The 138,064-nt window shown below is 50.7% G+C and overlaps 12 protein-coding genes across 21 annotated transcripts; 3 read left to right on the top strand and 9 right to left on the bottom strand.

Annotated features, from left to right (window-relative positions):
- Positions 1–6,919: 6,919 nt before the first annotated feature.
- Positions 6,920–10,366, bottom strand: Arc (activity-regulated cytoskeleton-associated protein). 2 transcript variants are annotated; one of them, XM_087558786.1, is made up of 3 exons: positions 8,364–10,366; positions 7,984–8,120; positions 6,920–7,804 (listed from the first exon to the last, which is right to left on the bottom strand). In XM_087558786.1, the coding sequence occupies exon 1, from the start codon at positions 10,148–10,150 to the stop codon at positions 8,960–8,962; it is 1,191 nt and encodes a 396-aa protein (XP_087414912.1). In that variant the 5' UTR covers positions 10,151–10,366; the 3' UTR covers positions 6,920–7,804; positions 7,984–8,120; positions 8,364–8,959.
- A 276-nt stretch (positions 10,367–10,642) lies between these two features.
- On the top strand, positions 10,643–17,228 carry LOC148004845 (uncharacterized). 3 transcript variants are annotated; one of them, XR_015624845.1, is made up of 6 exons: positions 10,643–11,258; positions 12,530–13,279; positions 13,395–13,486; positions 13,865–13,956; positions 15,796–15,896; positions 16,950–17,228. XR_015624845.1 is itself a non-coding variant. In XM_087559536.1 (6 exons), the coding sequence occupies exons 2-6, from the start codon at positions 13,149–13,151 to the stop codon at positions 17,011–17,013; spliced, it is 480 nt and encodes a 159-aa protein (XP_087415662.1). In that variant the 5' UTR covers positions 10,643–11,258; position 13,148; the 3' UTR covers positions 17,014–17,228. The 3 variants fall into 3 exon arrangements, 1 of the variants encoding a protein (XP_087415662.1); XM_087559536.1 differs by having other exon boundaries at positions 13,148–13,279; XR_015624844.1 differs by lacking the exon at positions 13,865–13,956 and having other exon boundaries at positions 13,148–13,279.
- Positions 17,229–41,731: 24,503 nt separating this feature from the next.
- Positions 41,732–46,415, bottom strand: Jrk (Jrk helix-turn-helix protein). 2 transcript variants are annotated; one of them, NM_001104612.2, is given in 2 exon segments: positions 41,732–45,043; positions 46,340–46,415. In NM_001104612.2, a coding segment is annotated over 1 exon segment (1,674 nt). In that variant the 5' UTR covers positions 44,609–45,043; positions 46,340–46,415; the 3' UTR covers positions 41,732–42,934.
- On the top strand, positions 46,060–54,186 carry Psca (prostate stem cell antigen). Of its 3 annotated transcripts, none has more exons than XM_087559013.1 (3): positions 46,060–46,622; positions 53,169–53,276; positions 53,503–54,186. In XM_087559013.1, the coding sequence occupies exons 1-3, from the start codon at positions 46,060–46,062 to the stop codon at positions 53,531–53,533; spliced, it is 702 nt and encodes a 233-aa protein (XP_087415139.1). In that variant the 3' UTR covers positions 53,534–54,186. The 3 variants fall into 3 exon arrangements, with proteins under 3 accessions (XP_087415139.1, XP_087415140.1, NP_001165577.1); XM_087559014.1 differs by lacking the exon at positions 46,060–46,622 and adding an exon at positions 51,991–52,179; NM_001172106.3 differs by lacking the exon at positions 46,060–46,622 and adding an exon at positions 51,991–52,058 and having other exon boundaries at positions 53,503–53,758.
- Positions 54,187–57,641: 3,455 nt separating this feature from the next.
- Positions 57,642–60,746, top strand: Them6 (thioesterase superfamily member 6). The gene is given in 2 exon segments (NM_001007658.1): positions 57,642–58,244; positions 59,807–60,746. Coding segments are annotated over 2 exon segments (624 nt in total). The 5' UTR covers positions 57,642–57,731; the 3' UTR covers positions 59,918–60,746.
- A 2,195-nt stretch (positions 60,747–62,941) lies between these two features.
- Positions 62,942–64,358, bottom strand: Slurp1 (secreted Ly6/Plaur domain containing 1). Its single transcript, NM_001130544.1, is given in 3 exon segments — positions 62,942–63,332; positions 63,828–63,947; positions 64,273–64,358. Coding segments are annotated over 3 exon segments (333 nt in total). The 5' UTR covers positions 64,331–64,358; the 3' UTR covers positions 62,942–63,177.
- A 4,195-nt stretch (positions 64,359–68,553) lies between these two features.
- Positions 68,554–70,597, bottom strand: Lypd2 (Ly6/Plaur domain containing 2). Its single transcript, NM_001130545.1, has 3 exons — positions 70,467–70,597; positions 69,240–69,359; positions 68,554–68,847 (listed from the first exon to the last, which is right to left on the bottom strand). The coding sequence occupies exons 1-3, from the start codon at positions 70,522–70,524 to the stop codon at positions 68,642–68,644; spliced, it is 384 nt and encodes a 127-aa protein (NP_001124017.2). The 5' UTR covers positions 70,525–70,597; the 3' UTR covers positions 68,554–68,641.
- An 8,028-nt stretch (positions 70,598–78,625) lies between these two features.
- Slurp2 (secreted Ly6/Plaur domain containing 2) lies at positions 78,626–82,506 on the bottom strand. Its single transcript, NM_001130551.1, has 3 exons — positions 82,433–82,506; positions 79,239–79,343; positions 78,626–78,994 (listed from the first exon to the last, which is right to left on the bottom strand). Exons 1-3 carry the CDS (start codon positions 82,482–82,484, stop codon positions 78,858–78,860), a joined length of 294 nt encoding a protein of 97 aa, NP_001124023.1. The 5' UTR covers positions 82,485–82,506; the 3' UTR covers positions 78,626–78,857.
- Positions 82,507–83,649: 1,143 nt separating this feature from the next.
- On the bottom strand, positions 83,650–88,872 carry Lynx1 (Ly6/neurotoxin 1). Of its 3 annotated transcripts, XM_087556507.1 has the most exons (6): positions 88,740–88,872; positions 88,351–88,426; positions 87,935–88,067; positions 87,649–87,798; positions 87,370–87,471; positions 83,650–87,255 (listed from the first exon to the last, which is right to left on the bottom strand). In XM_087556507.1, exons 4-6 carry the CDS (start codon positions 87,698–87,700, stop codon positions 87,059–87,061), a joined length of 351 nt encoding a protein of 116 aa, XP_087412633.1. In that variant the 5' UTR covers positions 87,701–87,798; positions 87,935–88,067; positions 88,351–88,426; positions 88,740–88,872; the 3' UTR covers positions 83,650–87,058.
- Positions 88,873–94,086: 5,214 nt separating this feature from the next.
- On the bottom strand, positions 94,087–95,595 carry Ly6d (lymphocyte antigen 6 family member D). Its single transcript, NM_001130552.1, has 3 exons — positions 95,492–95,595; positions 94,757–94,855; positions 94,087–94,609 (listed from the first exon to the last, which is right to left on the bottom strand). The coding sequence occupies exons 1-3, from the start codon at positions 95,541–95,543 to the stop codon at positions 94,377–94,379; spliced, it is 384 nt and encodes a 127-aa protein (NP_001124024.1). The 5' UTR covers positions 95,544–95,595; the 3' UTR covers positions 94,087–94,376.
- Positions 95,596–103,925: 8,330 nt separating this feature from the next.
- On the bottom strand, positions 103,926–112,049 carry LOC120093891 (lymphocyte antigen 6D-like). 2 transcript variants are annotated; one of them, XM_087559933.1, is made up of 3 exons: positions 111,674–112,049; positions 108,045–108,143; positions 103,926–104,923 (listed from the first exon to the last, which is right to left on the bottom strand). In XM_087559933.1, exons 1-3 carry the CDS (start codon positions 111,726–111,728, stop codon positions 104,712–104,714), a joined length of 366 nt encoding a protein of 121 aa, XP_087416059.1. In that variant the 5' UTR covers positions 111,729–112,049; the 3' UTR covers positions 103,926–104,711. The 2 variants fall into 2 exon arrangements, with proteins under 2 accessions (XP_087416059.1, XP_087416060.1); XM_087559934.1 differs by lacking the exon at positions 108,045–108,143 and having other exon boundaries at positions 103,932–104,923; positions 111,674–111,911.
- Positions 112,050–134,637: 22,588 nt separating this feature from the next.
- On the bottom strand, positions 134,638–137,356 carry Ly6k (lymphocyte antigen 6 family member K). Its single transcript, NM_001395024.1, is given in 4 exon segments — positions 134,638–135,028; positions 135,967–136,065; positions 136,816–136,910; positions 137,182–137,356. Coding segments are annotated over 4 exon segments (540 nt in total). The 5' UTR covers positions 137,226–137,356; the 3' UTR covers positions 134,638–134,726.
- Positions 137,357–138,064: the final 708 nt, after the last annotated feature.

Consider the following 138,064-nt stretch of genomic DNA (forward strand, 5'->3'; position numbering starts at 1 on the left):
AACCACCAGCCTCTTGTTCCGTTCCGGAATCAGTGTTTGGCTCCTAGAGGCCAAGTCTGTTTCTTTCCAAGTGGCTGTGGAAAGAAATGGGGACCAACCACCTTCCAAAGCTGCTAACCTCCCTTGCAAGGTGTTAAAACCTCTTGGGAGGCTCCGCTGGCCTGTCCCCTGTGGGGGCAATGTAGAGGGGACAGAATGGAGCCTCTGGGAGGAGGGCAAAGATAAAAATGGAAGAGGTTCTTGACCACTGTGACTGTCCCCGACTCTGGCTCACAAGGGCATCATCCTCTCGTCCCCTAGTCACCCTGAGTGTTAAGAGGCAAACTGGCATTTTCCAGAGGGACTGAACCAGGTGCCAGGACCAAGCAGACAAGATAATTACAGGGGCTAACAGTGACTAAAAATAGCCTCCTTCAGAGCTGTGCTCCTGGCGGGGAAGACACCAGGCTGCCTTAAGCCTGGGCTTGGGCTCTGAGTTCTGTAGGGAGATTCGCCTGTAGCCCACTCCACTCCTGAGAGCTGTTGGACAGGGAAGGTAGTGGTCCTGGGGCTGATGTACAGAAGATTCTGTCCTCAGAGAACAGCAGACAAATGCCAAGACAGAAGGGATGTCCATGGCGCAGTCCAGAAACCTTGTGGGGTAGCAGGTACCTGTGGAGAAGTATGAGGGGATGTGCTAGAATTTACAGACACAGATCCCCCACCATCCCTGCCTGCCATCATCCTAGCAGAGACACACACCTTTGAGGAAGGGAAGTCATATCCTCCTCCGGTAGTTGTTGTCCTGGGGCAATGGCTGCCAGGCAAAACTTGCCCTCCCTTGGTACTTATGTATCCCACTGGGGTCCCAATGCATTTGGCACAGGGTCAGGGCTTAGCATGGGCTTGGAGAAGGATACAGAACCAGCCACTGGAAGGACATATCCACCTGCCACCTGCCCCTGCCTTCTCAGGGCTGTGCCTCTGGAAAGGGGACCAGTAGAAGCAAAGGCACACTGTTGGTGAGACCCTAGGCAGACAGATGACCACAAAGCAATTGGTGAGAACCAGGCAGGATCGGGGGGTGGCCCCCCTTGTGGAATGAGGGTGGTGTCTACCCAACCTATGTGAGGGCAGAGGACCTGGGAGGCTGGAGAGAAGTTAGGAAAAGAAGGCGGGGAGATGGAAGTAAAGGGAGACAAATAGGGAGAGACAGAACCAGGGAAAGACACACCGTGGGAGAAAGGCAGGAACGGACACAGAGATGGAGACAGAAGCAGAGACAAGGAGAAGCAGGGAGACAAGGGAGACAGACAATGGGGAGACAGAAAGGAATCAGAAATGGAGACAGGCACAGGCAGAGGGAGACGGGGAGATAAGAGACGGAGATACGCAGGGAACAGACACGGGGACAGGAGACAGAGCAGGGAGGAGGAAGGCACAGGAGGGACACTGGAAATGTGCGATGGTGGGAGCCAGACTGGTCCCCAGTCCTTTATCCAAGCCTCCCTACTGTCTGAATCCTGGAGAAAGGGAGACTACCTAGGGGCATGGTGGACAAGCTGAGGAAAGACAGACTCGGGGAGACTGTGTGGTTACCTGATGACTCTTGGGCCTCAGAGGCTGGCAGACTGACATTCATGCTGGAAGGTCTGTTCTTGCCTAGAGGACAGTGTTATGTCTGAGTGGCGCCGTAGAGCTCTGCATTTGCTGCAGTCTAGTGCAGATGGGAGTATGGGCATGGAAGGGCCCAGAAGAAAAAAAAAAAAGGCAAGTTCAAGTTCAGCACAATGAGCTGTGATCAAAGAGGTTGGAGCCGCCGACTTCTGCTGAGTGTAACCAGGATAATTACAACAGTGGTCACCAGGCCTTGGGGGTGGGGGAGATTGGCATCTACAGACTGTAAGGGCAGCAGCCATGGTCACACAGGTGATAGACTGTTGCCCACACTCAGAGAGACTCCTGAAAAACATCTGATGAGAGGAGAGGTTGGCTGCCGGGTCGTAGTCCTGGGGTCCTTTGTAGTCCAAGGTGAAACTTCATCTCCTGTGGTTGCTGACTTCCTGTATCACAGTTCAGCAAAGATCCTGCACCACCTGCACAGGTGCAATTCTTTGGGGGGGGGGTGCATAAACAATTGCTCAGTTCATGTCTCCTAACCTGCTGGCAGATGGCGGCTGTTTACTGTGTCAGCAAGATGTGGTTCCCGCCCTTGAAATGGAGACACACAGTCTGAAGCCACTGTTCTTACCCAAGCAGCGATCAGAAGCAGAACTCCCAGGACATCTGTGACTGTGGAGCATCCTGCCGGAGTGCCGAGTGGGGAGGCCTCGGAAGCAGACTACGAAGCTCTCACGAGCTGGGAACTTGGCAAGAGCAAGCACAACTATGTAGATGCCCACGATGGTGTAGGCCAGCCAATTTCTAGAATGGCCATGATTCCTCTTCCTATACTCAGGCCAGCCTCTCCCTATCAAGGTCTCTGAGGTGGCTTGGGTTTCCTGTAGTAGTCTAAGCAGGCGTCGTTCAGGAGTAGGCCCTGAAGGGCAGTTGTTTTAGACTGTTACGGGGCAGAAGGGAAAAGAGCTTTGAGGTAGGCCCTGAGGAAGGATAGACAGGAGGACGCTTGCAGCTCACCTGCTGACTCCTTATCTCTCTTTGGCCTCAGTTTCCCCACCCACATCAGGAGGAGACATTTTACTCTGGGACTCACTCCATAGACAAGTGGGAACTTCTGGACAGGGGATCCTGTCCTACATCTGATTCCTCCACGTAGGGGCCCCCATACCCAAGTGGGTGCCTGGCCTCCTTCCCAGAGGAAACGGGCTAATGTATGCCACCCAGTGCCTTCAAAACTAGGGCATAAGCTGAGAGCTCTGACAGGCGTGGGAGAGCCCCTCAGGAGGAGATGGAGGCAAACCGGAAGAGAGGCGGCAGCTGAGAATCCTCATCTCCACCCTGTGGGAGTGAGAGGTCAGTGTGTGACCTGTGAGAGGTAGAAAGTAGCTGGGAGTCATGAGAAGCCCATGGACAGGCTCCATAGATGGCTGGAATCAAGGGTCAGTGGGAGCAAGAGACAGTTTCCCCCAGGTAGAGCCCTGCCTTTGGTCCATCTAAACAGTTCCCTGACCCTCCGCAGATCCATTAGGAACATTAGAGTCCCTGCTTCTTGCTCTGTTCTGCACAGGAGGAAAGTCATGCTTACAAAGGACACATACTGGGAGGCTTGGGAGGTGGAGTCAGACGATGAGAGTTCAACTGCAAGGACCCACAAGCTCATAGTTCTGAATGGGTCTTAGCTAACATCAGAAGCCGGACTGTAGCTGACCACATTGCGATTTGAGCAAGCCCTACCCAGGCCTCATGCAGACATGTGGACCTGAGGGAGGAGCCCCTGGTGGGGTAACTGCAGTAAGTTCACACACATGTCCTCACTGAAGGGGGTATGTGGGCACGAGATCACCATGTGGGCAGTGGCAAGAAGCGCCTTGCCCTTGAGAAAGGTGTGTCTCCATGGTGAAGGGACAGGAGATACTCTGTGTGGGAAGACGCTGGCCTGGGAGAGGAATGGTACCAGTCGAGATTCAACGCTTCCTGTCTTGGGTTGTCTAAGCTTTGACAGGACCACCCTGGACAGGGCCACCTGCAGGGAGGAATCCATATAGCAAGAATGCTAAGCCTTGACCCCTGGGGACAGTCCCAACACAGAGGGCACATTGGAATTAACTCCTTGAGGCGTGAGGAAACCTTTGACCACTGGCTATGACACCTCCCAAGACACTGAGTGTCTGCCACATCCCTCATGGGTGGTAGGTAGACGCAAGCCGGGAGAGCTGTCCTCCCGGGCAGGCTCCAAAAGGCTGGAGCCTTAGGTCCTGCATTGGGTCCCAGTCACAGGCCAGGGCAGTGACATAGGGTACTCCTCCCTGTTCTTTGTGGCTTTGCTGATCTCAGCGTGTGTCCACGGGATGGGGAAGGGGGAATGGGCAAGACAAGTCCAGATTTGGCTAGTGCTGGCCATTTTTTCCGCAGTTCCTTTTCATTCACCCTCCAAGTCCAAGGCAGACGGAACTTGCCTGAGCTGGGGAATAAATATGGCTGTTGAAACTCGAGGGAAGAAATAAAACACACTTTATGTGTTGGGTGGGGTGGGGGATGAGGTGACATAGGAACCTACTCTCTGTTGACTATGGAAACAGATGTGGAGATCATCCTGAGTGACTGAGATGGAACCTCTTCTTCCCCGGTGGAGGAGTGGGCCTCCTGAAGCCCTGAGGGTGGCTGGTCACAGTGGCACGGCTGCTAATCCTCTTCCACTGGCTTGTAGCTGTCCTTGATGGCCAGCCCAGGGGGATTTGAAGGGCACATATTCAGTCTGAGGTGGGGCTGTCTGTGTCTTTGTAGCCTCTGCTTCTCTTCACTGTCCCTGACCCTGAGTCATCTTCATGGCTGTGGGTTCCCTGAGCCTTGTTGAATGAACCACACCAACTATCCTTTCCCCTTGGAGCCTCCTTGTGCTTTCTGCCCTGGGCTCATTCTGAGGGAAGGAACAGTTGCTGTGACCTGGCAGGGTGGGCTGAGAGGCTACAGCAGAGTAAAGACAGAAGGAAAGCTGTTGGCCCAGACAAATGGTCAGCCTGGAGACCTAGCCTTCACCAGTCCTCTTCCCTCTCCCACTCAGGCTACTTGATCCTCCCTTCTTTCCTTCCCACTTCGTCCTCTAGGGTGCCCACTCACAAAACTGTGTGACCACACATCTTATCTTTTACTAACACCAAAACCCCACTCTACCTACTGAGAGGAATCCCAAGACTCAGTGTGGCCTTGAAAAGGGAAGTGGAAACTGGGCCAGGCCACTGAAACTGATCCTTCGATGTGGTCTGTACCTCAAGGGCAGGATGTAAGTCACCTGGATTCCAGGCTCCTTGCTCCATGGAGAAAGGCACAGCCCGGCAGGTAGCCAGGACTAGGTGAGACAGGGTCTGATGTGTCTTACCCCTCTTGGGATGTCTTCCTGACTCCTCCCTTCCTGGGACTCAGCCTTGAGTCCAGGGGGGCTGGGCTCATTCTCTCCATGCCCAGGGCATGGCTATTTTGCCTTCCTTGTCCATTTGAAAAGGTGTCCACCTCTCCCACACTCAACATCTACAGAAGGCAGAGCCCCCATACCTGCCTCTCTGTCCTGAGTCGTTTCACAGTTGTGTCTTACCTTTTGTCCCCTCATGGAGTGAGGCAGACTTGATATCAGAGAAAGGTCATGACCCTGGGATGTGACCAGAGTCCCGTCTGAACTAGATGTCCAGGCAGAGCCCAAGGGGCACCCTGGAACCCCTGTCACTGGTCCAGCTCAGCTCCAAATCCTCTCAAGCACAGCCCTCTCCCTCAGTTCCCCTGCCCTACTGCGAGAAGACGAGAAGACATCGCAGACCATGACACCCAGTGTGTAGGTATATCCAGGGCTGGTGGAGCACACTGTGGGGGAGGGGCGATCAGGAATTGAGAGTGGGCTGGGCCCTTGCATCTCTTGCGGCACCCCATGTGGGGACCTTTGCCTGTTTCCTTGGGTACAGAAACACAGAGCCATGTCTCAAATCGCCGGTGTTCAGGAAGTCTGTCAATCACAGGGGCGACGTATTAAAAGGAAAGCCGTGTCTGGTCCCAGGTTCCTGAGCACAACAGTGTGGGAGCAAGAGAAAGCGGCCTTTCTCTGCAGTGGCACCCGCCTCTGCCTCTGCCACTATCCCTCCCTCTTGTCAGCAGTTTCAGTCTGTAAAAGAAGCAGAGGAGAGAAAGGGCAGAGGCACTTTTCATCTTCCCTGGCGCTTGTGGCTCCTGCTGGCCCTGCGGAGGGTGACGACACTTCCTGACAGCAGGTGGCTCCCTCCTTTCCATCTGTAACCTGCCTCCCAGGCCTCTGCTCTGGGTCTGGAAGCCTTTAGCCTCCCCTGGGCAGGTGCCGTGCTGCTTCCAGGCACCAGCAGGTGCAGCTCTTCCCAGGCTGGGCTGGGCCTGGCTGATGCCATTCCTGGCTAGCCCTGCTGGCCTGCCCAGGGCTCCAGGAAGCAGAACTCCAGCAGAGGGGGCAGTGGGCGTCTGCAGACGACTATGGCACTATTGGTTCTATCGATGACCTATTGAGCCCCTGGGCCATTCAAACACACCCTAATTCTGTGGTGCTCCAAAGGTATAGTGAAATTTGGGTTTAAATAAGAGTGTGTGTGTGTGTGAGTGTGTGTGTGTGTGTGTGTGTGTGTGTGTGTGTGTGTGTGTGTGTGGAGAGGGGTCATATGAAAAGCCAAGGCAAAGCTGAGGCCTCCAGATTAGTTAAAAGTGCTCTCCCATGAACACTAGAGCTCCAGCACCATGGACTTCATTAGACCAGGATGGTGTGGCCTAGCAATCAAATAGTCCCTTTTCACCATTCTCTGTCTCCTGCTAGCCCTGAGGTCTGGCTGGCAAGGGGTTTTGTGTACTCTTGGTAATTCACCTCTCCTTCCTCTCAGTAACCTGGCACTGCCCACAGAGGTGACCTTGAACAGGTTATTTCCAAGTCCTTGAACCCAGGGCTGGATACAGTTAAGAGATGGTTTCTCATTTTGTAGATAAGAAAACTGAAGGCCAGGAAGATGGCGTACACCATCCTTTAGACAGGACTTTGACCCTGTCTCCAGATCCTAGGCTGGGCTAGATGAGCCCAGTTCTGCAGAAGGGATCCCTTATAGTATACCTTGCACCCAGCATGGGGACTCAAGGGCCTGTCCAGGCCTAGAGGCCACGGGGTTGGCCTTTAAGGCTGAGGGTTCCAGACTTAGAGAAGTTTTCCTGGGGTCCATAGGCGGGGTTCCTGTGCCTCCTTGAGCAGTCACCCCCAGGTGAGCAGCCTCCTCTGAGGTCCTGCTTCAGCCCATCCCACACCTTAGAGAAACGGCACATGCTCCAATAAATTTCATAGTTTTATTAACAAAATCATATATATGTATATATATATATATGTCTGTCTTTGAGGTAAGATGGTGTGGGCAGATGGCCTGGCTGGATATTGAAGGCTTGGTGAAAATAGGGGATAGCCACACTCTTGAGATCTCCAGGGTCTCCCTAGTCCCCAGAGCTAGCCAAATTAGTATGGGTCATGGTTTATGTGCAAAAATAAACCTGTGGGGGCTGGCAGGGGCACAGGGTGGGGGATCTGTCAGAACAGCAGTGGAACTGGTCTCAGAACACCAATGGACCAGGCAGATGGAGGAACCTCAACATGGCCTACTCAGACTACAGACACGAGCAGTTACCAACACGAGGTGGTTGGTGCTGGGGTGTGGATGAGGTTCCAGCTGGGCAATCACCCGGCAGGTCAGGGAAGTGCCTGGAACAGCCTAGGAGCCAAGGCATGGGGTCTCCTGGGACTGGACTTGACCAGCAGGCAGGGCACAGCAGGTAAGGTCAGGCTGGGCTAGGGCCCGAACCTTAAGGCTCCTGCAAGGTTCTGGCGGGGGCCAAAGGCCACGCAGCGAACTGGGCTCTGTGCTGAGAGGGCACAGACCCTGCTCAAGCTGCAGTGGCTTGTGGCAGGCAGCTGGTGAGTGGCCAGCGGAGCGGGCATTCGTGGCAGACCCGGGGTTTCACGCTGGCTTGTCTTCACCTTCAGCTCTGAGGCTGAGCTGGGTGCTGCCCTCTGCCAGGCACCTCCTCTTTGTAATCCTATTTTCTCTGCCTTGAAAGTGTCTTGGAACCTCTGTGCAGGCAGCTTCAAGAGAGGAGGGGACGGTGCTGGTGCTGGGGTGGTACCCCTTCCAGACATGGCCGGAAAGACTTCTCAGCAGCTTGAGACCTGAAGGAGACAGAAAGCAGCAGCAAGATGGTTAGAGAACTGCTCACCGCTAGATCTAGGAGGGACACCAGGTTACCCTGCTCCCAGCTGGCGCCCCTGGGGCCTGTCAGATAGCCCAGAAATCTAGAGAGTAGCTGGGATCTGGGGCTTGCTCAGGACAGGAGGCAAGACTCTCTTACCTGGTGTCATTCTCCTGGCTCTGAAGACTCCAGCTGCTGCCTCAGCTGGGGCTGAGGACTCAGCCCCTCTGGGACCCTCCGCCTGGCATGGCTGAGTCATGGAGCCGAAGTCTGCTTTTCTTCACTGGTATGAATCACTGCTGGGTGAGAAATCACAGGGTCCCCGTGAGCTGGCATAGCAAATTCCCCCAGTACCGCCCCCACCTCAGTCCCCTCCTTGGACCATGAAGTACCAGAGCCCACCACAGTGGCACCCACCCCGGTGCCACTTCACTCCACCCTTGCAGCTAATCTGCCAGGGAAGCCTTGGAGGGTTCCTAGAAAGTGGACTTGGCTCTGCTGCCCTCCCCCAACTCTAAGATACATGGAGCAGGGCTCACCTGGGGGCCAGGAGGCGCCAGCGCGTCAGGTCTGCTGCTTCAGCTCACCCTGAGAGGGGAGCTATGCTGCCCAAGACTGGCCAGTTGCTCTGGGAGGCAGGTAGGGCACCAGCTGGATCTGCTGTGTCTGTAGGAGCGGGCTGCATCCCCGGAAGTAGAGGTTCCTTCGGCCATCTCTGATTCTGCTTTAGCATCTGCCCTGGGATGCCCCTTGGGTTTGGTGCCTACTTTTCATTGCCTTTCAGACACTTGATTTCTTGACTACCCAAAGGGCCCTGGACACTGATGCAGAATGAGGAAGCCAAAGGTGTTCTGTGATGGTCTGAGAGTGTAGAGGGTGAGGCCACTGGAGACAGGGCCAGGACTAGGGCAGACAGGTGAGGGGTAGGTGGCAGGTGGGAGCCCTATGGGAGAGGGGCTTCTTGATGTCCATGAATCATGGTTGTGTGGCAGTTGTGAGTCAGGCCAGTGGGTGAGAAGGTGTCTGGCTGGACAGGGCATCCCCTTGGGTGTCAGCCCCAGCTCAATCAAGTCCTAGTTGACAAAAGCCACAGACTGGGTGTGGCAGGCAGGCTGGGGACCCTGGGCTGGCCCCTCTATTCAGGCTGGGTCCTGTCACTGGCTACTGACTCGCTGGTAAGAGCAGGCGTGAGTGCCTCAGTCTCATCCTCTGTGGGCAGAGGGGTGACAGAAGGCTCAGCTGCCTGCTCCAGGCCGTCCTGAACTTCCATGCCCCTCTGGATGAGCTGCTCCAGGGTCTTGGGAAGTGGGTGGCGCAGAAAGCGCTTGAACTTGGGCTGCAGGGTGCCCACCACATACTGAATGATCTCCTCCTCCTCAGCGTCCACATACAGTGTCTGGTACAGGTCCCGCTTACGCCAGAGGAACTGGTCAAGTGGCTCACCCTGCTTCTGTGGCAGGTCCAGCTCCCGCTGAATGGCTTCGCGGGAGAGCGTACCCTCACTGTACTGCAGAAACTCCTTCTTGAACTCCACCCAGTTCTTCACCGAGCCCTGTTTGAACTCCCACCACTTCTTGGCTGGCCCATTCATGTGGTTCTGGATCTGGGACAGCCAATATTCTTCAGAGCCACCCACCTGCCGCAGGTACTCTTCCAGGTGGCTCAGGAACTCCCGTGGGTCCTCAAAGATCTGGGTATCCACACCTGGGCTTGGTTGCCCATCCTCACCTGGCACCCAAGACTGGTATTGCTGAGCCCCAACTGACTCCTGCTCAGGCAGCTCTCCTGCGGCAGGTGGCGGGGTGATGGCATAGGGGCTAACAGTGTAGTCGTAGCCATCAGCTTCCTGGCAGTAGGGCTCTGGACCCCCCACACCTACAGAGACAGTGTGGCGGGCCGGCTCGCTGCCCACTGGGTACTTGCCGCCCATGGACTCCAGGCGGTCGGCCCACCTCTCCAGACGGTAGAAGACCTCCCTCCACACGTGCATCTCACGCTTGACCCAGCGCTCCAGGTTGGCGATGGTCTCCTGGCAGCGGCAGAGACAGGCCTTGATGGACTTCTTCCAGCGCTGTGAGTCGCCCGTGGGCACATAGCCGTCCAAGTTGTTCTCCAGCTTGCCCACCGACCTGTGCAACCCTTTCAGCTCTCGCTCCACCTGCTTGGACACTTCGGTCAACAGATGCCGGTGGGTCCTCCGTACGTGCTCCAGCATCTCAGCTCGGCACTTACCAATCTGCAGGATCACATTGGGTTTGGCGGCCGGCCCACCCCGCGGGGCAGGGTAGGCGTGGAGGCCGCCGGTCGTCATATGGTCCAGCTCCATCTGCTCGCCGGGGTTACGGTTCGGGACAGGCTAAGAACTCCTCTGAGGCGGAAGCCAGAAGGATTCAGAGCCGGCGGCTGCAGCGGGCGCGAAGCGGCAGTGGCAGTGGCAAGTGCGCGGTGCCGGAGGAGCTTAGCGAGTGTGGCAGGCTCGCCGCCGCTCAAGCTGAAGAGGCCCAGAGACTGCGGCTGAGGGAGGACTACTCGCCAGAGCACTGCACTAAAGCCGCCACCGGCGGCTTTTTATGCTGCGCGGGGCCCGTGGGCGGCAGCTCGCGGAGCCCTGGCTCCCATTGGCCGCGCCCAGGCTCCGCGCCAGAGCCCGCCCGCGCCCTCTCCTGCCGCAGGCCCCGCCTCTCCCGCGCCTACTCGCTCCCCTTCCGCGGGTGCCCTCAAGGACCCGCCCCTTCACAGCCCGGAGTGACTAATGTGCTCTGCTGCGCGCCTCCCACCCGGAGGGATCTTAGAGACCAGAGACACTCTCCTCTGCCTTGTCCTGAGCAGCGAGGGTGAAGCTAAGGCAGGTTATTACATGCTGTTTGCCCTCAGGGTCTGATCTCTCAGGGAGCAGCTGGACACTACCCGTCTGGATCGCTGATGCGCCTATCCTGACCCTTGCCCAGCCTGTCCACACAGTATGCAACCTCAGAAGTGCCTGGTAGGAATCTCTCACTCCAAACTCTTCCATTTTCAGCTGCCCTTGGTTAGTGGACACACACACACACACACACACACACACACACACACACACACACACACACAGAGAGAGAGAGAGAGAGAGAGAGAGAGAGAGAGAGAGAGACCCCTACCTCCTGCCCATCATTGCCCCAAGAGTCATAAGTCCAAGTCCTAGCCTGGTCCAAAACTGTTAGGGAACTCCACTCGGGCAACGCTTTTTCCAGACCCCTTCATTGGTGTGTTTGTGGACACTGGGTGGCCCTGTCTGTGTGTCAGTAGCCTGCAGTGCCCTGAAGCAAATATATCACTTGAACCTGTACAAACACTGGGATAAGGCATAGGAGTATCAGGAGCTGCAGGCAACATCGCTGAACCCTGAAGCCCCCTGGACACAGCCAGAATTGGACCAGAAGCTTCAAGACTTCTAAGAGGTTAGACTGGAGGACGGAGGGAGGGAGAAAGAGGAGGGAGGGGAAGGAGCCAGCAGAGGAAAGCAAGATGCCATATAAGGAATGGGGCTCCGGAAGCTGAGATTCCCTCTAGAGGGAGGCCCCTTCCGATTCCCTGGCAACAGCGCTGTGGTGCAGTGGGGGAGGGCATCTTTCTTGGCCTACACCAAGCCAGATACATGGGTCTAGGTTTTCCATCCTCTGATGTTACTTGGGGACATATCACTGCCCACAGCAAAAGCCTACAGGGGCCCACAGACACCTGGTGCCTGCAAGAACACCTTTCCCTCTTTGCCAACTCCCCCTCTCTCTCACTCATACATACACACTGAACACTCATGCCCCCCCAACACTTAGCCTACTCACACCCTTCCATGTAGACTCATACCCCCCACTCACAGCCCTCTCTGTAGACTCATGCCTCCACTCACTCACAGTCTTCCACACACACCAATGGCCCCTACTTATAATCCACACATACTCATACCTCAGCCTCTCCCACCCCACCTTTGTTCACACACCTACAGAAATCCCCTCACCTTGTATCCTCAGAGCCCCTCCTCTGTTCTCAAGAAACCTTGGGGAGCCCTGCCTCTCTTAGAGCTAACCTATCCCCCCCCACCCCCGGGGCTTCCATCCCTGAGGGGAATGTCTTTCTGAGGGAAAAAAAAACTCCCCTAAAATGGCTCTCCTGGCATTTCTAATTAGAGGTGAGTAGGCGGACACAGAAGGCAGGCGGAGGGGCACCACTGCAGGGAGGGGAAACAGAGAAATTGCTAGAACAGAGACTAGCTAGAGTTTTCCTATGGAGGAATCCTGGGAGAAGGAAGCTGCAGGCCTGAGTCTGGAGGTAGCTGAAGGTTGGCCAAGGTCCTACGCCATGGGTCAGGCTGATGAGCCAGCTGGACCCTGTTCTGTCTGCACACGTGCCAACAGCAGCCCTTCAGTGGCCAGAACCAGCCTCTATATAACCACACAGGAGTTAGTGGACCTCCCCCCTAGAGTCAGGCTGGAGGTAGCAAGGGTGGAAAACCATATGAGCACTGTAGCCTAGTGGCCAGGACCCCCCACCCCCTGTTTGTAGGGTGATTGGGCCCAAATGAAAAAGTTTCCAATGCTGAGGTGCTCTGACCCCCTGGCCACCTCATCTCCTGTCCCCACAGAGGGCAGTCCATTCAGGGCGCTGTTCCCGAGACACTATTCTGATCCCCACTGGGGTGACAGGTCACATGGAGCCCTGCTTCCTCCTTCAGGGTCTTCAGAAGCCATGAACACAGGAGCCCAGTGACAGGTGACAGGCACAGGCAACAGCCACAGCTCCTCTGGGAACACTTAATCGCAGGTCCAATTATCTCCCCAGAAGCCCTCAGCAACTCCCTCCTCGCCCCCGCACTGCAGCCTGGGGCTACATTCTGCTGCTGGAAAAGAGGCCAGGCTGGCTCCCTGCCTTCAGAGAGGGGGATTTCTAACCCACATTCTTCCAGTACCCACCCCACTAATCCTGCCCATGAGAGGGGTAGATAGTGCCACCCTCAGCCTCCTGGAAGGTTAGGGAAGGATCGGGGTGGTGGGGGTGGGGTGGGGGTGGGGGTGGGGGTGGGGGGGGAAGGTGCCTGGGCCTGTTCAGGGAAAGAACATGGGGGGAACCATGGCAAAATTACCTGAGATTCTAGATGAATTCTGACGAAAAGCAGGAGCCCTCAGGGATGGGGCAGGCCTGGGTGGACCCTTAGAGTTCTAAGATCCAGGTGACCTTGGTTCCCCAGCCCTGTCAGTTCTGGCCCTTTGTTCCCAGGACTCTAGATACCCAAGGCTCTGGCCTATCAGCATTTGCATTGCGATGCTACCATGTTAAGATGCCTCTTTTTCAGGATGAGGCCACTCCTGATATGTCAGTCAGAGAGCTCTGAGACCAGTGTGTGTCCCTTAGCCTCCTGTCCTGCCCCTACCTCCGGAACCTCTGGCACTGTTCTCCCGATCCTCCCCCTGACCGGACCCTTTCAGTAAGTACAAGATTCCTGGCAGGAATCACACATGTCTGGGACGGTCCCCACCACCTAGGCTCCCAAAGGCATGTGGACTTTAGGGTACCCTAAGTCTCCTCCTTGTTCCTCCCAGGATATCTTCAAAGTCCCTGTGGGGCACAGCTGTCGTCTTCCCAGCAGATGTTTCCTCTAAGGCTGAACAGTCAACATCCATTAGTAATGAGGGTAAGGGTAAGCTCCTTCAAGGACAGAGCTCACAGCCATCCTTATATCTATCTGCACACAAAGGTGCACACAGGTGTGTATCCGTACCCATTAATACACACACACACACACACACACACACACACACACACACACACACACACTTTGGTCATCATCTCCCTGTGATATGGGATAAGGGACCCCATTCCTCATGGAGCCAGGATCCAGGACAGCAGAGGTGAACACACACGGCAGGGATCTGGTTGGGCTTCCTTCTCACACCTGCCCACAGACCACCTGCCATCTGTGTGGGCACAAGAGAAGGGGTATAGGCTTCTGCCCCTTGACTGGCTGAGCAAGAGCCCCTGACCCAGATGCCTTCATCACGTCTCTACCTAGCTGCCTGCTGCCCACTTTGCACAGATGTCTTTTGCTGGCTGGAGCAGTGGTCCTCCCTCCTGGCTGATGCCCTGGTGCCCCTCCAACTCCAGGTCTGCACTGTGAGTTGAAACCAGGGGCTCAGAGCAGTCGTTTGACAAGGATCTGAGGAAGAGAAAGGGATGAGCCTTCCCACGTCCCTTTCTAACCATCTGGCCTCACCTTTCCCTCGGTGGCAGTGGGGAACAAAACCACACCATGCTGAAGGTTGCAGGAGTCCTTTCTTGGTGTCTGCGTGGGACAGGAGAGGAAGGGAGGAGGGACCCACCTCCAGTCCTCAAGGCTAGGCTCAGTGGGCTTCAGAAGGCCACTGCCTACAGCCCTGAAGACCTGGTAACCTCAAGCTGAGCTGGCATATGAATGAGCCACCAGCAGGAGGGAGGACACCTGGCCCTCCCACCAGCCTTCTGCTGGCTGAATGACTTCCGGTCACCCCCACTGCCAGTCTCTGGACACAGTAGGGCTGGTGATGACAGTCTCGGGGAGCCGAGAGCTGAGATTGGAGTCCCAGTCTCCCCTTGAGGGCACAAGGATGCACAGTGGTTTGGGGGCTGAGACTGAATAACATCAAGGAGAGAGGAGAACCGAGGGAGAGGCTGGGGAAGCAGAGAAAGAAGGAGAATCTTAAGACAGGGCTGCAGTCTAATTTCGTACAAGGTAATCTCATTTGGCTTCCGTAGCGGCCCTGGAAGGTGGGAAACCTGCCTCAGACCACTTAGCCAGTAACAGAGACAGGCTAGGGCATGGAGGCAGGACTGGAGCAGGGGGGTGTGGGGCCACGAAAGATTGAGGTGCTCTCCCCAGGGCCCAGAGCTCCCCTCCCTTTCCAGCAGCCTTCCTTCCTGAGCCACAAGAACATGTTCTCTCTGCACCCCCCCCTTCCTTCCTTCCTCTTCCGTCTGGCAGGCTGTGTGCTACATCCTTGTCCCTGGAACAAGGCAAGGCAGCCTGTTCGTTCAGGGCCCCCCACATACCAGACCCTCCTCCCTCCTCCCTCCTCCCTCCTCCCTCCTCCCTCCTCCCTCCTCCCTCCTCCTTCCTGCCTCCTGCCTCAGCTCCTCCAGTCCAGCCTCCAAGGAAGCCTGTATTTTTCCATGGAATCTGCAGTCTTGACATTCTCTGTGCCCCAGGCATTTCCCACTGCCCACCTGGCAGTGGACAAGGACACGGGTTTGTGGGAATCTGTCCTCAAGAGACCTGTGTTCCTGCCTGAACCCAGCCACAATTCATAAGAGAGACTGAGGTCCAGAGAGGGCCAGAAACCTGCCCAAGCCACACAACAGTGGAGGCTGGGAATTGGCCTGGTGGTCTGATGAGACCTCTTGGCTCAGAGGGTCATTGTGTAAGACACTCCCTTGTGCTGTGGGAACACGAGTAAGTCTCTCTAAGCCCCCACCCCTTCCCTGGCCTCAGTTTCCCAACTGATGGTCCTCTCTTGTGCTTCTGGCTTGGTTACTGTCTTCTGCAACTTGTCATTGCCAGTGGGTGGCCTTGCTCCAAACTTGGCAGAGAGCACCCAGCACTTCCTGGGGATTCTTCTTGCAGAAAACAGGTCAGCCCCTCTCACTGTCTTTGCTCGAGCTAGAATAGTCCAGAACAAGGAAGGAGACACCATGTAAGCATTGCGGGTACAGATTTCAGCACTCACATGCTAGGAGTCAGTTTAAGTGTAGAAACAAGAGACGGGGGCTAGACCTGAGGAAGCCCCTTCCGATCCATGTGAGATGGTCTGCCTGAGCCGGCCTAAGCCTCCAGAGAGTTGTGGAACTTTTGCCTCTCCCAGCAGCTGTGTGTGACTTCAGGCCTCTCATTCAGCCCCTTGGTCTCAACCATACAACAGGCATACTAAGCACTAAGTACTAAGTGGTCACTAAAGCCTCTTCTTCTTCAAGGCGACAGTTGAGGAAGAGCTAAGTGGACCTGCAGCTATGAGGGTCCTTCTGACCACCCAACTGCTCACTGTCCTGTTGACAAATGCCAATTCCGTGTTAAGGTGAGAGAGACTTGGCTTCCTACCGCTGTCTGTACTCCGTGCTTCTAGGAAGGGTCTCCAGGCACAGCGGATGCTGAGTCCTGTGCCTTAGTCTATCCTATGTGCATCCCCTCAGAGTCCCTGAGATGCGTGGCTAATCTTGGTGTCTGCGCAGGTCTGGGAGTGTGTTTTGTGTGCAGCCATACATGTCACAGTCGTAGCACCCTTTAGCTTGTCCTTGCATACCTGCTGCCAGGCAGCACTGGGCGGCTCTGGGTTCTGCCTGAGCAGAGTTGCTCAGGGTCCCCACATGCAGGAGCCAACAGCCAGAGAGATGAGGAACAACTATCAGAGGGGTGGGGCGCTACTCAGGGCCAAGGATAGCAACATGGCCACACATGGTTCTGTCCATGGGGGGTCAGAACATGGACGTAGCAAAGACCAGGTGTCAGGGCGAGTCAGGTCTCCCTCATTCAAGCCAAGACACCAGCCTTGAGCCAGGGCCTAGTGTGGCCAGGCCTTCTTCAGCCTGGAGAGGACATGGGGGGAGGGGGTAGAGAGGGTGGGAAAGGACCAGGATACAGGGAGACGAATTGAGGCTGGTATCCCTGATGTGTGAACTGCCCCTGCTATGGAGAGAAGGCTCAGGAACTAGGGCTGCCAAAGGGGCAGGAGTGAAGACTATCAGGGTTCCCTATATCCAAGGTAGCCAGTACGGGACCTGGGGTGCAGGGGCAGAGTTCTGAACCAGGAATCAGCAGAAGCCATGAGAAGCTGGGCTGAGGTGGGAGGCTGGCAGTCACCCCCATCTCTGCTCCACTGGGACCCCAGCCAGGCTGAGTGCCCACCCACCAACTCCCTGTGTGCCCACCCGGCTGGATCATTCTGGAGCAGCTCTCCATTAGGGGCGGGGGTTGGGGTGGGGGTTGCTGCCAGCTGGCCGATGCAGACACCCCCAGAGATGAGAGTTCAGATGCCCATGCCAGTTAGAGGGCGGTGTTCAAGGCTGCCACCCCCACCCTGGCGGCTGTGTTTTCCTGCTGTTCTCTGCAATTCCATTTAAATACCTCCCAGAGCCAGCCCAGCAGCAGCCGCTTGCTTCCGGCACCATAAAAGGAGAGAGACTGAGAATAGCTGAGCCATGACGCAGCAAGGAGCTTCCCCACGCAGGAAGGCTCTACGCGCAGAGCCTGCCACCACCCAGGGCCCACCCTGCCCTGCACCTGCTCTGCCCCTGCCCTGAAGGAGAGGTGGGGACCAGGGTCCCTGGCAGAGGAGCCGGAGACTGGTGACATTGCCCCTGCCATGGTGGCTTTGTGACTCTTAACAAACCAGACCTGCACAAAGACCTTATATCAGGTATTTGCTTACTTGTACCCTCGAGTTCTGGGTCCCAGGAAGTGCAGATGGCCCCGGCCCTGGGTGGTAGCTCCTCAGTCCTGGAAATAAATCCCTAGGGACTGTGTCCAGGCTGAAGGGTTCGAGCTCTGGGTCCGGACGTGGACTAGCACCAAGATGCAGACACCTAAGGATGCTTGGAGTGCATGTGCCTGGCGTTTCTCATTCTGTCACATCGGGGAGTGGGGTACCAATAGGGATGGGGCACAGTGCTCTGAAAGAGTCCAGATCGACCCAGGGAATTTTGAGAACCAGAAGGGCTTCCTAGAGGAGGAGCTTGTGGGTAGAATGCAAAGAAGGCCACAGCTTGAGAAGGGAAGCCGTGTCCCCTCCACTCTTCTGGCTCCCTAATGGCCTTCAACCCTGCTTACCCTCCTCTGGCTGGGGACTCCTCCATTTTCTTTCTGGGGAGGGCTTTGGATCTGGACCTCTATATGTCTCTGATCCCTCCTCTTACCCGAGACAGCTCATCTGAGTTCTCAAGCCTCTGCCCTGTGTTTTGAAACTGGTAGATCACTGACAACCAGCTCCCCGCGAGTGACACCTGGCTATCCAGACTGTCTCCCCATTTTCTGTAGTTACCGAGCTAAGGCAAACAGGTCTTGACCATTGATGGGTCTCACAGGCACTGGGCATGATTCCAGGTCCCTGGGCTCACTGGAAAGTTTGGGCTTGGGCTCATGGTCTGCCTCGAACTGCCCAGTTGAGCAACAGCCCACCACGTATAGACTTTTCCCTGTCCATGTTGTGTGACTTTCTAAAATGTGGGCAGACACTACAAGGGTCAGATGACCAACACAACCACTTTTCAGCTGAGACCTCCTTCACGGATGGTGTGACCACAACTGCTAGCATCCTCACCATTATTGTCCCCACCATTACCACATCTCCAAGCATCACCCCATAAGCCCATGACCACAGGCAGGACCCCACTTTACCTCCCCGCTTTGACCCCTACACAAATTTCCCCAGTTTCACCCCACCCTGACTTCCATACTGCCAACTCCAACAAAGCTGCCACTGTCACTCCTTCCATTGCCCCACCGTCATTATCAGCGTTGCCAGTGCCACCTGCCACCACCCGTAATCATGACCCTCCGTTTGAGGAGGCTTCCCTGCTGTCAGCATTTAAAGTGATTGGGTAGCTTAGGTCCTGTCTGTGTTCTTGGTTGTATCCTTGGGGAGATTTTATCCCACCTCCTTGGCTGGCGAGAAAGGTGGAATCCCAACCCACGTCTTTGTTCCTGGTACATGACAGCTTTGGGCTGTCTGACCAGATGGGTCAATCTTCTCCCTCCAAGCACAGGGTGGGCATCAGTGGAGTAAAAGATTCCAGAAGAGCTTGACTAGACCAATAGTCAAAAAGTAACCCTGTCCCCATCTCTGGAAGGTTTCACTTGGCATCAGGTTAGATAAAGCCCCAGTCCATCCCCAGAGCTGGGCAGAGAACAGCTAGGAGTTTCAAAGGGCTTAAAAATTTGCCCTTAAAGGATCAAGACTAATGGAACCATTGTTGTTGATGAGCTGGGAAGGCGCTCCAGCCACTAAAGAAGGCACACTCTTGCTAAGAACACCTGAGCTCAGAGCCTGATGAATTTTGAGGCTTTTGCTTAAGTACCTTTCTGTGTTCTACCATCTGGCTTCAATCCTCACCTGTGGAGTAGCACAGTGACAACTGGGAGCCTGAAGCACTGTGGGGGCTGGTCACCAATGCAGTAGGTACCAAGAAGGGCAAGGAGAATGGACACATTAGCATCCTCCTCCTCCACGTACCTCCTTGGCTGTTACAGTGCTTAGGATTCCAGGCAGCTCTGTGCTGGTCCAGGTTTGACTTCTGTTAAGAAAGTTCCAGGCCACCAAGCCTCACCAGCCCCAGACAGACACACACAACACTGGTGAGCTGATGGAAGGATGAGGAAATGAGCATCATCTCAGGGGTCCATGGACCACGCTTCTTCCTGGACCCCCTTCATCATCTGTCCTCATGTGCAGGACCCTTGATTCTTGAGATGCTCCCCATCCTGGTCTCTGACTGGTGCTAGTGTCTCCCCCATAATTCTCATGTCAAGACAAGGAGGGCCTTGTCTACCCTGCCTACATGACTAGCACCAGGGATATGTTTGGCGAGCATGGGGGTTGGGAGGAGCCCTGTGGCCTCCACCAGAGGTGGACGTAGGTGTCATTCATCATTGCTACAGGTACCCCTCGGGCTGTAGCAGCAGTAGCCTCTGTGTCCAACAGGGAATTCAAGGTCACCTAACTTTGCCCTAGCCTCTTGGCTGGTCCCAACTTCCAGGATGGTGAGGGAGCAGGGAAGCCAGGGCAGTGGGTGGGCACAGCAGCTCAGCCTTATGAAACCCATGTTGCCAAGCCTTCAAAGGATGAAGCCTTTTGTTTCCTTGTTTCTAATTAAAAAGAATTAGTCAGTGGAGTGACACGTTTACGAGGAGAGCCAAGTGACACTGCTGCCCCGTTTTATTAATAAAATGAGAGGGGAACAGATTCCCACGCTGCCAGAGCCTGGCACGGAGTCTCCTCATGGCATAATAGTTTGGAAGCCCAAGCTCTCTCCCAAGTTAACCAATTCCTTCTTAGGCTACTCTTCTGCCCCTCCCCTTTCTGCTTTCCTCACACCCTCCGTGTCTACCCTTCCGGGACTGGGAGAAGGAGAGAAATGTGTGTGGGCTCCCCACAGGGCCTCCATATCTCTAAGAAGAGGACCCCAGGGTGATGAATACAGCCTGAACTAGACCCCAGGCTCCAGGCATTGACATTCATCCAGGGAGAGGCTACCACACAGGACTTAGCATCATCCCAAGATAGAAACCCAGCTCTTGGCTTGGCCCTCGTCTGGTTTCAAGTTTCTTCAGTGGCAGTGGGAATGCTAAGCTGTAGCCCTTTTGTAACTCATCTGTTTAGTTGGAGTCTGAGAACACTTGGGACAGGCAGATCCTGCAAAGGATACATGACCTAGGGCAGAAAGGGAGTAGCCAGGCCATGCTATAGCCCCCATCAGAGGCAACTTCTACCACACACAAAACAAGTTTGTCCTGCCAACTCATATGTGGCATGAGAGCTAGGAGAAGCAGGCCTTTGAGATGGTTCTGGGAAAAGCACCACTCCACTCAAGACCTGAGCCTGACAATCTTCATCACTCTCACCAGTCAGTCAACATGCTGTTACCACAAAACAAAATGTCACCATCACCAATCTGACATTGAGGCTAACACTCAACACTACCCCCAAAACACCCATGACATTTCTAGGCTATTGCTGTCATTAGCCTCACCACCAGCACCAGTATCACAACCATATCCATTGTCAGTCAAATCATCACCACTACCGCCACCACTGACTACTAGCATCACCGTTCTCACTGGTCATGACATCTGCCGTCATCGTCACATGAACACTGTGACCATCACCACCACCATCGTCATCAGCAGCATCACCGTTAACCTCAGCATCGCCACCATCACCATCCTTGACATCTCCACGCCCACTACCCTCTTCCAGACCCTTACAGACACCACCATCATTGCTGCCATCTTCGTCAACACTATCACCATGGTTGTCACTATCACCAGCAGGTCCATAAGCCTCAACTCCCTCAACAGTACAGTCGTAATTGTCACCATTACCATCCTTGCTCCCATTATTTTAATTACTTGGTGGTTGACGTTATTACCACTAATGATACCTTCACGATGTCACATTTGTCTAGCTCAAAGACCATAGTCGTCTTTCCCTCTATCGTCTTCATCAATGCCAGGCCATTGGCATTGTGGGCATTTTTATTATCATAGCTACGCAGTTACCCTCATCACCTCATCTGTCCGTTGTCAACCCCACCTTCAAAACAGCCATTCTCACCCACCCTTCTCCTCTATCCTAACCTTCCACTCTTTAGTCAGCCATTCCCCCACACAGCCTCTGCCCCCGCCATTCATCCTCCTGTGAAATCCAGGATGGTTAGAACAACACCAGGCCCAATATGTTCAGATCTCTGGGATACAACTCTATAATGGCTCCCAGAGTGTGCATAGAACTTAGCCCAGAATCTGGACTGTGTGCTGCTTGGGTTGTAGGGACTGGGCCTGCACAGCTAATGAGTGTGACTAGGCAAGCAATGAGGGCGTCACCACATGGGGATGCCCACCTGGGCAACCTCACCATGACACTCCCCCTGAGTAGGTTGGGAGGCTAAACAGACACAGCCCTAGAGGCAAGTTAGGGACCCCAGAGGCCCCAGCCAGGCTCAGCCCCATCTGTACTCTTGTCTGAGGTCCCCCACTAAGTTAAAGGTTTTATTTAGCAGCTCCTTATCAATGGCTTCCTTCTGTGACAGCATCCTAGGGAAGCCCAGAGGTGACTCGTCACATCTTTTGTCCATAAGTGACTTTTCCCTTATCAGAAAGTGCTGAGAGTTTCAGAAGCCCAAGGAATGGGAGTTGACAGATACCTTGAGATGGGCACCAGAGAAAGCTAGCTACTAGGAACCTGCCAGATGCCCCAGGGAGAGAAAGTTAGAGGCAGAGTAGTTTCCCCGAGAGAACAGTGGGTCTCACCGATGGGGCCTCCTTCTGCCCAATCAGAGCTGTCTCAGTGGTCCCTGTTACTCTAATTCTGACACCCAGAGCTACAGAGGCCTCAGGCTGGACCACCACACAGACTCTCTGTGTCCTTGTTCCTTCTGCAATCCAGATATGGGGCCACACCCCTCTTCCCAGTCCTCTGAACCACTCTCTGAGCCCTCCTGAGCAAGGTTCATTCACCTTTAGGCCCACTTGAAAGAGCTGGTGGGTTTAGGTCCTGAATTATGTTGGGCAAGTGCTCAGAGATGGTTGGGACTTCAGTCTGTGCTGATTGTTGGCTGCAACACTCTGGTCATGGTGGGGAGAGGAGGTGGGGAAGGAGAGAGATGAAGTCAGGGGAGAGATAAAAAGTCATAGTTCTTCTCAGGATCCAGTCCTCAAAGGACACCCTTCCATCAATCTATTCATTAGCCAGACTGCACTCACACAGCAGGGGAGGAGGATGGCATGGGGATGGGAGTGAGCTGAGCTTCTCTCCAATGGGAGGATGTCTAAGAATCTAGATGCTCTTAGACCAGCACAGGCAGCATCCACTGAAGGCGTGAAGTGTGCCCTGCCTCCAATCTCATCTCAGGTGTGTGTGTGTGTGTGTGTGTGTGTGTGTGTGTGTGTGTGTACTAGAGAATTGAACCGAGCTTCCTGAATGTGAGGCAAAGGCTGTACCACTGAGCCACACTCCAGTGTCCACAGGGAACAGGAAAGGAAGTGTCAGTGTCAGGGCTATGGACCTGGGAGCTGGCCTGAGCACTACCCGTGTTGCCACTGTGCTAACGGCATGGTACTGTCCCTTCCTGCACCTGCCTACTCAGAAGCAGAAGGGATCCTTTGAGTTGAGATCACTCTAGAGGCAAATAAAGCCTTGAGGGTAAGAGAAGAGGAGCAGAGGGAGGAGGCAGGTTGGTCTGCCCAGCCTCTTTGAATGAGACGAATTAGCACATGCCACCAAGCGGCAGCCAAAGAGGCAGATAGAGAAAAGGCAGGAAGCCACGGCCCTGCTCTGTTCTAGCATAGAGTGCATGTTCAGGCCACAGTACCTTCTATGTACAGGTTCTGTGAAGTCTCTGGAGGAAGGGACGGGCAGTGTCTGTGTAAGGACTGCTCAGTAGGCAGGGAGGACTTGGTTTTGCCTCTGCCACATGTATACAGGTGTGGTGGTATGCCACAGACAGTCGTGTGCTCACACGTCACAAGAAACCAGCCTCACAGCTGGGCTTAGGCCCACCCTCGGACTCACAGTCGCCCCCTGTCTTCACTCCTGTGGGCCTGACACTTAGAGGAACTCAACCAAGAGCCAGGGCCCCTCCTTCAGCACCTTGGACAGAGAAGCAGCTCTAGGCATTCTGGGAGTAGCTAGGCCCTGTGTACCTTTTCTTATACAGAGAAAAGTCAGGGCCCTGGCTGCTTTCTAATCAGTGAACAAGGGCCAGGTGTCAGAGACCATGGCACCAGTCGTTTCTAGGTTGTCTGAAGACAGGCCCTTTCTCTCCTGGGGGCCCAGAGGCAACGTCTCATAGAAGCCTGAATAAAAAGAGAAACAGTGGGAAAGAAAGAAGAGCCATCTCAATCCAAGTCAGGTCTGGAAGACCCAGGGCCACCTCCACTCTCTGGTCCTGTGGAGTTCTTATCTGGGAGCACGGAAGACAGTGGATCCGTTGGGAGCTTTCTAGGCATTCCGTGGATGGGTCTGCCAGAGCAGTCTGCTTCTCCCAACTGTGACCCACTGCCTGGGTCTAGTCTGTATAGCCCAGGATCCATTTACTCTGAATGTGAGGAGGCCCCATCACCCTCTCTGGGAGAGAGTGAGGGTATGGGTTATAAGCATGAACCTCCATAGTTCATGCTCCATAAATGCTGGGTCGCAGCCACTGGCCCACCACAATACATACACCATGAATTCAGGGTTATAGGCAAAGATCACAGACATCGACATGTCCCCCAGAGGCACCAAAGACCACAGACATCAAAATGATCTCCTGTGGCAGCATGGATCATGGATATTAACACAGCCTCTGGTGTCTGCAATGACCCCAGACAACATGGCCTCAGGTGGCAGCACAGGCCATGCACATCACCAAGGTGTCCAGTGGCAACATGGACCACAGACACCACCACGGTCCTCTGTGACAGGCAGGGTGGGCCATAGACATCACCATAGCCTCAGGTGGCAACACAGACTACAGACGTCCACACGGCTTCTGCCAGTAACAGGGATGGCAAACACCAGTCTGGTGCTTTGGTGGCAGCACGGCCATAGACATAGACATGGCCTCTCTCTCTCTCTCTTTTTTTTAAGACTTCACATGACTCAAGGTAATTTCGATAGAAACTTGAATATTTGCTAGTTCTTACAATTAAGCATAAAAGGCAACATATTTCACAGCTTACTTTGAACCACATATTGATGATTTCAATGCCCCATGTCCTTTATTGTCTTTATAAAACTTGTCATGAGGCCAATCCTTTAGTCTCACTGAATCCCATGTGGTTCCTTTTTGAAATTGCTATTCCTCCTTTAACTCCATCTGGGCCCCCACCACTGGGATCATCTTTTAATTTCATTCTTACCCTCTTCCACCTGGGACATGAATTACTTTCCTGTTCTCTTATTAAATCAGCCATGCTGACACAATGGATAGCAGCAAAGAGAACTGGACTTCTGTTTAAGGAGCATCTGCACCTAACTTGGCCCACTTATTCCTTAACCTCCACAGAATACTTTTAGCTCTAGGTGAGCCATCAACATTTATTTCCCTGTGATCCCGAGGCAAACATGAAAACGAATCAAGGTACCCTGTAGTGTGCCAAGATTCCTTGAAATCTCAAAATCTTTGCAGCTGAAGAAAAGAGTAATGCTTGGCCAACAAAAAAATCTTAAAATACATGGGAACAGGAAGAAAGTAAAATGTACAATAAAAATTTCAAGGAGGCTAGTACTGTGGGGAAACAAAAGCTCAGTTCAGTGAATGTATTTCCTGTACTCCTGCCCGAGTACAGGAAGCAGTTTGCAGAGAAAACAGAATAAATGAATCACTGATGCCTTTTAAATAGATGCTGAACCTGTTAAGTGTTCCATTGTGTAAACGCAGATGCTCTACAACTCATGTAAGGTAATTCCTCTTCAAGGCTGCAAGTGAGGTCACCCCTTCAGCCTTCCACGGTAGGGCAATGTCCCCACGTATGGATTAACAGCAACTGCCAAAACCGTTAAGACAGACTGGTGAGCTGCAGCTGAAAAATCTCAGGAAAAGTCTAAGACGGTTGACAGACGAGACTTTGTACATAGGACACTCTCAATGTAGTCAGAGGATCAGGAGAATGCCTAGGCTGACATTTAAGTCATGAGCTGGCTACTCGTTACCTATGGGATCCTGGAATTAGCCAAACCTTCTGGGTGACAGGTAACTCATAAGACACTAAAGTACGGCGACATAAAAACTTAATGTACACTCTATGTTAGTGCGATCACATGGTTTAAGTGAATCACATTGAATCTAATCCAGAGTAGAACTAGCAACGACACTTAGCTTCCTTTCCTGGTTCAGATGATCAGTTAGCATTCATTTTTAAAAACTCTAAAGTTCTAACCTGGCAGAGAGATGTCTTCAGGATGGTTTTCTGTGACTATTTTATTAGATGATATTGATTATATAATACCTAGCAGAGGATGGCTTTATCTGGCATCAATGGGAGGGGAGGCCCTTGGTCCTGTGGAGGCTCCATGCCCCAGCATAGGGGAATGCCAGGGTGGGGAAGTGGGAATGGGTGGGTGGGGGAGCATCACAGAAGCAGGGGGAGGGGGATGATACAGACAGGGGGAGAGGAAGGGATAGACAGGGGAAGGGGGATGAGATGGGGGTTGGGAGAGGGGAATCTGGGAAGGGGGATAACATTTGAAGTGTAAATAAAATAACCAGTAAACAATACAGTACCTATACCTGAAGAAGCTTCCTGGGTAAATGATGGCTATGCTACTGATTAGTAATTTAGTAAGAAATCGTCACCTCCTCTGAATTTATTGAATGAAAGAATGTAAGAAATTATCAGTGTTTGCAATCTAAGGCGAAGTGGCACTTTACAGTGACCATGATCCTAACTGAGACATAAGACTGATGGAAAATACTAGTGTTACCAGAATTGGTACCTATCTCCATTAACAGAGAGTAACTGGAATTATTGCGATAACGGCATTACTGACAATTTGAAGACAGTATATAGATATTTTGCTGTGAAACTGAGGCATAAGACTGATGGAAAATACTAGTGTTACCAGAATTGGTACCTATCTCCATTAACAGAGAGTAACTGGAATTATTGCGATAACGGCATTACTGACAATTTGAAGACAGTATATAGATATTTTGCTGTGAAACAACAAGGCATTTCTGGACCTTCGGCTGCATCTTCCAATTAAAGATGAAAACACCCATCAGCGACAACCAGAGGCAGTGAGCACTGCACTGCTCATTTCCCCTCCAGACGGTGAGAAACCGTTAAGTCTGATGTTAATCACAAAGACTTACAAGGTGTCAGAGCAAAGAGCTGAGGTGAAACCGGTGCCTCTCACCCGCCCTGCTCTTCTCAGGTTAGGTGATGATGAGCTCTTTTAAGCATGCCTATAATCTTCATTCTTAGCTGAGATGCAAACAGAGTAGAAACTCACTTGCTTTTTCCCCCTTGGAAACAACCACTGGTAAGATCACGGCCTTACAGAAAGAGTTCACTCTGCACATGCTCATATGGAGAAGACAGGGAGCACGAAGTTGGAGAAGGTTGCTGTGAAAGGGGGACCGTCTGATATGAAATTATATATACATATGTAGATATGTGCTTATGTGTGATATATGTCACTTATTAATTCAATGTAACTCTCAGAAGATGCCAACAGTTTTCTCTCCATAATAAAACCGAAAATTGTTTTTCATTTACTATAAAACTGGGACCCTAATGACATCACCAATGAGAAAGAATCCGATAAAGATGAGCTCGGATCGGTGATTAAGCATCCTCTTGTTGTCGCTTCAAGTTCAATGCTTAATACCACAGGGAGCTATCATACAGGACAAGAAGAGAATTTAAGGGAGGCATGGATAGAAGGCTCTCACCTTTTTTCCTCAAAAGAATAGGGCCGCTTTCATCACCCATCGTATTGAACTCGAATGCTATTGCACATGGCAGAAATTCTGTGATAGACTTGACTGCAGGTTTGAAATATGACCTTTTGGGACTGCCTTTTCCGTGCTCTTCAGTCTCTACGGAATCACAGAGCAGGGTGATCCCATCAGTGCTGAGTAGTAAAACGCCCTGCCTCTTCCCTCCGCCCTTCCTTTTATGAAGCAGACATCTGAAGACACAGTGATTTTATAACATGAAAACCGCTCTCCTTACCATTGTGCTGATGAACAAAAACAAAAGAATAAACAGGGTTGGAGGTATAGCAGATGAGGGGAGTACCTCACAAGCATGAAGCCTTGGGTTCGATCCCTCAAACTCTTGAAAGCACATTATTAATTTCTGGTTACATGTGTAGAAACCCTACCACTACCGTATGGCAGAGGAAGACGTCATCACCACATAAGTAAATGCCATGGTAACACCATGTGACTGCAGTGGCCAAAGTGGAAGAGGGTTTTTTTTCAACACCATGTGACTGCAGTGGCCAAAGTGGAAGAGGGTTTTTTTTCTTTTCTTTTCTTTTCTTTTTTCGGAGCTGGGGACCGAACCCAGGGCCTTGCGCTTCCTAGGCAAGCGCTCTACCACTGAGCTAAATCCCCAACCCCGAGTTTTAAGATACAAAAAGAAAATTAACTACTTAGGAAAAAGAAAGCATAAAATGGCTGAATAGTGTATCTGGTTGGACTGATACAAATCTCATGTCCAATGACAGCCGTAGAAAGCATTCATATTCCCTTATTGCAATCCAGTGGCCGTAAATATGAATCAAAATGAATGCTTTGAAGAAGTACAGTGTGAGGATCGGTAGAGATGGCTTAGGAGCACTTGATGCTCACACGGAGGACCAGGGTAGAGATTTCATCCTGGCACACACACGTTCGTTCACAATTGTACAGAACAGCAAGCAGTTCCAGGACTCACAATGTGTCCTTCCGGGTTCCATGAGCAAGGACAAGCACATAGTGCACGTACAGAAAGGTGGGCAAAACACACATACACACAAAAATACAGTTCAATGTGGAATGCTAGGAATACTGAGGGAATATACAACATGCTAAGACCTTTAGAAAAAATTTAATACGCTAAAATATGTAGTGTTTGAGCAGGACAGGAGCAGAGGACTTGTCATCCCAACATGCTAATTTAAAAATTACATATGCAAATATGCAAACTTTAGAGTGCAAGACTGATAAACTTTTAAACAATGCATGCTTTCTCATGTAATTAATTCCTTGAAAACTTCTGAGGGTAAGTGTTTTTTTAACTGGCAGAAGTGGGGTTCAAGTGAAGAAAGGAGTTGGGAGAAGTGATGGAATCCTATTTCAATCAAGATTGTGTTTGTAAACTTTTATATTGCACTTTGAGAATCAACACTTTCTTACTTCAAACTTCCTTGTTTAAGGAAAGACTATGGAACAAGTCTCACCTTGCCACACTGTTTCCTTGCAATTAACATACGCTCACGCTCCCAGACAATAGCTACCATGTGCAGAATGGTGGCAAAAAAAGTTATTATTTTATTAGTGGAAAAACATTTACCAATACGTTAAATTCACAAGAATATTTCAAACAGTATCAGAGATTTTTAAGAGAAAAAAATTGCTATCGCCTTCACATTTATAAGCCCTAAAGCCTTTTTGCAACGTTCCTCGTTGAATAAGGAAAGAACAGAGTGAAACGGTGTTGAGTCAAAGCCAATTCAGTTCAAACCACCCAGATTGGGCTGGAGAGATAGCACAGGGGTTAAGAGCACTGACCACTCTTCCAGTCGTCCCGAGTTCAATTGCCAACAACCACATCACCATCTATAATGAGATCTGCTGCCCTCTTCTGGCAAGCAGGCATACATGCAGGCAGAACACTGGATAAGAAGTAAATCTTTAAAAAAAAAAATAAGACTGACAGGATGAAAAGTGCCCTGATATTTATTAGAAGGAGTCCTAAGTCTCCTTGCTCCAGAACAGTGTTTCTCTTAGGGTCCAAACTTAGGCTTCCAAGTCTCCGGATTTTGCTCCTTCGATTTGCCAGGCTGCTGTGACATAGAAACATGCACGGAAATAGTAAGGCGGTGTATAATTTACTTCTCAATCTTGAACTGATTAGAATCTCAAATGAAAACTACTTTTTAAGTTTTGAATGGGTCTATTATCAAACACTACAGATACCAGAAAGTGTTGTTGCTGAATTGAAGAGTCAGTCCAAGGTGAGAACCATGATGAAGTCCACGCTGTGGGTCCCTGGCTGGTCTTCCTTTAGTCAACGAGGAAACGCTGAGCTAGTTAGATCCGTCATGATGATCCTGAATGTACATGCTTATCCCCAACTGACACAGAAGGCAAAATCGTTTTTCATACATGCATAAGCACACCGATGAGACGTGGTGGGGTTTAGCTATCAAATGGAGCTAATAGAATTCAGATTCAGAGGACTACACTCAGTGTCTTCCTGCGGAGGCAGAGTTGGAAAGCTCTCTGGGCTCTTGAGGCACAGACTCGAGTGTCTTGAGAAACATTCCTTGATAGGGAAAAGCACTTGGTAGGCAATCACTTCCCAACACCCTCCCTGAGAAAGGTGACTGAGATCTGTCACAACCACAGATTGTACTGTGGAGAATAATGGAAAGGAACCCGGCGTACAGATTACTAGCAGGGAGGGAAAGCACCCCTGGCCTTTCTGCAATCTGTGTGCATCCAATATTCTGTATATTCACAAACCTGTTTGATGGCAGGAAAGACTCAATGACTGCCAAGTAACTCACTGTGATGATCTAGGATGCTAAAACGCTTTAAATAGGTGATGAGATTCCAATGCCTAGCAACAGCTGCGGGCCAGTCTTAAGAGTCTGGGCTGCCAGAGCACAGTAGTGTTATAATGGGAACAATCTAGAGTTTACAAACACGTGGGCATGTGGACTACAGGCTTTCAAGGCTCATGACTATTAGAATAAACACCCAGATATTACGAAGAGCCCGAGAGTACTCAATGCTGGGCTGAAGGAAGGCTTTATGGCACCAGATCCCCATGAACACAGGATGATGAGGCTTCCCTCGGGTCTGCCACATCCATCTGATAGACATTTGACTTCTTTGGACTTAGAGAGCCTCTTCTGTACCTGGACACTCAAGGCAGTAGAATGGATGCAATGTTTCTAAGAGGAAAGCAATAGGATTTTCTGTGCAACTGTACGTTTTTGTTTTTTGGGTTTTTTTGGGGTTTTTTTTGCAACTGTACGTTTTTGAGACTCAGAAATATAATAAGAAAAATGAGAGCATGACACCAGTTCTATCCCATGCACGGGGCTCTTCTTGGAAGGAAATGTAGCCTGCTGGATCTCCCAAGGATAAAGATCTTAAAGCTTCCTAAAGAGAAGCTAGGGGGCAACTCAATGGTAGAACACTTCCTAATATGTTCAGGTCTTTGACATTGAATCCCAGCGTCACCGGGAATCAGTCCAAGATATTTATGCTGCACACTGCTAATTATCCCCAAACTATTTCAACAACGAACTCTCACCTGGTATAAAATGCAACCATTGTATTTATTCCGGACCTAAATTTTTGTGGTAATTACCATCCTAATGTGCATTTCCTTGCCCTAACATGTGCAACGCATTCCATCCAAACGCATCCCTTAAGATGTGACTGGTTTGGGTCAATAGAAGTTCAGCGATGACTGCAGAACTCCATTTAATTCCTTGCGTCAGTGTTGTTCTGGGATGATAGAGAAATGGTCAAATGATTTAAACGGCCGAATATATTAATTGGATACATTTTACCATTTAAATATCTATCTGTGTCGAAATGGCTTGAGTATCTCGAGAGAACAAGTGCATAGATGCGTGTGTGTAAACATATATTCCTAATTTAATGTCCTTTTAATGGGGAATTAGTGTGCACATGACATCATTTATTCAATGTATGAAACAATTTACGCCAAGAATATTCCATTGCCTCCCTGCTAGGATATGACTATCCATTCATATAATTAAAACAAAATCGGTGATTTTATAAAATAATATTGTTGGTTCAAAAGATCCATAGAAGTTACAATTATTGACACTAATCTGCATCCGTGGAGCATTGAGCTGTGTACTGTGTGAGTTATTTTACCACCATCCTTCTCCACACATTAAAAAGTAAACACAGTGAGTAAGTGCTGTTCAGAAGGCCCCACACCTACAACGTGGACAAGGTCAGAACTGACACCATGCTGTGTCACTCAAAAGCTTCCCTACCACAGACCTTTCATTCATCTTCATTAAGGTTTATCTAGTCAAAGCCATTTCTCTCTCCTTAACAGACATGAAATAAAAAGCAAATTATTGTGGAAAAAAAGAAAGCCAGCCTGAACAGCTTCTGTTAATGAATAATCGTCACGTAGGGCAACATGACATCAGTATTCTTCAGAGAAGGCAATTTAAAATAAAGAGTACCCAACAGCTTATAATTCGATCTACATTCTTATTAAATTATATATAATTTAACTTCTGTCATGATTAATATACTAAAATGTAAAAAAACATTATTTAGTGATTAAGACTTTCATGATTCAGTAATTGAACTAATATTTCATAATTTATAAAACTGATATGAAGTCTCTCAACTCATAGACAATCATATGAATAGCAAAATGATATTCTAAATAAGGAAAACCAGTTGTAATCAAAGGGGACATGGACATGATTATATATCCATTTTTAATGAATCGTTTCATAGAGTGGGGTTTTTTTAGGCTGGTGGTTTTGCTGATGTTTACTAGTGCACTCCCATAAAATGTTTTATTTGTGTCATCATTACTATTCTAGAACTCGACTAAAGTTTTAAAACACAGTACAGTACCTTTTATAATGACCATACACACGTATGTTCACACCATGTGCTAGCAAATGATCTGCCATTTTCTTTCTTGGAGTGCAAACAAAATGATGTAAACCCATTCTGTAATGGTAGCAATTAATAATTTGCAATACTGCATATTCCATAATGAACCTGCTAGCCCCATGAACATAATGTTTACTATAAACTGGAGAGCAGGCTTTCCCTTCCCTACCCACTGCACAGCCTCATGTTTCTTAGCACTGCATTGCTTCAGCCCTGCCTACAGTTGTCACAAGACCTCTGGTCCACTCCAAAACTCATATGAAACAGTTTTGTCCCATGAACTTTTGCTCCTGTCACATCTTTTATCATGGTATTTTGGGGGCATGTTATTGTTCACATCCAATGAAAGTTTCTTGAGGGTCTGTCTCAAATGCCTGGAACCAAAACAGAGTAGCAAAGACTTGCAATCCTTCCTCACATCGATGAGATGGGTTTCCTTCTCAATCTTCTTCTACATCTCAAAAGAAATCAGTGTCTGAAAAAGTTGTTTAAGAAACACAATGCTCAGAGCTTCCTAATGACCTCGAAGATTCCCGAAGCCACAGAGGAAGCAAGGGTTGATTCTGTGTTCAGGAAAGACCCAGGATAATGATGTCAGGCTCTTGCTCTGAATAGGTCACAAATGAAATGGGCTCAAAATGGGGGAGACATTGAAGAAACTTTGATTGCATACTTGGAAATGGATTGTTGCCTACAAGATGGGTCCTGTCTTAGTCTTCAGAAAGCCCGATAGTTATTTTTTAAAATGTTTGCTTGTTTGATAATTTCATACATATGTACTGCATTTAGATCATTTCTGTTCCTCAGTCATTCCTCAAACACCTCCCATACTCTCCCTTCCCTCTCAGACTCATGATCTTTTCTTTAACTATTATTGTCTTTTGCACACACACACTTAGATAAGATTGTATATATATATATATATATATATATATACACACACACACATATATATATATATGTACACACACACACACACACACACACACACACACACACACGCTGTTAACTCCATTTGATTTGTTCATGCATGCATGTATCTATGGCTGACTACCTGCAGTGGATAACCCATCAGTTCTCAGAGAAAACTGATTCTTCTACTATTAATCATTGGTGGCCTGTAGCTCTTTATCAAGGGTTTTGTGAAGTTCAACCATCAGTGTTGCCAAATCAACTGATGTCATCTTTCAGGCCTTGTTCATGCAGTAATGCTATTGGGAATTCATGTATCTAGGTAACACTGACACTCTGGCAACAGTCATCCTGGTCCTCTGGCCCGTCTTCCACAATGTTTAATGCTAATGTTTGGCGTAGGGGTTGTACTGTAGATGTACTAATTAAAACTAGGCAAACTATGGTCATTGAGTCTCTGCATTTTGACCACTTGTGGATCTCTGGAACAGTCTCCATCTAAGACCTCTGTGTGAGGAACAGGCCTGCCCTCAGGCAGAGGGTGGAGGGGCCAGTCTGAGCCAAACTGACTAGTGATCTTAGTCCACGGGTAATGACAGAGATCCCTAGAGGCTTAGTTCACCTACTCCATCATCTAACTAAAGGGAGATGTTTAGTTAGGGTTTCATTACTATGAAGAGATACTGTGACCACAGCAACTCTTATGAAGGACAACATTTCCTTGGAGCTGCCTTACAGGCTCAGAAGTTCAGTCCATCATCATTATGTCAGGAAGCGTGGCAGTGTCCAGGTAGGCATGGCACTGGAGGAGCTGAGAGTTCTAGCTCTTGTTTGGAAGGCAGCTAAGAGAAGAAGACTGACTTCCAGGAAGCTGGGGGAAGGTCTCAAAGCCCACTCCCCCAGTGACATACTTCTTGCAACAGGGCCACACCTGCTCCAACAGGCCACACCTCCTAGTAGTGCCACACCCTGGGCCAAGCATATTCAAACCACCACAGGAGGCATCCTCACCTTACCTAAACCTAATGGGACAGGGAGCCAGGACAGAACCTGGACCTTAAAGTCACCAGGGCAAAGGTCTCATTACCACCAGCTCCTTAGGTACATACATTCCTCATGTCATAGGATGTTTAGGGGGCTCCAATGCCCATGCTGGGACATAGACACAGAAGATGTCTGTAATGGTTTGTATATGCTTGGCCCAGGGAATGGCACTGTTGAGAGGTGTAGCCTTCCTGGAGCAAGTGTGGCCTTGTGGATATGAGCTTTAATACCCTTGTCCTAGCTGCCTGGGAGCCAGTATTCTACTAACAGCCTTCAGATGAAGATGTAGAACTCTCAGCTCCTCCTGTACCATCCCTGCCTGGATGCTGCCATGTTCCCGACTTGATATCAGAACCTCTGAACCTGTAAGCCAGCCCCAATTAAATGTTTTCCTTTATAAGACTTGTCTTGGTCATGGTGTCTGCTTATAGCAGTAAAACCCTAACTAAGACAGAAGTTGGTGCCAGGGACTGGGGTATTGCTGTGATAGGCCTGACCATGCTTTTGTTTGGAAGAATGTGGATTTGGGCACTTTGGATTTGGAAAGCAGTGGAATACTTTAAATAGGATTTGATGGGCTCTCCTAGTAAGAATATGGAAGACTTTGTTACTGGGGGCGATTTGAATTGTGCAGACCTGGTTTCAGTGGAGAATTTCGTAACGTGAACTGGAGACTGTTTTGTGGTATTTTGGTGAAGAATGTGGCTACTTCTTGCTCTTACTGAAGAATCTGCCCAAGGCTAAGGTAAAGAGACTCGGATTAATTGCCTTGACGAAGGAAGTCTCAGAAACACTCAGCACAGACTGTGTTCTCTGGTTGAGTCTCATGAAGAGCATTTTAAACAAGTGTAGCAAGTTTAGAAAGGAAATACATAAAATATATGGTTTGAGTATTAAAGGGACACCAGGAAATGAAATGAAGTTGAATCCTATGTTCAACGAGATAACATATTAAGGGAGTAGGACTTTGGGGCAAGATCCTACCCAGCTAAATTTAGATACAGGCATGGTGCTAAACACCTTTAATCCCAGGAGGCAGAAACAAGCAGATCTCTGAGTTCAAGTCCAGCCTAGAACAGAGCAAATTCTAGGTGAAGAAAAATTTAAATCCAGGCTTGGTGGACAACACCTTTAATCCCAGTGCTTAAGAGACAGGCTTGAGGGCGTGTCTCTGAGTTCTAAGTCAGTCTACAGAGCAAGTTCCAGGACAGCCAAGCTTAGGCAGTGAAGGAGTTGGTAAACAAACCTGGTGATAATGTAACAGAACAAGGGGGCCTTGTTCTAGCCTCAGCAAGCAGCAGAACTTGGCAGCTTCAGCCATGTGCCTCTGATTTTATAGTCAAGAGGAGGAGGCTACTGGGACAATTGATGCTGGTGAGCTGGAGCTAAGAAACTAGCAGTGATTAAGAAGAGACCAGCATCAAGGTGAAATCTTCTGGGAAGTGTTTTCTGAGAGCACAAAGAAGCTGTGTTTGAGAGGAGGCCAAGGTTGTGCCTTGTGCTGCAGCTGTACTTGGTAATGTGTGAGAGTCACTCAGGTGGTACTGGTTTTGAAATTATGAAGGAGTCATGAAGAACAGCTGAGACTTGGCACTGTGCGATGCCGCAGAAGGCCATTGGTGAAGGTGCAGCCTCAGTTGCAGTTTTCACACTTGGGTGTGTCTTCTGCCTCTTTGGGTGCCTCTATTTCTACCAACCCCATGCTAAGTCTATGCTAAACTCTCTTCCTAACAATACACAACTCTGCTTCAAATTGAATGGTCTTGAAATATAACATGGGGAAGTGTGGCCATGTTGGAATAGGTGTGTCACTGTGGGTGTGGGCTTTAATACCCTTGTCCAAGCTGCCTGGGAGCCAGTATTCTGCTAGCAGCCTTCAGATGAAGATGTAGAACTCTCAGCTCCCCCTGCACCATGTCTGCCTGGATGCTGCCATGTTCTCAACTTGATGATACTGGACTGAACCTCTGAACCTGAAAGCCAGCCCCAATTAAATGTTGTCCTTTAATAAGACTTGCCTTGGTCATGGTGCCTGTTCACAGCAGTAAAACCCTAACTAAGATGGTGTCAATAAATACTGAGAAAGAAAATGGAAGGAAGCAAAGCATGAGAATCACCAGTCTCCAAGAGGGAGACTTGCAGTCCCAGCCTTATGCTCAGCAGACAGGTGACAGGAGAGCCAGCCCAGTGAGAGCAGGCAGAGGTAGAGGTAGAGACTCATGGTGACCCCTCCACCATGTGGTGGCACTGGGGAAGTTGAATGGCAGGAACCTCCTTAGAGGAGCCACTGATGCCTTCCCTGGACAACACCTCTGTGTGAGGGGATGCCAGGCAGAAAGTCAATTCTGAAAATTTTGGAATTGTGATCCAGGGAGATGATCTACTTGACAGGAGGAATGTTAGCTCAGCCCTAGATGAGTAAATGCCCAAGACCTAATCTTGCCTTCACTAAAAGGCCTCAGACATACCTTGAGGTCCACTGCCTATCTCCATCCCACAGGCTGGGTGTGGGCTGGTAACTTTCAAGGGGGCAATGGGCAGACTGCAATATGATTTGGAATGCTTAGGGATTGCCCACCTCCACAATGACATGGTAAAGTGACATGGAGGACCGGGGGACCCAACTCCTCCAGGCCACAGGCTCTCCATCCCCAAGTGAGGCAAGAAAACCCTTGTTTATTGTATGCCATAAGCCCAACAGGGTCTGTGCCCACAGTAGTCCACCTCCAAACAGGAGAAGAAGGGGGCAAGTACAACAGCTCAGGCTCATCTCGATTGGGTGCTCAAGCCTGCAGGCTCCATCTGCAGCATCTGTTTGCCATCTGTAAAGTAGGAAGGCTGGTGGGATTATGGACTCAGGATGCAACTGGCAACGGACACATCATGGACTCTTCTGCTAAGTCCAGGTAAGGAACTGGCCTCAGCTGTTCACAGGAGGGAGACTTTTCTAAGGCCCTGGAAGGGGGTTGGCAGATGTGTAACAATGAGAGCAGGCTGTGCAGTGAGGGCGATCGTGTCAGATGCACAGATGGATGGGTGGTGAGTGGGTGGAAGAGGGAAGGGTAACTGAGTACAAATGGGCAGATGACGAGATGATGGATGAGCAGAGAGGTAGATGGGTGGGTAGATGACTGGATAATGGATGTTAGATGGATGATGGATGAATGCATAGATGATGAACAAGAAGCCATGGATAAATGGATGAACAGGTAAATGGTGGATGGTTGAGGAATAGGTGGATAGGTGGGTGAGTGGATGGATGGGTGGATGGATAGGTGGAGGGATCGGTGGATGATGAATAAGCAGTCAGACAATTGGAGAGATGGATAATAGAATGGAAAGTGTTTGGATGATGCATAGATGGATCAATAGAAGATGGGTGGATGGCAGATGATAGATGGGTGGATGGTGAAAGATAAGCAGACGAACAGATGAGTACATGTGTTCTGTAGTTGATGGACAGAAGTATCTGTAGGTAGATAGAGCATGTAGTAGGTCGAGTGGATGACTAGTGATGAATGAATCAATGAGCAGATGGATGGGTAGATGACAAGCCTAGTGGATGGATGATATTATGTTTGTGAACATCTGGTTCCCACTTTTCAACTGATGCATACCTTCCCCTGAGCCCATGGCAAATACACAAGGGGTCAAGGTCTCCCTCCTCATGTTGCCTCCTGACTTGGTACCCAGGCCACAGTGGTGTTCTTATGTTTGTACAATGGTATCCCCAGGGCCTTAACTTTAGTGAATACTCCGTAAACTCAAGGAAAGAAACAAAGCCAGTCACCTCTGATTCTGGAGCCATCAGCAGCCATACACGCAACCAGCCTTTGCTTCCAATGTGACTTTTGTTCAGTGTTCCCTCGCACTGGCTTTACTCCTTCATGCTCTTTTCTAACCTGCTTTGCTGTTTTCTCAAAAGCTTTGCCAGAGAACACAGCTACTGGGAGACAGAAAGTGAGGAGCAGAAATGCAGGCAGGCATTTCTTCCCTCCCTCTGTACCTTGTTTGACCTCAGACAGTGCTTCCAACTCCCCTGCGTGACTCTGGCTCCTCTTTGACCCCTGCAGGCTTCCTGATATTCTGGGGCTCCTGGTTGTTCCGGCCTGTCCCTGGAAGCTTCCTGTCCCCATCCCAGACTCCAGAGTGAACACCTCCTTCATGGGTCTAGCTGTTTAAGCCACAAATACCATGGGGCACCATTTCAGCCATCACTGCATTCACAGTTGCTTGGCCATCACTATACATTTCTAAAACAGAACTTCTGGCTTCATTAAAGAGCAGCTTCCCACCTGCCAGGCCCCGTCCACTTCCACTCTTTATGCCCTGGGAAGCATGTCTTTCTGAGATGCCTCATAGACAAGTGACCCTACACAATTTCCTGTCAGATCCTTCAGGACTCAATGTGGACATGACCCAAAGCCTTACTGCAGCAACATCAGTACCAGCCCCGCCAAGGCTCATAGGAGATGGGGTGAGAAAGCCTCAGAAAAGATCCAGAAGATATGCTGCTGTCAGGTCACCGAGAGAGGAGGTAAGAGAGGACACTGGAGGTCCTGAGAGGTTAACCCAGGGTTAGATGCTGAGCATGGTAACAGGCATAACTATCCTTTATAAAGCTTTTAAGGGATTCACAATGACATTCTAATTCCATTTATCAAGTGAGAAGTTAAGCATGTCAGCCCATAGTGCCACTTAATGTCAGCAAATAAAATCCAATTAGTAAGGAAGGCTCAGAAGCCCTTGATCAGAACAGCAGCTGAGGGCCTGGCTTCCCCACCACAAGAGAAGCTGCTTAGCAGAGTGTGACCTTGTAGTTGGATGGCATAGTGGCCAAGCTATAGTGTGGAGCCTAACACAGAGCTGGCATAGGGACCAGGCAGCCAAAGCAGGGCTGTAGAAAATGAACACTGAAGAGCTGTGTGTCCCTTCAGCTACAAGTGCTTTCCGCAGACCCACCGGGAAAGGATTTCCCAGGAACGGGTGCAGGTAGGTGGCTGGCCGCAGAATGGTCAGGCTTCAGGGTGTCTCTGGCATGCTCAGGTTTGGTTGTATAGTTGCTACTAAAACAGAGATGGGAGTCATGGGAGTTTGTGCAGCCTTAGAGAACTGCGGGAAGATGTGGGGTGTTCCTGTGGGAGAAAGTCAGGGGCTATAGATGGGTCTGTCCTAATAGTCATGTGTACAGGACCTTGTGGATGGGAGGTTCACAGACCACAGGGCTCTGCCCTCTCAGCACAGGGCACAAACTTTCTGGTGTCAGGTCTGCAGGGGTGGCATTGAGCGAGAAGGCCCCCTTGTGTCTGTCCTTTTACTCCACACTGCTTCTCTGCCGGTTTGATGTACCCATGGGCCTGGTCGGATGTTCCTCCAACCTTCCCAGAATCCTTCTTCAGGAGGCCACAGCCCAGAATCCCTAAGCTTCATTGTGGCCGGCTTCCTAGGAAGCCCAGAGTATAAGGCACATGCCTACCCCCAGTTATAGGACAGTCAATTCAGCATTGTGGACAGCAGCCAGTCCTGACTCACAGATTACAAGGAACATAGGCATGAAGGTTGTAATGGCTGAGGAGCACACAGTGAATTTACTCCCACTAGAGATGGTAGTAGGGGACAGTCCTATAGGGTGATGTTTCTATTGAATTCCATGGAAAGATTTTCATTCACGTGTTTAGCCACCGAACATTTGTCTTTCCTACCTCCTGTCCTTTGTGAGTTGTGGACAAAGCTCTCCATCTCCCAGGGGCAGCTCTCTTTGGTTGGGCAAGCTCCTCCATGGATTGCTGCTGGGATAGGGGTACAGAGGAAGGATGGCGCTGAAGACTGAGGCTATGATCTCACTGATAGGACATTAGGCAGCCAGGGTGCTGGACAGAAGCCTGGGGAATTAGTGGGAGGACAACCCTGGTCAAGGAGTCCTACAGAGGGAGCTCTATCAACCCCAGCCAGAGGGTTCAGAATCCCTAAGGGGCCTCAGAACCCTGGCATCGCCCTTATCCCCATCAAACAAGAACTCTCATGGCTCTCTGGCCTGAGGATAGTGCCTCTAAGGGGCGCCACACCCTGATTTACCTCCCACCCCTGGAGCCTAAGCCTCTCTGCTATTAAACACATTAAGGGGTGAGGAGAGCTGGGGGTTACATCTTTGGAACCACAAACAGAATCTCTCATTAATTCCTTATATTTAGCCAGTCTGCAGCTTGCCCTGTCACTCAACAGGGAGCCCTGAACTCCCTACTTAAAAACCTGTCCCATAGGACAGCATGACACTAGTTGGGGATGCAAGGAGTGCCCCAGTGGTGGGGCTGCTGGGAGGCAAGAACAAGCAGGCAAAGGACCATGGTGTAAATGAACTGGAGCCAGGACCAGTGCAGTCCGCTCCAGCCACAGCCCACCATCTCCCACAGGTCACAGCTACCATCTCACTAAGCTCACTTCCTCCAAGGGCTAGGCTCCTAAGAGGATGACCCCAGCCCCAGTTCCCAGACTTGGACCTTCCCTCAGGGTTCTCTTCTAATTTCAGACCCAATCTTAATGAAGGTGACAGCAGCCATCACAGTCCCATCCAGGTTCCTCTCCCAGGCCTCACCCGACTTCTCATGGTACCCAGGTCCAGTGTATCTGGTCATGGGAAGCCTGTGTTGACTCTCACCCAGGTAGGTGGGCACAGAGCAGCCCTTCTTCCACCCTTTCACCCAGTTAACCCACCAACTTGCCTACCCATTGTTCTCTATTCTCTACCCAGAGGACAAAGACTGTGGCTTCTTTCTTGCTGTGCATGTACTTCTGTGGAAACAACGCTGTGACGGGATGCTTCTGCTCTTCCACCAAGCAGCAAGTGCTGGAAGTGGGGGCGGGGGCGGGGGCGGTTCTACCCAGGCCCTCATAAGCAGGGGACAATCTTCTCCAACCAGATGCCAGCAGGATGATCTTCCTTGAACAGCTGCAAAGGGCCAGGTAGGGCTCAAGTAACCACACCATGGCAGAGGAAACTACATAACCCGGAAATAATACCTGCCTCTCACTGGTCTAGGTATTATGGATATGAGCTCCTTGTGCACACCTACAGGCAATGAAGGAGCAGTCTTTACTTGCCATCAGAGCTGATAAATTAACCTCCTTCCAGGAAATGAGAGGTGATGTGAAAGGCCTCTTGACAAATATACAGAGAAGGCTCTGCTAGTGGGAAAGGAGCAGTCAGGAAACTGTGACATTGACTTGTGGTAGGAAGCAGGAATGAGCCAAGCATAGCAGCCTATGTCTCTGATGCTAACACACAGGAGACTAAAGCAGGACTGCCAGTTCTAGGCCAGCCTAGGTTACACGGTATCTGAGAGGCAGGATAGAGCAGACAGGATATAGGGGGAGCCAGAGAACACTCTGCCCTGGAGAGCTTGGGGCTTTCTGAGGGCCTCAGTGGCCACTGGACAAAGGGACATCTCCCCTGGGACCCAGGGATGAACACAATGGGGGCTGTTGTTGTAGAAGGTGCTCTGGGGACATCACGTATCTAGTAGTGGCAATACCAGGAACAGGTCAAGGTCAGCCAGCACTGGTCCTAGAATGTGGTCTGATGGACACAAACCTTATGGACCCAGCTCAACCAGGCCTGACCGATCCTCTTACAGTAGGGACTCTGCACTCCGCATGCCCACTGATGCTCAGGCAAGTGTGACTTCTGACCTCTGACCTGCAGCAGCTTAAATAACCATAACAATTACACAACGGTCCCCCATATAAATCAGAAACCTTGCAGCACATGAGCATGCAAATGTCACCCAGACACACAGAAAAAGTGGTGTGACAGAAGCATGACCCTGGTCAACAGGGACCAAAGAATCACAACAAAGACTTCTAAAAACAACCTAGTTATAATATTCACACATACAGGAAAAGCAAGACAACACTCGCCCACAACTACAGCTGTCCGCAATGACCATCCTCAGTTTAGACAGATACAGAAACACAAACCAACATTCCCCAAACCCCTCTGGCTCTCAGAGGTTCGGACAAAAGTCTCTTGGTGTAGCAGCCGTCGACCACTGGAATGAAAACTGGTAATACAGCCACAGGAATCGCAGAGGGAAGAAGGTCAAAGACAAAGCCACGGTGAACGAACAGAGCTAACGGCTGCAGACAAGGGCAATGGGAGTCACAGGCACAGCAGCCACAGTGCTACTCCTCAGCTACAAAGCTACAATGTCAGGAAAACAGTCACGTCCTCCGACAGCTGGTCTCCATAGAACTAACCAGTGCAGACACATATTCCACTGGAGTAGTGCTAACCCACCTACCGCCTCCCCTCACCCCCACCCCGTGAGCTCCAAGCCACTGAGTGTTGTTCTGTGACTTTGCAAACCATTCACATAAAGGCTGTTACTTTGAAATTTTGGGAAGCACAGACTTCTGGGTACATGTTGGCCTCTGAGCAATGCTTTAACTAGAACACAGTGTCTCTGTGAGACCTGGACCCTGGGGGTAGGACCTGCTCTGACAAGGACACTACAGAGCTTGCTTGAATTTGTCCATGGCTGAGGTGGGTGCAAACCAAGAGGACAGCATGGTACCTTTGCAACTAGCAGTGAGGGATGTGACCAGAGGTCAGACGCTGAAGACAATGCCCTCAAGACTGGGCTTGGGGTCCACCCATTGAGGAGAGCGAGCCTCCTGAAGGCTGGAGGTGCACCCCTCAAGGCACTTCAACCTGATAATGTGGCTCAGTCTTCCAACACCAGACACAGAACTGCCCCAATGGACCCAGCTGCAGCTAGGGGAGGCTTCAGAGTGCTGAGAAAAAGGGCACCAGGTCTCCTGCTATTCAAATGATATATTATCTGTGCTAGGAGGTACAGTAAACCACTAGCCAGAACATATGCAGCCCTCTGTAAACAGAGTGACCCTGACAAGAGCTATGCTCCTGGGGCTTGTGTCTGTGCTTGCTCTCCCGCTCATCTCCTCTCAGTATGCTCTCCTCCCTAGCAGGCAGTGTCAGCCCCCGAGCTGCAGATGCCACAGAGCAGAGCTGCAGAGGGTCAGCAGGTATAAGCAAGGTACTCTAGTTGTCACCTGCTGTAGATGAGCAAGGCAAGGCAGAGTGGGCTGTGGCCATGCACACACCAGGGTGCTCCTGAAGGGCCTCAAGTTTGATCACAGCCCTGAGAGCCACACGAGGCTGCCTCAGCTGCTGCTGTCTCCTGAATACTGTGTGCAGCGCCTGCAGCTGCCCCACCTCTTGCACACTGAAACATGGCTGCCGCTCTGCAAAGCGCACGAGTGCCTCGAAGGATGTGGCTGCCTGCTCCCAAACTGTCTCCTCATCCTCACCAGCATCTTTCTCTGACTTTTCTGCACACCCAGTGGTCTGGGATGGTGCCACAACAGCAGGGGCCTCATCCATGTCCCTCCCTGACACAAGCCGCTCTTCAACCCTGCTGTCCTGAAGCCTGCTGCCAGAACAAGAGGGCCCTTCTTTTACAAGCTCAAGGATGTGTGCGAAAGTCTTGTGAGGCTTGATGCTACAGCACTCTGCTTCCTCCCCAGAGGAGGAACCTTCAGTGAATGGGACAGTGGGCCACAGTTTCCTCCAGGCCCGCCTGAAGACCTGGCTAGGCACAGCATTCCAGGCGCAGGCCACATTGACTATGGCATCATTCACGTTGTGGCGGGTGGGGAAGCCCTGTAAGGCCACAGGAGGGTTAATGAAGAGCCTCATGAAGGCTCTTCGAATGCCTTGCTCTGTGGGCTGCAGTAGGGAGGTCACACTGGAGGGCAGGAAGATAGTGAAGACATTCTCTGACACCAGCTCTGACTCCTGTGGGTGGGCCCGGGAATGGTCCAGCAAGAGAATGGCCTTGCTGTCTTCTGGTAAGCCTATGGTTCGAAAGTGCTCTCTCACTGAGGGGACAAAAATATGATGGAACCAGTCTGAGAAAATCTCCTTGTCTACCCAGGCATTACCCTGGGCCTTGTAAGCAACAGGCAGGTGCTGGATGCCTCTGAAGGCTCTGGGGCCGCCACCCTTCCCGATGGCCAAGGGCTTGATTCTGTGGGAGCCTGTGGCATTGGCGCACATCAAGACAGTCAGCCTGTCCTTGCCCTGTTTGAAGCGGGGCACAGTCCCATCATCCGGGGTAGAACTTGGCAAGCAGCGCCAGACCAGACCAGTCTCATCAGCGCTGTACACCTGCTCAGGAGACAGCCCATGCTCAGCTGCCAGGCTCCTGAAAAAGCCGCAGAACTGCTCAGCGGCTTGGGGGTCGGCCACCTGCTTCTCACTAGAGGCGTCGAGCTTTTTAATGCCGTGCCTGGCCTTGAAGCGCCAAAGCCACCCTCCAGAGAACACACAGGGCTCTGTCAGCCGCATCTGCTTATAGAAGTCCTTGGCCTTTTCGATGAGCATAGGGCCGGATACGGGGATGCCCTCAGCACGCTTCACCAGGAACCACTCATAGAGTACCCGGTCCAGGTGCTCCAGCTTTGGGGTGTGCAGGGTACGCCGCTGCTCCAGTGCCTGGCGAGAGTCTGAGCTGGCAAAGAAGCTGAGTAGCTGGGCCTTGTGGGCTTTGATGTCGTACAGAGTGGACATGCCCACGTTATACTCCTGCATCAGTGCCTTCCTACTCTCCCCGCGCTCCAGCCGACTGCAGATGTCAATCTTTTCCTTCAGGGTCAGCACCACTCGCTTCCGCTTCTCCCCCTTGCCCTTGGCAGCAGCCTGCTTGGAGGCCATGAGGAGGGAGCCCAAGCTAGGCTGCGCCTGTCCTCACTTGGCTGTTTCTTTCTGGCTCTTGGAGCCACAGTCTCTCCCTGTCTTCTCTGCCTGCCGACGGAACTGATCCCAGGCTCAAGACAAGTTCATTCTTGGCTCTACCCTCTGTCTCTTGCCTCAGTTTCCCTTTAGTATCGGGGCTCCAGCACACTTAGGCCTCAGATCCTAGTAGTAAGGTCAGCTGCTGTTCTCTTCAGGGGAGGTGGCAGGGCAAGCTACCCTGGACTGCTGGGGTGCACCGGGAGCTTTGGGTCTCCACACAGATAGCACAATGGGACACTTTTCCCCTTCAACTGTGTCCAGGTTTCAGGTTAACGAAGATTTGACGGTCTGAGCTGGGAATACTTCTCATGAGGATTCACGTTGTTACGTTGTCTCATCCGTATACTTCAGGAACTGGAAAGCAGAGGAGAAAGAAAAACATTACTAAGAGCACTCAAGATATGCTTAGATTCAGTGGAAAGCGTCATCTCAAAGATCAGTGCCATTTGGGTGTGCTAGCCAGTCTGATAACCATCCTTGCAGACCACAGAGTATTACCAGCAACCTTCATAACTAATCAGAAAAGGTAATAGCCACAATGCATTCCTAATAGCTTCTCTTTTCCCATAAACCTTATCTGGAACGCTCCTTCCAATCAAGCATTTGATAAGCCAGAAGGCCACAGAGTTACTTCCATAAGCAGCAAAAAAGTACACCTGGGACCACAATGTAGGTAGGAGACATGAGACATTTATTCAAATGTTTAATAGCTCCAAAGATAGACACCAGCCAGCGTTTAACCCTATTCCCTTAAGTCAGCCCCCTGGTCTGCAGAACTTGGTGCTGGTCCCCATGAGTCTCCCATTCTAGTCACATCGAGGGTAGTATACATGCCACTGGCACATGGCATTTGTTGTGGGCCCCTCACTGTGGAGTAGAGGGAAATCAAGGCCAGAGTCTACTCTCAGAGGGATCTTTAACAACAAACCCAGGCAGCTGCGGTTTTCTGCAGCAACTTGAGGGGCAGATGCTTCCAGGAGGCTCACCTCATGATGGCTTGCGGCCTGCCCTGCAGATGTGTTTAGAAACGAAATCTTGCCAAACTGAATGTGGTGGTCCAAGCCTACCATCTTAGCATTTGGGAGACTGAGGCAGAACTGCTTTGAGTACAGGCCAGCCTGAGCTATCCAATAAGTGCTATGAAGGAACAAAAGGGAAGGAGGAAATTTGAATTTGGTACCACTCTTAGAACCTCCCAAACGTGACTGCGGGAGGCTTCTAATCTTGGGACTTCCAAAGGAACAATGATAACCAAGGACCACTTGAACAGGAGCTTAAAGGACCCCTTATCTGGAACGGGGGTATAAGCTAGGAGAAGCTCCTATGGGGAGAGGCAAATCTCTTTCCGTAGGTTCTGCGACGTCTAGGGAATGCATGGAAGAAACAACCTGCAACCGGCTGCAGCCCAGACGACACGTAGGGGGAAAAATTCAAAACACGGGCAAGAAACAAAGGGTCCTGGGAGGGCCAGAAACAACCGAGCTTGCCCGGTCTGCGTACTGGTGAAGCGCATGGGAGCCGAGGGATCTGAGAAGGGATGTGCCAGTCCCGAATGCGACTCGACTCCAGTCTCTGGGGCAAGAGCGCAAGCTGGGCCTCCAGTCAGTTCGCGGAGGCGGCCCCAGCCCAGCACGGCCCGGCCCTACTCACCTGTGGACCCTGTACCGCCGGTACCGGCCGGAAATGCCAGCCACGCAGCTCTCCACCGGTCCGCTCCTCGCGGCCTTCCCCGACTCACTTCCGGGGGCGCTCTAGACCACCGGGAGGCTTCGGTCTCAGTGGTGTCTAGGTCGCTATTCCGCGACCAAGCAAGGAAGAGGCCCCGGCCGGGCAACTCACCCGCCCGTAGAACAACGAAGGCCGGAGGAAGCCTCGCGTTTCCTGAAGAACGGAAGCCTCGAGCCCAGCGTCCGGTTCTGGGAGCCATGGCCGGGTTAGCACGGACGGGAGGTTGGGTCAATCGCCACCTTGCGGTGGGAGGTACCCAAGGTCCGCCGGTTGCTAGGAACCTCCTTCCCATCCCTGGGGACCCTGCCTTTAGCTAGGGTTCAAAATGTGACCAATTTAGACGATTTTGATGAAGATATTTGAAACATAGCATATAGCGTAGAGGCTTTGAGAGACCTTGAGATGGGAGACTGGAAAGTGTGCTGCGGTCAGTTGTGTGGTGGCCCGTGAGGGTGCCCAATCTCCAGTTCCCTTAACCTGCCAGAGTTCAAATGGTGAGAGGAACTTGGCAGATATAACTAAAAGTCGTCGAAGTGTGAAGTTCATTCTGATTGTCTGGTGGACCTCAGGCAAGCACAATGGTTCGTTGTTAAAGGATCAAATGAGAGAAGACACTAATGAAAACTGTGAACTGACAACAGCCTGGGCCCTGTGCTTTGAAGATAGAGGAAGACTACCATTCAAGAAGTCCAAGTAGTTTACAGGAGCTCCAAAAGGCCCGGAAACATTGTCTCTCGGAACACAAACCTGGTGGCACCCTGATCTCAGTACCCTGGCCCGCAGAAGTGTGAGGAAAACGAAATTGAATTGATTGGGGGATCCATGATGGGGTGATTAGCTCCAGCTCCATAGAAACACAAATTGCGGAAATTTGTTTCTCTTTAAATCACACCCTGGACCCTTCTGCCGGTTCTTCCCCACCCTCTCTTGTTAAATCCCTTGCCCTCTCCATTCCTACTCCCCAGGGATCTCCAATACAAGGTTTCTAATAATACCAAGGAAGCCTGGGTGGCTCCCAAATCCATGTCTCCTTCCAGAATCTCTTCCCTGATGTCTAAACTTCTGTCTTTTATCCCTACCTGGGCATAGCTATCCACATGCACCTTGAACAGTGTTTCTAAAATGGAGATGGGAACCTCTTGACCAGCCTGGATCCACCTTCACATTCACCCTGAACTCTTCCTCACGCCCCACACCCATTCTACTACATCTGATTGGCTCTGCCCCCAGAATCTATTTTTTGGATTTCCTCCTTCCTTTTACCCGCCTGACCTCTGACTTGGCTTTCTGTTGCCCCCTCCTTGTTCCTGTTGTTCTGACCTTACATCATTGTCGACTACTGCTGCTGCACTGTGAGCGGAAACAGTGGCTTGAGACAGCCACTGTCTTGTTGTAGCACATGACTGTGGGTAGTGAATTAACTGCAGGGCAGGACAGGGCTAAAATGTACATGACACAGGAGGAAACTGAGTCACAGAGGACACCAGGCACATGATGAGACTGAAATCAAGGACCCTTAGAAGTATTTCTGTCAAGTTTTCTGGACTCCCCTGGGACAGCTGGCTCTGTCTCTGCATGTGGCTCTCTCCTGTCACCTTGTAAACATGGGATCACACACTTCTCTTGGGATAGGGCTTGGCATGGAACTGCAGCTTGGCACATGACTCCAGAACCATTGGTCTTATCTCAAGGACTGAGTGCACTCTAGCAGTGGGCAGGGTCAGAAAGGGAGGAACATTGGGGACCCCTCGGACCTGACACTAAGAGCTCTCCTCTGCTACCTCCCACTAACCCATGGGGTTAAGCCCTTGAGATCACAGTTGTTCTAGTGCAGCCTCACCAGCCAGACTTGCCCTCCCAACTTACCTAAAGTGGGCTTGGAGAGTGTCAGTCTGGACAGATCACAGTCTACCCATGATCTGGCTCACCTCGCCATCTTCCAAGTCCCTAAGTCATACCTGTCTGGTTGTTCCCTCTGTCTTCAGGCCTTTGCCTGTAGAAGGCCTGGACCACAGAGATGCCCATTGCTCAGATGGAGAAATTGCCAACCTCCCCTTCCTCCTTACAAAGTTTCTCAGGCCTTCCTCTCTCACCAGCTTGTCTCCAAGGAGGAGTCGGCATGTGAAGGAAAACAGGGAAAGACAGGGACAGCTCCAAGAGATTTAAGGCAGAAGGCTAGCTGGTGACAGTTGGGAGCCTGTGGGAAGTGGGTGTGACAGACAGAGCCATGAATAGTGCTGAGGGAAAATCACTTGTGGGTAAGCAGGGACCATAGAGATTAAAACTTGGACATGCCCCAGGATTCAGTAGGGCCTCTGGAACTTCAGCCTTCAGCCCACTGACCAAGGGGTTACCCCAGGGACCCAGCACCCAGGACTTATACGTACACATATGCTTACTTTCACAATACAAACATAATGTACATTTGACCTATACTCACATTCTGTCATGTAGCACAGGTTTCCACTTCACACGCAGAACTTCCAAGGAGTGGCTTTGACTTCCAGGACCCAACCTGGGGACCTTAGTGGGTCCTGGAAGCCTGGCTCCAAATGTGTCATATCCCTGACCTGAGGGACCATGTTTCCAAAGGCCTGGAGTGACATAGACAGAAATCAGTTGTAGTTTTACATTCCACGTCCTGACTTGACTTTTTTTTTTTCTGTCAAAATATTTTCATTTATTTTGTACATATTTCTTTTAAGTTTTTTTCATCTTTATTAACTTGGGTATTTCTTATTTACATTTCGATTGTTATTCCCTTTCCCAGTTTCCAGGCCAACATCCCCCTAACCCCTTCCTCTCCCCTTCTCTGAGGGTGTTCCCCTCCCCATCCTCCCCCCATTACCACCCTCCCCCCAACAATCACGTTCACTGGGGGTTCAGTCTTGGCAGGACCAAGGGCTTCCCCTTCCACTGGTGCTCTTACTATGCTATTCATTGCTACCTATGAGGTTGGAGCCCAGGGCTGACTTGACTTTTAAAGGCTACCTTTGTGCAAAGTTTCAATTACACCCAACTGTGATTTGCATCCAAGTAGGGAATACCTTTGATAACCCCCTAAGAAGAGGTAGCCGTCTGATGGAAAGGCATAGTTTTGAGACTCCATACCCAAGGAACAGTGGCTTCTTTGCTATGTGAACGGGCAGGTTCTCCAGGGAGTATGGTGGGCTGTGGAAGGGAGTGGGGGAAAGAGAGAACAAGAAAAACTAGAGACTCAGGCAGTGGAGCCAGGCTAAGGGTGAGTCATGTCACGGTCCCACCCAGATCACATTCACTCCTGGAGGGAGTGTGCCCTTTTTGTGATAGGCCTTTTCAGGAGGTGTACTACTGGAGGATCCATACTACAGGGTCCAGACTAGAGGGTCAAGACTTAGAATGTGGCCAGGGTCAGGGCTCAGCATCTGGTCATGATCAGACTAATATATGGACATGGCTGGGACTCAGGGTGTGACCACAATATTGCCCTATTTGGGGACCAGGGTCACCAGAATGAGTGTTCAGTTTTGAGCTAAGGTCACCACAGAGTTAGGCCTGTGGTGAGGGGTGGGGCTACACAAAAGTCATAGCCACAGTCTTCAGTATCTGAGGTGAGGCCATTAGGCCACCCTTTGGCCAGAGTTCCCACTCTGGGCACCACTGGTGTCTGAGGCTCAGTGGTTGTGCAAGGTGCTGGCATTGTTAAGCAGATCTTAACCTGTGCCTACTCTATCCATCCAGTGCCCCTGGGCTAAGACTAGCAGAACTGTCTCCAGGCATCCATATGAAGACAGAAGCCTTGCTCTATTCAACAACCACCACCTTAAGAGCATTCGCTTCATATCAAACCCGATCGACAAACATTTACACACCTGTAAATATTTGGGGAATGACTGGCCCCGTTCTATCTGGTGCTGGGTACCCATGCCTCCAAGTGCTGAGACAGATAAGCAAGGTCTCCAGGAGCAGCCACCCCAGTGGGTGGGAGCCGACAGCCATACAAGGACACAACCAAGCTGTGGGCACTTACAGCACTCCCTGGGTTGGCAGACCTGTGACAGAAAGGGATGTTCCAAGAGGAAGTTCTAGGTGGACAGAAAGGAGGAAATCGTCTCAGAGAGGGTACCCTTACCTTGTGTGACCCTGGGCAGAATCTTGCCTCTCTCTTTCTCTCTGAGTCACAGGTTCTTTACAGCTAAAGGAGAGAATTTCCAGTGAAAAGTGGCCAACCCAGAATGCTAGAGAGTCTGGCAAGGGGGATGACAGAGGGATTGGAAGTAGAACCTGTGGGCTAGTCCGCGGTTACTGCATATGGTCCAGGCGTGTTGGGGCATGGAATGGTTCCCTGAGACTAGAGGGGAATACTTTTTAGTCTCCTGTGTCTTAAGTGCTAGGAACCTTTAGGGTGAGGGAGTAACCAAGGCTCTATCAGCACGGATGAGAGAACATCAGAGAGCAGAACACTGTCCCCAGTTGTGAGCAAATAGATGGTGGCCATGACCAGCATTTTTAACTGCTGGCACCTTGCCAGAACAATCGTGTGCCCAGCAGTGTCACCCAGAAGGCAGAAGGCTGGGGAATGTAGGTGAGCCTCAGGTTGAGACAACAAACAAGAGACCACACATCATCCCAATGCCAAGAGCAACAGGAAGCACTGTTCTGTGGTCAGAGCTGCTTAGGGAAAACCAACCAACAAGATCTGTGGCCTCTGCTAACAGAGAGGCAGCTGCTGCCACTACAACCCATCCGTGAGGCTGCCTCAGGGAGAGATGGCCTGGCCTCTATCCCTCCCTGCTTTGTTCCGGTAAGCCGGATGCCTCCCAGATCAAAGAGCAGTGTGCAAAGTGGGTCTGGGGAGATTGGAACATAGCCAGTGGTAGCCTGTCTCCCCACTTCTTTTTTCCCTTGGAAAAACTCATGGAAGCTGTGTTTCCTGGCTCTTTTGTAGCTAAAGTTCCAAGTTTTTGTCGTGAGGGGGGTTGGGGGAAGGATTAAACATGAGTTTATGGCTCTCCCAACTCCTCACAGGCTCTTAGGTCCATATCTAAGAAAAGTGATCTCAGAAGAGCTCCTATTTAGTGGCACCTTCTGCAGCCAGTCATTGTCATTTGAAGCAGTCATTGCTACTATTGTCTGCTGTCTTTCAATCCAGGCCTGTCTCCTCAGGGGACACAGGCCCCAGACAGGCAATACTACACTGAGGCGGTGCACTGGGGCCCTAAAGAAGCACCTCTGTCCTTGGCCAAATGGTTAGGGGAACAGAGAAGCTCAAGAAAGTAATGTCACAGAACTGGCCTCACTTCCCTGAGAAGGGCAGGAGCAATGGTGGGTGCCTTAGGACTTCTAGCCCTTGTTCTGTGGGCGCCTAGGAAAGGGCTTCTAGCAAAGACAACGGCCCCACCCTGGGAAGGCAGTGCCCTCCAGAGCTAGAAAGAAGGACGAAGGCAGTGGGAGGAGTGGTGTGAGAGATCAGATTGGAATGGGCTGGGCCTTGGGCTTTTACTGGCTCCAGGGGACCTGTCACTGTTGACTGTGGGCAGCAGAGCCTTCCCTACCAGCTGAGACCATATAAAGCCTCTGGAGACACACTCCCAGGTGCTCACTGCAACCATGAGGACTGTCCTCCTTCTCCTGCTGGCTGTCTACCTAACCCTGTCTCCAGGTAAGCTTCAGACAGCAGGGGCAGGGCTCGGAAAGGAGAGACGAGGAAATATCAAAGGGGTAGATGAGATGGAAGACGGGAAGAGGAGAGAGAAGACTGAGGAAGCCAAAGCCGCTTTGTGGTGAGGACTCTTACTACTGTCCTGTGAGAGGCAGGCTAGGAGGGACTGAAGGACTTCCAGAAGGAAACGCTACAGAGGGGCAGACACACAGGGATACTGGGCCTTCATCAATGTCTTAAGCTGAGAAGTGTCACAGAGGGAGGGGGAGGAATGTAGCAGGGAAGGGTTCTTGGAATGTCTTGAAAGAGGCCTCACTGGTCCATCCCTGGCTACTTTTGCCTCCAGTGTGAGAGTCCACTGGGGGGCAGTCTGTGATGATCTATTGTGCTGGGCCCTCCCATCAAGTGACCCCAGAAAGGTCACTATACTCCTAGAGCCTCAGCCTCCTGTCCCAGACAAGGAGAAAAAATGTCCCCAAGGCCACTGGCGACCTAGGCAGGACAAAGCGTGTGGCCACTGAGGTCAGATGTTAAGCACCTATTCCTCTAGATGTGACTTTAACCCCAGCTTTGCTATCTTTTGAAAAGAGAAGGTGACCCACATGCCCTGACTTCTGGAGCTACTAGCCCCAGGCATGGAGCAGGACTTCCCTAGGGCCCCTACCATTGCCACAGAGCATAGTGGGGGTGTAGGAGGAAGCAAGCTGGGCTCAGCGAACAGACAGGCTGACTTCAGTGCCTTGTAGCATGAGGAAGTCATATGTCCTTCCCTCCAGCCTAGTGCACAGAGGGGCTTTTTCCAGGTGTAACCAGTCACTAGGCCTCTTGCCCCTCTCAGGGATTACGAGTGCTTAAGAAAGCTTTAAATTCCTGAATAGTGAGTAACAGAGCAACATGTGGGTTTGGGTGACCAAAGCAGGGTAGGCTGGCACAGAGCCCTCTGTAAAGGGTACCAGAGGGCTTGGGGCTTTTGTCTCCTCTATGCTTCAGCGGTCTGGATGGCGCTGAGCTGTCTCTCTCCACTCTGTGTTGGGGGTGGGAAGGCCTGGTATGTCTCTTGAAGTGTAGCCGGCCAGCCTCTGAGCCTCAAGCCTCCTGCTCCACCCACAGGTGCCGCTCTGCAGTGCTATTCATGCACCGCACAGGTGAGCAACAGAGATTGTCTGAATGTACAGAACTGCACCCTGGACCAGAACAGCTGTTTTACATCTCGTGTCCGTGAGTGCCCCAACCCCCACCCCTGTCCCCACTGCCTGCTGCCCTGCCATGCAGCCTCCCTCCCCACTGCAGCTAGACAGCGAAGAAACTGTCATTCACCAAATTTCTGGTCTTTGTGGGGTGGGTCTAGAGATTTTATCATGCTCAGGAATGGGACCTGAGGCAGGGGCAGAGAGGTGAATACCAAGACTTGACTTTAATCCCAAGCATCACTCTGTCTTCCCAGGGACCATTGGACTCCTGACATTTATCAGTAAGGGCTGCAGCTCAAAGTGTGAGGATGACACGGAGAACTACTATGTGGGCAAGAAGAATATCACATGCTGCTCCTCTGACCTGTGCAATGTCAACGGGGCCCACACCCTGAAGCCACCCACCACCCTGGGGCTGCTGACTGTGCTCTGCAGCCTGTTGCTGTGGGGCTCCAGGGATCTGTAGGCTCTAGGAGAGCCCTACTATAGCCCTACTGTGCAGGGATGTGCCCCACCCCCACCCCCACCCCCACCCCCACCCTCACCCTCACCCCAGGCGCACAACCACCACCATGCTAACTCCCACACCCGACTGGCCTCCCACCAGTGGTCTCTCTCCTCTCCGCGGCTATTTCTACAGCTAGTGCATTGCCCACCCCACCCCACCCCATCAGCACTGTGCCCTACCAGTTCTGATCAGATGCTTCTGCTGCAGGGCTCCCTCAACGCCCTACTCTCTAGGGCCTGAGCCAGTCTGCACAGCAGCACTTGGGGAGGGCCTGGTAACGGCTGGGAGGAGATGGCCTGAGCAGAAATGAAGCTAGGTGGGTGTGAGGTACCAGGAGTCCTAGGAGACAATGCCTGGTAGGGGACACGCTCTACATTTATAGAGCTCTCTGATACAATCATCCTGTAATAAATGCCTGTTGGGTAAGTGAGAGAGCCTCTGTCCTTAAGCAGCCCACGATGAGTCTGGTCCCCATAGACATGTCACTGACCTTCGGGGTTGGAGCCCTCGTCTTGGCACCTGGCAGGAGACAGGACTGCACATCTCAGGACACCCAGCCCTTGTTCTACAGACTCAGGCTCCTTGCCAAGCTTCTCAGAGTCCTGGGTGTTTCTTCTGCTGTCCTCCCTGTGTAAGGCTGAGCCCAGAGCTAAGAGGACCCCTGGGAAAGATAGCACTGCATCCTTCGGCTCCCTTCAGCCTCAGTGAATCTACTTTAGAAAAACTTGTTCTAGCTGGTCCTGATGGTGTTCACCTTTAACCCCAGCATTTGAGAAGCAGGCAGATCTCTGTGCGTTTGAGGCTAACTTGGTCTACTGAGGAGCTCCAGGTCAGCCAGAGCTACATAGACCCTGTCTCAAAACAAAAACAAAGAAACCACCCCCTTTGATTTAATAGTTGCATGTGGCAAGCACATAGGAAATATGAACTTAAAAAGGAGCAGGCAGTCAGCCACCCTCACCCCAGACCGCCCCAGCAGCCCACACTCCTGACCTCTTTCTGCTGAGTCTGCCTGTGCATTGTGAAGCTTGGGAAGGTCTGTCTACAGGAGGACATGCCACCCCTCCCATCCCTGGGGAAACCCTTTAGAAGGAAGCCTGTCTTACACCTGGAAATAGCCTAGACCCCGGGTGGGAACCCGAATGAGGACCCTATTTTTATAGCTGATCCCCACCCCCACCAGTGTTGAGATAGCATGAGGAAGTCAAGATGTCCCTCCCCACCTCCCTCCAGCCTGTGCACAGTGGGCTTTTCCCAAGTGAGACCAGTCACTAGGGCCTCTGACCCCTCTCTCAGGGATCACCAGCACCTACAGCTCTACATTCCCGAACAGTGAGTAACAGCACAAACTGTGGACTTTGGATGCCCAAGAGGAAGAGGCGCAGGGCACTGAGGGTCAATGAAGGGCCCAGTTATGTACTGAGCCAGGGGTCAGAACCCGAGTTCCAAGTTCATAGTGTGATCCCAGTGGCCAGGAGTACAGGAGTCGTGCTGAGGGAGAGCCTGGCCAGAGAGAGGCTCCAGGGCTCTCAGATGCCGTCAGCCTTTGTGTATGACCTCAAGTAGGAGGCCTCCCTCTCAACCCTAGGGGAAAGTGAGCATGTAGAGGTGGTACAGCTTTTCCAGGCTTCTATCTGAATGACCCTGAGTGCCCTTTTCCCTCCAGCCCTCCCCAACAAGCTGCCTCCTTCCTCACCCACAAACAAGCCTAGCTTGCCGGCGACTGAGTCCAGGCTCTGGGAGCCCTGTGTCTGCAGGAGGACACTGCAGATCTAGGGGTCTTCCAGCAGAATGTTACATCTACTAGAAACATGATGCAGGACTGGGTCCAACAGCAGCCATGGTGGGGAAGGATGTGCTTGTGGGAGGTACTGCTGGTGGTACATCTAGGGAACCTTCTGGTTCAGGCTTGCTGCCTTCTCTGGAGACAGTGGATGACAGGACAGTCTGCAGGACCCTGACACACTCCGTCTGCTCAGCAGTGAGGAGGCATCTGCTTGGTTTCAAGCACTGCTCCTGGCATACCGCATCCAGCAGTCAACTAGAGTTGATGGGTTCTCCTTAGCACTCCTGCACACTCTAGAACCACCCCATGCATGGAGTCGGCAGGACGACAGACTCAGATAAATATGAGAAATATGGGAGTATTCAGTTTCTTAACACAAGAGCTGGGAGAACAAAGGAAAGAGGACGACAGAGCTGGCTCCCACAGAATGGTCGCCCTCCCTTGGCAGACTCAGCCCATCATCAGGGACTGCACAGCAACTTCCCCTTAGCCAAGTCTCTCTCTCTCCCTGTGGTTTATGCCCACAAGATGCTGCAGGCCAAGAGCGCACAGGGGCAGAGCAAAGCTTCTGCCTCCAGCATTCCTAGTCATCTAGTGCGAGCAAGGGAGGGGGCACATTGAGCAACCCGAGGACCATACTGCCTTCTTCCACAAACACCGCGGTCAGTTAGGACAAGCAGACCCTCCAGTCAGCGTTCAGCTATGAGACAGGCGTGCATTACTTACACATGGAACTTCACGGAGGTGTGCTCAGGACTCTCTTACGAGAGGACTCTGGCAATATGGTCCAGGCTGGGGTATGGGACAGGAAAATGAGAACAGTGTGTAGAGGCGCCAAGAGCAGCCAACAGAAAGGCTGGGAATGAAGCACGGTGACAGGAACAGAGGAGACCCCCAAAGGCGGGTGCCCGTTCACATCCTTCCCTGTCTCTAAGGTCTGGCTACCGGATCTCTCCCTTGGAGGCATGGGACAGGGTGGACACAGTAGGTGACAGAGAACCCATTCTCTGAGCAATGAACTTAGAGAGCATTACTAAGTCTCTCCCTTCTGAGGAGCTGCCCCTCCCCAAGCTAGAGTGCAGACCAGGGGAAGGTGGGTGTTACAAGTGTAACCAATATGTGAGGAAGGATCTTCCAGTCCTTTGGAGCTACCCTGATGGGCAGTGAATTCCTTGTCTCTTCCGGAGTATCCAGGACCCCAGGAACTCAATTTGCCATAGCTCCTGGCTTCAGAAGCAAAACCAAGAAAGACCTGTGCTGTGGAGAGTGACCTCAGCGGACCCACCTAGCCCAACATGGGACAGCGGAGTGATGCTGACCAGGGTATCTAGAGGACCATCGGCCAGCCCATCCATCCCTGGGCTCCCTACCAGTCGCTTGCACACAGGATTATTGCAGAGTTCTGGAGAGGAGAGACAGCCCAACCTTGGGACTTACCCCTATTCTGAAGGAAAGGGACTGACATTCCACAAAGCACGGTCTGCACCTTTAGCTGGGTTGATAATGTTATTTACATTCTTCGCAACCCTCTCCATGCCCCACTTCTTCTCCTACATTTTGAATGTTACTTGGATTAAAAGAGGTAAAGGGTGGGGATTATTGGGGTGCATTTGGGGTGACCAAGATTTGTGGTGGGTGGGGACAAGTAACGACGTGGATGCAGATTGAGACTGAAAGGCACCCGGAAGACCACGAATGCCCCAGGAGCCTTGCGGAAGTGGGATGTCTGGCTAGGCTCGAAGTATCCTTGGAGATGCACTGTCTGTTTTCCTGGCAAAGTTCCTCAGCTGCTCCCGGGAAGTTCTGGAATTCTTTGGCTATGCTCATCTAAGCTACTGGATCACTAGAGGGAGCAAGCCTCTTTGTCACTCCCACACCTGCAGGGCCGAATGCAGTAGCCAGATGGCGCTGTACTGCTCCGCGCGCCCCGCCGTGCCCCGCCCCGCCCCGAGAAAAGCGAAAGCCGCTCAAGCTGAGGACCCAGGATAGACCATCGAGGACGTGCGAGGGGGGAACCAGGATCTGTGCATGAGAGTCCAGCTCAAGGCTCCACTGCCTCCGGCGCGCCTCCCCCTCGCACTGCTGAGAGAAGTGGTGCACTCCGGTCCTCGGAGCTCCCAGGCTCCTAGGCCACCCCGCAGCAGGCACCTGCGCAGCGGGCCCCTGGGCACCAGGCGCCCGCTGCCAAGATGATGGAGCTGTTGGTGGTGTCGTTATCCTTGGCGCTCGCCTTCTTTGCGCTGCTGGACGGCTGGTACTTGGTGCGCGTGCCGTGTGCCGTTCTGCGCGCACGCTTGCTGCAGCCTCGGGTCCGCGACTTGTTGGCGGAGCAGTTGTATGCCGGCCGGGTGCTGCCGTCCGACCTGGACCTGCTGCTGCACATGAATAACGCGCGCTACCTGCGCGAGGCGGATGTGGCACGCGCCGCGCACCTGACCCGCTGCGGTGTGCTGGGGGCGCTGCGCGACCTGGGCGCGCACACGGTGCTGGCCGCCTCGTGCGCGCGCTATCGCCGCTCGCTGCGCCTGTTTGAGCCGTTCGAAGTACACACGCGACTGCTAGGCTGGGACGACCGCGCCTTCTACCTGGAGGCGCGCTTTGTCAGCCTTCGCGATGGTTTCGTGTGCGCCTTGCTGCGTTTCCGGCAGCACGTGCTGGGCACCTCGCCGGATCGAGTAGTACAGCACTTGTGCAAGCGCAGGGTGAGCATCCCCACCCCGATGCCTCGGCCCTATTTGGCTCCCAGCCCTCTCCCGCGAGGAAGATCCCTTTCAAGTTCTGGGACTAGTCTTTTGTCGGAACACTTTTACACTTTTCCTCCATATCCATGGAGTTGCCCTTCTTGGAGTCCCCGGCATCTATGAACCAAGGCTTTACAGTTCAGGCCTAGCCAGTTTTGAATCTGCCCCCAACTACAGAGTTTCTCCTCCCTCCCCCTCTTCTAGAATTGAGATGCTCAGAGCAGGTATCTCTGGTAGGAGTCTGAGTCCTAGTTCTGTGTGTTCTACATTGCTGAGTCACCCTCTCTGGTCTTTGGTTTTGAGTGTGAGATAAAGGGACGTCAGTTAGAAGTAGTTGCTGGGAATTCTAGTAAACCCGAGCCGAGTGGACTAGGGTAGAATTGACCCCAGGAGACCACAAGCCTTGTATCTTTCCAAGGTTGGAGGGAGGAGAACCCTGTGCCTGCTGGGACCCAAGGCCCTTCCCCAGGGTCCACTCCTCCGGCATGGTGGCAGAGCCAGCTCCTGCAGTATAGCAACTGTGACCTTGGAGACAGCCAGAGTAGTGATGGTTGCCAGGGCAGGCTCCTGAAAAGTACCAGGGCATGCCCCACCCTATTGTGCCTGCCTTAGACAAGTGCCTCCTCCAGGGTATAGGGATGACCTTACATCGGTGCCTGTCTGAAGGGGAGCAAAGGCTCAGAGGGAGGGTGGCCATTCGCCTCACAGCGGTTGGTGGTAGACATGGCTCTCCCTTGAATTCCTATGGGCCGGTTGGTACTGGTTGGTGAAGTGCATGTGGGGACTAGAGTTGCAGCCACAGCGAGCAATAACAGCATGGAGGAGGTGAACTGAAGCACCCTGGCAACTCAGCTCAGCTGGAGGCCAGGGCTTGCCTGGGAGTTTCCATGGTTACTTGGGTCCCAGGCAGAGGCAGATAACGGTTCAGGACAGGCCAAGTCTGGGGTAGGGTTCTGTAAGCTGAGGAACTATTCTGGGGCCATGTGTCAGGATGGGGTATCTCTGACAGTACATTGTACTCAGAAAGGCCCAGGCTATAGGCCACTCACCATGAGGAAAGGGCATCCTTCCAGCCTCTTCCCTCACCCCTCAGTCCTCAGAACCCATCTGCAAGGACTCACAGGCAGCAGCTTTGTCAGTGTCGCTCCTGGAGGAGCACTTCCCCATACACATCCTGCTTTTCTCTGGGCAGCTGGTGGTCTGTCACCCAGCCCGCCGCACAGGCTTTTGCTGTTCTAGAGACAGACACTTCAAGCACAGTCCTGCTGGTGAGGCCTGGCAAGAGTAGACGGGATAGGAGGAGCTAGGAAGGAGAAAATAGGTTAGAAGGGCTTGGGAAGGTGCTGGGCAGAGACCATAATTTGGGTGTGGTTCCTGCAAGGTCATAGACTAGGGTATGCGATAAAGCAGAGGTCCAGAGGCAGGAGGGCAGAAGTCTGGCTGCTTGCCCCCTTTCCGTGCCTCTCAGTCAACGCACAGCAGCAACTGGCTCTCTGGGGCCTCAGCTTCCTGTCTCCCTGCAGGTGGAGCCCCCTGAGCTGCCAGAAGACTTGAAGCATTGGATCACCTACAATGAGACCAGCAGCCAGCTGCTCCGTGCTGAGAGTGGCCTCAGTGACAGAAAGGACCAGTGACTGCCAGCCACATCTGCACCCTCCTTGCCCTGCCTGTCAGCCAGTCCATTCCATGGAATGGGCCGCCGGGGGCGGGGGGGGGGGTTTCACTCCTAACCAGAATGGCCTTGGACAAAGCCTGGCTTCTTTTACCCGCTTGACACTCCCCTGTGCTTGCCTCATCTTGGCAGCTGGTGGGGTGGACGTTGTCGTCCCGGCCTACCTCTGCCTCCTGGGTCCCTATAGCAAGACTGTTCTAGTGTGTCCAGATGCACAGGATCCTGGAGTAGAAGGGTCAAAAGAATCCAAACTCAGGGCTGCTTGTGGCTATGCAAGCCAGAGTAGTCCTGGGTGTGGCTGGGGCCTGCAGCTTACTCAGGGACAGTGGGCCATCTGGAGGGTCACCTTATATCAGGGAAGCTAGGCTAGAACCAGCCCAAGGGCCCTTGAGAACACAGAAGGGCAAGTGGACGCTGGTTGTTGGCTGCAATTCTGGTGATACCCACCACTTTTAAGAGTGTATACCCTGTCTAGGCACCAAGCCTAAGGGGACACTCAGAAATGAGGGCAAGGAGCCCTGGTGTAGGGGGTCCCATGACTATGCCTAGCACCTGCCCTGTCAGCTCAGGGAGAGGCCAGCTGCTTGAAGCTAGGAACTGCCTCCTCGATACCTCTCTGGGAACCACACCTGGAGCCAGAGCCAAAAGCTTCATGGATGCCCTAACCCCCTCCTGCACCCCACCCTCACCCCCACCCCCACGATGCTATGCTCGCCTTAGTGCTATCAAGGGGAAAGCTGCAATCCGTTTTATTTAAAGAAAGCACAAGATTAAAAAGAGTTTTCAAGGCATGTATGCTGGGGAGGCTCTCTTTTCCACATCCCTGCCACCCCTGCACAGACCTACCCACTCCCTGGATTTGTCTTCTGGAGGAACTTGGATGTCATAGTGTGCCTAAGCTTGTGGGCGCCTCTGCACTTAAGGGCTAAGCCCGATGAGTCACGGGGCTGAGGCCGAGAGTGAGCAGCTGGGTAGAGTCCCAGCTGGCCTTTCCTCCCTTGGTCCCCTCCTTGTCCACCCGGAGCCTGTGAACCTCACAGCCCTAGGCACGTGCACCTGGACTAACTTTTCTGTGTCCTTCTTTAGAGAACCAGGAGGGTTCTAGGAAGTGAGGAGGAAAAGTGGGGTACAGGCAACACAGGGCTTCTCATCCCCCTTGTGGTCAGGGAGACTCAGGATTTGGAGCAGGCCTTTTGTGGGGATGGGGAAGGTCCATGCTCTACCCAGCACAGTCCAGAGGCCTGAGGGCCTGGGGAGGAGGAAGAGGACACTCCGATTCGGGCAGGAGGTTACACAGCTAGCTAATAGTGCACAGCTGGGAAGACCTGCCCCATACTTCTGCCCTGAACCTCCCTCCACCTCCCGCCCTACCCCTGCCCTGAACCTATGGGCACGTGGGTAACTACTCAGTGTCTTAATTTCAGGGGCTTTGGAAAAGGGTTTTTCCCTTTCAGGGTTTAGTAGAGTAGAAGGCAGGAGATGGGCAGTAAGGAAAGGGCCAAGGGTAATCTGGAGGGTGGGGGTCCTTGGAAGGCTTGAGTGGGTCATGGCAGGTATTGAGTGCTACTGAACAGTCCCACTGGCGTTTCTGACAGGAAGTGGAGCAGGGTGGAGCTTCTGCGTCTGACTGAGCAACTGCCTCCAGGCCTGGAGGGCCACATGGCCTGAACATAGAGCTCCCTGCTTAATAATCTAGATGTGCAGTTGTGTAGATATGTTCATAAGTGTGTAGCTTCGAGGTCAACCGTGGGGCAAGGGCTTTTTGGTTCCCTGTTAGCACTGGGGACCAAGTAGCTGAACCTAGCTTGTGACTCTTACAAGCCAGCCCCTTAGGTGCTAAACCACAGCTCTCCTGCCTTCCCATGGATTCAGGGCCAGCCTTGACAGGGCTCTCCCATTCCCACCTCTCATTCTCTGAAGAGGCCCGAAGCAGTACCCCAGCCGCTCCACTGGGGGGTGATATCTGTTCAGTGGCCCTGGCCTCTTGCCTCCAAATCCTGAGTTCAATGAGGCTCTCTGAAATTCAGCCACAATGCAGGGGATGACCCCGAGAGGGGACCTGTAAGTATGGAGTTGGCCCTAGATATGGTCCTAGATGGTGAGACTTAGGAGACCAGGTTGGCAGCACAGGAGTTGTGGGGGGGGGAGAGGCGTTTCAGACACCTCTCAGGGGTCCTGAAGTACCCTGCATTGTCCTGGTTACTCTGCTCTATCATAGTACACAACCCAGCAGTCCTGACTGCCAGTGGGACTCAGGGCCAAGGCCTCCTAACTGCGTGAATCTAGGCAGTGCTTCGTGATACTGCATTAGTGCCTGGGGCCATTTAGGCCCCACAGCTGCCACACACTTCACCAGGCAGAACACTGGAAGGGCCAGCCAGGGACTACACTGGGAAAGAGAAGCAGCAGCCAAAGAGCAAAGGTCCCTGGGTCCTAAAGAGCTCCAGCCGGCTGGAGAGTCAGTCTCAGTGCACTGTTCGCTCCATCCTCTGCCTTCTGGAGCAGCCCTGCCACTGCCCTCGGGAGTGCTCCGAGTCCAGTATGGCATTGCATCCGTAGATAAGTAGACACTGGCTATGATCTGGAGGGAATGGGCAGGCCATTGTAATAGGGGGTGGTATGTGTGTGACAGATTTGTGGAGATGGACACTCCATCTCCATTTGTGGAAACTAGGGTAGAGAGACTGCTGGGCTTCGTGTACCTCCTTCTGTGATCTCCTGTTGTATTCCTAGCAGATTTGGACAGACCACCCATTCCTAGAAGCCAACTTCAAGTGTTCTTTCTGGGACAGGTTTTAGGGTTCACGGGGAGACTGCTGGGGGAAGGTTTCCTGGGTTTAGGAACGTGCCCTGGATTGAGGCAGGCTAGTGTGCAGGAAGGGTGACCCAGGAGGCCTTTGTCCCTCTAGGTTTACGTCTCTTCATCTGAGATACGAATTTAAAAAAAAAAAACTTTGCTTAAGAATGAGGGTCAGGGGCCTGGGGCGTGCCATAATACAGCCTGTCTTCCCTGCAGGCCAGCACTTCAGGTTCCCGGTGCCCAGGAAGAACAGAGAGGCCCCTCACCCTTGACTTGTTTTATTTTCCACAAGTTTGGTGGACACTGAGTGAGCCGAGGCCCAGTGAGTTCTGCTCACAGAGCCAAGCATGCAGAGGCAAGTGCAGATAGCACCGGGCCCTGCCAGGAGAGTAGATGCAGGAAGAACGAGGGTCCCTGTGTGGCTAGAGGCCTGTCACCAAACCTGGAAACCCTGAGTTGCAGAGATCACGGAAGCAACAGAAGACAGGATGGGCAACCCCAATGCCATCAGGGTCGGTGGCCAGGCAGGAGCTGGAGCAGGAGCGGGTCACCATGGGACTGTGGTTGAAAGGGAACTCTGCAGGATGGGCAGACATCAGAGCCCAGAGTCACTGCAGCTCCTGTTTGCCTCTGCACACCCTTCCCATGGTGTCCTGCCTTCTCAAACCCCTCCTGCAACCCGCATCTTAAAGCCGCCCAAACCCTGTCCAGGTGTGGTACAGATATTCATGTCAGCACCAGCCTCTGTGGAGCATGCTTGGTCCTGAGGGGGTGGGGTCTCTACCCTAAGCCACATCAAGCATATCTGGGCATGGTTTAAGCCAACCGTTGCCTTCTACCCATCCCCACTCCCCATATCCCTAATGCCCCTGTCTCAGTGCTGAAGGGCCGTACATCTAACTGTGGGCACCATCTTTAAGGTGTGATATTACCAGCAACACACACATATGTACGCTCCACTCCTGCCCCTCTGCCTCCCAGGCTGAGCAGAACAATGATGGATGAAAGGGAACATGGGGAGGAAGAACCCCCATTAGGTGGACCCCCAGCCCTCGCCTGAACCCAGCCTTACCTGCTTCCACTGTCTCCAAAACAGTCTTACAGGCTGTGTCTTCCAGCTTGCAGTGAACAATATTCTTGCATGAGTTAATGGCCGTGGGCTGCTCACAGGTATAGCATCTGAAGGCCTCACCTAGAAACGGTTAGGGGTCACAGTCTCACCACCTAGCTCCAGGAGCCCACATTGGAGGCAGGTAGCTGAGAGAGAAAGTGACCTCCTGAGATCCTTCAAGACCCAGATCAGAAGTGAACACCAGGTCCTCCATCCATACCTTCCTCCCCGGACAACAGGTCACGACAAGACTTCTGTCCCAGGAGCAAGTTGGGCTCTAAGACCCAGGAAGCTCACCAAGGTTCCAGAGGATGCCTTGGCCACAAGCATCTCTCTCCCACTAAGAGATGGGATAAACCCAGGCCCACAGCAGAGTCCTCCTGCTAGCTCACTCCAAGCCACTCACCATAGCCCATGCTCCAGGCTGCCAGGAGCAGCAGCCACACGGCCCAGCGAAGGGTCATTCTTCAGGGCTCTGGAGCTGGGAGCCCTGGCTGGCCTCATGTTGAGGATTTATACTCAGCTTCTGGCTGGCTTCAGTTCCTGGGTGTTGGCAGGACCAGAGTGACTCAGTAGGGAGGCACAGGGCTGGGGATGTGGGTGGTGGACGAGAGCCATCATCACTTACCATCCCAGGGTGGGGCCGCTCTATGGACCTTTTGGGAACCTCTGTCTGGGAGACTTGGTCCTTCTTCTGCTGGCACACCTCTAGTGCTAGACACCATGCCTGCTGTCCTAGAACAGCTCCAACTGAGGAGGCCTTTTAGAGCCTGGCCCTCTGATGAGCTGCTTGCCTCAGCTGTGTGAATGAATCCACTAGGCCAGAGAGCCCAGTCCTGAGAACCGCTGAGGCCCAGGTGCAAGGCTGCCTTTAGATCTGTCTGATACAGTATCCCCATCTGCCTAAGACCGATCTACTATGCACCTAGATGTACCCACAAAGTAGAGGCTGAGCCAATGTGGAGTGGAGGAAGTGTCTGATGAGGTATAGGTGCTCTGAGGGCGGAGGTGGATATAAGGTCTTAGACTGGCCCCTCCACATCCATCGCCAGTGCCCTGACTACTAATGAATGGCTTTTAGACCAAGCTTGACTTGTTGGCTTTAGTCCTGACAGCAGGACTCTACCTACTCCCCTGGCCTGATCTTCTCTTCTGGCTTCCTATGCTTTTTCCTGTGCTGGGTCTTTCATATTATGGGCACACTGGCTGTTTTCCCATGCCACAAGGACCATCTAGGCTTTTCCTCCTCCATAACCCTCCCCAGTTGAGGTCTCTTTGGTTTTTGTTTTGTTGTTGTTCTTCAAGGTTCTACTGAGTGGATGGATATGGGGGTATGCAGACGGAAGAAGGAGGGAGAAGGACGGCGAGAGGTAGAGAGGATAGAAAGACCAGTGGATGGATTAACAGATGATGGGTGGATGGGTGGAGGATGGGTGATGGATGGATAAGTAGATACATGGATACAGGATGGATGGATGGATGATTGACTGCGTAGATGGATAGATAATACTTGGCTTTTACAAGTGATGATAGATGGGTGATTGGCAGTTTGCAAGTGTGTCTGAGTGGTCTGCCCCTTACAGACTCTGTTACAGCAGAATTACAGCCTGACCTTGTGATCGCCTGCAATGGAGAAGAAGCCCTGGTCCAGGCACCTAGGAGGCATGAGTTTTTCTCCTAGCCTTTCTGCTCACTCTATGCTTGGCCTTGGGTTAGCCCCCTTGCCCTTCCAGACCTTGGCTTCCTGTTTATGGATTGCTAGGGCAGAAGTGACCTGTCACTGCAGGGTGAAGCCAGTTGTACAAGGTTTGTCTAAAAGTAAAGAGAAGGTGTGGCTTATAGAGGGAGGGACTGCAGTTCCTACAAGTCAAATAGTAGGGCCACTCATCCCCCGGGCTCTGTCCACAGACCACACCCAGAGGTTGGGAGAGGAGCCAGGGAAAGTCTGGTTCTGGAGCCTGGGAGACTGAACCTACCCCTGGCCTGCTGGGTGACCCAGGCCTGTTCACCAGGACAGGCCTAGACTCCCTTTCCTTCATCTGTAAACAGGGGAGATGAGCATCTGTGGTATGAGCATTTAAGATGCTCATCAAAAATGGGTCTTAATGACCATTTGGACTGAAGTGCAAGTGACCTGGGGAAGGAGTGCTTGTGAGCAGCGTGGGCTTGAACACTGAGGACAGGAGACACTGACCCGAGGCTGCCTGAAGGGGCTACTTGTCCTGGCTCTGTAAAGGAGGGATGACCTCACAGGTCAGTGATGGCAGAGGAGGGGCTGAGTGGAGCAGCAGCCAGGAGAAAGCACACAGCATCCTTGTGGGCGACCATGCCCTCCTCTGGCCCCTGATTGGTGAGGCCGGGAAGGCAGCACTGCTGAGAGGGGCAGGATTGCTTGGCAGCTTCTTCGTGTGAGTCCACACCCTTGCTGCTGTTCCCAGGTGTGGAACCAGGAGACCAGGCCTGAACCCAGCACAAGATAGTGTGTGTGACCTGGAGGGCTAACTCCCTTCTTTGAGCCTGGGACAGGGCTTCTCCAGGGAGCTGAGTGCTGCAGGTGCTGTGGTGTGGCCCTGGGCCAAGCATTTCTCCTCTCTGAGCAAGTCTAATCTTTAAATGGTCCTAGCCATTGAGGTTGCTGGAATGCTGACGTGAAGGGATACGTGGAAAACCTGCCCAAGCCAGGCGAGACTGTCTGCAGAGACCAACAGAAGCTCTGACAAGATTCCCTCGAATCCTCTCTCTTGTCAACTGTCCTGACAGGGACCCGTAGGTCCCTCTCCAGATCCAGCCAGGCACCCGAGGCAATCACCAACCTTTATGCAAGCTGGAGCCATGACCTCTGCCTGTTCCCTCCCACCCACCTGGCTACTGTCCAGCCCTAGCTGTTTGCCAGATCACCCCGTCTGTTTCTGGGAGTCCGGCTCCTCCTCCTTGGCCTTACCCTCTACCTTCCACTGAAAGGCACCTGCTAAAATGCAAATCATACCACTTGCTTCACTTCTCAGAAACATTCTCTGGATTTCTTCTGCCTACCGAATAGAACATCCCACCCACCCCTTGATGCTTGATGCTCAACCGCCCTTCCTACTCCTGCTGGAGCGCCAGCTTTGCAAGTGAGGGAGAATTTTCTGCTGGCTCTGAGTCCAGCCCGGACCTGGCCATGCTGGCTGTTGAGAGCATTTGCTGGAGGAGAGAGGGAGGAATGGGAAGGGGATGGGCACATACCTGGGTAACAGGATCAGTCAATGAGAGGATAGATGGATGAGTGGAAGATGAAAATGATAGCTGGGTAGATAAAATAGATATAATAGATGTCGGATGGGTAGATACATAAATGTATGGATGGTTGAAACGGAGAGTGGACGGGATGATAGGTAAGATGGACGGGATGGGCAAGTAGGTGAATGGATGAATGAATAGATAGATTAAAGAATGGGTAGCCGCCAGGCCAATGGAGGTACTTAGAAAGCGGAGGCAGGAGGGTCAAGAGTTCAAGGTCATCTTCAGCTACATGGTAAGTTTGAAACTATCCTGGTCTGCATGAAATGCCTGCCTCAAAAAAAAAATTGATGGATCGGCATCCAGGTGAAGGCTGGCATATGAAGCCGTCAGCGTGGGAAAGTTATCTTTGGGGGTGAGGATGGGATGTAGGGCACCTCTGAGAGTGTGCAGGTGGCTGGTTGGTCAGGCACAGGAAATCTCCATCTGCTGGCTAGCTTGGTGGTGGATAGCAAACAAGAGTCTACCTATCTCACATATCACATCCCTGAGCTGCATACATGAGGTGTCGATATCACACGGCGTGACTGACAGTCTCTGGGAGAAGTGGATGCTACCCTCCGCTCACACGCATGCAGAGAGCACTGACTGGAATCAGTGGGTTACAAGAGAAGGCAAGAGGCCACCACCACCAAAGACATAAAGTTGGAAGGGAAATAGGAGGGGGTGACCAGGAGGAACTGAGCGAGAAAGTTAGAGGTGACAACGGGACCATGCCTCTGGTTGACAAGTCAGAATTCAGAATCACATCCCAAGATGTGGGTACCCAAGCTAGCAGGAGAATCATAGACTTTAGTTAGCCCCGTACTGGAAGTCTACCCCTGTTCTCCCCTCAGAGGCCTTCAGACAAAGAGTAGTAATGCTTGGGACTGGTTGTACCCTGAGACTTGTGGTGGATCTCACTAGACCGTGCCAGCCCTGTTCTCAGAAGCTGGCCCAGGACTAAAGAGCCCCACAGAAGACAAAGATGGGGACTCTCAAGTCCCAAGGACAGGGAACCTCCTAGGTCTTTAGTCTTCTCCAGGTATGCGGTGTCCTTGACGGCACTTGGTCACAGCACCCTAACCTGGGACGAGGGTCAGCCAAGCCATGTGCAGATCCCCAGATAGCCTGCCGCTGTGGTGGAGAGAAGCAGATTCCAGCAGGAGAGGGGAGCCTTACACAGTGAGCTTCTCCTTTAGCCTGGCCTCTGCCCACTTAGCAGGCTCCCCACAGGTCCTAAGACCTAGAAAGCAGCAATCCCCTGGTCTGCATGGGTGCCCCAAACCTGGTGACTGTCCCTGCTTATGATATCAAACTCTAGGAGACAGGAGAGACTCACAGGGATAGGGATGGAGTCAGAGATATAGCAAGGAGGCCCCTCTCCCTGCCCACAAGATGGATCCGTACCCAGAAAGGACACTCGTGAGACTGATGCAGGTGGCTATTGTACTTCTTCAAGGCATTAGGGAACTGGGCTGTCAGGGACAAGGGGACAGAGCCAAATGGCCATGGCTTTACAGCAGGACATGCAGTAGAAAGATAAGTGGCAGGACAAGGACCAGGCCACCAGGACCGCCCAGGCTGGGTGCCCCGTCCACGTTGCATAGGTCAGAATTGCAGCAGGACACTGGCCGGGTTAGCCCAATGCCATCCACGTCTGAAGGCTCGCACTTGCTGGCACAGGACTTGGTCACCGTGGAGTCCCCCAGGAAAGGAAACACTGTAGGATGCACAATGTGTCAACTAGAAGGGCCAGTCCCTTACTGCCTCTGTGCCCCAAGCCCAGAGGCCACCCACTCTGGGGTCACCCACCCCACTAGCCTAGATTTCCCTTTTACCAGGACCACTGAATGCCTGTGATACACAAGGGACACCTATGTCATCTTGTACATAATACAGAATGTAAAACCCGAGTTGTAAGATAGCTAGCCATTTATAAGGACTTCCAGAAAAACTGAAGGGGCCACCCATGGAGAGGGGAAGAGGGGAGTTTAATAGCTAGGCAAAAATGTCTTTTGGCAGAATTAGTGGAATAATGGTGCAGGCTGTGTGGGGACTCAGATGGTCAGGGATCAGTGGATCCCAGTTCTGTCCCACTCAGATCCCACTGACCTATCTCCCGGGAGTAGAGAGTGGTCTTGCACATGGTTTCATTGGTGTGGCAGGGTGTGATCTTGACGCAGTCAGACGCACTCACAGGATCCGGACAGGCATAGCACCGTAAGGCCATAGCTAGGAGAGGAGGGATGAGAGGGCAGTGAACAGGCCTTCCTGTCTCAAAACCCTAAAACATCTGTGACCAATGCCCAGCTCTGCCATGGAGGCTTAGTCTAAGGAGAGAGGGACACTAGCTAGGGACCAGATGCCTGCTCTCCAAACTCATGGGAGACATCGTGACCATTGAACCAGAGTCTTACAGAATGTACCCCTGAAACAGTGAGCTCAGTCCAGGACAAGGATGAGGACAGCTGACTTGAAATGCTCACACACACACACACACACACACACGCACGCACGCACGCACGCACGCACGCACGCACGCACGCACGCACGCACGTGCGCGCCAGTTTTAAGCGGACATTGTTAAGCCAGATACCCTTGCACTTCCTCTTCCCCAACTGCCCTTCTGCTAAAGTGCTGCCGCCAGTCCTGGGAGCACTGGGTGGGAGATGCCCCTAGGAGTAACAGGTGCCAGCCTGGCACAAGTGTCCTCCCTGAGGAGAGAACTGCAGGGGTACAGCCTGGCTGAAAGGCACTGTACTCTGTTTCGCCAGCATCACAGACCCAATCCCAGAAGCACCCTTATGCCTGGCTTGTCTCCAAGCAATCCAGACACACAGGGAAGTCATCCCCCATACCCCCAACCTCCCACACACAGAGAGACAGTGACCTGGTAGGGCCTGGGCCTCTGGCCCAGTCAATCTTTCCAAGAAATGTGTGGAACAACCTGGCTTCAGCCCTTACCACTGAGCACCTAACTGACTGACTGTCAACATCACGTAGCCACTTGTTCTCTTAAATCCCGAGAAATGTCACCCCATCTCTGGACATTTCTGGGTGCCCTTTCCCCATCTACATCTCCATTGTACCCAGAGTCCCAAGCCATCTGCCCCAGAATCTGAGATCTCCCCTCTTCTCCTGCTCAAAGGCTTTCCCTAGCAAACAGGCCAATATTCTGGGGCTCCCAGCTGGCACCTAGGGCTTTGGTGCGGACTTCTGCCCACCCGGCCAGTCCCAGCTCTGCCTTTCTCCTCTCTGAAACTCTCCCATGAGGAACTCTCTCTGAGGACAGTCCTAGGGACCCCAACCCCTGCTGCTCCCATGCTCCCCCATGCTCACCAAGTTCCCCGAAGGTGCTCAATATCAGTGCCAACAGCACCATCCGGGTCCCCTGCATGATAGAGGTGCTCGAACAGGCCTGCCCCGTGGGGATGCCAAAATGCCTACAGTGGTGGTCTGACCGGTTGGCTAAGCAGATTAGAGAAGGATCAGGTTTCCGGAGGGCCTGCCCTGCTTCCTCACCAACACCCCATTCCCCAGGGCACTCCTTAGGCTCCCTCAGACCCTACCCAGCCCTCTTCAGACGGTTCAAGCTCCACCCCTCAAAGTGGCTGTTCAACCCTTCCCAGGCCCCTCTCCTCCCCATAGGATGTGGGGCTTTTTTCTTTTCCCACTGGGGACCCTTCCACACCACCCTGCAACTCCTAACCAAGGGAATCAGTCTTACAGATTCCTCCCTCTGGGACAGGTCAAGGGTCTCCAGGCTGCACAGAATGGGACAATGGGACTTGGGCTGTCCCACACACTCCCAGCTATCGTAAAGACCCTTTACCCTGTAGCCATCTCCAGAGCTATGCCCTGGCAACTCTTGGATGGACTCTTTCCAAGATGATCTTGTCCCTCCCAGCTCCTCTGAAGTGGTCAGGGGGAAGGTGGTGTGTGCCAAATTGCCACTGACAACCAGCCCAGAGTTTGCTCAAAGGCTTAAAGAACAAAGACAGAACTCGCTTGATCAACAGGAAGGTTTCTGGAAGAAAGGAGAGATGGGGAGGGCCCAGGGTTGTTTTGGGGGACACTATTTCATGTATCCCGGAGGGCCATCCACTCCGGGCTTGTCTGCATGTCTTGGTCTCAAATGGCTCATAGGTTGAACTTAGGCAGGACTTTCCTGGGCCCCTCCGCCTCTTTCTTCCTCCTTCCACTGAAGGTCAAGGGGTAGGAATAGCAATTCACAACCTGTAAATTGAGAACTCTTTGAAATCCTCTATTTTAAAAAAGTGCATTATTATTCATAACAGTAACAAAATTACAGTTATGGAGTAGCAACAAACATAGTTTGTTATGGGGTCACCACTACATGAGGAACTGTATTAAAGGGTTGTAGCATCAGGAAGGCTGAGAGCTATTGGGTTGGAGGAAAGGGAGTCTCTCTCTGGTCTCTCTCTGTCTCTCATCTCTCTCTGCCTCTTGTCTCTCTGTCTCTCTGTCTCTCTGTCTCTCTGTGTGTGTGTGTGTGTGTGTGTGTGTGTATGTGTGTAGTGGAGTGTCCTTGCCCCAGACAGGATGCTATGACAAGGTTCTCCGTGACCTGGGAGCACCTAGCATGACCTGATTTCTCACAGGCATCTCCCCAGAGTACCTTGTCCCAGCTGAGACAGGTAGGTACGGGTGGGGGCACAGCTGCCCACCTGACTCTGCCTGTGGTAAAGACCACACTTTTTGTTGGGTTTCCCAGGTGTCTCTTCGTTTGGCACCCAAACCTCACCCCTATCCTGGCTTTGCTCTTGCTACCACGGAGCATGGGTGTCTGTTCTTGCCTCTACCCTCAGGACCTCCACTGGTGTCTGGCTTCACCCTGCATGGGAAGTCCTCCTTTGCCTAGGCTCTGGACCAACCACTGTGCTTCCCAGGGCTTTCCTAGCCTACCATGAGTCATACAGTCAGCCTGCCAACTGTATTTTTCCTCATGACAGTTCTGGAGGGACAGAGCACTAATTAATTTTAGTGTGGATAAAGAAACTAGGTTCTGAGAAGTTAATTGACTAAGACAAGGTCACCTAGCAGGCCGGGTGGCATCCCAAGCCTGTCTGATTTTGCAAATCATTCACCACAGATGGCCATGATCACACAACTATGGGGACAGATGTGCTGAGGTTAACTGGATTAGACAGCCCACTTTACACCCATGTGTGTCCTCAGGTCAAACCCAATTTCTATACCACACCCAGCTCAGCATAGCTACTTCCTGTCCTTGGGCCCAGGGCCTCTAACTGCCTTACACCCGGGAATATACCTAGTCTCTAAGTATCACTCCTAGAGTTTACGCCCACCAAAATTGTACCTGGGAAGTTCCCATCTTGGGGCAGGGAGGAATGTAGCATAGCCAGCATCTAGGAGGCCTCTGCTCTGAGAGGGCCACATCCTTCCCTTCTCAATTCCAGAAACCTTTGGATCAGAGCTTACTGTGAGAGGTCAAGGCTCAGAGTGTAACCTGATCAAGAGTTGGGGTATAAGGAAATCAGGGCTCAGAGTGTTACTAGGATCAGTCTATGATGGGATCAGGGCTCAGAAGATGATTGGAATCAAAATTCAGAGTATGATCAGGGTCAGGGCTCAGTGTGTAACCATGGTCAGGGCCTGAAGTGCGAACAAGATCAGGTCTCAGGGTATAACTAGGAGTAAAGCACAGTGATCAGAATCAGTATAGAACCGGGATCAGTTCAGTGAGTGTCTGGGCTTAGGGTTCATGGAGGACTTCTACCACACTGTTACCATGCTAGGGCATTGTGGCTTCTCTTCTGGAGCTGCCGACATTGAAAAGTCACACTGGAGTCAGATCCCACCTTTCACCCCCCGTCACCCTGCACAGTTACCGTTTTCTGGGCACATCAGGACGCTGCAGGGGGAGATCTTCTTAAGAATGCATCTAGACCTCTTTCGTCTGGCTGTAGCACTAACCACAGGATATACCATGGCGTGGTGGCCAGGAAGAAGCCCATGAGCAGGGACTCAGCACTGAGTCCTGTCTTTGCCTCTCAAGATAATGGAGGTCAGCGGCAGAGACCTGGCTGGGGTGTCTGGGAGAGAATGCACTGCTTGCTACGCTGAACCTGAGACAGGTTATGGAGGAAGGTCTGGATGGCTGTCCTCTCAAGTTCAGGAAAGCCCTGCCTCTACCTTCCCTGTATGTGTCTCTTCCTCTACCAGGACCGTCCATACCCTCTTAGTACCTCTGCTTTGTGGACTGATGCCCTGGCCTCATCGGGAGAGCTGGTCATGCTGGGACCATTCGTAATCCTCTACCCCACCTACAGCTACTGAGAGTTATGTTGGCTATGCTCAACCTCAACCCAGAAAGTTCCACGGTGGGAACCATACCCACATGCCTTTCTCCCCAGGGTAGCCATATCCTGCACCCCCCCTGCAGCCAGGCTCTGCTGAGTCCAGGAAGGCCAAAGGGTAGCATCTTTCCTTGGGCCCTGACTCCTCTGTCTCCTGTCCAGGGGTTATCCAGGAGAGCAGACAAGGTGCTCTAAAATATTCCCACACTGGAAAGGAAGTAAGCTCACAAATGGGATCGAGGATGGTGCTTTGGAAAGAGCCACTGTGACCTACCCCTCCAGTGTCTTTCCAGTAGGATGCTGGTATGCACCAGCCTCTGGACCCGTGGAGCAAGGACATTCAGCTTCATCCTGAAGGGGGTGGGCAGCAGACATCTTCCTGTATCCACCCTTTGCACCCACCAACCAGACATCAAAGGGATGTTTCTAGAAGGGTAGTGTCTGGTCTCAGGGGAACAGGAAGCTCCTCTCCATAGGTTTACTGTCCCTGGAATCATAAGCCACCCTAGTCCTTACTGCCACAGTGCAGCTTTCCTGGAGGCCTCCGGGAAGGTAAACATGGCGGTTATTATAGTTTAACTCAAGCCTTTTCCCAAAGGACTTATGGAGTACTCAGAAGAAACCATTAACGACCACTCCACACTCAGACCTCTGGCCTTAGATTCCCAAACTGCACTTCAGCCTCCTAGACAGCCCCTCTCTTGAAAGTCTGCTTTGGGACCCCCAATTTTGCAAATCTGTCACCTCACAGGGCCATGACCATACAGCAGTGGACATTAACTGGATTAGACAGGGGACAAAGGCATCTACAGAAGCAGCATCCAGCAAACACTGGGGAGGCCACACCCCTCCCACAGGCCCCACCCACTGTACCTCTCATTAGCTGCTCTTCGTATGTATGTGTCATAGCCTTGATAATAAGGGTGACAAGGCTCTGCTTTGTCACCCCCTCAGCACCCCTCTTTCCTTGACCTCTCTGCGTGCGTGTCCTCTGACCATTTCCTGTAGCACTGCCCTGTGGGCACACATGGAGGGTGGTGTACTTCTTGGCATGTGGGATAAATATTTCCTTCTTCATCTTCTGTCTTTCAATTTTGTTAACAGTCTCCTCTCCCAAGTCACCCTATCTAACTCAGGCTGCCCTGAGCCCTTAGTCCCAGCCTCCCTAGTCCCAGGAAGCTTCCGCGTGTATTAGTCGATAGATTCTTGTATGGTGATCTGTGACTCTCAGTTTCGGTCACGTTTATCTTTATCTCTTCTTTTGTTGCTGTTGTTGTTGTTTCTCTATGTCTCCCTGTCCTGTCCTGAACTCACTCTGTAGACCAGGCAAGCCTTGAACTCAGGAATCTACCTGACTCTGCCACCTGAGTTCTAGGACTAAAGGCGTGCGCCAGGGTACTTTGTTCTTTCTAATTTTCTGCGGCTTTGTTGACTACATCTCCCATACCTGTCAGCTCACACATTCCAAAGTGTATCATCGGCTGAGTGCGGTGGTACCCAGCTGTAACCCCTGCATTTGCGTGAGGAATGATTACCGTGAGTTCGAGGCCAGCTTGGGCTACATACTGACATGCTGAAGAGGGTGGGTGGGGAAATTGCACTGCAGAGCTCAACAGTTTTGGCATAGCCACGGACATCTGTAAACGCCATCTGGGTTGCTGTGTCCCATTGTCTCAGAAAGGAAGCCCATGCTCCCAGCTATTGTACCATCCCTCCATTTCTCTGGCATTGTGAAAGACACCCTTGGTTTTCAGCCAAGTTTCCTAACACGCAGCTCCCAAAAGCTCTTGAGTGTCTTTTATAAGTTGATGAATGACATGTGGATGGATGCCCCTCAGTAGTTCCAGGACGGGGCTGATCACCTAACAGATACCAGCTCAATCGGTGGGTGGGGAAATCCCCACCCTAAGTCTCCTCTGAGGACAGGAGAGGGACTGAAAGCTGAGCTGATCACCAGTGGCCAATGTTGTAACCAATCATGCTCACATAATGAAGCCTCTAAAAAATCCCATAGGGATGGGACTCTCAGCTTCTGGGTTGCTTAACACAAGAGGCTACGGGGTTCTTGGGAAGATAATGAGAAATTATCCGTGCCTAGAAAGGTATTGAGGCCCTGCTGTCCCTATGTGGACCCCAAGAAATCAGGTGACACGTTCGACCATTTTTTGTTTGTTTGTTTGTTTGTTTAAAAATCAAGAGCATGGGGTTGGGAAGTTAGCTCAGTGGTAGAGCACTTGCTAGCAAGCACAAGGCCCTGGGTTCGGTCCTCAGCTCCAAAAAAAAAAAAAGAGCATGACCAAGGGGCTGGAGGGATGGCTCAGAGGTTAAGAGCACCAGCTGCTCTTCCAGAGGTTCTGAGTTCAATTCCCAGCAACCACATGGTGGCTCACAACCATCTGTAATGGGATACGATGCCCTCTTCTGGCCTGCAGGCACACACGCAACCAGACCACTATACATAATAAATAAATAAATCTTAAAAAAAAAAAAAAAGAAGACCAAAGATGCCAAAACACCATATGGAAAGACCAAGAGGATGTGAGGTAGTGTAGCCTTGGGGACAGAGCCCTCAACCTGTAGGCTCTCACATGGGCCACACATAGCTGGTACCGGAGTTGTGTTGACCTGGAGAATGGCCAGCTAGAATGTGCGAATGCTTGCTGGCTGACAAAACAAAACAAAACAAACAAACAAAAACAAAACAAAACCTGAAGGCTGATGAGAACTTTCTTGTCAGACCCAGAAAAACTAGACACAGGAAGGAAGTGGTGACGGGAAGGCTCCTGCCTACCTGCCTGAGACAATGGTTTCCTCAAGAGCCTTGCGGGAGATTCCTTGCTCTACATACACCCTGTGCTTTGCATGCCCAGCCGGTGACATGCAGACTTCTGTAACTGCAGCGCTCCCGACAGAGTGCCCTGGACATCACCCCGGAGCCACTTCCTCTGACCACAGATGCCAAGCCCTGACCCACAAGTCTAAGACCAACAGACCAATATACCCAAGCAGCTTGGGCACACTTCCCCATTTGCCTTTCTCCTTGCCACAGCCTCTGTTGACATTCCATTGAAGTGCTCCGTCACCCCCAAATACATACTCTACTCTTGGAGACTCTGATGTTTAGGGTGGCCAAGGAAATGTACGAACATTTAATGACCAGAGATACTGAATGGAAACACTTGGGGTTTCGCCTCCTGCCCGATGCACTCCCTTCATCTGTTTCCAGTTCCTAAACCCCTGCCATTGCATGCAAGTCCTAAGGAATGCAGTATTCTGTACTGTTTTCAGGGCCAACCCTGCAAAAGCGTGGGTCAGTACCTCACCCCAGGGATTTCCCCCCTGAACATGTCACATTGTATGTGTTCACTCACAGGAGTGGGTATGTAGGTTTCCACCCTGTGGCCACTGTGTGTGAATAGCTCTGCCCTGGGACATGTTTCTACTTGTGTGTATGCCCAGGGGCACCACTTCCGGGTCAGACCATAGCCCTGAATTTAATCATCCGATTAATCTAATCATGAGATTAGAATCAAGTTTGAGGCCTTTTTAGCTTCTGAACGAGCTAGCGTTTATGGAATCTGTTTTCAGTCACAGGAAGCTGAGGTAGGAGCCAGCCTGGGCTATATACAATGAGACCAGTTCTCAAAACAAACAAAAGGGCTTTATTTTTACTTTGTGTCTTTTAACTTGGGAGAGAGGACTGGAACCATCTTTTCTTGCTCTGGTGCTGGTACAGCAGAGAGCTGTCCTTCCCCACTGCCTTGAGCAACACTGTCATTCCTTGGGGCATTGCTGGCACAAGCTACTTCTTTTCCATGCTTTGTCTGACGGTGAGGCTCCAGTTTTCTGTCAGTTGTTCTCTGCTTGGACATTGCCCTCCTTGTGGGTGTCACCTTTGGCAAGTGTTTATTTTTGTGAGAACTTTGCCAAGCAGAGAACATGCAAGCCCAGGGCAGGGCCTGCCTGTGTGTTTCCTGGCAGGTACCAACTGTGACGACGTGCCTCTGGTCTTCCGAAACCAGGAGCAGAAACTTATCCCCAGGCCTAGTGGGAAATGGAAATTAAATATTTACTGGGCACAAATTCTGGGCATTTAATTCCCCATGTCCATACTAAGGTGAGTGGATATGCTGTCTGGGCAGCTCTGGTCAACTGCCCCAGGGCACCATTTCTCCCTGCAGATTCCTGATGGGTACCCAGAGGCAGAGTTCCTGCCCAGGGCCTCACAGGGTGTGGGCAGCCTTCTGGGAGACATAGGCAAAGCAAACCAGGCAAGGACATGGTAGGAAAGACAGAACAGGACAAGGTGCCAGGGACTCAAGGCCAAGAAGATAGCAGGTTTGCCCAAGAGCTCCCGACAACAGAGGTGGATGGTCCCCAAAGGCCTGAAGTCAGTGGATACCATTCCTCCTCTGCAGAGCCTTCTTCTCCTTCTTCTCCACATGCTCAACTTGCATCTGTGAGAGACTTCTGAAATCTCATTCAGAGTCAGTGTGCTCATTGGCTCCATCCAGTTCAGGGCTTCTTTCAGCCTTCAAGCGCAGGTTAGCGTGCTTATCCAGTGCCCCAAACCCCAGATCAAGGGTGTTCTTTAAATGTTCTCAGCCCAGGTTAGAGTGCTCCCCAGCCCTCAGCCCAGGTTAGAGTGCTCCCCAGCCCTCAGCCCAGGTTAGAGTGCTCCCCAGCCCTCAGCCCAGGTTAGAGTGCTCCCCAGCCCAGGTTAGAGTGCTCCCCAGCCCTCAACCTCAGGTTAGAGTGCTCCCCAGTCCTCAGTCCTAGGTTAGAGTGCTCCCCAGCCCAGGTTAGAGTGCTCCCCAGCTCTCAGCCCCAGATCCTTGACCCCTAATCTCAACTGTGGGATACTTCTCTGCATATCAGCCCCAGATCAGGGTAATACTCAGGGCATTCCTCAAGTGCCTGCAGACTCAGCTCCTCCTCGTAGCCTGCTCAAGAGCAGAACCAGCCATCTGCAGGCCCCTGTGACTTTCAGTCCCTGTGTCTACTGGAGATAGGCAGGCTCTTAGTAGAAGAGAGAAGGTCAGTGGGGGCTTTGGTAGACAGCCTGGGCCAAGGAGGCCATGGCTGACAAGAGATAGGGAGGGGATAGGGGATTGTCTGAATCCTAGTGCCTGACACACTGCTTCCACAGGCAAACATGGATCCAGGTAGCTTTTATTGGGGGATTTGTTGATACTGAGGGTGACCCACAGATAGGATCTTAAGTTTGTACCACAGCAGATTTACACAGGACTCCATTCAGAACTTCCTGAGGAAGTATGAACCCGCGGGCTTTGGGATGATCAAGGTGGAATGATCTCCAAGGACCAGGCCTGACCAAAGGACATGGATGGCATGGCTCTGTGGAGCCAGCTGGTAGCGGAGGAGTGTGTCAGTCCCTGTTGCAGAGATTAGACTGGCAGCAAACGATGGAAACATGAGGGCCCAAGCCCAAGCTGGGGACATCAGGACAGGTATTGTAGCACATCTTCGTCACCAGAGGCAGGTCTGTAAAGCTGATGGGAGACCCTGGGGGACAAGAGAGAAACCATCGCACTTCCTGAAGCTGCCCAAACCCCTATCCCATCAGCCATTGTATTGAGGGCTACCCTCAAGCACTGAAAGACCCTGCCTGGTCCCTGTCCCAGGCAGAGGCTGCCAGACATATTCCTGCTGTGTTCTTGACCTGCTGGGCTCTGGGTTCTGCCTGCCCAGTGAGCCAGCTCTCAGTGCAAGAAGGGCGTATCCAGCCCACCCCTCCCATCACACTCACGGGTGGCAATGATGACACAGTGGGTGGTGTTCCCTGGGCAGCGGAAAGGATGAGAGCATCCTCCGAATCCTTTGCACAGGTGGCAAAACATGCCCTGTGTTACAGCTACAGACAGAAAGAGACAGGGCAGCTGGTGAGCAAATCCTGCAGAGGTTAGCACCTGCTCTGGCACCCAGCATCCTGCTTCCACCCTGAGGTCAACCCCATAGCTCTGTAGCCCAGCCTCCCACGAGCTGCAAGGCCCCTCCAGACCTTGGAAGAAGGGCGGCAAAACCCCAATGCTCAGCCTACCACGGTGTGAGAGACAGTGATCATATCGGAGCCAGCTGGTCTGTGTTCCTCTGCCCAGAGCACCAAGGGCTGGATGGAGCAGAGGTGGACCTTCTGGGGAAGGGGAGTACAGGTTCGGGCTCCTGAAGACCAGGGATGGGAGGGATGGGGGACTGAGACTTTAGCCATGCCCCTCTTTACTTCCAGGGACCTGAGAAAAATCATTTCTAGCCTTTGGGTCTCTATTCTATGGGCTGAAATGATAGAATCTTTATCCAGTTAGCAAAGAATACAGGTCAAGGCCAGGTAGAGGGAAAGTGGGAGCCTTCTGAGTTCTACTGGCCGTTTTTCTGGAAAATCCTAGATCACAGGTCTTGCATCCAGCCCAGAGACTCACCAGTCAGGTGCGTGGCCTACCCTGCTCTCTTGCTTTCTCAGGATTCCCTTACCTGTCTACCTGCCTCTTCCTGTCCTCTCTGCATCTTTCTCCCTCTCTCTTCTTTAAGCTTTCTTCCTTGGATTCTGAAGTCCCTAACCCCATGCACAGGCCTCGGTATTCTCCATGACCCATCATACTGCTGCACACTGGCTCTGTTCAAGTCCTGAGCTGACACCGGCTGGGGAAACTCCTAGGGGAAGTCCCATCCTACATGAGCCACTGAATAGTGTTTGAGACAGGAAGCTGGCTCCTCCCTGGGGCTCCTACTATGGCCACACCTCTACTAGACCTCACATGTAAGTTTGCTGGTCTGTGCGGGCCAGTCTCAGAGGTCTTCATCCTAGGTACTATAGAGCAGGTGGACAGACAGGAAGTCCCTACCACAGCAAGGTCCCCACCGCTTGCCTTGATTGTTTACCAGCCCCTACCAAGCAGCCATAGCTGTGACCTTGCCAGGGGCACAGAGAGGTAGCAGCAAAAGCCAAACATTTCTGTAGCTGTCCCATGGATGTTGAAGACACTAAACAGACTGAACATGGGTTCTGTGGCTGGCAAAGTGCTGGGGAGAATTGGGCTGGCCCCAAGTCCCATTTCTCTTCCTCTCCATGCCTCCTAGCTTTGCCCAGGCTCACCTTCCCATCATCCATGTGGCGTAAGCAAGCCCCAGCTCACAGGCTGTCTCCTCTGTGGGAGCTTCTCAGCTCTGGGACAGAGATTCGCCTTTGGTACAGCCACCACGAGCTGGCCTTGTTATGTCCGTACTTACGTCTGTCTCCCCACTCCTATTCACTAGGGTTCTGGAGGTGAGTGGGGATCCCTTCCCTCTCCCCAACACCCACTCCCCCAAGCATCCATCATACTGGACCCTGCTTCACTGATGAGGCTCTGATATTCAGAGAATAAATGACGGAATGAGCTCCAGGACGGGGACAGGATCTGGGTCACTAAGAGAAAGAAAACTGTCCCTCTTGGGGTCTTTGTCTTGTCATCAAGGAAGCCAGGAAGGTTTAGCTCTCAGGAGGAAATAGGCTCTGGGCACAGTGGTACGGTCATAGGGACAGATGTCCAGGTAGTCACTTGCTTATAGAGAGAGTGTTTCAGAGAAGGCAGGAGGGACAGTAGAATGAGCCCCGAGACAGCAGACTCCACCAGGTCCAATCCCACTGCAGTGTTACCAGGGACAGTTGACTTCCTCCGGTCTTATTTTCTCACTCTGGGGTCAGCTTAGGATGGAATTTACCCTTCCCAGGCTGTGTTGAGCCCTGGGGAGATGGCATTACCCAGGGGTGGCTGAGCAGGCCACCCAGCAAAGATATAGGACATGGAGGATGCCGAGAGAGGCTCTTGGAGATGGATCCCTCCAACTTCTAAGTGGTCAGGCTTGAGGCTTTTGTCTTGAGGGGCAGCTATGAAGGAAGAGCCTGGAAGGCCCCAGTGTGGAGAACTGTCTCAGGCTCACAGATGATCCTGAAATACTAGAGCCTTGGCTAAGATGGAGATGGCCCGTGGCTGAACACCCCCTCTGAAACCTCAGCCCTGACAGAGACAAAATGTCTCTAAGCCTTGAGCTCAGGGCCATCAAAGTAGAGATGTTCTGTGCTAAAGACTGGGCAGCATTTAGGGGGTCAATAGTTCAGACTTCCTCAGATCAAAGGGTTCCCATTAAGACCAGTCCAAGAAGAGTGAATTAGAGCCAGAGATGTACACATGGAAACCCCACCTCACACCTCAGGTGGACCCCAAACGTTGGAGCATTCCCACCCGTGATGGGAACCAAGGTTTTGCTAGGCGAGGCTCCAGGGAGCTGGGGCTGGCTGAGTCTGGAGCACGGTTTGCTGATTGCTCACAGAGGCAACTGTCTCTTTGCTCAGTCATCGATTGGGGATGGATATAGGGACAACATGGGCTCCACTAAATGATGGCAGGGCCAGGAATAGGCAATGATATTTGTGGGCGTCCCTGGGAGACCAGCAGCAGGCACTGGAGTCAAAGCTCCCCTTACTGAAGCAAGTGGAGCTAGCTAACCCAGAGGGTCTAGAAGTTCAAGGGGACTGAAAGTCAACTGGATGAACTCACCGTGGGAAGGCGAAACAGATGCAATCTAAGCAAGGAGGTAGAAGGGTGCCAGGAGAGAGTTTTGGCTGCAGAAGACGGACAGGCTGGGGACCTGGGGCTGGAGGGGGGCAAAGTACCAGAGGTGTGCAATGCTTGCCAGTGTGCAAGGGTGTTGCTATGGAGTTGGGGATGTGTATGGGTAGGTTCCAAACTGAAAAATAAACATGAGGACTGAGTGTTGTGGGGTCCAGAGAAGAGGGTTTAGGGATCTATGAAGGTCAGTGGCAGAAGACAGAAGCTTGCAGATAGGGAGGGTCTTGGGGTCAAGGCTGGGGAGAGGAGAAAGGAAAGGGGTACCCAGTGGTGGCTCAGGCTGGAAGGACGGTACTAAGTAAGGGTAGCAGAGAAGGCGGCCACATCCCTGACTCACCTAGCTCCATGCTCAAGACCACGGCCAGAAGGAACCAGAAGAGAAGCCTCATGTTCTTCGTGTTAAGGACGGATGAGGCTTACTCCCTGGCCGCCCCTTATACCTGCTTGTGGCTCCTACTCCACCCTCACCTCCCATTGCTGCTGGCTCCCAGCCCTGAGTCACTTGCAACCTGCCTCAGATGGGAGCTGGCAGAGCTTGTTGCTATGTGGCCCTGGGGACCCAGGTATGATTTCACAAGCCTTCTTCCCTCCTCCATGGAGTAGGGGTGTGCCAGACATCAGGCCCAAGGCTCAGACTGGAAGCTCAGTACAAGTCCACCTCACCCTTCAGCTGCACAGAGGACAGGGCACACCAAGCAGTCCTTGGCTCCACTCGAAAGCTGGACGGACTGGAGACAGAAACTGGAGCCTGGGCCGGGTGAAATTAGGATGTCTTCCTCGGCAGCTCACTCTAGATGGATTATGATGGCCACGCTTTTGAGAGACCAGTTTCCTCATCTGCTAAATCAGGCTTCGGTCTTGTTCTGTCCTGCCCAGGACTAGGAGAGCCAGAGAATCATGGCTGTATAGGTGGTACTGGGAAAAAGGGGTGAGTGCTATCTATCAAGGGATGATACTGGCATGGTGGCAGCAGGAGAGGAAAGCTTTGGTGTTAAAAAGGTCCCAGGTTGGGATAAAGAGACAAAAACAGCATATTGCAGGGCAGAGGTCATTCTGTCAATAGAATGAGGGCTGAGGCCATGCAAGAGACCCCGTGTGTCTACTCTGCCTGTCCAAATACTTCTGATTGACCTCCATTCTTTACGGGAACCCCAAACTTGGGGTTTGGACAGGGCAAAGGACCAGAGATCCTGAGAAAGGAGCTGGTAGAGTCCCTGAGAATTAATTAACAAGGATGTGGGATCTAGAATCAGAAAGCCAGACGAAAGCAGAAGTAGCAGGTAGGGGGTTCGGTCCAGTGTCTCCCACCCAGTTCCTCAGTCTTCCCTAAGGCTTGTCAGTCCATAGATGGGGACCGGTGGGCCTGCTTCTTTCCACAGTATGGAGGTGACTTTTAGTGAGCCGCGGGTATCCTGTTAATACCTCCCTTTCCCTGGATAGCTCGGATATGAGGACAGGAGCCAAAGACCTTCAGGATCAGAAGGACCCACCAAGCCAATCTGGATAGGTAAGCTGTGAGTTCAGACAGAAGGGTGTGAGAGAAAGAGAGACACACGTCCTTCACTTGTTTATTCATTCCGAGGGGGATGGACATTGACGGGGCCACTCTGAAGTAGAGGTACATGGAGCTGGCTGGGAGAAGGGAGATGTGGCATAAAAGTGGATTTCATGTCCTTGCTGGGTGAGAGCTTGGGGTTAGCAGAGACACAACCAAGGGAAGTGCAAGACATCACAGATCCATGCATCCTTTGGGGCCGCCTCTGTGCAGACCCCAGGCAAGGGACCTCCAAGAGCCAGTAGAGAGGGCACTGTCACTGTCATTTCACCGATGAGATGGCTGGAACCTGAGTCTGGGCTTGAGGAGCCCAGGTCGTTCCGTGCTACAGGGTGCCATGGTGCTTGCCAGGAAGTAACCACGCACCAAAGCAAAGGGCTACCCTACTCCTGAAAATCTAGAGTTTCAGAATGCTGACTCATGTGCTTGCTGCAGGAGATGAAGACGTGGGTGCTCGGCACCACTCCTCTCCTCATCTGCTTTTGGGGAAGCCAATCACAGAGACGGTGGCAGAGCATGGCTCTCACTGGACAGCTTCTCTCTGGTGGACCAGACCAGACACCTCTCTCTGCCCTGAAGTATGTTTTGACTTCATGTGCTGACCCGGCTTCATCAAATCCCACGGAAGTACACACACTCCATGTGTGTCTCACTGTGCGGTCCAGCAGCCTCTCTCCAGTGACTACCAAGACACTTCCACACGGCAGCTCTATAGATAACTGCTGCCAGCCGCCCTGGACACCCCAGTGTTGAGGGGCCACTGTTTATCACAGTGTGAGAACACTCAACGGCCTTGAGCCCTCGTCCCTGACAGCATTAGCCCTGACAAAGGCTGATGTTCCTTTGTACTTCTCTGGATCTTCAGGGCTGGATACCCCTGGCCTTCCCCTCAATCACTCAGACCTCCAGATCTAAAGTTTCAGGTTCATAGGCTCTGACAACACTTCACTCTGAAATTCTCTGGCTTATGAAGTCACTATCATCTCATGGGTGCACAGCCTCAAAGAACCCCAGCCGTTGGAGGAGCACCCGTAGTTGAATGGGTTGGTACTGGAAAGACGAATGGCTGAGGAGAACGAAGTGCCTCACTCTTCTGTGCCTCAGTGTCTTTACCTGTCAAAGGGGGGCAGGAATGACCTCCCGTATGCTTTTGCAGAACCGCTGTGGAGTGTGGAGAGTCACCTGCAGTGAGCTAGACAGATGTTCATCACAGCAGCCCAGACAGGATTCAGGACAGGCCATCTGGTACTGTTCCCCTAACCTGCATCTCCCACTGGCAGACTTGGCCCTGTATTAATCGAGCACCTTTTGGGGCTCTATGCTAAGCACCAAGGACAGGCTAGCTAGGCACAGAGCTTCCTGCAGGGCTGAGTGGCAGTGTGGCCACTGTGGGGCCTATCTGGTTGGTGTCCAGAGGCAGGTGAAAGAAGCTGACCCCAGCACTGCAGCAGCCGCAGCGCTTTGCTTTGGGGCCACAGATAATCAAGCCTCTACCACATCACCCCCTTGTGGTAGGCGGGGGAACCTGATCTCGGGCTCCTCCCAGTTTTGGCTGAGGGTGCCACCTAACTGGGGATAATGAACTTGCACAAGCAGGGTAACAGGATAATGTTTCCCAGGCCTCACCCACTGAGTCAGGGGCCTGCCTCTGACCCTCCTTGCCAGTGTCCTGTGGCTTCCACAGGTCAGCCCCAATGCTGGCTGCTTGGTGTGTGTGTGTGTGCGTGCGTGCGTGCGTGCGTGCGTGCGTGTGTGTGTGTTCCATGCAAGCTCAGGTCCAGGCAGCACTGGCTTCATCCCAGTATCCTGCCTAGACCTCAGGGGACACCACAGCCATCTGTAACCACTGCCTGCGTGCACATGTGCATGTGCATTTCACTCTCCCCCTTCCTGGCCTTCCTTGAGACTCGTCTTCCCTTAGGGTAGTCAATGTCTCCTCAGCTCCAAGCCATTTCCCACCCAATTCACCTATGTAATAAAGCCCCACAGTTCCTATGCCTAAGAATCTAGGCAAGCCTATCAGCAGAATGCCCTCCCCCTCCCAAATCCTCCAGTGGCCTATCCCCAGAGGAGGAGGAAACTGAGGCAGAAAAGCACATCAGCTCTAGCAGCAGACAGAGCTCAGGTCTGCCGAGAACAGGGAGGAAGGTCCCCAGGTTGGGCCTCTGTGTCCCTGAGCTTCTGCCATGGGAGGTCTGGAAAAAACATTCGAGACATAGTGACCACTAGGACTCACCATAGGTAATCCCACTATATGGACACTGGCCAGCATTCTGACCCCTGGGCTGGGCCAGCTTCAGCAGGGTTCCTCAGTGGCACATGAGTTGGAGTACTAGTTGGAGAGCAGGGTAAGGCTCTCAGAGACAACTACATGGCATGAAAGGTGTCTCCTAAATCTGGGCTGGGTTCTCCTGAGACTTGATACCCAGCAGTCTTCAGCCACCACAGATGTCACAGGCAGTCACCTAGGGATTGGGCTGGCTCTCTGTACACTCGTCTCCCAATAACTTACCAAGAGACTGAAGGACATAGGAGCTGTCTACGGGACCTGGGTAGTCTGGCTAAAGTCTGCGTCCCTGTCTCAGTTACCCCACTAACCTGCTCTGACTGCCTCTGATCCCATCCTGCCATGCCCAGAATAGCTCTGGCCAGTGTGCAGGCCAGACAAAATATAGCATGGGTCACCCGCCCGCCCGCATGTCCCTGCCAGCCTGAAGTCCCAGCAGCCAGTATGTGAGTGAGGGACTGTAGTGGAGGTCAAAGGGCTGGCTGAGCTGGGGCTGGAGGGATCTCAGTGGCCTATGGAAATGAAGCCGTTGCTAGCAACCCTTGGCCAATGGCTATCCTGAGGGCAGGTCTGGCAGAGTTCCTCAGATAAGTAGGAACAACAAGGGCTTCCTCACATGGCTTCCACATCATGTTTGCCCTGGGAAGCTGCTGGATTTAGGAGATAGCTCTGCTGAGTCTTTCTCTGCTTCTAGCCAGTTCATTATCACCCCCACCTCCAGGAGACCTATCCTCTACTGGGTAGACTGAGGCAGGGTCCTGACACTATGAAGGTGGAGTTTGGCTACTAATTCTATTAAACCAGTATTCCTTGACTTAAGCAATGATCCCTCCCCCCATAAACATCACTCTCCCAGATACTCCTAATCCTGGGTAGAGGAGGAGCCGAGCCTGCCCCACCCATGACTGGGCACATTCCAGGTCCATACATCAGCCTTCTGAAAATGACCTTGGAGTGAGGTATCTGGATGGCATCAGTCCTTTCATAGACAGCCACGGAACCTCATGGCTGAGGAGTCTCAGAGGGAAGAGGGTTGGGTGAAGCAAGTGGGCGAGAGGGGGTAACTGTATTTTTTAAAGAGTGTTGTGTTTGAGGGGGTCTGGTTTGGGGAACAAAGCTCTTCATAGCAAGCTCCAGAAGGTAGCTAGGAGTGCCGGGACCAGGGCCAAGGTCACTGGGGTAGCAAAGCCAGCACCATTGCACAGGTAGTACTGGCAACAGGAGGTGGCAGATGCGTGCTTGGAGTAGCCATCGTACACGGTCTCAAAGCAGCTGGGAACACAGGACTTCCTCACCTTCATCCGGTACGGGGTGAAGTCTGCAGGGGACAGACACAAGAAGGTTACAGTGAGAGAATGGGGTCCTTGGATGGCTCAATCTTAGCTTGTCCACCAGGGCAGGTGGAAGACTCCCTCCAGGATGCCAGACTTACAAGTTCGAGTGGTCATACAGTAGGTGGCCATGGCGGGGCATCGCATGGGTTTGAAGCAGTTGTCTCCATTGTAGGCACATACGTGGCACTCCAGAGCCTGGGCTGTGAACCAGGATGGGGGCCAGAGAGCAGGAAGAGATCATTTTCCTGCCAGTCAAACCCTAGCTGTCCCCAAGCAACCTCCCACTCCCACTGGGTTCTGGCCAGCCTGCCCTCTCTCCACCTGCCTTTCCCGGGGTCAGCCTTCAACGGGGTCCCTCTAGCCTCTGTCCACCTTACCCACAGGCAGGCCCATCAGAGCCACCAGGAATACTGTCAGCAAGTGGGTCATGACGGAGCTGTGAGGACAGTGTCGGAGGGAACAGGAGGACAGCAGCTGGTCCTGGATCCAACTCAGGTCAGAGAAGAAGCAGGACACAGAGGCCCTGCTTGAGCTCTTGGTCTCCTAGTGATAAAGCAGCCTTGCATAGACGATGATAAGAGACTTGTGATGACAGCTGGGCTGGGGCAGTCACAAGAGCCTCCCAGCTCAGTGGGTATCACTAATTTCCAGTTACCTGGAGATGGGAGGAGGGAATAGGGAGTAGGATATGGAGCGATCCAACAGAAGACCAAAAGCAAGCAAAAAGCGGGGGTGGACAGAGCTAAAGAAGCGGAGGAACGGGCAACATCAATGAAAATCGGGAGGCCCCAGGGTCCTTGAATGTCAAACACAAAGAGAACTTCACCCAGGGGGTCTTTTTTGCAGGGGCCTTACTGAGACTTGGCAAGCAGTCTCTTCTGGCAAAGCCCAGAGTGCAAGAGGCTCAGCAAAATAAGACTGGAACCCAGGTTTAGACTGTTTATGGGGCAGGGGTCCTTCTCGCGCTTGCTCTTGCTGCGTGAAGTCCCCCTCCCCCGCCCCGCGCGCAGGAAAGTGTAGACTGATGTGTGAGTGCTTCGCCACAGCGGAAGGGGCCATGATGAGTGCTCAGCTCCCACCTAAAGGCTCTTAGGATGCACGCCAGACGATGCTTGCCCAAGACAGAGCTCCATAGGTTGGGTCTGGCGTTTGGGACTGTTGGAGGGGGATGTGAACTAATATTCTCCTCCCTGTCTATAGACTCGAGCCGGCTCTGGGCTGTAGGGGTACCAAAATACCCTCCCGGAAGACAACCCACCCTTCATGACCCATTTTCCAGGTGCCAGCCCAGGATACCGAGGTCCTGAATCAGGCCAGGCCTGCGGCTCCGGTGAGCCTGCCCCCTCTCAGGGAGCTCCGCCCGAAAGACTGCAGTCTTGCTTGGGGAGGACTCCCGGGGCTGTCTGGGTGCGGAGTGACCTCGCCCTTGCCCTTCACCACCACGATACCTATCGTCATGCAAACTCACCCGTGGCCGCTCCCAGGTCCCTCCCGCAGTCTGACAGTGAATCTGTACACACTTCGTGCGGTGTTTGTACCGCATCGCAGGCAGGTGGAGTAGGCTCCGCCACCGCAACAGATCCGCAGCGCAGCTCATTACTGGCCCCGCCCCATCCCGCCCCCGGGACACACGCTCGGCCCCTGAGACCGCTCAAACTCCGCCCCTAGCCTGCCTTCTGAATGCTCAATCTCCAGAGAAAGGTCTTTCAGGTAGTTGGGCATTGCTGGGCATCAGAATGCACCCTCTTATGTGCAGATTCACAGAAGTGATCCAGAGGCTAGTGTATACCTCCTGGACATTCTCCTCAGCTTTTATCGAAGTCTCTCCTCACCCCTGCTGCCCTGCTCCCACAGACCAAACTGCACTAAGTGGACATGCTGACTCTGGGAAGGACCTCATTGTACCTCTGTCCTTATGTGGGATTCAGAGCAACGCCTGTGAGCAAGCCTTAGAGGAATCCCATGGCTCATAGGCAGTTCTTACCATCAAAATATCACTAAATAATTACTCTATGTAGCTAAAATTCATTTTATTTTTTGTGTTTCAAAAGCAGCCAAAATTTAATAGTTCTTCACAAATACTACTTTTTTTTCTTGTTGTGTGAGGAAGAAAATAAAATCCTGCAGCAACAGCGAAGAGTGCACCTGCCACTCTTCCAGTAGGAGCGTATGCACATCCAAGGGGCCTTAGAACTAAGACAAACACCCCAGGGGAGTAAGCCTGGAAGGCAGAGGCAGGTGGATTTCTGTGAGTTTAAGGCCAGTCTGGTTTACAAAAGAAGTTCCAGGGTAGTCAAGGCTTGTTACACAGAGGAACCCTGTCTCAAAAAAAAAAAATTAAAAAAAAAAATAAAAACAACTGAGACAAAGAACCAATACACTCTAGTCCCTGAGAAAACATGCCCAAACCACCCATAAAGACTACATGGCAGTGTACTTAAGAATGGCTTGTAGAATCAAAGGTTTGACTATTTGGTCCCATTTGGGGAGGACTAAAAGGTGTGCTCCTGGAGGAGGAGGTATGCAGGTGGATGAAGTTTCTAAAAGACTCGCACCATTCCCAGATAGCTCTCTCTGCCTCCTGCGTGGGGATCAAAGCCGAGATCTCAGCTCTTTCTGCCGCCGTGCCTTTGCTCCTCCACTCATGGACTCTTCCCTTCCGAGACTGTAAGCCAAAATTAAGTGCTGTCTTTTCTATGTTGCCTCAGTCACAGTGTTTTGTTGCACCAATAGAAAAGTAATTCAGGCAGACAGTGTTCTGAGCCACCAAACAAATCTCAATAGATGTATGGGTAAGGATCAAAACCAAACAGTTCTTTCCATGGACGGCAATGGACTTCGATTAAAAATCTGCGGCAGTGGGGTTAGATAGGAGGCTCAGTGGACAGCACTCCTTGCTATACAAGCCCGACACCTGAGTCTGATCCCCGGAACCACCTGCAGAAGGACAGAACCAACTCCTGAAAGATGTCCTCTGATTCCTCTGCTGTGGTATGTGTGTGCCTGCACTGTCTCCCCAATAACAGGAACAATGGTGACAACAACAAAGGTTTAAAAGTTATCAGAACAAAGTTTTGTTCTGTTTTGTTTTGTTTTGTTTTACAAATGTTGCAGAAGCTGTATGACAACACATTTCTAAATAACCCACGGGGCAAGGGTAACATCAATCAGAAAGTCAGAAAATATTCCTGGCAGATAAGGAAGACACAACCCATCAGAGCCCCTGATGCAGTCACAGCGAGAGGCCATGCAAGCATTATTGTAGGAGATGCCAAGGAAATGGTGTTGCAAGAGAGAGAATGGTCCCTTGGGTTCAGATTCCCAGCGCCATAGAAAAGCTGGGCTAATCGCTGTGGATACTGAGTGTCCACATGCTATTAGAACAGAGGGTGCCCTCTGAAGAAATGTTACTCTGAACTGATGTTTGGAGACACCAAAACTCCTGTACTTGGTAAAAACAGAGCAGGTACCATTGCTCAGAAAAGAAATATCTAAAAGCTGGGCTAAGTGGTGTTTGCCTGAAACCACAGTGCTGAGGAAGGCTTGGGAATCACTGGGGGTTACCTAGCTACCCAGTCCAGACAAATCTTTGGGCTCCACTTTTCAGTGAATTGCCTTGAGCCAAAAACATATGTTACAGAGTGATAGGGGAAGATATTCAGCATCAGCCTCTGGTCTACACTCTCTCTCTCTCTCTCTCTCTCTCTCTCTCTCTCTCTCTCTCTGTCTGTCTCTCTCTCTCTCCCTCTTTCTCTCTAAAACCAAAAAGGTGTGGGGGGAGGAATCAGTGAAACAGAAAGATCAAAAGAATAAGAGAATAGGTCAACTCAAAGGCCTTTCTCAGAATGCCCAGAAGAGTCACCAGTTCCCTTTTGTCTATGGCTGGACCAGAGAACAGACTTGTCAGAAGCCAGACCCAGGTGAATGATTAGAGGAACAGGTGATAGGTAGTCTTTATGTTCTCTGTGAGAAATGGGCTCTTAGTCTGAGCTACCAATGAGACTATAGATCACACCCTTTGGGATAGTGAGGACAATAGATGGTCCAGGTAGGCTGGCCCTCTTAGAAGACATGGTCAGCTGGTTTTGAAGCCCCTACCTGATCTTTAGTTGTGCTTGGTTGGATGGCATGTCTTCTGCAGATCCAATTGCACCCAGGGTTAGCAGATGCTGCTGCTAGGTGCCTTGTTGTAGCTGCCTCCAGCCAGAATCACTACTGGGGCCCTTCTGTTGGGCCTAAGCTCCTGTAGGAGGAACCACAGAAATGAGAGACAGGACTGTCAGCTTCCCACTGACCCCAGTCTCTACCTACCTACCTACCTACCTACACACACACACACACACACACACACACACACACACACACACACGCACACACGCACGCACACACAGACACAGTTATGTGTAGATGAAAAGAGCTCCCAGCTTTGCAGAAATTAACTTAGGTTAGGTCTAGGAGTACCAGCTGTCCAGTGGCATCATACTGGGGAAGCCAGAGCTGTAGACTACAGGTGAGAAGATAGAGTGAGGCTAATTTAAAGACTGTATACATGTGAGTACACTGTACAATGCTGCTGTCTTCAGACATACCAGAAGAGGGCATCAGATCCCATTACAGATGGTTGTGAGCCACCATGTGGTTGCTGGAAATTGAACTTAGGACCTCTGGAAGAGCAGTCTCTCCAGTCCCCTTGCGTCCACTCTTTGATGGTGGTTATGCAACTTTTCCCTACTAGTTGAAAGGTGGAGGAGGGAGGCTTATTTTTTTTTTTTTTGGTTCTTTCTTTCAGAGCTGGGGACCGAACCCAGGGCCTTGCGCTTCCTAGGTAAGCGCTCTAACCACTGAGCTAAATCCCCAGCCCCAGGAGGGAGGCTTATTGAGACTCTGGACATACAGGGGTTTACAAGGCTCAAGAAGTAATTAAATCTCTTAAGTCTCAGGAAGCCACAAAACTCACAAGATTCATCATCTCCTCTTCCCCAGGCTTCTAGAGGCAGAAGATAGAAGACTCGCTACAAGGATGCACCTTTTACGAGCTATCCCCCAGGCTGGGGTGGGAGGTTTAGCGGTATAGCTGCCTTTGAGTCACCCATGTCTGTAAGTGACCATTCACACACACTCCTCTAAGTAGCCTCAAAGGACCTGGGTGAACCGATCTTTTACCATCAATGCCGTGCCTGTGGTTCATGTCTCACCAGAAAATGACACACGACAGCTGTTCTTTCCATGTCAGCTGTGGCAAGCGATCATAGTGACAAGCCAGCTGGTGACACTGGCTCTTCTCTCTATCCTGGAGCTAGGTGGTCACTGAGCTTCCCGATTTCTGGGGTGGGACCACATTCTTTCCTGTCTCCAGGGATCTTCACCACTAGCATTCCTACGTCTGGCCTAACAGGGGGACACTGAGAAGTCACCTTTGTGCTCCCAGGCTGTTTCCACACTTGGAAATGGTTGGGGCTTCAGCTTGGGTTCTCCTAGCCCTCTTTTCTGCCCAACTGCCACGTGCGGGTGGTTTTCTATGTCCAGAATACTTCAGAGTGCCTATAGAGAGGAGTAGGAAGTGTTGCAGATGGACTGTGGTTAGCCTGACAAAGAATTCCCTAATGAGTGTCTTCTGATGCTTGACTCTGGTGACCACTAGGAGGCACACTGGTACCAGGCTTAGACCTCAGCTTCAGAAATGGCTGCAGTTCCAGGGAACAGTCACTACACAGCAGCCAATGCAGGGTGTCTCCCGTGGCTCTTGGAAAGCTTCCTAATTTCCGGGCTTGGGACATGTTCCTCCTGGTCTTCCCCTCCATCTCGCTTGCTCACGGTAGATGAGTGCCCTACAGTGTCTGGTAGACAGGGTGGTGGCTCTAGAGCAGACCAACCCTTATTACGGGGCAGTGGTGACTGGGTGTAGGAGTCTATGTAAAACATTCCAGGCTCAGCAGATCAGGTCAACACCTTGCTCTAAGTGAGGACCTCGAGGGCCCCAGAAAAAGAGGCTCTCTGGGTGGAGGTAACAGGGCTCACCCCAGATCAAGCAGTTGCTTACCTAGACATGGATGCTGAGTGACTTAGGGAGCTTGGATCATATACCACCTCTCACAGCCCTGTTTTGGAAGCAGGGTGTTTAGTGTGCTTTAAGGTTCAGGGTGTAGGTGCATAAGGAGAAGAGGGGCCCTCACTACACCTCTGTTGTCTGCAAAGGGCAGGATTTGACACACAGGCCCACCTTCGAGGGCCTGCAGGATAGCGGCTGCAGTGGAACGGCTAGCCTGCTTAGCAGCAAGGAGGACTGCATGTTTGGGTATCTGCTGAATACCTCATCCAGCCACACAGTCTCACCCCATTTGGGAAACTATGCACATCCAAGCAGCACCCAGGAGCCTCAGCAGCCGCAAGAACCCATTCCATGGGAAAGCAAGCAGTGTGCCTAGATAGATGGTCCCTAGGGCTGTACTCTGCTCAGGCCCCTTCTAGCCTGCATCTTATCAACTTGTACTGAGTCACACCTTCCACCCCAACATACACATCTGGAAGAGTCCCTAAGGAATGAGTGAGGTCATCCTTCACTCACCTTGGGACCTTGGCTATGTGCAGTGCCCTCAAAACTCTCTGAGGAACCCTGGGGAAACAGAATCTCAGGGTTGAGGCCTAGGTTCACTGCCCTTCCTCCACACATGAGACTTGGAGAGAGTTTGCCCCTTCCGGGATGGAGATGCCTTCCAGGGCAGGTGCCAGGCGCTCCTGCTGTATGCTGCCAAGGCTTGTCCAGGGTAACGTACCAGAGGTTCTACTGTCCCACTCACCACTCCACACAGACACAGCATTTTTAGATCATTTATTTCCAAGTAGAGGTTCAGGTAGAAAAATAAATGGAACAAGTACAAAATCAGAGGGGATGAAGCACAGCTGTCCCCCGTCTTCCATGTTGGGGAGCAGGCTACGTCTTCCTGTTCTGGAGCAGGCTCTATGCTCTCTATGTCTTCAGCTCTTGGTGCCCACCAGGACCCAGCCTTTAAGGGCATCCCCCAGCCTTAGCATCTGGTGCTAAGGATGGACCGTGGGAACCCCAAGGACTAGAAAGGAAGGGGCCAGGGAAATTCCTAGCAGTGTGTTAAAGGCAGAACGCCACAACAGAGAGAAGGCCGAGGCTCGTTGACAGGCCTAGGGTGACACTGCTGAGAAGGGCACGTGCAGGTGCAATGTTGTGGAGACTGTCGTTGCACAGGTCACTGTCACAGCACAGTGTGACCTCGGCACCACTGCTGACATGGCCCTGCTGGCTGTGGCTGATGGTGCACGTCTCTGCACACTCTTTTTTCACCAGGTTCCCCTTCAGAGGCTCCACTGCACACAGGAGGGGGAGGGGTATCAGGCTACCATGTACCCTGGCTTCCACAGAACGTCTCCCGCTCTCGACCACCCACCACTATCACCAGCACTGACCCATCCCCAGCATCAAGCCTTGGGCCGGTCTCTTGGCCTTCCACTCACCTTTGGTGATTGTTCTGCAGTAGAAGAAGTCGGGTGGACAGGTCTGAATATTCCTACAGTTGTCACTGCTGATGCACACATGACATCGGAATGCCTGGGCTGAAGGATGAGGGTTATCAAGTCAGTCAAAAGGTCTTTGTCACAACAGAGACTTCAGAATTTATCACCCCAACTCCTGCCCTAGATGCCACAAAGCTTGTCTCTGTTTAGCTCAGAAGGTGTCTTGGAGCCCTAGGGAGGATGTTCTAGCCAATGCCACCCCTAGGCAGAGGTCAGGAAGCAGAGGGAGTGGAGAGTGGAGAGAGGACTTTTCAAGGACCTCAGAATGTTCCTGGTCTTTGGGAAGCTTCCCCACCACAAAGGTCTGAGTTCTGAAAAGCCTGGAGGGAGAGCTTGACCACCCTAGTGTTGCCCAGGGGAGATAAGAGGTGGTGAAGGCAGAGAAACCCCTCAAGATATCTCCAGTTCTCTTCTCTCTCTCTTCTTCTTTTCTAAGAGTTTGTGCTAAAATTCCCTGATTCTGAAATAGTGTGTTTTTATGATCTGGTGAGTTAGGATGTTAAACTCATTTTAAATTTCAAGAGACAAGCACCCTTCAACTAAGCTTACTCTGAACCTAAATTCCAGCTTCCCTCATCGATGACATCCTGTCAGGCCCAGCCTGCCTAAGGCTGTGTGTCTAGCATCAAGCTGCAGCTACCCATCCCTTCCCAGTCCCCAAGTTCAGCCTCTCACCTGGGCTAGTGGCCACAGCCAAGGCCAAAAGGAGGAGCAGAGCTGTCTTCATCCTCAACGTCTTCTGGAAGCAGTGGGGGGCCCTTTCTTTCCCCAGATCTTATAGATGGGGCAGGAGCTGTGGGAGGAGTGAGGGGAGGCCAGATAGCACCATGCAAATCAGGGCCCATCCCACCCTTCTGGGCCCTGTGCCCAACAGCCCAGAGCAGGCCTGCCTCCTGCCACCTGGAGGGACTGAAGTTTCTGGTCCCCTAAGCCCTGCAACCTCCCTGAGTTACCTGGCAGATCTCTCCGGCTCTTGCTCCAAATACTGGATGCTGCTGAGTCTCCATGCCTCCTGCTGTTCTCTCCGCCATCTCTCTGTCTCTCTGTTCCCTTGTGGATTGTGTACCTGTACCTGGGTCACCTTATCTTTGCTTTTCTGTTTCTGTCTCTTACACTTGGCATCCGATCACCACTGGGTGGTTCCTTTAGTCACAGCCTATGCTTGATGTCTCGATACCCACAGGTTGGGAGGCACAGAGCTTACATTCCTCTGCTCTGGGCTCAGTGCTTAGTTGAGTCAGTGGGGCCTTGGATTAAGGAACCAACCCCCAAAGCAAAAGGCCCTTGCCGACGATGTGGAGGTGACTGTGGGGTGGGGAGAGAGAGGTGAGAGTCTCTGTGTATGCTGGGTATAGCCAGGTTAAGGCTATGTAGATACCAGACCACGGAAACTTGGACATCCCAGGAAACTGGGTAGGGACAGGGTAGGACAGAATCATCTGGGGGAGCAACAAGCTCTGGAGATTTCTCATTGCTATGCAGACATGAGTTTTCCTCTCCTCACTCCCTCACTTCCTCCCTTTGCTTGGGCCTCAGGCCCCATTTTCATTGAGCTCTCACCCATGTCCCTCACATGAGGGTACTGCCCTCTTCCCACCTTGTAACTATTGCCTGTGTGTCTCTGCCTTGTTTCTCTGTGTCTGAGAGCTCCTCCGGCTGACCTCAGAACCTAGGACCCCAGGCAGGTGTTGATGAAGGTCTCTGACATGGCCCCTGAGCCACACCTATATTCTCTTTGCATGCATAGGAGACATTCTTTGTCCTATGCTCCAGTTCTTAACTGTTGATTCTGACTACTCATCTGGGGGTAGACTGGGTGGGCTCCATAGAATCCTCCTTCTGCTCCTTGTTCAGAGATCCAGGCTATCAGCAATGGGCTAGGCACAGACAAAGATCATTCTTGGACCTGTCCCAGTAGTGTCCCTGAAAAGAGAATGGACAAGCACCAAGGATGGGCAAATCAGAGCTTGCTTCAGGGATGGTTTGCCTGGACCAGGCTGAGATTCTTGGAGCCCTATAGACCTTTGGGTCAACCAGATATAGACTTAAGACCCTTGGCCCCTCCCCTCTGCTAACTGGCTCCTAAGCTGAATCAAGTGTGGTAAAGCTATGTGGTTCTTTTCAGAGTAGTTTTTGGACTTGGCAGGACCTGGAATCTGGACGTGGCTTGGATAAGAGCCCCTGGAGAAGAAGCCCCATCTCCTTCCCATGCCTTCCCCTGTTTCCTAGGTAATTAATATCTGGCTCCCGGGGACTTGCTTACGACAGCTGAAATTCCACAGGAAAGGCCTGAAATTCAGGGTGCTTGTTTCCTTGGAAAGGCCCACCCAGCTCCAGCCCCCCCAATACATCAGACATAGGGATAATGGGTGGGTAGAGGGATAGGAGGGTGGTTCCGAGCCTTGAGAACAGAACTTGGGTCTCCATGACAGGCAGGTGACAGAGGAGCTGGCAAACAGGGGAAGATGACTCACTGGGAAACTGCCGGAGAAACAGGTTTGGAGCTTCTGGGCTCAGTGAAGTTCTGGGGTCTGGGAACGAAGGGCAGAAAAGAAGTGGAAGTCTGGGCCTAAGACTGAGAGAAGTGTACAACAGGCTCCACACCCTTGGGAAGGAGGAGGTATCTGGATGCTTGCCTGCTCCCAGGGACCTCAGGCTTCATGAAGGCCCTAGGTGAAGTCTGCATCCATCAAGGAAGGGGTCATTGTCCTTGGGAGATTGCTAAGAGGATCTGTCAACTGCTATCCCCAGCTGGGTTCAACAGAAGTATAAAACAGCCACGTACTAAATTTGCCCTTAGAAGACTGTGATTCTGGTGGTAGGAGCTCTTGTGGGTACTGAGGCAGTCAACAAGAGTCCTGTTGGAGGTGGTCAGGCTGGAACCTGGAGGTTCCAGCAACGGAATGGGCACAGGAGTCATCAATTCCCTCAAGTCTGCCTTCTGTACTACTTACAAGTGGAGCCACTACTTTGAGAGCATGGGCCAGAGCTCTCAGTCCTTGGGGATGGCTTCTGGGTCTGGGGTTGAGATCTAATTTCCACCTTTGAGATGCTGGCAGAAGAATATTGCCCGGGAAGTGGGATGAGTGAGACACAGGGCAGGGAACACTCTCATCTGCCCCTCAGACTTGCCTGTTCCCTAACCTTAGCAGGCTGGCCAGGAAGTTGAGAGATAAGCCTGGACTTCTGTCTAGAGCAGAGGTCTCCCTGCTCACGTCCCTTCCTCTTGCATCCACGGCTGTGAACACAGAGCTATCAAGAGCCTTGTGAGTGGCGCAGAGGGAAGGCATATGGGTGAAAGAAAGCACAACAGAATACCACAGCCCTTCTGAAAGCACAGTCCAGGGCCCTTTCCTGGCCCGATGAGGGCACTCGATAAACAGATCATATCCCTAGGTTAAAGGTATTCAAACACCTTAGGGTATAAGGTGTAGGCACACTCCAGGATCCCCCAAAGCCACCACGTACTTCAAAGCACTTCATTCACAGTACTTTATAAGAACCTACTGTACTTTAGTCACTTCTTGTGTAAGGGACACTGAGGAGGAGATAGGCAGGCGGCAGACTCGTAGGAGAGAGGGACACAGGTATGCTCTGTGTAGTGCACTGCATGCGTATGACAACTAGAGAGGTGGGGGCTGGAGCACTCTAGGAGGGCTGACCTATGTAGATCTGTCTAAGCTGGGACCTGAGGGTAGGTGACCATCAGCTGGTGGAGAGGACACTAGACAAGGGCATCAGAGTCTTGGTTTCCCACGCCACACCCTAGTGCTAGCTCTTTTTCTGCAAGGCCATGTAAATGCTCGGTGAGTCAGACAACAGAATGAGGAGTGTTTCCCTGGGGCCCCTTTTGTCCTTAATCACGCAGGTAGAGCCTCAGATGACACAGAGACAGGCAGAAAGAACCCTGGTCAGCATCACTCAAGAAGAAGAGTCAAAGCTTGGCCTCTGGACCTAGGGCTTTCCCTCCACAACCCTTCCTCCTGGCACAGGAATAACCGTTATGCATGGAATCATAAACCTAGACATGGGTATGGCTCACTTGTCTGGCACCTGGCATAGCCTTCACATACCTTAAATTATTCTTGGGGGCCCTGGCCACCACTACCAATTCCCTAGAGACACCTTCTCCTGCATTTCATTGATCAACTATTAATCCATGATCCATTCATGTATCTATGTACACATTCATTCGCCATCCATCAGTCAATCCTCTAGCTATCCCTATTTATTTATCCATCAACTTAACTATCATTCATGCATCCTCCATTTTCTCCCCATTCACTCACTTATCCATCCTCGATCAGTTTATCTATCCATTCATCAATCTATCCTTCAACCGTCTCCTACAACCCACTTACTTGATACTCCACCTACCAGTCCATTCATCCATTCTATATACATGCACTTATCCTCCCATCCCTCCATCCCTCCACTCATCCATCCATTCACTTACTCATCTGTCCACCTATTGACTCACTCACCTGTCCTTTACCCACCTATCAAACTATCCATTTGCCTGCCCATCCATCCTCTATCCATCCACTTATCCTCCTAAGGATCTGTGTATCCATCTTTCCAGTAATCTACTCACCCTTCCACCCATTCATTTATCCACCCATCTTCTATATGCCCATCTGGCCATCTGGCCATTCATCCATCTGTTTGTCTGTCTGTCCACCCATGCCATAAGTATGATTTGCAGAGTATCATCCATGCTCGTGTCTCCATGCTGGACACAAGGGAATGCAGGTGCACACAAGGCACAAAGAGCTCAGATTTTCAGGACATTCATTAAAGACCACAAAGTGAATTCCTTCCGGGACATCAAGTATGAATAAGACAAATAGGTGGAGTGATGGAGACTGTGCTGACTTGAGTGGTCCAGGAAGAGCCAATGGGCCATATTTTGTTAGCAGTGAAGAGAGACTTGGGATGAATTCAGTTGTAAGATAAGTAATGTGATGCCTCCCTTAGTCATAACTCCGGGACGGGTGATGACATTGAGTGCTTGCCAGTTTCTCAACTGCGCCCCAACCCCAGGATCAGGTCTTGACGATCCCTATGATACTTCCAAAACCTTTGGGTGAATTTTTACCCCACCCATAAGCCCCTCCCCTATGACTCAGTGCAGACTTGCCCTCAGAGGAGTCTCAAGGAGGTCTCAGCCTATCCCAGGGAAGAGCTACTAGGTGTGCAACATCTCTGCCCTCCAGGCCTTTGTCTTTAGCCTATGACCTCCACTGATGTGATCTGTGGTTGGGAGACTAGAAGTTACTCTGTAAGAGAAAGCTGAGATTACCAAGGAGTCAAAGTTGGCAAGACTGAGGGTGGCAGTTTAGGGGCCTGTGACACATGAGTAACTTGGGGGATAGGAGAGGATTTGGGGAAAACAACTCCAGTCCTACCCTAGAGGGAAAGGGATGTCTCACCACACTGCTGCCCTATTGACCTGTCTGTCAAGTGGTACCCTTGGAGCAGGTGGCTGTCCTCACATGACTGGGGTGGGAGGCTGGGCTCTGCTCCTTCATCCTCAGGTGGTTGAGGCTGGATCAGGAGACTCAGCCAGGTGCCCTCAAGGATCCCACTTTGGCACTGGATCCAGGGCAAGGGTGTGTTGTTTGTGAGGAGTTTGCATGGTGCTGTAGTCTTCTCTGGGTGTGGGGATGGCCTCAGGACAGAGAGGATGGTCCTAAGCTGTCCTGACAAGGAGCTCTTAAGAAGCATGCTGTCTGTACCCAGAGTTACATAAGAGGGAGGAATGGGCAGGTCCTTGGAGTGCAGAGATACCAGTGCCTAGAGTAGAGGATGTATCAAGTAAGAGACCAGGTCAGGTGGCCAACTGGGCAGATGGAAAGGATTAGACTCCCCACTGGCTGTCACACTGGGCTTAATCCCAGGGCTAGCCTTCCATTTCTGGCTGCACTAAGACCAACCTTAGCCCTGGAGAGTTCTAGTTGCTTCTTCCCCACCTTGGCCTCAGTCAAGCGCCTGGGGAGCCAGTGCCTCAGTGGGCCCCGTGTGCACCAACCTCTTCTATCTATACCCTCTGCTCCTCAGACCCTGGAGCTCCTAACCGGCTGTCTTTACCTCTGAACCAACTCCATGACTCCCAGGCTTACAGGCTATGGCCATGTCCCCAGCCCCATCATCTTCAACTCACTTCTTTCCTAGAGCCAAGGCCTTGACCTTAGACATTGCTGAATGGAGTCCTTCTGCTGACATAGTGCTCTTAGGATCAAGCCCAGTCTCCCTACCTTATCCTCTCAGCCTACCGTCCATCCATTCACTCATCCACCTATCCTTTACCCATCATCCATTCTCCATCCACCCACATATCCTCTATGGATTTATGTATCCATTTGCCCAGTCATTTACTCACCCTTCCATCCATTAATTCATCCACCCATCTGTCCATCTACTTCTATCCATCTAGACCTGGCCCACTGACTCTTCTTGGACCACTCAATCCAGCACAGCCCCCATCACTCCACCTGCTGTCCTAACCTATTTGTCTTCATGGGTCTCGTTCATATTTGATGTCTTGAAATTTACTTTGATGTCTTTACTGAATGGTGTCCTACCTAGGATGGCCACTCCATTTTCCACTGCCCCCTTTTCAGGGCTCTACACTCTCAGCTCCGGCAGGTCCCTCAAGCCACCTCCAAGCTTAGCATGCGCTATGCCACTGTGGGCCAGGAGTGGGACTTTCCCACAGCAGTCAGCGTTACTCTCTCCCTGCAGGCCTCCTCCTCCTTCTGCTCTGGCAGCACGGACTTGCAGCTTTGCTGGCAGTTAGCATCTCTTGCCACAGGGCAGGGTGAGTCTATTTTCATTAAGGGATCCAAATGTAGCAGGAGGCCTATTTTCAGGAGGCTCCCTGAGTGTGCTGACTGCAGATGTGTGGGTGCCCTGAGGAGTGGAGAGAGCTCAGGCTGCCTCCATCTACTTCCCCTGTAAAGGTTAGTTAGAGGGGATTCTAGAAAGTTCTGCGTACAACCACTTCTTCTTCCGAGACCAAGAAGAGTTCTTAGCTTGGTGACAACCTGTCCCCCTGCCCTGCCCGACTTTTGAAAATAGAACCCTGGGAGGAGAGGCTTGCAACCACACAATGGGGACTGGATGTCCTGAAGGGTGAGGCCCATCTGGTTTGACTATGGGAAAGTTAGTCAGACAGGAGAGGGTTTCATGTTCTTGGATGGCTGCCTCACAACTCTAGACCCTAGTCTCCAGAGAAGTAGGCTGGCCACTCAGGGAAGGCATACCTAAGAGATGCAGGGGCTGAAGTTTATCCAGGTTTCAAGGGGTTTTGCTTAGCACCCTCAGCTCACTCCGTACTCTCAGCCCTCCCCATCTTTCTTGCCCTCTGCAGTTGAAGGTGTGTGATAAGGTGAGAGCCCTCTCCACTGTCCTAGCTCGATGCTCCCGAGACTTAGGAACCAGTACTCCAAGACATTCCAGTGCATGGTTCTGACTTGGGCAGTCTTTGCGGGCATGTGAAGCAGGGCACTTGAGTCTGGACACTAAGGGACTGAGGCACTGTGAGGTTAGGAGGTGTCTTCTGGAAACACACACGGGGAAGTAGCAAGGAGGGAACAAGAGGGTGTGTCCCAGCTCCATGGCTTAGGCTGCAGCAGGCAAGGGAAGGGACGCTGAGTGGAGGGCCAAGTACCATTCTCCCAGGAGAGGAAATCACCATCTGGGAAGGCTCTGTGCCAGGCCCAGGCAGTGGAAGTCACCCCCGCTAGGCAGAGAGGACACCCACCATCACTTACCTGGATGTTTGTCCTTGTCGTCTGGGAATATGAGGGACAAATTTTTGCACTAGGCAAATACTGTACCTCTAAGTTCTATCTCCAGCTTCAGGTGTAAAGGGTAAAGAATTAGGGAACAGTAATTAGGACAAGAAACAGAGGAGCAGGGCAGAAACCTGGGGCTGGATAGGTAAGCTGACAGGGCAGGCAGCTCTCACGGGCCTGCAGACAGGGAAAACTCAGGGGTGTAAGCTCCAAACCTGAGCAGGCTCCTAGGCTGTCCCACATGAGGCAGAGCAGGCTCCCCAGGTCTGGAGCACTGGGCAGGTCTGATCATGTTAAATGTCAACTCGAAATAATGTACACTCACTTGGGAGGTGAGTCTCTGGCCCTATCCATGGAGGATTGTCCTGATTGTATTGTCTGAGGTGAGAAGACCCACCATGGCTGGGATCCTGAACTGTGTAAGTGGAGATAAGAAACTGACTAGGTAGGGGCTAGGAGAAGGCTCAGGAGTTAAGAGCACTGGCTGCTCTTCCAGAGGAGCCTTACATGAATTCCAGCACACACACAGGAGCTCACAGCCATCTGTTACTCCAGTTCCAAGTGTCCTGACGCTCTTTTCTGACCTTCCTGGGTACTAGGCATATATGCAGTATGCAGATAGGCATGCAGAGAAAAACACTAATATATGCATAAAAGAAATTACTTTAAAAGGGAACTGGGCAGCAAGCATGTGTTTCTGGCCTGTGGACGCAGTGCCACCAGGTGCTTCAGGTTCTGGCTGCCTTGACCATTTTACCATGATGAAGTGGACCTTGAAGGGCAAGCCAAAATACTCGTTTCCTCCAGCTGCTCTTGTCAGCGTATTTTATTACAGTGACAGGGAAAGACAGCAGGGGTAGGCAATAAACCTCTCCAGACTCGAGGGGCTCTGGCTTTGCCCCTCAAGGAGAGCCCCCAAGGAGACTTGGCTTTGGGTGACCTCAGAGTACTGGTTCAGAAAGCTTAGGGTTTGCCATGTCACCAACCAAAAGTATGGACTCTTGGGGACCCGGAGGCACAGTGACACATGTGAGCATCTCACCATTAGCAGCACCAGGGACATTGTAGCTCAGAAGAGCTCTCAGGGGACCCTTGTAAGTTGGTGTGGTAGAAGTCTGTTTCTTCTATGTTGACCAACAGGATCCAGTACAGACACAGGAGGCCCATGTCCAAGACAGAGGCACCACTCCTGTACCTGGGCTTAATCGTGCATTAATTAAGAATCCCACCTGGCCCTGTCTCATGTCCACCTGCCTGGCTCTGAGGATGAGGTTGACCAAGAATCAGAAATGCCCAAGAGACAACACCTTGGATCAAGCAGACTTGCATGTTTATTCTTCTCCCAGGACGGCATCGGGGGAGGGCTGGCAAGACGGTGCTACCCCAGGACAGCATCGGGGGAGGGCTGGCAAGACGGTGCTACCAGGGAGGATGGATACCCATTCCAACGCCTGCCATCAAGCCCAAGGTGATCTGTCTTACCCCTACACACAAACACATACAATGGGGAGCCAGGGGAATCTTTTTTTTTTTTTTGGTTCTTTTTTTCGGAGCTGGGGACCGAACCCAGGGCCTTGCGCTTCCTAGGTAAGCGCTCTACCGCTGAGCTAAATCCCCAGCCCCCAGGGGAATCTTTTTAAAAGCTGATGTTCAGTTAGACGGTGCCAAAACCTTACAATCAGGTCGTATGCCAGGGTCACTTCATGCATAGAAGAGGCCCAGGGATCCAGGTGGCCATATATAAATAGCATCCTTTCAGGCAAGGAGAGGGTAGTATGGGGGAGCCATCAGCTCTTCCTACTGAAGGTAGCTAGGCACTCTCAAGACTCAATAAGAGGCTGAGGTCTCATAGAGATGAGGGTCTTGGGGAGGTGTGTCCTTGCGCCCTGTTGGAAGATTTCCTGAGGAAGGAGAGCTGGGCTCTGAGCCTTTAGGACAGGTGTTGTTATTCCTTTCTGTGAGAAGGGAAGACCGAATGTGTCTTGGGGTTAATGGCGAGAGAGAGAGAGACAGAGAGAGGAACAGCCTGGGCTGGGGTAGGATGCTGCTGAGGCTGCAGAGATATCCCTGATGATACAGAAAGGCCACCCAGGCCCTCACCAGGCAGCTCGAAGCAGTGCCCACAGTAGGCTGATAGAGGCACTGGCCCATATAGCCCCAAGGCTGCCGGTCAGACCTGAGGCAGCACTGCGGTTGCACTGGCTGCCCTGACAGCAGGAGACAGAGAGGGCACGGCCATCTGAAGACACGGTGCTGTTGGGGCAGGTTGGGGCGCAGGACTTCATGACCAGGATGCCACCAGGATTGGCTGTGGAAACAGGAGGAATGACCATGGGTATTGTCCCCATAGTACCTACAGCTGTTGCCACCCAGCCAGCTCTCAGGAAGCCTGAAGCCTGGGGGACAACATGCTTGAAGTAATTAGTGGGTCTCTGAGTGTTTGAGGTGGCAGCTTAGAGGTGTCCCAAAGAGCCTCGTAAATGGGTGTCCTTCCTCAATGCCCGTGGAGACGTGTCCTTTTTTTCCCCATGATGATTGGCCTTTGTGACATCTGAGGCCAAGGACTGAATTAAAGACTCCTCTCTCAGCCTCTGGGTTCCTCGGTTTCCTCTATTTTCCCTTTCCCGGAAGCTAATTCTCCTCTCCTCTCCTCTCCTTTCTCCACTTGGAGAAATTCTCATCTCCTCTGGGATTCAGATACCACAAGAGAGATTTGGGCCCCACTTAGCTCTCACACCTCTTGGGTCTGGGGTGTCCTAGACAGGCTGAGTGACCATAAAGTGCCATGGCCTACACAGGGGCCTCTAGGTCTCACAATCTTGAGGGAAACAAAGGTTGGGCTTACAAGGGTCCCTGGAAAAGGATAGGTTGGCCCAGTTTGGGGGTGTCTCGGGAAGAACCACTATGCAAGACTTGCTCTGTTTCTACATGAACATGGTGGGGATGGCCTTTTTGTATATACACATACAATGGGGACAAGAGGACTCCTGAAAACACATGGCCCTAGGAAAAATAAGCGCTTTCCCTTAATCTGCACTGTTCAGAGGTTCTGGGAGCTGTGACCCTAGCCCTGTGTGCAGGAGCCTGTAGCCTGGAGTTGGCCCAGACACTGTGTGATGGGGGTGAGAGAACTGCTTCAGGATGCTGCTACGCCTCAGTTTCCCCACCTAGAAAACAAAGAACAAAGGTGGAGCCTCTCTTTGCCTCCTCCCTTCTTCAGGAAGATGAGACATTTGTGGATAATTTGAGAGTTGCGCTGGTATAAGGAGAGTAGGGGGAACATGTTAATCATTAGTTGACAGTCAGTGACTGAGCTCAGTGCCCCCTCTGAATAGTCTTCTTCTGGCCTTGGCCACACGGGGAGCTGAGAGTCACAGTGGCTTGCAGCAGCTGCTCCTAGATGAAAGAGGACCCAAGGCCAAGGTAGGTGTTGCTGGTGCTTCCAGGCCCAGGAAGCACTGTCAGGACACACAGCCTCCTCCTGGGGCAAAGGGGATGCTAGAATTCATATCTTGTAGTAAATGCCCAATCCTAAAGTAGGGGTCTTTGCCATCTCAGATAAATCAGAAGAGAAGTAACCTCCGTGGCTGTGTATGAAAAACTGCTAGGAGTTATGGACACGGGGCACCCTTAATTGCCCAGTGTTTAGAGAGAGAAGGCCTTGGTAATTCATCAATCCTCTCTCCCCTGAAACCCAGCAGCCAGAGGGGTCCCCTAACCCATGGAACTAACACACAGCATCTGCAGTGGACCACTAACATCATTGCACCCCTTTTCCTCCTCACCTTGGGGCCAGGAAAACCCTTGGCTTGCCTGTGTCACTTCGCTGGACAGGGGCAGGAACAGAAGCCTCTTTCTACCCATAATTGACTCTCCTCTCAAAAGCTCTTGTCCCTAAACCCTGTTGCTTTTCCAGGGTACTTTCTGCTGCCTTCTGGGGGCTGTCTTTCAACTCTGCGTGGCTGTGACCTCTCAGGACCTGGGGTAAGCAAAGTCTCCACGCGTATTTCAGTGTTCCCACATTCAGCAGACACTCTGGTAGGTGGATGGGCAGACTATAGGCCAGATAGATGCGTGCTCAGCAAGGGGCAAATGCCAGAAGGGCAAAGACAGGGCAGAGCTCTGGGATGCCAGGTGGCAACTGTTGCCCAGGGATGGGACTATGGGAGACCCTGATTCCTGGGTACCCTCAGGCCCTCACTGTTTTTCATCTTCACTTCAGCAAGGCCCCTCTGCTTAGGCCTTTGTGAGATTTTGGCTCTTGACATGGCGTTCTCCCACTGGTGGCTATAGATTCCATCCTTGAAGTACTTGCCTCGTGCCCTTGGCAATCGCTGAGCCTGTAGCCCACTAGGTCTTTACCACAGCACAACTGTGGATAACTAAGGGCAGCTGCCTCTGGGCAGGATGCTCCTCTGCAGGATGAGGAGGGTCCTGGAGGTGGTGGAGTAAATGATGTTTCCTCCTAGAGGCCAGCAGCACAAGAACTAGCAGAGTGTAGACAGAAGTATCACACAGGGTCTGGGACGGGCACTTGTATGGCTCTACCAGGACACTGTCTCTTCATAAAATAGAGATGACTGCAAGCTGAGCTAGAAGGGTGATGTCACCACTGGGATTTGTAAGAAACTGTTCTTATAGACAGCCCCAGGCCATGCTGGGAAGCTTCCTGGCTTCCTTCCCCTCTTCCCAGAATGGGATCTTGGAAGAAGCTGCCTAACGACCATAGCAAATTTCACTCACTGGGGCCAAAGGCCTCATGGCCCAATACCAATGACAGCAGCAAAGAAAGGACCCTAAACCCCTTTGAGACCTAGAGGTGACATTGTTCACCTAGCTCAGCCTCTCTGCCAACACCCATGCTTTCTTCTTGGACCACTTCAAATAAGTGACCCCTGCCCCCAGCTGCCCCCAGCTGCCCCCAGCTATCCCAGCACCAAGCCTGAAACCCATCATAGCTCAACATATAAGCTCAAGGCTCCAGCTCAGCCCCACTGCTGGGAAGAGAAGCAGATGGACCATGGAATGTAGGAAGGAGAGACTTGGGAAGTGCAAGGGACAGTACTGATCAGGGATTCTCAACAGTGGCAAGATTGAATTTTAGAGTGACGGCAGGGAAGCCAAGGGCAAAGGCTATGGCTAGCTGATTGTAGACAGGAATTTGAGTGAGCAGTAAAGGTCCTGAGGAGCCTGGAATACCAGGCTGTGATGTCAGTGTCTTCAATATATCAACTTATATCCACCCTCATCCCACCTAATCATCAGCCTAGTTCGAACTGTAAACTAGAGAATGATGGTGTCCCTAGGGTCTGAAGTGGGGATACTGAGGGCTTTGGATGTGGAGGATGGAAAGAGGCCAAAGGGAGCTGGAAAGCACTTATGTAGTGCTGTTGGGGCGAGATGGGGCCTGCATGGCCCAGGGTACTCACTGGCCCGAGTGATCACACAGAACTTGTCCGTCAAGGCGCACTCCACGAGAGACTCGCAATTCTCGTGCCCACAGCACACATGGCAGTGCAGGGCCCGGGCTGGGGGGAAGTACAGGCCATCAGTCTGGGCTGGGGCTGGGGCTAAGTGCCCAGCCACCTGCCTAGTGGCCCATTGAAGGTCATATTCTCTGATCATCCTCTCCCCCCGGGAGTTCCCCCAGTCCTCTGGGAGGATCTGAGAAGCTAGGACCTTCATGGTTTCTAACATGTTCCTTCCTCTATCCCCCTGGCCCTGTGTATGCCAGTATCAAAGTGTCAGCCTGAGTTACAGGAAGGCGTGTGGTATGATGGCATGTAGACTCAGAGGTTTTCTGCCTAAAGTTCTCTGACACCTATGAACTCCCACACTTATCTGCCTCTTTGCTCTGTGTTTATCTCTCTGTTAAGGAGTCTGAGAACACTAGTGAGTATAGGAGAGCTTGATCAGCTAAAGGGGGAGGGAGGTTCAGATGGGTAGGTAGATGTATGTATGTATATTCATATGAGTGGGTGGGTGGATGTATGTATGGATAGGTGAGTGGGAAAATGGGTGAATGGATAGATAGATGATAACATGTATGTATGGTTGGATGAGTGGACAGATGGATAGGTAGAAAGATAGATGAATTGAAGCATGGATGTCTAGTTGAGCAAATGGATGGACGGGTGAGTGGGTGGATGGATGGACGGATGGGTGGATGGGTGGATGGGTGGATGGGTAGGTGGATGGATGGATGGGTAGATGGGTGGGTAGGTGGGTGGATAGATGGAGGGATGGATGGATGAGTGGGTGGGTGGGTAGATGGTTGGCTGGCTGGCTGGGTAGATGGCCGGCTGGGTGGGTGGATAGGTGGGTGGATAGGTGGGTGTATAGGTGGGTGGATGGGTAGATGGATAGATGGATGAGTGGGTGGATGGGTGGCTGGTTGAGTGGGTGGGTAGATTGCCGGCTGGCTGGCTGGGTGGGTGGGTGAATGGATTGATGAATGGATGAGTGGATGGGTGGACAGGTAGATGGATGGATGGGTGGACAGGTGGATGGATGGGTAAGTGTGTGTTATAATGACTAGATGGATAGATGAATGAATGGATGGATGTGTGAATGGATGAGCAGAAGAATGGGCAGATGAATGAATAGATAGTGAAATGGTAGTAAAAGGGTGCATGAATGGATGGGTATGTAGGTGAGTGGATGGATGTGTGGATGGGTGGATGGGTTCATGGGCAGATGGTAAGATGAAAACATGGGTGGATGGATGGGTAGGTACATGAATGGAGGGCTAGATAGATGGTGGATGGCAGAAGGGATGGGGGTATCAGGAAGAAATATAAAGAGGAATGATTTAGAACCTCTAATTCTTATGACCCCTAATGCAACCCATGGTGTCCTCACTTACAATATGGAACTAATCGTGTTCTTGGTCTTTTCAGATGATAAAATGACAGAATTCATACTGTGCACAGCCCCTGTCCCTCCCTTCCTTAGAAGAGGACTGAAGGGAGCTTCCAGGGCTGGGACAGTTGCCTTCCTAGAGACAGATGACTTCCTAACCAGGACAAGCTAGCAGCAACAACTTTTTGTGTCTCTAAGCATCAGTAGGTACTTAGAGCTGTTCATCTTGGGGGAAGGAAATGGCCTGACCCTGACCCATCCTGCCTAAGGCCTATGGATGGTCCTCACCTCCAGGCTGAAGGGAGAGACTTCAGTGAAAGTCTGCCAGTGCTAGGGAGGTGGACAGGCTCCTGAGGTGGGTAGATCCGGATGCTGTGACATTAGCCACAGCTTCCAACCACAAGAGCCCCCCTTAAGAGAACACAGGCTCCCCAGACATGGCTAACTCATTGGGCTGTAAGTGTAGTTTGGGCAGAAGGCATAGCAATTACTCCATGGTGACTTCTGCTGAGAGACAATATGGTTTGTGACAGTCAGAATAACCTGGAAAGTCCCACACCTGAGCCCACAAGGTGAATTTCTGTGTGTAGTTAAGAACAGCTGCATTGACCAAAGTGCTGAATGGCAGAGACAAAGCCAGCTTGGAGGGTTGCAAGGACCCCAAGACATGCTAGGGGTTCTGGTACAAAGGCTGAGATACTGGGAAAGATGTCTTTGTGCCCAGGCCTTGGGAGGGGTGTCCTGTAAGGAGTGTCCTATGGGAGTTTCACTTAAGGGTATTGAATAGTGGGCATGTCCTGTAGAAATGTCTTACAGGGACGTGTCCTGTAGGGGTTTCTCTGTAAGAGTGTGTAACAGGTGTCCTAACAATGCATACCTGCTTGGACCTTGTCAACTTTACCCATGGGGTTAGATGGTTATCCCTCCCACATAAGAGGCATCAGTATTGAAGGCCCTGTGCTGAAAGTTGGGAGGTGTCTTTTCTGCATAAGAAATATACAATGAGAATGGCGTCCTCATTTGGAATGTCTCCTGATTATGAGCTCTCACCCCATACAGTACCTTTGCATACTAGTCCTATTGAGCTGGGGAGACACTCCTTGGTTTTTCTTGGCAAGGACCACAAAATACCTCGGTTTCCTCATTGTAGTCCCCAGAGACCTTCTGCCCTAGGAGCTGGTGACAGTTCCTGGGCTGCCCTCCTTCAGAGCCCCAGTGAGTTCCCAGTAGGTACTGTCCTGCAGGAATGCTATAAGGTCAACCAAACTTCCAGGAAGCAGAGCCTTGAGGGCAAAAGTGTCCCAGCCAGCCAGTGTCCCCACCTTCTGACTCAGACCTCTCACCCTCCTTGCTTGTAGTTGCTTCCTGCCTCCAGGGCTGATGGCCCCTATTTAGTGGCTGTCCCTATCTGAGGTCGCCCAAGTATCTTCCTCTCTGCATTTCCTAAATGATACTACCAACCCGATCCTGACCTCCTCCCTGTTCCCAGACCAGTCTCCAGCCCTTAGCTAGTGTCTCTCCACCTGCTTTTCTACCCTCCTACCTGTCCACCTGATGGCTAGACTGCTCACCAGGGTCCTCTTCTTTTCCTTCCACCCCCTCCTCACTCTCAGGGGAAGCTGATGGGGCTAATTATCCTGGAGGTGATAATTATTCCACTGATAATCACAGGCTGAAGTCCATCCCTCCCACCTCCGGCCTCATTTCTGTCCCTAAACCAGGTCATCAGAGTCAGGGTAGAGTGGGCTGGAGGGGTTAACCTATACAGTCTATTTTGTTGATGTCCTTCCTTCCTTCCTTCCTTTTTAACACAGTCCTACATTCCAGGAGTTCCTCATCCTGAGAAGAGGGGGGAGAGTTGGCCATTCTTACTAAATCCCAGGACCTAGTGCTCACAAGTGGTACCAGGGTACTTCCTGTCTTCTCACTCTAGTTTTTACACCCACCCCCCACACTACCACATACACAAACATCCAGAAAGGTACCACATACTATCTAAAAGGAAGAGGCTTCCCTAACTAGCTGGGCAGGGAGTCACCATAGAAACCTCTTCCTCATCCCCTGCAGCCTCCTCACCAGGCCAGTACCCTAAATGGTACCCTCTCTCTCACCTCCAAAGCCCCACCAGCCCCAGAGTCCCGCACCCTTCCCAGAGGCTGCCTGCCTCCCCTCAAACCAGGTATAGCCAGTGCCTTACCTAGAGAAGTACACACAACAGCCAGCAGCAACAGTACTAGGAGGGGCCTCATCATGGATGTCCACCAGCAACTGGGAGCCACCAGGGAGACGGTGCCTTTATAAGGCCATGGGGGTGCCTGGGAAACCTGGTAATTTGTCTGGAGGATGAGCTTGGGGCAGCAGGGCTGGCCTGACTCATGTCACCCAGGCTCCCTCAGCCCACCTCCAAGGTACCCTTCGGCCTGCCCTTTGGTCCTGAGCCAGCAGCCTCCCCTTTTGGTTACTAAGACCTGCAGTTATAAGACCCCGGGAGAAGGAAGGAGGTCTACAGTGACAGTTCTGTCTTGTAGTCTGAGAAGTATGTGGCTCTACCCTGGGCATCTGAAGGCTGGCTCTCCTGATCATCACAGCCCCTCCCCTCTGCATTCTCCATCCCATCAAAGAGATAGCAAACCCAATTTAATGGGAGAAGCTGAGGTCTGGTGGCCTGAAGCTGGCTCCTTCAATCTCAGGGTGCACACAGTGGCAGAGGACCGGGTGAAAAGGCTGATTCTAACTTGGAGGCCAGAACTGAGATTCTGTCTACTTAGAGTCTGATCTGGAGCAGAGAATTTCATCAGGGGTGTATTGGAAGCCTGATGTGTATCCCATTTCTGTATCTGGCCTCCACCTTGGGGGTTGTGCAATGACCAGGGGTCCCAGGAGAGATAGGAAATGACTTGTGCTTATATTGGTGATGGGGTCTTGCTAGCATCTGAGGCTGAGAGATGGGACCTTACATCCTTATTATCTCCTGTCTCATCCTATGTCTGTCCCTGCCTCTGCCTCCCCCTGCCCAGATCTCCTGGTCTCCTCTGGCTTTATGTGACTGTCCTTTCCCTTCAGACCCTCATCCGGACCTAGCCTTGTGCCCAGAACACACTCCCCTGGGGCAAATCACCTTTACCTAAACATTTTTCTTAGTTCCTACCCTGACCTGTGCCTAGGAGCTACTGATGCAGAGCCTGAATCTGTTTCTAGATCTCTTCTAGAGGTCCAGAAGGCTAAGGGACTCTTCTCTGTCTCCCTTGAGCTGGATCCAGATGCTGGGGGCCTCACTGGGCTGTGAATGGCAAAGGGTGGTGGTCAAGGAGAGGGGGGAGGTGAGGTTGCACTCCCAGAGGAGCAGGGTTGTAGAGTCTGACCCCACTCCATGTGCTCCGGGAAGCTGTGACATCTTACTTGAATGGTTTCTCAGAATTGTTAGAATGTTCATGGTTTGGGACATATTTGTTTCCACTGAAGAGGAGCTGACCATTATTGTTAGGAGCATACAGAATGCCCTTTGTTAGCTATGAGGATCCCATCTCTGACCACTTCCCTGTCACAAAGGCCTTGCTATGCTGTTCACCAATGAGGTGGTGTCGGTGGTGATCCCTGGTGTTCCCCAGCCTCTTTTCTGCCTACTGACTCCACCGACTCACGTCGCCTCTAAGCTTGGGACTTCCTACATGTGGATGGTGATGGTAAGTGAGCCCCAGGGCCCAGCTACACACAGCAGCCTCCATGCTCTCTGGTGTGGAGCTGGGACTCAACCTCCTGGGATACCATGAGGCTCTCTGTCAGGCCACGGAGTTTCCTTGCTTAGCTTTCCAGATGATTAGCAGTGATGCAGTGGGAGTGGACCCCAATGGGCACCTCAGAGCAGGAGGCATATCTTCTCTCCTTTCTCCTCACCTGGACCTGCTTCCTAGCCTGTCTCCATCTCTGTACCCACACAGCCACAGGGATTTGTGAGAGAGGAAAAAGGGGGAGTTTGAGAGGCAGAGGCATCAGGAGTGCACAAAACTGGCACCACCCCTGTCTCAAGCAGTGAGCCAACTTCTCAGTATCAGGCTGGGAACCAACTGATGCAGAATGCAGGCATAGGGGCTTGGGGTGATGCCTGTGTGCACGTGTGTGGTGGTACCCACATTAACAGAAGTGATCACGGCCAGATGGCAGCTGGGCCAGGGGCCAGTGGCGCTTCCTGGAGAAGCTTCAAGGCAGCTGCCCTTCAAAGTAGAAAATTATCCAGTGTAACACAGGAAACAGGCAGGGACCTGATGGCTTCTGAGGACTCTGTGCTGGCAATGTAGGCTGGACCACACAGGATGCCTCTTAAGTCAAGATCCCTATTTTGGAGATCTTCAAAGGCAATGTGTCCTTTAAGAGGGAACTGATGAATGCTGACCCTAACCAATCTCCAAGGGCTTTTAAGGAGCCAAGGTCCTGTAGGCTCCATGGGTGAAGCGCTACACTGTCCACCAGTGGAAACAGGAGAGCTATAGGATAGGACCTGCTGGGGTGGGGCAGGAGTAAACCAAGGCTGCAGCTGTCTAAGATAGCCTCTTGTTAAACTAATGAGCTATCTGAGTCCCACTCTCATGCAGCTGGGTGGGTGCTAGTTATAGCCTAGGCTCTCCTAGCTGGCCCATAATTAACATAAATCTTTCGAGCCTGGCATTAGCCTCTACTCCCAGATGCCAACAGGGGACAAGGCTCCCACTCCTGGGATGTGGAGAGTACATGAGGGAACCTGGCATGGGCCAACCATCTGTCCCAGTTCCAAGGAGCTCAAACCCACTTCAGAAGAATTCTGGGTCCCTATCAAGAGACTAGGACCTTCCTGTAAATCAAGGGCCTAAGTCTGCACCCATACAGTTTGTCTGGAGACCCTGGCTTCCTCCTATCCTTCCACCTTGCCTTTTCCAACCTGTGCTGGGAACTTTGCAGAAGAGCCACTTTCATAGTGTCTGAACTCACTTCATGGGAACCAGCACAACATCTAACCAGAGGTTCACTGCACATCCCTTCTTCGAACATCTAAACCCCTCGTGTAAGGTAACACAGGTTGTGAATGACCCATGCCTGCTCTGTGATTCACCGTAAACCAATTCTTGGTTACTTAGAATGGCCTATCCATCATTGACACTGTAAAAATTGTTATTCCTTGTTAAGGGGACAGCAACAGAGAAGAAGGTTTGGACGTACCCCTCTCCCATCCCCACCCCCACACTCAAGAGTTTTGGCCCTGGTGAGTTGGGTGCATGGAGGTGGAGCCTGCAGAAATGGATACTGAGGGCCAACTGCACTTCATAAACCTCAGCTCAAGCTCGTGTGCACCCATAGGTCCTCTGCCTGCCACTTGCTGATGAACCCCAAAAAACACTCCCGGACCTCTCTGCACCCCTTGGAGCTGCCAGCGTCCCTCTCAGGCACAGTTGGCAAGCCAATAAGGAGGAAGTGAGCACCTGAGCAGAGTGACTTTGCCTACTTAGTGAAGGAGCTGGAGCTCAGCCTGCCTTAAAGTCCTCTCCCTTCACAAGGGATAAACTGAGTTTGAATGAGTAAGAAATCAGAACCTGAAGTCAGACCCCTCGGCTAGCAGGGAGCTGCTGGGTTTGTGGCCTTGAGAAGGTGGGTTTGGAAGCTCTTTATCAAGGACCCCTCTTTTCATGGAAAGCAGGATCAATTGGGAGCACAAGGCCTATGCGAGAATCAGTCAGCAGAACAGGAGACCTAGGCTCTTTCTCAGGGGAGAGATAGGGTATTGAGATGCACCCACAGTCAGAGACCTGGGCTAACCTGCATCCATACTGCTGTGGGTATTAAGTCTGTCCCCAGTCTTGCCCACCCTCCTTTGTCATTTGAAAGATCAAGATCAATAGTAATCTTAATGGCGAACAGAGGGTTCCACTAGCTGCCGACTACATGGAGAGACTGATATCTGGTCAAACATGCAGCACTCCTTCCCAGTGCTCTTGAGCCCTGAAACTGCTCTGTGGTGGGAGAAATGGCTGGCCTAACAGTGAGACAGAGCAGACTGATAAACCCAAAGCCAAGGCACTACTCAGACTTCCGTTTTCAGATGTAATTTACATGCTTACAATTTACCCCGTCAGTCACTTGTGTATCCACAGCTTTCACCAACATCTGCGTCTGTCCCAGAAACCAATCCTTTCCCATCGACAGTCCTGACCCCAGCCCCTTGAATGTCCATGGCCTCTGTTGCATCCCTAAGGATTTGCCTCTTCTGGATGTTATATGCTGTTGGAATCGTACAACACATGGACCCTTGGTTCCCCATGTTGCAGCCTGTGTCAGCAGCACACCAGTCCTTTTTATGACAGAGCAGTTTTCCTTCAGCAGACTGTGCACACTGTGCACACCATGAGCCAGCTGGGAAACATAAATTATGCAGGGTCAGGGGGGACCAGCAGTTAAGAAAATGGTAGAAGCTGAGTATGGTGGCTTGTTCGTACAATCTCAGCACTTGGAGGAGCTCTGGGATAGATCTCGAGACTTTGTTTCTAAACCAAGGGTACATATATATAGCTCGTTGGTAGATCCTAGCGAGTACAAAGTCCAAGAGACAATTCCCAGTATTACACAAAACAATAACAAACAGGCAGAAGGGGAACGTCATCTACACAAGAGTATTCCACCAGCTGCTTAGTTATGCGGCATCCCGCCCTGGAAAGAACAGAGTAGTAACTCAGCAATGGCTGTGTTCAGTGACTTTGCTCTGAAGAGCATGCCATGGGGACATAGAAAGACAACATCCGGGAGGCAGATGGCATTCTGGGGACTGAAGTCAAATCCACAGTGACACGTCTTGCAAGTAAGGAGCCACTGGAAAAGGCATATTCCTTCTGTCTCCTCCTATTGTCTCAGAACCTCCGACTGGACTAACCACATTACCACCCTGAGGGACATTCCAGTACTAGCAGTACTGGCTGGCGGCTGACAAGAGCCTAGGAAACCAAACGAAGTCACCTCCAGTCACCTCTTTCCAGAGGAGGCAAGGGGTTCATGCCGACTGTGTTAGGTGGGACCCTCAGTAGGATTCTGGAGCAGAAAAAGGATATTGGGGAAAACAAAAAAAACCTGCATAGAAATGTAGGCCAGTACCACGTCATTAACCTAAATCACAGACCACAGGGATCTAAGGGGAAGGGATAGGGAAACCTGGGACTGAGGAATGTGGAGACCAGGTAGCCATACTGTCTTTTCAAGTTCTTTGTGAATCTACAAATATTACAAAAGGGAAAGATGATGTTAAAATGTGGTGATGCCTATGGAAGGCCAGGGACTCAAGGTATGTTTTGTGTTCTTAAAGGAGCTATGGGCAACCACTACCCTTCCCATATCCAAACAAGTTCCAGTGGGAGCGGCTGCAGCCCTAGCAGCCAGAAGCTCCCTCAGAAGTGGTTTTGTTCTGCAGGTAGCGACAGGATCTCTCCAGAAGCCTGAAGAGGGCAAAGATATTGTTTGTTTTACCAGATAAGACGCTGAGATAATGAAGTGCAGGCCACAATTCAGACCGTCACTCATTAATCCATAATGAGTCTCATGACTTCCAGGCACGCTTGAACCAAGGGTCTGGTCTCACTGGCCCTGACCTTGGTCACACCCTAAGCATCTATCCTGGTCAAAGCTGAGCCCTGATCTTGATGAGAGCTGTTGTCTGTCACAACACACACTGAGCCTCGATCCAGGTCAGAGATGAGCACTGGGCCTCATTATTTCCTGAGTGTTGATTCTGTTTATATACACCGAGTTCTGATCTCGGTCAGACTCTTGAGTTCTTATCCTGGTCACATATTGGCCCTGATCTTTGTCACACAGAAGCCTGGCCTAGGTCACGGAGATTGGGAGGTGTTATCTCAGATCTCAGAAGAGAGCTGGGAAGAGACACAGGCATATAGAGTGCCCCACAAAGGGCTAAATGGCAGCTGGGACTTAGATTATGAGGTTCTGAACAAGCTCAGTGACTGGCCGAAAGTTTGTCCAGGGGAATCTGCATGCTCACTCCTAGCCAACCTTGTTTTATCTCCTCTTTCCTACATCTTGGCTGCCTTCTGTCTTCCTGTAGGGGTGGACACAACCTTCTCCCAGCCTATCCTAAGGGATCCTGCCTTAGTTCCGGGTTCACTCAATGCCATAATTGCTACACTGGCTACTGCCTGCCCAGGCATGTCCTAGCTGCTTACTCCCAGAGCATTGCTGGTTTCTGGTGGGGAGACAGGGGCAGGAGGCAAAGACATAGGTAATTTGTTCCTGGTGCCTGGGGTGTCTGGCTGCACCAGTTCTGACCAGTCTGACCAGCCAGAGCTGGAAGACAGGGATGCCTGTGCTTTTGACTGGGAAGTAGCTGGTATTTTTTTCAGGAGACAGCTACGTAAACAAGGGCCCTCTGCCTGCCCTCCGAGTTTCCAGCACTTTTTGGGGTGACCTGACAGTTGATTGATACACAGGCTGTTCCTGTAGGACTCTTCAGACAGGGACCATGAAGGTAGGCTAGGAAAGGTAACAGCCAGGGCAAAAATCTTGGTAAATGAAGCTGTGACTACTTAGAGGACCTTCGCCTGGGTTCCCTTTTCGGGTTACGGTATGGTACCCATTGTGTTTCTTTACCCATTGCCAGATAAAATGTTGGCCCCTCCTGGTCAGGGCATTGGATTATAGGCTACGTATGCAAGGCTGAGGGACTGGTGGTACCATGGAACTCCAGACTCTCCCTCTAGCATCCCCTGCTGGCCAAGCGAAGCATGGCTTGTGGAGACACTGAGCCGAAGCTGTGTGTGAGCAAAGCTGAAGCTAGAGCTTGGCTATCAGCAGTCTGAGTGGGCAACCCATTGCTGCTCCAAGCTTCAAGAGTGAAGTCCCAGCCACTGCCCCTTTGGACTCAGCCCATTAGTCACCAAGTGAGGTGTTAATTGATTTTCTATGGCTGTGACAAAATAACCAAAACAAACCGGTTACTCGGAAGAGCAAAGGCTTACTTTGGCTCAAAATTTCAGAGTCTTTGGTCACTGTTCAGATGGTTGCATGGGTGTTGGCTCTGTGGCAAGATAAAATCATAGCAGGAAGGCATGGTGGATGGAAACTGCTCATCAATCTTATAGAGACAAGGAAAGTAGGGAAACCTATACAAAGAGGGTCTGGGGATCCCTCAAAGTCATACCCTCAGTGACCTGCTCCCTCAGTGGCCTCCTAGCAGTTCATTCAACTGTGAACATATCAGCAGATTAATCACTGATGAAGCTAGCACCCTCATGATCTAATTCATCTACCACTAGCTGGAGACCCAGCCTTTAACACATGAGCCTTTGTGGGGCGTGCTTGTTTCCAAACAATAGCTCCCCCAACTTTCAGCAGATGACTGCCATGCTACTATCTGTGGATAACTGGTCAAAGCAGGGGTCCAACATCTCAGATGCCCCCACGCCCCACACTCTAGGGACCTCTCTCTTGTACCCACTAGCCTGCATCATGGCCCTACCGACCTCATTCTCACATCCTCCCGTCTTTCACAAGTATTTCCCCAAAATGGCAGCTGAATCACGGCACTTGATGTGAGCTAACAGAAAGGACACTCTATGTCTTTCTACAGGCATGTGGAGAGTGAAGATTTGTCTGCTACTGGCCAGCTATTAGCTACTCACGCTATTCAGAATTCTGTGTTCTGACTTCATGAGCCTGGAAGCTCAGGGCCCCAGGTAAGCTGGCCACCAGGTCATGAATGCGTTTTCTCCTACATATCTTATATTTTAGGATTAATTTACTTTTATTTTAAGTATATGGGTTTTACCTGAATGTATGGACGTGCGTGCCTGGTACCGTCAGAGATCAAAAGACGGTCCCAGGGAGTGAAGTTAGAGACAACTGTGATCTGTCACATCATGTGGGTGCTGAAGCCCAATGCCATTTGCCAGTCCTCTCTTCAAGAGCAGTAAGTGCTCTTAACCACTGAGCCAATCTCTCCAGTCTGTCTACCTTACTTTTTAAGACAGAGTCTCTAACAAACCCAGAACTACCAGATTTAGCTAGCCAGTGAGCCATAGGGACTTCCAGATCTCCGTCCCACAGATGTGGGAGTTGCAGGCATGTACCCACCACAGTTTGTACAATGGTGCTGGGCATCTAAAATTAGGTCCTCGGGCACTTTATGGACTGAGGCATCACTCCAGCTCCTTGTCACCTACTTACATCCGGACAATAAAACAACAACAACAAATGAAACCAGGGACGACCTGATCTCAGCATCTGTCCATTTTCATGATCTCTTCGTTTTTCTTTTACTCTGATAAAGACGATGACTAAAAGCAATTTGTGAGGAAAAGGGTTGACTTCATCCTAAGGCTTGTGTCTCTTCATGAAGGAAAATCTGGATAAGAAGTCAAGGCAGGCACCTAGGAGCAGGAGTGGAAGCAGAGACCATGGAGGGATGCTGCTTCCTGGTTTGTTCTTCTTGGCTTGCTCTTTATGCTATCTTGTACTTACCAGATCCACCTACCCAGCAGTGCCACTGCCCACAGTGGACAGGACCCTTCCACAGGAATCATTAAAAACAAACAAACAGACAACAACAAACACCCTAGCCATGTCTGATGGAGGCATTTTCTCAATTTAAGTTCCCTTTTCCCAGATTACCCTAGCTTGTGTCAGGTTGACAAAAATCTAATAAGCACGCATAGTATACATATTTCCACCTTCCAGTGTCTGAAGATAGGGTTGAAGAGGTCCCACAGCTTACCAATTTAGACACAGACAGCATCAAGTGCACCGTTCGCAGTGTGAGGGAGACAAGGAATCAGAAAGGCTAAGGCTTTAGTGCTGCTTTTGTGTGCTAGAGTCAAACTGGTATTTTACTTTCAATAGTGAGTTTTTTAGCCAAAGCTCATGAAAAAGTCCTCGAAAGTCTTACAGGCTTCTATGATCTAGGGCCAGTTAACTTCGGCCTTTTAGACTCAGCTCATGATACTCTGGCCCTACTCTGCAGAGTCAAGACATACTGTTAGGGTTCCAGCTTAGAAAAGCAAATAGATTGGACAGAAGCAGGGACAGATATGAGGGGAAGCGAGGGGAGGGAAGGAGGAGAAGAGGTAGGGGAAAGGGCAGAGAGCCCAGGAAGCCATGCCCTGCCATGCTATGCATAGGATTTTAACCATCTGTTGCACTTTGAACCTTAACGACTTAGCTTTTCTAACAGTTGCAAAAGTGGGGAGACTGGGAAACCTCATGACTCTGAGACTTGTCCTTCTGTCGCGCTAGCAGGGCCATCGTGATCACAGCCATCGCAGGCATCCAAGGACCATCTGCAGCCTGCTGATTAATTATCCACGGTGTAGCAGGGCGATGGTTGGTTTGGCCTCTCATTCATCCATCAAAAGGACACCTGGCTCATTTCTAGTTTGGGGCAATTACTACTGGTGCAACTGTGGACATCCACATACAGGTTTTACATGAATGACTGAACCTTTCTCTCTCTAAGATAAACACTCAAGAGTCAATTACTGTCGTTCATATGGTAAACGTTCTGTACTTGTTTTTGTTTCAAGGCAGTTCTTTTGATTAAGCTGTTTGCTCGTTTGGTGCTCAAAAGCCACATACCATCTTGGTTAATTTTGTTTCATTCCATCATGGGGCCGGATGCTGAACACTACTATCCCAGCCATCGATCTCCGCTAATGTTTGCCTTATACATTTCGAGGTGCTGTTAATGGATGCAGGCACATGTAGGAGTCTGTCTCCCCGTGGGATTTACTCTTTGGCAACTGTAGAGAGCTTCCAGCTACGGTCACAAGAGTGAGAGCAGAAACTCTCCCTCACTTCTTTTGTTTAATGTCTGCACAGAGTGCCAAACAAGGCTGACTCACCTCTATCTCCTCATCCCACCTTTAAATATTCACTTGACAGTCCCAGGCTAAGCCAATAGCATGTCTATAAGGCTCTAGGTGAAAGCAGAGATGGGCAAGGCCTGGGAGAACGCCCTGTGCCTTTTATCCCCCAGCTGTTCTCCAACATGTTCTTTTCTTCTCTCTTACCGACACTGTGTTGTGAGTACCCAGACTTGGTTCACAGTCTCCCTGAAACCCTAAACCTGATTCCTTAGAACCCAGATCTACCATGGGTCACCTCCCTCCAACCTGTGTTCCTTGTCAGGGTCTGTGTCTACCCTCTTATTTTATAGCTCAGAAGTTGAACTCCCTTTTTCTCATTCCCCACTCCAACCCCTTCCAGCACAGACTACATCCACCCTGGGTTCCTGAAGCTTAGACTCCATTCCTGTGACTCAGGTCACCTGACCCCAGCTGCAGTCAGCACTCCTCCACAGAAGTCCAGCTACTTGCAAAATGCAAAATGAGTTTGATGAATTGGTCTCAACTTTGTAACTCCAAAGGGATTGGGTCAGGTCACTCTTGCTACCTCCCTGGCTGGGGCCTGCAGACTCATTAGAGAAATGTCATTTCTCAGTGGCATTTTATGTATTTAACTGTATCAGAATAGAGCATAAATCTTCCTTAAAACGTGTGAAATCCAAGTTTTATGTCCATAAATAAGCTTTCTTGGAAGAAATAATGTCTATTGCTTTTCATTATTGTGGCCTCTTGGAACAATGCTTGTCCATACACCAAGCCCTTCCTCTGCTAACTGTGCAGGCCCGTGTAGTTCTTTGCTATGTTAAATGCTCTGCCCAATTCCTTAATTCTATACACTAGATTATGTCCTGAAGACCTTTCTTTTTTTTTACTATATATATCATGGTCTTTGGGAGGGGAAGAGGAGGAGAGGGATGCAGAGAGGGTCAAACTGTTAAGTATTTATTTCATGGTTAATTATGTGATTGCCAGTGCCTGAGGCCTTGGGTCCCTTGAAGCTAGAAATCTGACAGACATGAATGCTTAGGTTCTTTGGAAGACCAGTAAGCATTCTTAAGCACTGAGCCGTTTCTACAGTCTCTAACAATGTTCTTATAAGAAACCCACTCCTGTGATAACACGAGTCCATTCATGGAGGAGAGCTCTAGACCTAATCGATCTTTCTGCAATGCCCACTCCAACACACAGCACTTAAACGCCAGGCAGGAAGTTTCAAACATCTGCAATTTGGGAACACATCTAAACAGAAGCTGTGCTGTAGATTCTGTCATTTCTAGGCAAGTGCATCTAGGGAACTCCAGAGGACATCCTTTACCTTCTGAAGTCTGAAGACTGAGAACAGCTCATCACCTCCTTACATTTATTTTTTTTCAATTAATTTGTGTGTTGTTGTTGTTGGTGGTGGTGGTGCTGCTACTGCTGCTGCTCTCTCTCTCTCTCTCTCTCTCTCTCTCTCTCTCTCTCTCTCTCTGTGTGTGTGTGTGTGTGTGTGTGTGTGTGTGTGTGTGTCCTCCTATGTTTATGAGCATGCAGAGACCAAAGGAGAGTGACAGGTGTCCTGACATATCACTCTCTCTACTTGCCTCATTCTTTCAGGACATGGTCTTTTGCTGAGGCTGAAGGTAGGCTGCGGGCTAGCAAGCCCCAGGGATTCACCTGGCTCCACCCAACACAGACTGGACATATAGATGCCCACAGCACATCTGGAGATTTTTTTTTTACTTAGGTGCTGGGAATGTGAACTAAAGTCCTCCTGTTTGGCTAGCAAGTAGTCTCATGTGCTGTAGGAGTTCTTTCTTTCCTTCCTTCCTCCTTTCTTTCTTTCTTTCTTTCTTTCTTTCTTTCTTTCTTTCTTTCTTTCTCAACCCAAGCTAGAGTCACCTGAAAGAGGAACCTCAATTAAGAAGAAGTCTCAAGAGATAGAAGAGAGAATCTCAGGAGCAGAAGATTCCATAGAAATCATCGACACAACGGACAAAGATAATGTAAAACGGAAAAAGCTACTGGTCCAAAACATACAGGAAATCCAGGACATAAAGAGAAGATCAAACCTAAGGATAATAGGTATAGAAGAGAGTGAAGATTCCCAGCTCAAAGGACCAGTAAATATCTTCAACAAAATTTTAGAAGAAAACTTCCCTAACCTAAAGAAAGAGATGCCCATAAACATACAAGAAGCCTACAGAACTCCAAATAGATTGGACCAGAAAAGAGACTCCTCCCATCACATAATAGTCAAAACACAAAATGCACAAAACAAAGAAAGAATATTAAAAACAGTAAGGGAAAAAAGAAAGTAACATATAAAGGCAGACCTATCAGAATCACACCAGACTTCTCACCAGAGACTATGAAAGCCAGAAGATCCTGGACAGATGTCATACAGACCCTAAGAGAACACAAATGCCAGCCCAGGTTACTGTATCCAGAAAACTCTCAATTAACATAGATGGAGAAACCAACATATTCCATAACAAAACCAAATTTACACAATATCTTTCTACAAATCCAGCACTACAAAGGATAATTAATGGTAAAGCCCAACACAAGGAGGCAAGCTACACCCTAGAAAAAGCAAGAAACTAATCGTCTTGGCAACAAAACAAAGAGAAGAAAAGCATACAAACCTAATCTCACATCCAAATATGAATATAACAGGAAGCAATAATCACTATTCCTTAATATCTCTCAACATCAATGGTCTCAACTCCCCAATAAAAAGACATAGATTAACAAACTGGATACGCAATGAGGACCCTGCATTCTGCTGCCTACAGGAAACACACCTCAGAGACAAAGACAGACACTTCCTCAGAGTGAAAGGCTAGAAAACAACTTTCCAAGCAAATGGTCTGAAGAAGCAAGCTGGAGTACTCATTCTAAATTGAATAAAATCGATTTTCAACTAAAAGTCATTAAAAAAGATAAGGAAGGACACTTCATATTCATCAAAGGAAAAATCCACCAAGATGAACTCTCAATACTAAATATCTATGCTCCAAATACAAGGGCACCTACATACATGAAAGAAACCTTACTAAAGCTCAAAGCACACATTGAACCTCACACAATAATAGTAGGAGATTTCAACACCCCACTCTCATCAATGGACAGATCATGGAAACAGAAATTAAACAGAGACATAGACAGACTAAGAGAAACCATGAACCAAATGGAATTAACAGATATTTATAGAACATTCTATCCTAAAACAAAAGGATATACCTTCTTCTAACCACCTCATGGTACTTTTCTCCATGTAATTGGTCATAAGACAGGCCTCAACAGATACAGAAAGATAGAAATAATCCCATGCATCCTATCAAACCACCATGGGCTAAAGCTGGTCTTCAATAACAATAAGGGAAGAATGTCCACATATACATGGAAGTTGAATAACGCTCTACTCAATGATAACCTGGTCAAGGAAGAAATAAAGAAAGGAATTAAAGACTTCTTAAAATTCAATGAAAATGAACGTACAACATACCCAAACTTCTGGGACACAATGAAAGCTGTGCTAAGAGGAAAACTCATAGCTCTGAGTGCCTGCAGAAAGAAACAGGAGAGAGCATATATCAGCAGCTTGACAACACACCTAAAAGCTCTAGAACAAAAAGAAGCAAATACACCCAGGAGGAGTAGAAGGCAGGAAATAATCAAACTCAGAGCTGAAATCAACCAAGTAGAAACAAAAAGGACTATACAAAGAATCAACAGAACCAAAAGCTGGTTCTTCGAGAAAATCAACAAGATAGATAAACCCTTAGCCAGACTAACGAGAGGACACAGAGAGTGTGTCCAAATTAACAAAATCAGAATGAAAAGGGAAACATAACTACAGAATCAGAGGAAATTAAAAAAATCATCAGATCCTACTACAAAAGCCTATATTCAACAAAACTTGAAAATCTGCAGGAAATGGACAATTTCCTAGACAGATACCAGGTACTGAAGTTAAATCAGGAACAGATAAACCAGTTAAACAACCCCATAACTCCTAAAGAAATAGAAGCAGTCATTAAAGGTCTCCCAACCAAGAAGAGCCCAGGTCCAGATGGGTTCAGTGCAGAATTCTATCAGACCTTCATAGAAGACCTCATACCAATATTATCCAAACTCTTCCACAAAATTGAAACAGATGGAGCGTTACCGAATTCCTTCTATGAAGCCACAATTACTCTTATACCTAAACCACACAAAGACCCAACAAAGAAAGAGAACTTCAGACCAATATCCCTTATGACTATCGATGCAAAAATACTCAATAAAATTCTGGCAAACCAAATCCAAGAGCACATCAAAACAATAATCCACCATGATCAAGTAGGCTTCATCTCAGTCATGCAGGGATGGTTTAATATACAGAAAACCATCAACGTAATCCATTATATAAACAAAACCACACAATCATTTCATTAGATGCTGAGAAAGCATTTGACAAAATTCAACACCCCTTCATGATAAAAGTCCTGGAAAGAATAGGAATTCAAGGCCCATAACTAAACATACTAAAAGCCATATACAGCAAACCAGTTGCTAACATTAAACTAAATGTAGAGAAACTTGAAGCAATCTCACTAAAATCAGGGACTAGACAAGGCTGCCCACTCTCTCCCTACTTATTCAATATAGTTCTTGAAGTTCTAGCCAGAGCAATCAGACAACAGAAGGAGATCAAAGGGATACAGATTGGAAAAGAAGAAGTCAAAGTATCACTATTTGCAGATGATATGATAGTATTTTTAAGTGATCCCAAAAGTTCCACCAGAGAACTACTAAAGCTGATAAACAACTTCAGCAAAGTGGCTGGGTATAAAATTAACTCAAATAAATCAGTAGCCTTCCTCTACACAAAAGAGAAACAAGCTGAGAACGAAATTAGGGAAACGACACCCTTCATAATAGTCCCAAATAATATAAAATACCTCGGTGTGACATTAACCAAGGAAGTGAATGATCTGTGTAATAAGAACTTCAAGCCTCTGAAGAAAGAAATTGAAGAAGACCTCAGAAGATGGAAAGATCTCCCATGCTCATGGATTGGCAGGATTAATATAGTAAAAATAGCCATTTTACCAAAAGCGATCTACAGATTCAATGCAATCCCCATCAAAATACCAATCCATTTCTTCAAAGAGTTAGACAGACAATTTGAAAATTCATCTGGAATAACAAAAAACCCAGGATAGCTAAATCTATCCTCAACAATAAAAGGACTTCAGGGGGAATCACTACCCCTGAATTCAAGCAGTATTACAGAGCAATAGTGATAAAAACTGCATGGTATTGGTACAGAGAAAGACAGATAGACCAATGGAACAGAATTGAAGACCCAGAAATGAACCCACACACCTATGGGCACTTGATTTTTGACAAAGGAGCCAAAACCATCAAATGGAAAAAAGATAGCATTTTCAGCAAATGGTGCTGGTTCAACTGGAGGTCAGCATGTAGAAGAATGCTTATCACCCTGTACAAAGCTTAAGTCCAAGTGGATCAAGGACCTCCACATCAAACCAGATACACTCAAACTAATAGAAGAAAAAGTGGGGAAGCATCTCGAACACATGGGCACTGGAGAAAATTTCCTGAACAAAACACCAATAGCTTATGCTCTAAGATCAAGAATCGACAAATGTGATCTCATAAAACTGCAAAGCTTCTGTAAGGCAAAAGATACTGTTGTTAGGACAAAATGACAACCAACAGATTGGGAAAAGATCTTTACCAATCCTACAACTGATAGAGGTCTTATATCCAAAATATACAAAGAACTCAAGAAGTTAGACCGCAGGGAGACAAATAACCCTATTAAAAGATGGGGTTCAGAACTAAACAAAGAATTCACAGCTGAGGAATGCTGAATAGCTGAGAAACACCTAAAGAAATGTTCAACATCTTTAGTCATAAGGGAAATGCAAATCAAAACAACCCTGAGGTTTTACCTCACACCAGTGACAATGGCTAAGATCAAAAACTCAGGTGACAGCAAATGCTGGTGATGATGTGGAGAAAGAGGAACACTCCTCCATTGTTGGTGGGATTGCAGACTGGTACAACCATTCTGGAAATCAGTCTGGAGGTTCCTCAGAAGACTAGACATTTAACTACCTGAGGATCCAGCTATACGTCTCTTGAGCATATACCCAAAAGATGCCCCAGCATATAACACAGACACGTGATCCACTATGTTCATAGCAGCCTTATCTATAATAGCCAGAAGCTGGAAAGAACCCAGATGCTCTTCAACAGAGGAATGGATACAGAAAATGTGGTACATCTACAGAATGGAATATTACTCAGCTATCAAAAACAATGACTTTATGAAATTCATAGGCAAATGGATGGAACTGCAAAATATCATCCTGAGTGAGCTAACCCAATCACAGAAAAACACACATGGTATGCACTCATTGATAAGTTGCTATTAACCGAAATGCTTGAATTCCCCTAGATGCACAGAACACATGAAACTCAAGAAGTATGACCAAAATGTGAATGCTTCACTCCTTCTTTAAAAGGGGAACAAGAATACCCTTGGGAGGGAATAGGAAGGCAAAGTTTAGAACAGAGGCAGAAGTAACACCCATTCAGAGCCTGCCCTACATGTGGGCCATACATATACAGCCACCCAATTAGACAAGATGGATGAAGCAAAGAAGTGCAGACCGACAGGAACCGGATGTAGAACTCTCCTGAGAGACACTGCCAGAATACAGCAAATACATAGGTGAATGCCAGGAGCAAACCACTGAACTGAGAATGGGACCCCCATTGAAGGAATCTTAGAAAGGCCCGAAAGAGCTTGAAGGGGCTTGAGACCCCATATGAACAACAATGCCAACCAACCAGATCTTCCAGGGACTAAGCCACTACCCAAAGACTATACATGGAGTGACCCTGGGCTCCAACCTCATATGAACAGCCTAGTAAGAGCACCAGTGGAAGGGGAAGCCCTTGGTTCTGCCAAGACTGAACCCCCAGTGAATGTGATTGTTGGGGGGAGGGCGGCAATGGGGGGAGGATGGGGAGGGGAACACCCATTCAGAAGGGGAGGGGTAGGTGTTTGGGGGATGTTGGCCCAGAAACCAGGAAGGGGAATAACAATAGAAATGTAAATAAGAAATACTCAAGTTAATAAAGATGGAAAAAAATAAATAAAAAAAGAAAGAAAGAAAGAAAATGTCTCCATCAAATTGGCCTATACGCAATTCTGTAGGGCATTTTCTTGATCGATGATTAATATGGGGGGTGGTAATGTAAAGGTACCACTTTGGGCAATGCTATCTCTGGGCAGGTGATTCTAGGTTGCTTAAGAAAGCAGCCTGAGCAAAGCCCTGGGAGCAAGGCAATAAGCAGAATTCCTCTACCATCTCTGTTGCGGTTCATGCCTCTAGTTTCCTGCCTTCACTTTCTGCTCTGATGTCCTTTCATCCTTTTGTAATTAACTGTAAGCTGTAAGGTGAAAGAAATTCCTTCCTCCTCAAGTTGATTTTGGTCAGTTTTGCCATAAGATGAGGATGGAGATCCCCTCTGAACCATATCTCTAGTCTCTATATTTATCTCTTGTACCTAGCTTTGACCAGACTAAACCAATACAGGAAATATAAATCTCACAGTCCCACATTATCCTTGATTCTCAGTAGAAACCTCTTTGAATTGTTTTGTCCTGGAGAGCCTGCACTGGGACTCTCTGTGTATGCTGTGCATCCCCTAACTTTACTGCTCAGTTCCGGATGTTTCCTCCTTAACTTTTTGTTTATGCCTTCATTTTAATTTTCTGTCTTTTCGAGATCTAGTACTATAAAAGTAACTTTTTATCTTCCTGAATTATCAACTCAGAGGCTCACTGCCTCAGTCTGCTAACCTAGGCCTAGTTCTGGAAGCTTTTGGCCTCCATACAGTCTTATCTGGGCCTAGAATGTTTTCAGCCTCTGAGGCTTACTGGTGAATGATCTCATCCCTCCCTAGTTCTTTCTGAACTCTGGTTGGCTGTTTCAACTCAGCTCTTCTACCTCAAAACTCCTCTCCCAGCTGTTATTCCTTCTGGCTTCTCCTGAATCACTCTGCTTAGCATCAGACTAACTCTAGCAGTCCGTTCTAATCTCTGTCTCCTCACTCTCTGGCTCGTTCTGTCTTCACCTGTGTCTAGCTTGTTCTCTCTGCAACATGTCTCTGTAAAACTCTCCTGGTAAGACTGCTTCTTTCCCTCTCCACTCCCCAGCACACTGTAATGTCCTCCTCCATGTGATATTGCAGAACCAGAGAGAGCAGGCACTATGGACAGACATTAGCCTCAGGAGCTAGGTGACCAGAGCCAGACACCATAATTCATATTTTAAACGTTATTTTTACTTTTCGCTTCTGATATGCACAGGATAAATTGGCATGTAGTTGGAAAGAATTTTTACATATTCATTGGACATCTTTAACAGATACCAACAGGTGGCTTTTTGTTATAGTCTGCATGTCTAGATTTCCAAAGAATTAATGTAGAAGCCTAATGCCATGGCCATGGGGCTAAACAGAGGAAATCAGTGGGAGGGAGTAGGCCATGAGGGCCCCTCTCTTATGGATTAGATACTAATATAAAAGGCATGAAGGGAGTAGTCTGGTCCCTTTGACCCCTCTACTATGTGCAGACATAATGAAGGGGACATTCATGAAGAAGGCTTCTCAACAAGGCATCTCATCTGTTGCCTCATTTTAGACTTCCAAGACCTAGATCTGAGAGCAATACATTTCTATCATTTATAAATTATACATCCCAGCTGGGAGGAGACGGTATCTACCTTTAAACCCAGCACTGGAGAGGCAGAGGCAGGCGGGATCTCTGCTCTGTAAATTCAAAAGCAGCCTTGTCTACAGAGTAAGTTCCAGGACAGCCAGGAATGCCCAGAGAAACCCTGTTTCAAAACAACAACAACAGCAAAACAAACAAACAAAGTATACATCCCACAGTATTTTGCTATAGTAACAAGAACTGATTCGAGAGCAATCTAGTGAGACATCTTTCTGGAAGCATAAGTATCAACAGCAAAACCCCACCATATCTGTGCTTCTTACTCTATAGCTCTTTTTTTCTTTTCGGAGCTGGGGACCGAACCCAGGGCCTTGCGCTTCCTAGGCAAGCGCTGTACCGCTGAGCTAAATCCCCAACCCCTTACTCTATATTTCTTATTGGCTTCACCTTGATGCTTTGCTGTAGTGGTGATAACTCGTGTTTATTGTGGTTTCTGGCTTCAGTGGGCCGTTTTTAATCCTACAGCATTAGTCCTGGTGTTTGATCTAGGCTTCATTTGGGTAACTTTTATCATGTTATTGACATTTCCCTTAATTCTTAGTTCTATGTTAAAGTCACATGCCAGGGCTCATGACAACCTACTCTATTCCTGCGTTTGTTTGTTTGTTTGTTCATTTGTTTGTTTTACTGAGACAAGATCTTATGATGTAGCCTGACTAGTGTAGAACTCTTTATGTAGATCAGACTGGCCACAAACTCTCAGAGCTCTGCCGTCTTCTGTGTCTTAGTTATATTGCTATTAAGAGACACTATGATGAAGGCAACATATAAAACAAAACATTGATTTGGGGCTTGCTTACACTTTCAGAGGGTAAGTTCATGACCTGGTAGGGAGGGTGACAGCAGCAGACAGGCAGGCACTGGGGCAGTAGCTGAGTGCTTACATCTGATCCACAGTCAGGAGGCAGAGCCTGAGATGGCAGTGGTGCGTGGAAACCTTTGAAACCTCAAGATCTACCTCCCATGGCACGCCTATAACAAGGCCACGCCTCCTAACCTCCCCAAACAGTTCCACCAAATAGGAACCAAGCATTCAAATCTATAAGTCTGTGAGGGCCATGCTCACTCTTTCCATTAGAAAGCTGAGATTGAAGGCATACACCATCACAGGAAGCCAGTGATAGTGTTCTTTCTTGTTTTCTTTTTATAAAAGGTTTGTGTATTCTCATTTTATATGAAAGGGTGTTTTGCCTACATGTATCTATGCAATACAAACATTTCAGACTACCTTGAGCCTCTATATAGGTGCTGAGAACTAAACCTGGCACATCTGCAAGAGAGAAGCCTGGTATCTTAACCACTGAGCCATCTCTCCATCCTGAGTTTTCTTAATGCTCCTTACTGGAAATAGCATTTGAGGCTGATAAGCAGGTCTGTTCAACCATGTGTAGGCTCCAAAGAGCCTGTGAGTCCAAATTTTATGAGTCAATATCTGGCTGGGGTGGCTCATTTGACCTGCTCACAGCTAAAGACTCTGGATCCCTCCCTTGTGCTGCTATGTGGTTCTGAGTCCATCGTTAGAGCAGCCAGTGACTTGAGGGTCTCCCGACACTTGGCTCTCCTTAGAAGATACCTCTGTACCCCGTGTACACTTGCTTTTGTTTTGAAACCTCCACACTGGTAGGGTGTTTTCTACTTGGGGAGTTTATAATGCTGAGAATAATGGAACCTGAATCTTCCTGCCCTCGGGGTGTGTTTAAGGCCACAGCAGTCTCCAGAGAGGGGTCTTTCAAACAGGGACACTCCACCCTCAGCTGCTTTCCTTCTTGATTCACATTTACTGGCAAATACACCTTTTTAACCTTGTTGGAGACACTATGGCTTGGACTTTTCTGTCACAGCACATGCATTCCAGTAGTGGGACAGCCACTGGGCTTAGCAACATTACTTAGGACAGTCAATCCCTTGGCTCATCCATATTAAGTTCTCAAAGTTTACAGGGTCTGCCATCCTTGTCCTTCAGCCTCCAGCTCCTGGTACCACTCTTTCCTTATGTCAGCTGCCACCTTGCTTTGACTTCTCTGCCTGCTGAGACACATTTCCATAGTGTGCCACTTAACTGCTCTCTCCTTACATTTTCTGGTGCTGGGCACTGAACTCAGGACCTTGAATGTACTAGAGAAGCACTTTACTTGGCTTGGATTGGTTACTTTTCTTACTACTTTGACAAACACACACACACACACACACACACACACACACACATACACACACACACACACACACACACACACACACACACACACACACACACACACACACACCAAACCAAACCAACCAGTCAAACAAATCCAAACAACAATCGACTTGAGGAAGCAAGGGCTTCTCTTGGCTCACAGTGGATACCCCAAATACAGACTATCCCTGGTAGCAAGTGCTTGTACTCTAGTAGGAAAGCAAGTAGCTGCTGTGTACATTCTGCCATGGTAGAAAAGGTGTGCTGTGGTGCAAAAGTGGGAGGCAGCTGTTGGACCTCATTTGCAGTCAGGAAACAGAGATGAACTTGGGTTCCTTTCTCCTTTTATGTAGTCCTGGACCTCAACCTATGGGATGGTGCCACCGCCTACATTTAAGCTTGTTCTCATCTTGATTAACCTAACTGAGAAGACCTCTAGCAGAAATTTGTCTTCTAGATGACTCTAAATCCTGTCAAGGTGACAGGATTACCTGTCACAGCCACGTACTCGGCCCTTGTGACTACTTTAGATACCAAGGCAGAAAACACAGTCACTCTGTGGCCTTTTGGAGTGGCTCACAGTTAGATACACATCAGTCCCCTGCTTTCCCACTAGTGTACATGGCTTGTTACCAGAGAAAGTCTGCATTCATTGACATCCACAGTGCTGGGTTTTCCTGTGGCTGCTTCCTGCCTCTCACCGCATTCTCTTCTTCCTCCTCCCTTTAAGGGCATTTGCTATCCACTTTGCTTTCATGCTACTCAAAGACCAGCCTCATTTGAACTCTCGTGAGACAGCCAGAGGGGTGTGACAGATGGAAAACAAATGCGGTTCCCAATTATAGCGGCTCACACTTGTAATTCTAGATACTTATTTTTTGGACAAGTTCCAAAACTTGAGGTACATAACAAATTCCAAGGCAACCTGAAGTATAGAATGAGATCTTGGCAGGGGAGTGGGGTTCTTTCTTCTTTCCAGTCCTGTATTTAACAATGTCATGGACATTGAACACACACGCACGCACATGCACACACGGGTTGGGGCACACATGAGGGGGAATTTCTGTGCTCTCCTGTTACTCTGCCAGGCTGATGGAAGAATTCTCTGGCCTTTGTGTGGTATCTGGCTTAAGAATTGTTCCCAATCCACCCTCTTTACATAACTGCCTGTCCTTGGACCAGTAGGGCTGTGTCCACCACATAAACTCCTGCTTGTAATGAGCTCTCACATCGTAGCCACTGACTTTCCTAAGCACAAACCTCCACATCTCCTTCCTTCTGCACAGAACCTTCTAGAAAGAGTAACACTTGCAGACAACATGTCCTCATTTCCTTCTACCTCGTCATCCCTCTGAATGAGGATATGTTGGCCAATCTGATGGAGGCATTTTCTCAATTGAGGTTCCTCTTTCAAGACAAAAATCTAACCAAATAAACAAAAATCCTTCCCAGGACACTGTATTAATTCTCTGATGTGTTTACCAACCCCCCCCCCAACTTATTTGTTTGAGTTATTCAACTTTTATGGGGATAGCCTGACTGCTGTTATTGTTCAGGTCAGGGTCAGGGCATAAACTCATAGCCTGTGATAGACAGATGGTAGTGGAGGTCAACTCCAGTCCTGAAGATACTGCCCATCTCTCAAGGGTTCTTCCTAATCCCTGTCTCTTAAGTAGACCTTGACCCATATGACAGAGATACCTAAGGAACAGTACATATTTTCTAGTAGATTCTCTAAGTCTCTCTACCCAACTACCTAAGACCAGAAAGGAGATTGAGTGTACATGTACACCCTGCCCTGAAACTAGGCAAAGTCCATGGTAGGAAGGCTCTGTTTGGTAGACGTCTGCTCCTACACATGGCAGCAGGTCGCTGGAAATGTGCAGGGAATATACCTGCTGTGTCTATCTGGCCCAAGTCTCTGATGGCAAGAACAAAACCAAGCAAAACAAAACAAAAAAATCTGTGGGTCAAAACTTACCGAAGTGTGCTCATGTGTCAGAAAGTGAGCTAAATAACAGAGTTGTTTTCCCTTCAGAATATTTACCTCTAATTATTTCATCCTTCCTTTTGATCCAGGGTCCCTTTGCATATTGTGTTTATGGGTGAGATGTGAGTTCTCCTTCCCCATCAGCTCAGAGGCAGTGGAACAGAAAGGGGAGAGCTTTGGCTTAATTCCAGGGATACTGGCCAGCACAGCTGTAGCAAGACCTGAGAATGGTTTCTCTGGAAGCCAAGATATTGCTGGTGCTGACAGCTATGGGGTTTTGCATCCCAACAGCCCATCCAGAAACAGCAGAAGTCAAACCAAGAGGTAACAAAGGAAAAAAAATTTAATTAGAAGGGACCAGCAGGGTACAGAAAATTCATGCCCCACAGGGCATGCTCCAGGTCTTTCTGTGGCTTACAGCAGGCTGAGGGCTGAGAGGCCATTAGCAGTAAGGACCATGAAGCCAGGCAGTAACAGCTCAGTGTATCTATGTCTTCTCTCACTGGCTTTTCCAGACTCTTGTTTGAGCATAGTGATGGAGACTGGAAACTTTTCATTACATAAGTCCCATTTACAGCACTTTACAAATAAGAAGGGCAAGGGCTTTTCGACCAGAAACCCCTTAGGCTCAGATGGTGTTTCAGCAAAAAAAAGTGGGGGGGTTGGACACAATTGGGTGCACTGTTTTGACACGTAGAAGAAACGTTCGAATATTCCTAATGGGAAAGAAAGAGAAAGATATTATGAGTTCAAAGCACCAGTATCAGAGCCTCTCTGGATTAACTGTACCCACTGGGGGCTTTGTCAAATGAGAGCACTAGTCAGAGAACAGGGCCCAGCTATTTCAAGGTGGACTGTGTAGTCCTCCACATGCTATAAGGATTTGGAGCCCTAGTTACAAACACAGGATCCTTGATCTTCTTAAACACAGAGTTGGTTCAAGTGAGTGTAATAGACAGAAGCATACAGAGAGGGCTTCTGGTCATCCTAACTTAGATGCAGGTGGGAGGCTAGTCTTCGAACCTCACCTTGCATAGTACAAGACAGTTTTTCTCTCGTCTACTGTTTTAGCATCCTGTAAACTTCCCAGAACACAGAGATGGGGCTGTGTGGGAGTGGGAGTGGGAAGCTGAATTTGAATGCACAGATGCCGACGATACTGTCATAGACAGAATGTTATGGGTTCCTTGGATCTGCTTTAAGAAACTCTTGTATCCAGTATTTCAGTAATGACTCGTGAAGGGTTAAGACAGTCCGCAGCCATCAAAGCAATAGCCTCTTCTCCAAGAACATACATTAAGTTGTAACTCTATCCCTATTAAGTCCTTCATAAAACCTACCTGGATCCTATTCTCAGTAAGGCATTTGACACCATTAGAGCTTCATTTAAAAAAAATAAAAATGGATAAAGATAAAGCTCTACTACTCTCCCAGCATTTTTAATACATCTGACCAACCGCTACTATTGTATCCCTGCCTGGCTCCTGCTACCTAGTGCTAAGCTTTCTAAGTAGTCTCAGACCTCTTCCTCACCAGTGTTTTTTGTTTCTCTGTTTTTTAAAGGTCACCTTTAATTGACAGCTCCTATTCCTGATAGTGTTTGTTGTTCTGCCCACAGAACCTAAGGGAGAACCCAGAATGAACCAACACTTACGTGTGACAGCCAACAAACAGAACTTTTTGCCAGAATCACAGGCCTTTGGATTCGAGCAGTTAAGGTTGCTCTCAGACTCACAAACGTGACAGGTGATCTCTGTGAGCCCAAGAATGGGGAATTGGAGGAAAGTAAAAAGAGAAAACAAGACCATTGTTCATCCTGCAGTACCAAACTGGTCATCCCATTCCAAGTGGCTACCAAGTCCAGTGAGCCCCACCCTCCCCATGCCCACAGTCCGTGCATGCTGTCTAGCCTTGGAGCCTTGGTCTGTTCTGTTCTCAGCCGCTGTCGAGACTCCCTCTCCTTTCCACTGGGTGTTTCACTTGGACTTACACATCTGGAAACACTACATGAACCCAAATTCTCAAGCAGACACCAAAGGACATCCATTCTCACACCACCCTGTACTTTCAATCCCAGAGTTCCACAGCCACTCTTCCTCCTCCACCCTGCTTGTTTCCATCTTAGATGGGCAATAGAATCTCTCCTGAGTCAGGAATACGGCAGCTTCCAGTTTTGGGGAAGACACCAGGGGCACCCTTTCCCACTAATTCCCCATCCTTGGACATGCTAAGGGTGACCTTGGTTTTCTAGGACTTCTTCCCAAGAAGCAAGAGTGATGGGAGAGACAGACCAGGAGCCCCTGGGAATGAGTAATCCATGCTTGCCTCTAGGGGAAACCCCAAATCAGAAGCAAATCCACCTCACCCCCAATCTCCAGCTGTAGCTTCATGAACTTGGGTTTCACATTCCTGGACTTCAGGGTACCTTACCTCAATGGTCTCTCTGGAGTCCCTAACCTTAGCCATCTTTTATATTTTAGGGACTTAGGAATGCAGCACTTACTCTCCTCCTCGTCATCCACGTTGGTCTTCACCAACGGTAAGCCCACAGCTATGAGCAAGGCCAGTAGGATCACCATCTCCAGAGGATGCCTAGTCCTGTTGAGAAGAGGAGTGGCTAGCTCTGCTCACTTAATCCCCCAGTTCCCGGTGTAGCACAGAACACTCCTTCTCCTGGTCCCGATCCCACCCCAACCCCTTCCTCGCCGCTGCCCAGGGCCTCCCTATTTCCATGTTCGGCTGACCTCCAAGCCCTCACACCATGGGGAATTTTTCTCACACTGTCTACCTCAGATAGTCGATGTTCTGGCCCACTTGCTGGCTCTTGAAATGAGCGGTTAATTTGCTGGCATCCCCCAATCATACTCACTTTCTCAGCAGCCCGTGCCTCAGCGTGCCCTTGGGTCCCTCCATCTGACTGGTGAAGTCGGAGACTCAGTTCCTTTGGGGTCGATCTCCCCACACTGCCCTCTACAGGGTGCTGCTGGTGCTCTTTCTGGAACATTCCAGCTCCCGGCCAGTCTTGGTGTCTCATTGATGTCTGCCTAGAGAGGCGACCCAGGGTCTGCATGACACCCAGCAAATAGCGCCCTCTGCCTGACCCCACGACAATTACTTATCTCTTAGTAAGAATCTTCCCTGGCAGTCAGACACCAGACATCCCCACTCTGATCTTCCTTATGCCGCTGAGGCAGATGTGGTGCCAGAGTCTGACTGTGTTCAAATTAGTTCCATGAATGAATACACGTCCGCAAGCTACTAGCCCAACAGGTTTACGGAAAACAGCAACTTCCACCTGGCACAAGAAGCGCGTCTGTGGCTTTGTCACTGAGCTGCTGTCCCATGGAGAACTCCAGCCAACCCATTCCACTTCCTCTTGCCTCCTTTTAACCCTGATTTCTCCACATATCCTGTGATAATGCTTTTATTTTTTTCACAGTTGCACGTATTCCCTAGGCAGAATTTAGCATGGCATGTTTAAACGGTTATTCTTTTTAAATAAAATAAAAAAAAAACCTTTTTGGCAGAATTTTTATGTTCTAGGCAGTGCTGTGTTGTCTAGAATGTCACTCTCAGTGTATGAAACATACTCAAGGGTAGCTTCCCACCAGAGGTGGTAGGTAAGTCAAAGGGTTAGCTCAGACTGCTATTCCCAAGTTGCCACATATTATCAGGGGATAACTTTGTCCCTATCTTATGATAAACGTAGATAATAATCCGTGCACTATTTCTTTTTGAAGTAAAGAGCATTC

The sequence above is a fragment of the Rattus norvegicus genome, chromosome 7 (assembly GCF_021556685.1).
Source record: "Rattus norvegicus strain SHRSP/BbbUtx chromosome 7, alternate assembly SHRSP_T2T, whole genome shotgun sequence".
Classification (NCBI taxonomy): Eukaryota; Metazoa; Chordata; class Mammalia; order Rodentia; family Muridae; genus Rattus; species Rattus norvegicus.

Coding starts and splice junctions, on each gene's coding strand:
- Psca (XM_087559013.1), top strand. CDS start 46,060: ATGCATGGAAGAAACAACCTGCAACCGGCTGCAGCCCAGACGACACGT. Junction 46,623..53,168: donor GTTCTGGGAGCCATGGCCGG/GTTAGCACGGAC, acceptor CTCCACCCACAG/GTGCCGCTCTGCAGTGCTAT. Junction 53,277..53,502: donor CTGTTTTACATCTCGTGTCC/GTGAGTGCCCCA, acceptor CTGTCTTCCCAG/GGACCATTGGACTCCTGACA.
- Jrk (XM_087557415.1), bottom strand. CDS start 44,608: ATGGCCTCCAAGCAGGCTGCTGCCAAGGGCAAGGGGGAGAAGCGGAAG.
- LOC120093891 (XM_087559933.1), bottom strand. CDS start 111,728: ATGATGAGGCCCCTCCTAGTACTGTTGCTGCTGGCTGTTGTGTGTACT. Junction 108,144..111,673: donor TGTTGTGTGTACTTCTCTAG/GTAAGGCACTGG, acceptor ACTTCCCCCCAG/CCCGGGCCCTGCACTGCCAT. Junction 104,924..108,044: donor CTGTGTGATCACTCGGGCCA/GTGAGTACCCTG, acceptor CTGTTTCCACAG/CCAATCCTGGTGGCATCCTG.
- Slurp2 (NM_001130551.1), bottom strand. CDS start 82,484: ATGAGGCTTCTCTTCTGGTTCCTTCTGGCCGTGGTCTTGAGCATGGAG. Junction 79,344..82,432: donor GGTCTTGAGCATGGAGCTAG/GTGAGTCAGGGA, acceptor TTCTGTCTGTAG/CTGTAACACAGGGCATGTTT. Junction 78,995..79,238: donor CTGTGTCATCATTGCCACCC/GTGAGTGTGATG, acceptor CTTGTCCCCCAG/GGTCTCCCATCAGCTTTACA.
- Lynx1 (XM_087556507.1), bottom strand. CDS start 87,700: ATGACCCACTTGCTGACAGTATTCCTGGTGGCTCTGATGGGCCTGCCT. Junction 87,472..87,648: donor TCTGATGGGCCTGCCTGTGG/GTAAGGTGGACA, acceptor CCTGGTTCACAG/CCCAGGCTCTGGAGTGCCAC. Junction 87,256..87,369: donor CTGTATGACCACTCGAACTT/GTAAGTCTGGCA, acceptor TGTCCCCTGCAG/ACTTCACCCCGTACCGGATG.
- LOC148004845 (XM_087559536.1), top strand. CDS start 13,149: ATGAGGCCACTCCTGATATGTCAGTCAGAGAGCTCTGAGACCAGTGTG. Junction 13,487..13,864: donor AACATCCATTAGTAATGAGG/GTAAGGGTAAGC, acceptor GTCTCTACCTAG/CTGCCTGCTGCCCACTTTGC. Junction 13,957..15,795: donor TGGTGCCCCTCCAACTCCAG/GTCTGCACTGTG, acceptor TTCTTCTTCAAG/GCGACAGTTGAGGAAGAGCT.
- Arc (XM_087558786.1), bottom strand. CDS start 10,150: ATGGAGCTGGACCATATGACGACCGGCGGCCTCCACGCCTACCCTGCC.
- Lypd2 (NM_001130545.1), bottom strand. CDS start 70,524: ATGCAGGGGACCCGGATGGTGCTGTTGGCACTGATATTGAGCACCTTC. Junction 69,360..70,466: donor GAGCACCTTCGGGGAACTTG/GTGAGCATGGGG, acceptor CTCCTCTCCTAG/CTATGGCCTTACGGTGCTAT. Junction 68,848..69,239: donor TCTCTACTCCCGGGAGATAG/GTCAGTGGGATC, acceptor TGCATCCTACAG/TGTTTCCTTTCCTGGGGGAC.
- Ly6d (NM_001130552.1), bottom strand. CDS start 95,543: ATGAAGACAGCTCTGCTCCTCCTTTTGGCCTTGGCTGTGGCCACTAGC. Junction 94,856..95,491: donor GGCTGTGGCCACTAGCCCAG/GTGAGAGGCTGA, acceptor CTCATCCTTCAG/CCCAGGCATTCCGATGTCAT. Junction 94,610..94,756: donor CTGCAGAACAATCACCAAAG/GTGAGTGGAAGG, acceptor TCCTGTGTGCAG/TGGAGCCTCTGAAGGGGAAC.